General features: G+C 44.0%; 4 protein-coding genes and 3 long non-coding RNA genes across 10 annotated transcripts; 3 read left to right on the top strand and 4 right to left on the bottom strand.

The window, feature by feature from the left end:
• Positions 1 to 1,378: 1,378 nt before the first annotated feature.
• MOGAT1 (monoacylglycerol O-acyltransferase 1) lies at positions 1,379 to 21,262 on the bottom strand. Its single transcript, XM_068200955.1, has 6 exons — positions 20,870 to 21,262; positions 11,979 to 12,157; positions 11,376 to 11,577; positions 8,588 to 8,762; positions 4,931 to 5,130; positions 1,379 to 1,995 (listed from the first exon to the last, which is right to left on the bottom strand). The coding sequence occupies exons 1-6, from the start codon at positions 20,961 to 20,963 to the stop codon at positions 1,841 to 1,843; spliced, it is 1,005 nt and encodes a 334-aa protein (XP_068057056.1). The 5' UTR covers positions 20,964 to 21,262; the 3' UTR covers positions 1,379 to 1,840.
• A 752-nt stretch (positions 21,263 to 22,014) lies between these two features.
• On the top strand, positions 22,015 to 58,239 carry FARSB (phenylalanyl-tRNA synthetase subunit beta). 2 transcript variants are annotated; one of them, XM_068200951.1, is made up of 17 exons: positions 22,015 to 22,163; positions 23,184 to 23,239; positions 24,178 to 24,332; positions 24,860 to 24,932; positions 25,221 to 25,336; positions 25,778 to 25,928; positions 26,635 to 26,743; positions 29,018 to 29,088; positions 30,389 to 30,450; positions 30,537 to 30,588; positions 32,080 to 32,141; positions 32,562 to 32,769; positions 33,193 to 33,273; positions 36,236 to 36,328; positions 37,890 to 38,007; positions 43,257 to 43,409; positions 44,002 to 44,038. In XM_068200951.1, exons 1-17 carry the CDS (start codon positions 22,106 to 22,108, stop codon positions 44,004 to 44,006), a joined length of 1,623 nt encoding a protein of 540 aa, XP_068057052.1. In that variant the 5' UTR covers positions 22,015 to 22,105; the 3' UTR covers positions 44,007 to 44,038. The 2 variants fall into 2 exon arrangements, with proteins under 2 accessions (XP_068057052.1, XP_068057051.1); XM_068200950.1 differs by lacking the exon at positions 44,002 to 44,038 and adding an exon at positions 57,980 to 58,239 and having other exon boundaries at positions 22,016 to 22,163.
• On the bottom strand, positions 25,332 to 56,652 carry LOC137480078 (uncharacterized). The gene is made up of 3 exons (XR_011002695.1): positions 54,864 to 56,652; positions 26,563 to 26,591; positions 25,332 to 25,496 (listed from the first exon to the last, which is right to left on the bottom strand). It is a non-coding gene; the product is annotated as an uncharacterized lncRNA (long non-coding RNA).
• LOC137480079 (uncharacterized) lies at positions 57,987 to 62,340 on the bottom strand. The gene is made up of 2 exons (XR_011002696.1): positions 62,192 to 62,340; positions 57,987 to 59,836 (listed from the first exon to the last, which is right to left on the bottom strand). It is a non-coding gene; the product is annotated as an uncharacterized lncRNA (long non-coding RNA).
• An 89-nt stretch (positions 62,341 to 62,429) lies between these two features.
• Positions 62,430 to 63,123, top strand: LOC137480080 (uncharacterized). The gene is made up of 2 exons (XR_011002697.1): positions 62,430 to 62,564; positions 62,701 to 63,123. It is a non-coding gene; the product is annotated as an uncharacterized lncRNA (long non-coding RNA).
• Positions 63,124 to 65,428: 2,305 nt separating this feature from the next.
• On the bottom strand, positions 65,429 to 98,479 carry SGPP2 (sphingosine-1-phosphate phosphatase 2). 3 transcript variants are annotated; one of them, XM_068200957.1, is made up of 5 exons: positions 98,209 to 98,479; positions 83,987 to 84,145; positions 73,975 to 74,154; positions 71,713 to 71,802; positions 65,429 to 66,290 (listed from the first exon to the last, which is right to left on the bottom strand). In XM_068200957.1, exons 1-5 carry the CDS (start codon positions 98,407 to 98,409, stop codon positions 65,748 to 65,750), a joined length of 1,173 nt encoding a protein of 390 aa, XP_068057058.1. In that variant the 5' UTR covers positions 98,410 to 98,479; the 3' UTR covers positions 65,429 to 65,747. The 3 variants fall into 3 exon arrangements, with proteins under 3 accessions (XP_068057058.1, XP_068057059.1, XP_068057060.1); XM_068200958.1 differs by lacking the exon at positions 98,209 to 98,479 and adding an exon at positions 95,000 to 95,018; XM_068200959.1 differs by lacking the exon at positions 98,209 to 98,479 and adding an exon at positions 93,886 to 94,058.
• A 16,269-nt stretch (positions 98,480 to 114,748) lies between these two features.
• On the top strand, positions 114,749 to 115,828 carry RNF228 (ring finger protein 228). Its single transcript, XM_068200063.1, has one exon. The coding sequence runs from the start codon at positions 114,967 to 114,969 to the stop codon at positions 115,807 to 115,809; it is 843 nt and encodes a 280-aa protein (XP_068056164.1). The 5' UTR covers positions 114,749 to 114,966; the 3' UTR covers positions 115,810 to 115,828.
• Positions 115,829 to 129,869: the final 14,041 nt, after the last annotated feature.

Here is a 129,869-nt window from a genome sequence, read left to right on the forward strand (position 1 = left end):
GTAGAGGTGAACTGTGGGCACATTGACAGTAGTCTGTTAGGGAAGAGGGGCTTCCTCAGGCACTGCAAATTCCAGCCCTGGCTCCCAGAATGTTTGTGTCATTGTAGAGAAAATGAGAGCACGACTCAGTGTTGGCTCACTGTTGTTTACATCCGGATGACAAATAGGCACAGAAGGAAGAGCCCTCTTAAGGAAACCAGCTTGTTGCTGGAGGGTTTTTTGGAGCACATACATCTGCTCTGTCTGGCAAATACTTGTTTGGCTTTGAGGCGTTGGTTCAGTCGGAGTTCACTCCATAGAAGTCAGTTCCATGCTTCTCTTTAAACACCTTCATCTTGCTAAGACACTCAGAGTTCTACCTTGTTCTCAAAGCCCCTGCTGTGTTTCTCCTAAGAGCCTTAGCCCATTGAACACACAATGTGACCAGTACTGCTGCTTCTGGAGCACCTCAGTGCTCAGCTGAGCCAACTGAAGATGCCCAGGCTGCCTGATAAGCCCATGCATGGCCTGTCAGAGCACCTAACTGATCTAATATGCAGGCACCAAACTGCTTAAAGCAGAGCAAACTCTTCACTAACATCAGGCTGCAAAGTCTGCAGGCAGTCAGAAAGCACAAATACAAGAATTTATCAAGAATTGTACAAATACAAGAATTTATGTCAAAAAATTTCAGTAATACATTCCAATTCCTTCCATACACAATAATCTCCAAGACCTAGGCATTTTCCATGAAAAAGAGTTCAGTTAAGAGTTTTTTCTTTTCTTTTCTGAAGTGGATATCCACATTTAGGATAAACCTTTTCTCAAATTCAGGCACCTGGTTTATATACCATGCGTCCTCTTAACCTGCTGCACCCTAGAACTATGCTCACACTGCCTTGGCACTGCAGCTGTGTCACCCTGCAGCACCAGCTTAACACATACTTCCCCACATCTGTCAGTGGGGAAAAAAAAAAGGCATTATCAAGTACACTTTCCTTGGTGAAATTTCAGAACTGACTGAGCACACTGGGCTCCCCTTCCTTCTGTGCAAGTGTTTGACATTGGATTATTTTTAATTTGCACAGGATGAAGAGTTCACATGATTCCCTCCTTCTCCTATCCTGTGCTGCCATCTCTTCTGAGGCTGAAATTACCAAAGCTTCTTCATCTTCCAAACTTATGATCCAAAGCAGAGATTGTCCAGAAAAGTCACATCATTCAGTGCTTCCCACCACCCAGCACACACATGCACACATACATCTCAACACGCTGTTCTCCAAACAGAAGGTTTGCTCTGCTCCATGACTTGGACAAACCATTTTTGCCAATATCCAATTCAAGGCTGAAGGCTCCTATTTATTCTTGAATTCTCATGTAAGTGGTTACAGTAGCCATCTGGTGAAAACATACACCTTCTTTCCTGTGGAAGAGCAGCAGAGGTTTCTGACATTCAGAGAACAACCTGATGTCATGTTTGATAAATGCTGGTAAATCTCTCAACCTCTAATCAAAGACTTCTTGGGTTTATACTTCTGCTACTGATTTCATGCTGGGGCAATTTCCTGTGCTCAAGCTGTGTTAAGAACATCTGTGTGGAGTCTCTCACTCACGTTTCTGGCACACATGAACCTAAAAGGACAACTCAAAACAGCATTGGCTTCGAGGCTTACATCCCAATGATCCCTCCCCCCACCGCCCAAGAACAAGATAAAAATCAATAAATCATCTAATAATCCCTTCTTAAAAGTATTCTTTACATAAGGATAATTACAGATTGCAAAATATAGATTGCAAGAAAGACATCTTTGAGCAGACACTGTTTCTTTGCATGAGATTCGGAATGACAAATTGTAATTTGCTACTCAAAGATGAGAGATCTATGTGCAGGGATGCCGTAATTGCTTTTGTGCTCCTCAAATAATTTCTTTAGTTTCTGTAGATACAATGCATGTAGCTGATCAATCTCTTCAGTGGTGGGGTTCAAGTTCTGTTTTACAGGGATGGGGCTTCCCACTGTAAATCAAACACAACAGCATTAGCTTCATTAACATCTCCTTTTAAGCAGAATTGCTGTCCCTTCTGTAAGAGCTCCACCACAGCTCCCATTCAGATGGCAGAATCAGAGCACAATTTTCTTACCCTGGGGCCTGATCCTGCCTTTCACAAGCCTCAGTCCTGGGTCTTGTTTTTCACTTCCTTTTGCTCAAGTTCAGGTAAAATAAATTAAGGACCCCCCCTCTCCAGCATTTCAGTTTGGCAGCAAAAGAGCAAATGAGAAGAGCGATAAGCTCTAACTTGAAGGAGCAGTTTACACTTCAAGATACAATCCTATGGGTCATGTGCTGTCTACAAGTTCAACACAGTATTTTAAAAAATGTACTTTCTCACTGTCTTCTGATCTGAATAGTCAAACCACTCAGTGTGACGCCTGCTTAAGAGGACAGTGGTGCCCTCAACCACACTGTCACAGGAACCGGATGGAAGGAAATATTTATCTTCCAATTTATTCAAAGTGGATATCACTGCACCAGAAATATGACCTCAGCCTATGGTGGGGTAGCATGTAAATCCCCTAAACCCTGTGAGGTGTCTCTGAACCACCCATTGCCCACAAATGTCACTGGAACCACAACGTTCTCCAGGCACTGTGCAAAGCCTGCTACCTGCTCCATGGAAATCCAGAGGTAGCCTTCACTTCCACAAAAGGCTATGGCTAAAAAGTGGATTGCTAAGAGAAGCTTCCCATGATCTCATTCTCTCCTGTGTTGTTCAGCCATCAGATTTTGACAGATATTCTTGCACTGGAAGCACCAACACCTTAACAGATCCCACTGGGATTACAGAAAAAGCCTAGAAAAACAGAGAGCTAAAAGCACCCTCAGGAATTTTCCAAACACACCTGAAAATTCCTGTTAAGAGATGGTGCCACTTCAGATTGGATGGTGATGACTAAAGGGAAGCCTAGCCAGAACCACAAAGAGCTGAGCCTGCATTTTCCTGCTGCAGCTCCAGCTCTCAGTCCTGTGTGGTGCTGCAACTCAGACTTTACATGGCTGGGGTGGGAACCCAGCCTTGGATTGAGCAATACCTTAGAGGGGTGTGAAATCAATATACATACAATACAGGATTTCCAGAGGCAGGACTGGAAACAGCAAACAGCCCCCAAGCCCTTCTGCAACAGTCTCTTCTCCCAGGAGTGAAGATTTCTTGTGGGGTGGAAAACTATACTCATCTCTCTAATATTATGTGCAGCTTTAAAGAACTTGCCTAATTTGATATTTTAGAGTTGTCTCTATTCCTGTAAAGCAGTAATAAAAAAAAAAGTAAAGGAAAAACAAAACCACTTATCAAGCCCAACACTCAAATTTCACTGATCTTGGCTTAGCTGAATGGCTCTTGGATCCATGGCCTCTGAACCAGGACTGGAATCACCCATACCTGGCCACATTGGCAGCACAGCTCATCACCTCAGGTGAGCTCTCTGCAGCTCTCAGGAGCTGAGCCAATGCTTTCCAAGCCATATGGAGGCATACCAAGAACACCCCACACACTTCTAATGGTACAGGCACATTGTGATAGTTCTCAAACATGGGAAAAGAGACACAATAAGCAAAGGACCTTGTGAGATCTTACAAGTTCTGTTGCAAGACTCTGGTCTTGCCGATTTGTAGCACTCCTGTGCTTTTGTCATGATGAAGAAATGCCTTAACAAATAACACATTTTAAGCTTCAGAACAGCCCTGGTGTCATCAGCCCAAAGAAAACCCCACAGATTATAGATCTCATCCAATACATCTCATTCCAAAGCTTTGATAACTTTTTGGCTTTAAAATAAGTGGCATTTTTAGCCTGCCTGTGTACAATGCAGGCATTAAAATTAAATATTTTCAAAATATTCAACTGCATGAAGTGATAAAACACAGAGCTCTTTTTATGCTAAATTTCAAGCAGATATGATTTTGTCTTAAACATTTTTATTTGTTTCATACTGTAATCAAATCAATCCCATAAAGAGGGAGAACCACCTTCAAAGTCCCCTGTGGAACACCATAAAAGCTCAATTTTCTTTAGTTCACTCAGGTCAGAATCTAGCTAAAAATGACCAATCAAAAAATTTACAGACAGACAGCTATTGCCTTTGCATGAGACCCATCATCACCTATTTTGTAAAGGTGTGGTTGTCAATAGCACTAGTAAAACCATGAAAAATATGTTCAGTTCCACACTCCAGTGAGAGTAGATGAGCAGTAATGAAGGCTTTTGGGGGAAAACACTCTCCCAAACTGCCTGTTGATGTGGCACGCACACTCACAATTAAACATGACAGGATCTTTCCAAGGGAAAAAGCCAAGAGGGAAGGAAACACCCCAAAGACCTGCAAGGCCATCTAATTGGCAGTCTGCCCAAGGGCTGTGGCTGTGGCACCACAATGTGTCCTCTCTCTTTCCTCCTGCATCTCTCCCTCTGTCCTGATGAGCACCAGGTCAGGACCACACAAGCTCCTTCCAGCAGCCCTGCTCCAGAGCTCTGCTGGGGTGGCTGTGCCTCAGCTGGAACATCCAACTGCTACTTCTCTGCAGAGCTAAGAAATGAAGGTTCTGGGCTTCTCACGAAACAGCTACAGCATCCAAAACCACAGCAACAGCTGCAGAACTGTGGCAGCCATCTCATAAAAACTGGACAACTCTTGGATTTCTTTATGGATTGCCAAGGATAGGAGCCTATGGATAACTGAGAATGAAGAGTAAGATTTGGTCAGAAAAGGGAAAGGGAGAAAGGAATTGTCCCCTTTAACTGGGAATGACAGTAAACCTCACATACTTGTTTTAGATGCACAGTAATCAATTCAGATTTATAAGAACAGACTTATAAATGTACAGATATTAGCAGCACACTGATGAATTTCTAAACATTTGCAAACACATTAGAAAAGGTGCAGGGAACTTACCAACAGTATGAATAGGCTGCCTGTAAGGTATTAAGCCAAAACTGTATTGGAATACTCCTCTAGCATGAAATAGTGGCAAAGCAAAGCCCATTATCTTTTGCAACTTCTCCTGTACATTCCTGAGCCATGAACCTTTGGGATTTGCAACTTGCTTGAATAGCTCATTTTCACCAAAGGAAAAGACTGGGACCAGATGAGCCCTGTAAAACAAAGAGGACACTGAGAATTCTACATCAGCCTGCACTTGCACTGCAGTTCACATCAGCAGCACAGAAACAGTTTCACAATAACCAGACAGAGAGTTTCAGCAGCTTTGGATTTCATCAGCAACAGGCATTCAACCCTTCTCATGTGCAGCAGCTTTTTGGATGCCTTGGGTGGTGGTGTTTAAAAAAAAAAGTGATTGGCACACAACTAGCAACTTGTTTTTGGCAGTATTTAGTTGGTTGGTACCTATTGCAATTTGTGACTGTTCGGAATTATGAAAATGAGTAATTGCATATATCATAAGTATGTCTTTATCCACCACTATTTCAGCAAGTCCACCCTTGTTCCACTACATTTTTTCTCTTGGCAAGCAAAGAAGCCTCATTGCTAACTTTATAATGCTCCCAGCTGGGTAGCATCAAAACCAGATCTTGGCTTTCCCTTGTCTTTTGACCGGAGTAATGTGTGCCCTTGATTTCAGCACAAAAACCTTGATAAAAACCAGACACCCTCACAGACACGAGTGCAATGCCAGATTCCTTCTCTGCTGTCCAATTCCCAGCCAAACCCTGCTTCCTCAGGACTTCTTCGAAAACAGTAGCCTTAATCCATTTTTACCAGAGGTCACATCTTACCCACAGAAATTACGTGAACCCACTTTGGCTCTTGCACAGCCTAATGAATTCTCATTCAGATCATGAATTGGCCTGGGAGGAAAGGCACTGACTAGCTCCTGGACAAACAACATGTGTGGATAGAATCAGTGTAGGTAAACCCACCATTGTATTTTAAACCTTGGCTGCAGTATGGTTTTTGATTAATGCTTAGTTTCATTAACTATTCTACAGAGTTTAGAGAAAAAAAAAAGCAGGGTAATCCTAAGCAGTCTCTGAAGAATTCAGGAATATTTTCTTTATTTAAATCTTAGTTTCTGTATCTTAGCTCTATTCTGTCCCCAGTACCTTTGAGAAAAACCTTACTGTAAAATAGCAGTATTGCTAGAACATTGTCAGAATGAGTATCTGCAGAGCTGTGAAATCTTGAGGATGATGCACTGAGGACAGAGCTGGCTGGGAAGCACTGTGGACTGTCAAAATCCATCTGTACAGTAGAAAACAACTGCTTCAAAAGCTTCTTTAGCCTGAGGACACACACAGACTATCATTCCCACATACTATTCTGACTAGTGTCTGCTCAAAGTTTCTTTCTCCAGTGGATTTATCACCTTGCCACCTGTAAAAGAAATATCAGAAAGCCTGGTACTTACTGTGGCTGTGTAAACACTTGACTTTTTACTACAACACTAAGACAAACAGGAACATCTTGTGGTGCAATAGCTGCGGTGCCCCGACACTGTGGGATTTGTTTTAATCTACTGAAGACTTTTGCAAGATGCTATGTAGGAGGTTAAGACAGAGAAATAAGTAACTTATGATTGTGAAATTAAAGATAAGTTATCTGATTCATCATTTGTTTTGTGTCTTTAGGATTTCTTCACTTTGTATCAGATATTTGTACTACCTTGGACCAAAATGTCTTTTGCAGAAGTGCAGAGGACTTTTGCTGACATATTCAGGCCACATTTGACAAGCTCCTAGCTGGGGAACACAGCTTCTCAGTGCTGGCAGCACAGCAGCCAGGGCCAGAGAACACAACCCTCTGCATTGCCCCTTCCTTCCTGTGCTGGTATTTGCTGCTGGAAATCATGAGCATCAGGAATGTGTGCAGGCACTGGTGGCAGATGGGTCTTCTCAACTGTGTCCCACAAGCCTCCCTGGCCCTTTCATTTTCACTTCAGTTGGAAATTCTCTTCTCATTTTGTTAATTGTTAAAAACAAGCCATAAAAAGCAGAAGCAATTACTGGATGCCGAGTCTTTGGGCAGGAGCTCTGTTAGACTCACACTGTCCCACAGCCCCGCTGGACAGATGAGAAGTCAGAATTGCAATGCTTCACACAGAAGCAGCGTTTTGTGCTGGTGTTTGTAGGAATGACTTGGAGCCTGCTGGTTACAGTGACCATGTGAGCTGTAGCCCTTAGCCACTCGGGCAGAGACAGGCACTGCCACCCAGGGGAGGGCTCTAGACAGTCATGACCCTTTTAGAAAGATGAGGACCAGCACTGGAATCTAAGTAAGTGAAGGGGTAAAGGGGCCATTCCTGTGTTTCTTAAGTGTTCCACTCCTGCTGTTATGTGTTGGAGATACTTTTGAAATCAATGTCATGAGAGGCACAGGCGTATCTGATTTCTCAATCCAAATCAATTTAGATGAGAGATAACCACCACCAACCTTTGTGATATGACAGACCAGACATCTATCAACATACTAAGAAAAAAAAAAGTATCTAAATATTCTTCTAATTTTTATGGTTAAAACAAATAAAAGCTAGCGAGTGTTGAGGATCCCACTGAATTAATCAACAGCTGAGCAAAAATTGAGTAAGGACTCATTTAGGCAGTAAACTCTTAATTCAAATACACAAGTATTTTGTCTGGGTACAAATTAGACTAGAATGTTACATTCTGTTGGCGCAAAACATTCTTTATGAGAATCCTAGTGATACGTATAAGAAATACCCTTGGAATTCTGGCACAGAACAGTTTCTAGAACAGTTGCTAGTTTTTTGCACCCTGTATAAAAGCAGAGACCCCCTCTTCTCAGAGATCACCTTTTCTCCAGTTAATAACTTAAAAAGCTCTTACAGAGTTCTCAAGACTAGTATTTTGTTCTCATTGCTTCACATGTCAATGCATAATCCTGGGAGTTGTTCAGAAAGTGCAGCCAGAACACATCATTGGTTTCAATATTTCTAATACACAAACCATCTAGACCAGTCCAGAACAGACACAATATCTTATACTGTGTAAAGCACTCAAAATATATTGATGCCATCTCTGTTTAACACACTGATGGCTGCTTCATAGTAAAAAGTTATCTAGGTTTTCTAGAGATTTTCACCAAAAATTCCCAGGAATTTATTTTTGCAGATGGCAATCTACAAAAGAAAGTCATTAGAATAATAGTGAAAACAAATCTTCCTAGACCATAATTCTCAGTGATTTAATGAAAGAGGGCCTGGCTATCTAATTTGTTTGTTTGTTTGCTTAAAATGAGAAGAAAATTCTACCTTAATGTATCATCAATTTACAGAACAGAAAGCAGAATGTTTGCCCTACTCAGCAAAACCAGCCAAGATTTACTAATATTGTTTCATAATTCTTACTCTTTGTTAGTGCAAGAAACAACTGAAATAAAACAATATATGCTAATAACACCTACTGTTACAAATTATGAAAGTCAAAGGGATCCCAGATTGGATCTAGGTGGAAAAATTGGCTCCTGTGCCAGATGTTCTTAGACACTTCGACTCTCAAATTCTCTAATTTTATGTAACAGGAACCATATTTAAGAATCAATCTACATTCAAAGCATGCTTCATGGAAGACCTACCCATGTTTCAGGGCCATTTTAATAAAGCCCTTCCTCTTGAGGATGTTCAAGGTTAGACTTCCAGGATGTGCATTCAGAGATTCCTCTGCTCCTCCAATCACAATGACAGATGCATGGCCACCTCCTTCATTGCTCAGCACATGTGAGACGCTTTCCTTGGAAGCAGAAACCATTCCTTCAGGAGGAAACATTTTCAGAGTGACCACTGGATCTTCATGTACAAGTACAGTAGAATTTAAGAATATTTTTAAATATATAAATGATTTTTCAAAATTATAACAGCATAGAACAGATTTCAAAGGTTTGGGTTCAAGCTCCTCACTCTGGAACAGATTTGGTTTTGGGCACATGCTTTGATTTCACACTGATGAGTTAAATGCTGTCGCCTGTTGCAAGAGTTTTGAGTTCTTCAGGGTGTGCTCTTCTGGCAACTTAACTCCTCCTCAGAGAGACTCTGTGCCCAAGAACAGAGGAGGTGAATGGCAGCAGATACTGCTGAGAGGCAGCAGCTAAAGCTGTGCAGCAGGTTCATACAAACACGGGCACAGAGGGGTTAACAGAATGTATAGAGGACTTGTTAATGTAAACATGGAGCTACAGTGCCAAGCAGATCCCTCCACTCTTTTCACAGCTATAAAGCAGCAGCTCCATTGAAGGCAATGGCATGGTAGTATTAGGAGAAACAAAAAGACTCACTTCTACCATTCCCAATAACTGCATCAGCTCCTTCTCTAGTAACCAGGCCCAGGCACTCATCAATATTTAGGCTAAAATAGCAGATTATATGAAGCTTTTCTCGTACTCCTGCTGATACAAATACTTCTAATCAGAGGCACACTGTTGTACAAGACTTTATCATCTCCTTAGGTCTTGCTCTGGACCTGGTGCTTTGAAAAATCCCTTTTCCAACAGATATGCACCTAATCTTTCAAAGGTTCCTTTTCCTTCGTGCCCTAAGTTTTATTTCAAAGGCTTACAGTGGTTCCATTTACTAAGAAGCTATGTTTAATTACACTGTGCTGAATTCATATAATCTAAGTGACAATTTAGAGATCAAGTCTAGTTTACATTGTTGGTTTTACAGAGTTGGTGTCAAAACACACTTTTGGATGTCTCACTCCCTGCTTGGTCTTTTTTCCAATCGGGACATTACAATGCGGAGTATAAAAGTTTTGTAAGAGAGGGAAGATGACTATGATCTACTTTTGAGAGCTGGCCACCAAGAGGAATAGCTCGCAACTGGAGCAAGTCCAGACCTCACTAAAAAGCTATATTCATTTGCCACATACGCCTTCACAGTCACTGTTACTCTGAAAATGCAGCTGACCTGGGACTCACAAATAATTCAAGTGATGCTTATTCAAGTCAGCATGCATTTTCCCTTGAAAGGAAAGCAGAAGCCACTGCCTTTCCCCAGGACAAGTGTGTCTCCTACTGAAGCAGAGCTGCCCTGCCCTGAATGCAGGGCACTGCTCTGTGCTCACACTGCAGCCTGGGGGTGTCACAGCTGTGCTGCCAGAGGCAACAACTGCACCTGTTAGACACAGGCAGGAAAAGACTGGGAAACGAAACATTGTGCCAGGAGCATGGCTTTCAGGACATGGAAAATTTTGCAAGTGTTTTATGATTGGGCTGGTGACCTGTATTACACCAAAGGTCCCCTCTCATTTATCAGCTGCATACCTGTGAAAACCGAGCTCCAATGCTGGCTCTTCTTTAGTGTGCTTTTTACTGCAGTTATTTCTCATTCTGCAGGTAAATATTTGTTCCCATGGGTCAAGATGCCAAAACCATGTAAACCCGACTTCCAGACAATGATTAAATGACAGTGTTTAAAATTGCAATGTTCTACCACTGCCAATCCCTCACTTAGCAAGCCTCAAAGAACACCCTCAGAAATTACATTTGCATGGAAAGGCATTCTCTGATATGTTGAAGTATACATAGATAAGTAATTCTAATATTAATCTGGGCAACATCCCAGGCGTGTTTCTGTGCATGGAGCAGTGGAGCAGCTTCTCTGAGATCGCAGTGTCTGTGCTGCAGTCATGAATAAAGTTAGACCTCTGTCTCCCAAACTTAGTCTTGTGCATCAGAGCATGCTTAAATGCTGCAGTTGAGTGAATTTAAATAACTCCTGTATTAAACCATTGTGGGGGAGCACTAGTTCTTATTTCATTCTTCTCATTTTTCAGTTCCCCCAACTTGAGTGCTTTTTATTTTTTTTTTATTACTGTAGTACCAGTCGTGAATATCACCCCTTTATGACAAATGCTTCACAGAGCAGAGAAAAAAGGTGTCTCTCTTTAGAGTTCACATCTCAATTAAAATTACACAAATTTGCAACATGGGACTTCAATCAGAAGCAGGTAATTAATTTCTGAGTATAAAGATATTTGTAATGTATAACACTAAGCCCTTCAGGTAAGAGATAATCCTAAATTTGTTTTACAAGTGCCTGCTAATTACTAAATAAAATTACAAATTATTATGCCCTTCTCCTCTTGTATATAATGGGTACTCAGGACTGCTGTCTGACAGTTCAAAGGAAAATTAGCAATTTCTTTTCAGAAAGAAAAAACAACTCAGTGATATAGTTTACAAAGCTATTAATAAAGCCTTCCAAAATTTTTTGCCACAACAGTTCATCATAAAATAGAGGTTAAATGTAGCACCAACACTGATCCTTCTGAAATTACTTACCATATGTAAGTAGAGGAATAGACTCTACATTTGTAACAGAAGCTAAAATATGAAGCAACAGCTGAGACATTCTGCTTTTACCTACCAGCACTCATTATGTATTCTCTGAAGAAGGGACAGCCAAACCAGATGGGCATGATATGGAGATATGGAGTAAGCCCAGGAAATAAATTTTTGAAAGGAGGATCGGTGCAAAAGTTTCCGAAGGCTCCAGCTACCAGGACCCCATGAGGGTGAAAGCCAAGTAAGTAGTTGTGATTTGGGTTCAGTTCTGACGTTTTTATAAGCTGAAAAATAGAGTCAGTGGTGGGCATTATAATATTTACCTCAAAAATAATAGGTATGGAGAGTGCACATTGACAGGACTTAGCAGCAACAACAATGAATTTCCTTCTGAGCACTTAGAATTACTGTCCTGCTTTACAGATAAAGAAAGCTTAAATAGATGTGTCAGGATACCTTGTCTAGCATTTACTGTGCTGAAGAGCTATCTTGTCACCCAACTAGAACTTGTAGTCCAACTAGAAAACCAGGCCCTGTCCCCTTTTGTCACTAAATCTGAGATTTCCCACATTTTAAAAAGAAGTTAAGTTCACCTTGCAGTGAGTATTAGAATTTTAGCAAGGATGAGTCTTAGTTGTTTGTCCATGGTTATGGCTAGTCAAGCTGTTTGTGAGCTTTTACTCACATGAATGGGAAAGTATTCCCTGAAGTACTTCCAGACAGTCCAGCTTCTGACCCACTGGGACCGTCTGCCCCCAGCACATGGTGTTTCCCAGTCGAGGTAGAGCCACAGCAGGTACAGAACAGCAAGGAACCAGAAGTTGCCCAGGATCAGGAGCACAAAGAATCCACAGCAAAACTCTGCTACAAGAGACAAAAAGTGAAAGCAGAGCAAGCATTAATCACATCTGTGTCCTTTTAAGAATGCCCAGCCCTGATATGGTTTTACAGATTAACTCAAAGTGCACACAAATTGAACTCAGCTCATTCTACATGGTGCTGTTACAGTGAGGGTGAAACATTACAAGGATGTATCATCTCAGTCTATTATTTCTCCCTCTACTGCACAACTGGATGTTTGGAAGAGAGCATCTGGTTTACCTAAGGCAAAATAAAAGAAGACAACAAGAGCTAACAAGGATGCTTTAGGGAGAAGAAAGGAAAGCTGGAGAAGGAAAGAAAGGAAACGGAACCATATGAACATCTCTTTTCTAATTACAGGGATGTTGGGCAATCATTTTCTATTCTCTTTCTTAGCTTCTCTACCTATAATACGGGGGTGGTAGTTCTACTCCCAGCCAAAAGTGCTGTCACTGGCCAAGGAGATGCACTAGGCAAGACCAAAGCACAAAGAGGCTCCACTTCAGTCACTAAACACGTCAAAGGAGAAGTTCAGTGCTGCTATGGGAATACAGCAGCAGGTAAGTCCTGATACTTTCAAACCAAATTAAGTAAGAATTGTAACATCCTGCTATAATAGTGATACATAAGAATTGTATTATTCACAATTCAAAGAGCAGGAAAAAGTTGTTCGGTTAAATATAAAGTGTTTCTTGGGGCTCAGCCTTGAAATAATTACTCAGGGAAATCCTATGGAAACTTTGTAAAACTTGCAGAGTTTTAGTCTTGGAGTATGTTAACAGCACTGGTCTGAGAAGTCTGAGGAGTAGGAGCTGCTGCTCTCTGCCCTGTGATACCCTTGCAGCAGCAGTAGGCTGCTTTGACACCTCCTGAACAAACCCCATCAGGCTCATGGATCAGATGCTGAAGTCCAGGTTGCAAGGGAACCAGGGCTTTAACATCATAAATTTATACAATGGCAAGCAAAACAGGACCTTGTTCTCACTGGAAGACTCAATGGGCAGAGTTGCAGAAGCCCAGTGTTTTTCAGAGATATTTTACAATGCAGAAGCAGTACTTTAGGTCTCAAAATTGACTGGCTTTCATGAGGGCAATATCCTGTGAAGTCCTAGAAGTTGCACCAGTGAAACATACTGAGCTAAATACACCACTAAACAGAGCAGACATAAAAAACAACAGAAGTACTTCAGGCAATAATTTGGCTCATACAATGTAAAATATCATCAGAACTGAAAACTTTAGAATAAGTAGACGAACAAAGAGCAAAACCCACTCATTCTAGTTCAGATCACCTTCATTCAGGAGAGATATTTCTTGGGTGTTGAAAAGTCAACAGATTCCCTAGACTATGCAGGTTTCAAGCTGAGATCTCAGCTTGGTCTACAGGCAGACTTGCATTTCCTCCAGCCGGAATATTTACTTTTTCTGAACTTCAACCACCTTGTTCCTGTGCCTAGTTTGACTGTGCCTTCAGAATAGAACTGGATATCTTGTCTAGAAGGGGATGAACATTCACATTTCCAGCAGGAATATGAGCAGAAAAATAAGGAATTGCATTTGCTCTGAGGAAGGGAGAAGGAAATGACCATAAACAAAAGCAGGAGCAGGACAAAACCTACCATTTTCAAGGATACTCTATTATTTGGTACAGAAGCTCACTGCTTCCTCCTCAATCAAATAACCCTGGTCTTGCACAGAAAAGCACTTAAGCAAGAGCTCTTGAAAAACACCACAGCTAACTGAGGCCCACAGACCCCCAAAGTCAATGTGGAAAACTCACAAGAACTGAAACCAGTTCTAAGGAACATCATTAATGCAGGACAAGTAACACGGGTGAAATATGAGACCCAAATTCCACAGGGAAATTCACAGGGAATCCCACAACAGCATCACTCCAAAATAGGGTACAGAAGTCTATTGAGAAAAAGTCATTACCTGTTCCTTGAAGAAGAGATCCTGAAACTACAGAAATTTCTAGGAATGCTAATCTGGACAGGATGACAAGGTTCTTGGTTTAAGTTTGAACAAGTATGAGAATCGTAAATCAATTCATTTGTTATGCAAAAATCTAGTAAGTATTTCTATTTCCTACCCTTCCTTTCAGAAACACTATCCACTTAACACAGAATCAATCACATGGCTCTTTTAACATGGAATCACATGGCTTTTTACTATCAGTTTGCTAGCAAACAGCTGAAAAGTGCTTTGTAGCCAAGCATCCTTGCTGTGAGAGCTAATTACATCAGCGGTGAGAAGGCCCAGATAGCAGTACTTAATCCTAAGCAGACAAACATCCACCAGATCAACAAGCTGGCTGCCTTGCTTTAGCTGGGACACCTTCCTGAGTGCAGGCAAGGTATGGCGAGATAAGTATGCTGTTAGCACTTCCTCAGGGGAGCTCAGCATTTTGTAGGACAAAGTTGATTACTGCATTCCCAATGAGATGTGTGAGGCAAATTCCTTTTACCATACCTCCTCATTACTTAAACGAATTAGCAGCCTGCAAGATGAGCTAAACACTGATGACTCAAAACCAATGAGCTTGTAAACACAAACCTGATGTTTTCTCCTTCAGAGAAAACAGTGAGTAAATAAATAACAACCATTTTAACTAAATTCATAAACAAATTCCAGGCAAAAGGTGAATAATTTGGGAATTGTCACTCTTCTGCATCATTGTGCCCTTGGATGTAGTTCCAGTGTACATTCTAAGTGTAATTTTTTGGTTGAACTTGCTTTGAAAAATATCTCTGTGATATATTGGAATTTGGGGGTAGGTGAGGGGGGAGGAGGAAATATACATTAAAAGACAAATCACTGCCATGGAACTCTGAACACTGGGTTTGTGAACCAATATTAGTGTGTCACTTCTCCATTTCCCATTTACAACACATGGATACTCATATTTTCCAACAAATGGTGAAAACCACTCTATGTAGTGTTAGCTACCAGCACTGGCAGCCATTCTGCCCAATGATGTTTGCACACTTGATCCTTCAATCATTAATCAGGCTCTGAGTTTGCAGCTGGGGGCACCAAATTTATAAAACAGTTAAATACCATAGATAGGAAGCAGGAAAACAGCACAGGTTAAATCTGGAAATTGGAAGCTTCAAATACATTTGGAGTTACTAAGGCATTAAAATGTTTGATTGATACCTGTTGTGAAAGCCATCAAATGCAAGATTGTTCCTGTAAGAGAAAGCTCCCATAATGCTCAGAGTAGTCATGGACAGCATGGGCACTGCAGCTGTGTCCCTGGTGCCAGAGGTGCTGGTGTCACCCCAAGCAGCACTACAAGCTCTTTGCAGTGTTCCAAAAACCATGCAAAGGAGCTCACTCCGAAACTGGTTGGGCAGCCAGCTTTTGTTGGATATGGATCAGTCTCCTGTGAGGGCCTTTGTCAGGTTATTGGTTACATCTGGGAGCCACAAAGATATTTGAGCACTCCTACCAAGGAAGCTGTATCTCAGCAGAGCTGTGAGAGCAAACACAAACCCTCAATGCCAAACTTTAGAGGTCTGTTTATGCTGAAATTTGGTTCCAAGTTCCCAAGACCTTCCACTGGCAAATACTGATAAACTAGAGATACAGAGCATTACACACAACTGACTTGGAGGTAGAGTGGCCTGGATACCATAAACCCCCAAGTTACTAATTGCCAAATCCCAAGACAGCATGCCAAATTTAGTGTACCTGTTTCCCATTTCTTTTCTTTCTCCTTAGGCATTCACTGTCATATATGTTCACATAGGGGTTGTCAAGCTAGGGTCTCTGGCCTGACACAGCAGAGCCATTTTTTCTTAGTATTTTTGAGAGATACAAATAAATACACACAGACACCTGGGTAAATTCCCTCCCTAAGACATAGGTCACAGAGGCAGCATTCCTAGAAATACTAGTCAGTAAGTACCCTGTTATTCTCTGTGATCACACTTCAGTCCCTACCCATAGGCCACCAACAAACTTCATGGATAGATGAGTGCAGAGTGACAAAAACATGTACCAATACCAGCCTGCTTGCTATGAAAGGCTCGTGGAGATTAGCTGAGTTTTCTTAAGCACCAGAAGAGGGTATCTTTTTAAAAAAGACTTTGAGGAAGAACAAAACTATATTAGTTGTCCAGCTGTAGCTGATGAATTAAACCATCATGGCATGTTTGCAGAAAAGGTTAATATTTGCTTTAGCACATTACACTGACACCTTCTTTCTCAACACAGAAACCACTTATTATTCCAGCAGCAATCTCTCACTCTTTGGCAAATGTTTCATAATTTCTATTATTTTGGGGAAGCCAGATCCACAACTCAAAACTGTCTCCAGCAAGTTCAACTAAGAGACTGCTTCATCTTACATGCACAGAAGTTTAATCACTAGAGAACAGGATGTAGTTTAATACATACCAACGTCTTCAGCATATTATTTTGTGGCTTTGTGCATATTAAAGTATACCTTATATTATATACTGATTTTGCATTATAAATGGTTTTGCAAATAAATACAGGGGTGCCTTCACAACAGTCACTTCCTAAATCTCCAGTAAGGAGACGAGAGACACTGCTGGGCCCCAAAGGTGGGCCTCAGAAGATGCACTATTCTCCCCTACCATCACTTTTTCACAGAGAAAAATCCTGGTATCCCTGCTGGAGGGTTAAACTCTCATTTCCCTCTCTCATTGTCTGGCCCAAGACACCACCACTCCCCCCAAGTTGCTCAGTTTTGCATTTGATTTTGTACATGTTCAAACTCCACTGTCCATTTTCACATCAGGGCACAGAAGTTAGCAGGAGCACATAGCTCACCAACTCAGCTTCTAGCTTTACTTTCTTCAAAAACGCTCTCATTTGATTTGTATACATTAGAGACAAAGGAAAACAAAAGGCTAAAGCACTGGGAAAGCAACACTTCAACCAAACCTGATTTTTCTTTGTTTTAATGATTTTGCCTTTAAATGAACCCTTTGATCTACCTCCTGATACAAAGTGAACCTCACTGACAGATGTGCAGTACTGAGGCACACAGCTCACAGCAAGGATAAATGCCCAACTGCTGTGTGCCGTGTGAGAAACAGAAAACCTATACCTGTTCCCAATAAGAGGCTATCAGGCATACTGGTAAATGCAGCAAAATTAATTCAAAGTTCTTTAGAAAAACATTTCCAAGCTTAAAAACAAAGATTTCCTGCAAACACTGGGCACATCCACTGCATACAGTGACAATTTCTTTAGTGCATATGATACAAAAATGGGGGTTATGTAACCTCTTTGCTTTGCCAGTCCAGCAGCACTTACAGGCTTGGAAATTTTATTTCTCCAGGTGCCTTTCTGCCTGGGGTTAGGTTGGACAGTGGCACAGAGCAGTCAAGAGCAGCCAGCACACAGGCAGACATGGTGTGGGTATTGCACAAGCTCGGAACAGGGCCAGACCTGCCCCAGAACTGTCAGCCCCCGGCCAAGCGAACGAATCTCGAATAACTGTAATTACCGGCATAAAACTACCATCTGTAAAAATTGTCTGCTTTGGCCTTTTATCCAAAGTAGATACTACGAGATTGCAAAATTTCATGTATCTGCTGCTTCAGCAGTAAAACACTAACGGCTTGACATTATGCTTCAGCCTGAAGCTCTTTTGGATTTGTGCTTAATACAGTGAGAAATAGCAGGATTTTAGCATTTGCCAGTTTTCAGTTTTAACAGCTTTAGTTTTCTGGACTCAAGACCAGTAACACTTGTCTTTCAAAAGACAGAAGCCAAATTTAAACACTTCTCTCTTTCATGGAACTTATATCCAAACTTTTCTGGTCTGCTGACTTGGAGAATGTAAGATAAAATACTACATGGCATTTTCAGCCAACACACAGTGGGAAACTGTTAATGGGCATTTCTCTCATCTAATCCAGAAACTCTTACATACACATCCCAGTATTTCAGAACTCATTTTTGCTTTCGGTGTCATGCCCCTGGATAACAAACAGGCAAACCACTGTTACAATGAAAACTTGTCTTTCCCTTTTGAGGGTGAACTTTGGCAGCTTGCAGCACAGAACAAGGAAGCACAGGAACTTACACACAGAATTTTAAAGAGGTTCCTTTTGTATATAATGAAATTCTGTGCACATCTGTACAGCTTTTTTGAGACAGAGGCATGTTTACTCTGCCTACGCTGCACAACAGAAGCAATGGATCTCTAGTGCAGATCCAGCCCAAGCTGGTATACTGCATGAAGAAGCAGAACTTTGCTTGTACCAGGCTGCTGCTGCTATTTTTTCAGTGTTTGCAGACTGATTCACTCTTTCTACAGTGGAGATGAGATTTAGGCTTCAACAACTACTGCATGTCTGTATTTCAGGCCAGCTTGTGAGTTGAACAAGTAAGAGGACATTTTCAGTCATCAATTCCACAATCTCAGAAAACCATGCATTACAACAAAGCAAGCCTGGAGAGCAAGGGCTTTTTACATTTCTCAGCCAGGAAGATAAAACCAAGAGTCTTTTATCCAAGTCACATCGTGAATTCTAAGTTGTAATAGGCTCACATTCCCCTTACAGCTTACTTGGTGCGCAAAATCACTTTTTCACATGTCACTCCCCAGATTTGAAGCATATCATTGACCAATTCAGCTTTTGTCATTCAGGGCACTAATTTTCAGAGTTATCTTACTTCATCTGTTAGTCCTACAGTTCATTTCACTAAGCTATGGCACATTACAACATACCTAGATGGACAACTTCAGCAGCTAAGCTAGTACCCCATTTATTCACTGCTCTAAACAGAATCCCTCTATTTCATGAATCATTAGTTGTCATAGGGCATTATCTGTTCAAGTTTTCACATGCAGATATGTAACACAAGACAGATTATCAAGATCGTGGTTGGCATAAAGCAGTTCCAGCCACACACAAATCTCCAAAGAACACCTAAACCTCCAACCTATTCTGGGATGAACTCACGCAGTATTTCACTGGTCCTGAGGCATCCCCTCCCTGATTTGGAAGTGTCACTATTGAATCCACAGCTTACAAACAAACAACCTCTGTTCAGAAAAAACAACAAAAAAACCCGCTGAAAAATCCAGACATGGGGCAGTCCAGAACATCAGAAACCAGCTCATTTAAGTAATTTAGGATTCCTCCACCTGAATTTTCCTGCAGCTAAGTGAAACTTTTTGGCCAGAACAGTGGCTGGCCTTTCACTTGAAAGCATCTGCCTATGAAATGACAAGGTCACATTGCTCAGCTCTAAAGATAAACATCCCCATGGTGCACAAGCAGATAAGTATTATTAGAATCAAATTGTTAATCAAGCATTCTTGCAAATCCATTTGTTTCATGATTACATGAACTCACTGTACTCAACATAACCAGCCATAAGATCATTTCTGAGATGATTTTCCTTAACATTCCCAGGCAGTGCCAGCTGCAGATGACAGCTCCCTGCTTTGCCCACTAAACTACAGAGAGGGGATTTTCTGCATCCCGATCACTTCTAGTCAGCACAGGAAGATGTGGTTATCTGCCCCAGTATTACTTACTACATTAGGGAAGAAAACAGCTCTCTTCCACTGCCCCTGAACTTCCACTGCTTTATGAGACTTAAATAATGGCTCATGCCAAGACCTAATTCAATAACAGAAAATTAAAAGTACAGACTGCTTACAATGTAGCCAAAAACAGAAACTGTTTATCATTTAACGACATATAATTTCGAGGTAACAGAACATCTGCTGATTAATCTGTGAAAATACTTCATAGCCTCCATACTTCCCTCCCAAATCTTTCATGTGTGGACTAACAACCTAAAAAAAACCTGAAAGACATCAGACCATCTGTAGGATAATATATTTGTAAGACATACAAGGAAGATAAGTGCACACTACTTTTCTCCTTGTAAATCCTAGAGCATGGACAAACTTGAAGTGTTCCAGCATTTCCAGTAATACACAGGTGGCTCTGTATCTCAGAACAGACTATTCAATAACCACTGCCCAATTAATACAATCCATGGATTTAGTCTCATAGAGTTAAGGCTTACCTTATCAAGTGATTCATTTCATCACATTCAAGATACCTGCCCATGTGAATAAGATTTGCTGCTGTGAATAGGTGCTTAATGATAGGTGTCTATTAAGATATTAGGAACATTAATTACAGAGGAACAATCAGCAGAAAAATATTACCAAGTAGAATTAGCAACACTTGCTTAAAGCCAGTGAGGACATCTTTCATATTATTTACAGAGTGTCTGCATTTGAATCAATTCACTGACAATGCCCATTATTTTTCATTACCTTGTTAAATGAGAATTTTATTGAACTACAGCATATAAAGTTATTTTACGAAATTACGAATGAAAAGAGCATGCACCAGACTTTATGCCCATTTTCGATAAAAAAATTGCTGTCAGAAACCTACAGGGCCTCTCAATGAGGAGCCACAGGCACCAGCTTTTTAGGCTCATATTTGAAGTAGAACCCATAGAAAGAAATAGACCCCCATAAAAGAGGAAGAGCCATCCAAAGCTTTCAGGGAAGAAAGAAGTGCGATGCTCTTGCGCGCCCGGGGATCGCCGGGGAGCTGCTCGCCCCCGGCCGCTTCTGCCCCCACGTGGAGCCACGGCTGGCACCGAGCGATGCCCACGGGTAACGCCGATCACGGAAAAAGCCGCTTCTCGCCCTTTTCTGTCTGGGGCAGGGGTAGGCAGGAGGAAGGCTGTTACCCAGCAGGAGGAAGGAGAAGATCCACTGCAGAACGGCGACTGTCTGGATCCTCCTCTTTAAGGGGATATTGATGGGGGCAAATTCGACCTTCATGCTGACGGACAGCAGCGCGGGAGGCACGGACCTGCCGGCTCCGGCTCCAGCCGCAGCCCCAGCCGCCGCACCTGCCCGCCGTGCGCCGTTCTGCCGCGGCCCCGGCCGTGCAGGACGCGCCCCTCCCGCCGCCGGCGCTGCCCACGGCCGCGAGTCCGGCAGGCGGGGACGGGGAGGCGGTGCCGCCCGCCCCGGCCGCGGGAAACCCGATCCTGGAGCGGGAGCGGGCAGAGCCCGGGCACGGCTGCGGGGGCTGGCGGCTGCTACACCCCCTCCGCCCACAGGCGGCCGGCGCGGCTCCCTCCGCCCGGAGCACCGCGCCTGCCACCGCTCCGCATGCGAGCACCGGGCGGAGGCACCGCGGCTCTGTCGGAGCGAGCCCCGCGCCTGCGGACCCAGGTGCGCCCGCACACCCCGCACCTGCGCTGCCCTGCCGGGCCGAGCGGGCTTTCCCCCCTCGGAGCGCCCGGAGACCCGGCACTCCGGGGCGTGCTTAAGGCTCTTACCATTAAAGAGCTTATGGAGCTGACCCAGAACTTAGAGTTCCTGCAGTGTTTGGCGTCAAGTCTTTCGGTTTAATTACAGCAGCACACGCACAGGCTCCTCCCGCCCGCGGCGCTTCGCCCGGGGTGTCCGTGACAGGGATCGTCAAAATAAAACTTCGGCGTGAAAAACAAACCAGCCCCCGAAGCTTGCACAGCGTTGCCCCAGCTGACCCCCATTCCCCATGGGGACGGCGGCAGCGCCGGGATTCACCATCCCCCGGGGGGACAGCGATGACGCTGGGACTTGCGGTCCCCACGCGGGGACGGGGACAGCGGCACCGCCGGGACTCGCGGTCCCACACGGGCCGCCCCTCCCGCCCATCGCCGGCGACAGAGCGGGGCCCCGCCGCGGGTTGATGTCACCTCCGTAGCTGCCCGCCGCGCTGCCGGGACTCGGTGCGCCGCCCGCCCTCTCCTCAGGCGCAGGACGGGCTCGGAGCAGCCCCGCGGGCGCCCGGGCGCGGTGTCACGGCCCTGCGGAGCGCGGGGGGCGGCGGGCGCGGGCGGAGGTCTGAGGGCGGCCCGCCGGCAGCGCGGCGGGAGCGCGGCGGGGCCTGGCGGGCGAGCGGCGCAGGCGCAGCGCGGGCCAGGGCCGCCATGCCGACCGTCAGCGTGAAGCGGGAGCTGCTGTTCCAGGCGCTGGGCAGGAGCTACAGTGAGTGCCCGCCATCCCCGCCGTGCCGCGGGACGCGCCCGCCCAGCGCCGCGCTCGCCGGGTGCCACCGCCGCGGCCCCTCCGCCGCTGCCCGCCCCGGCCGGGGCGAAGCCCTGAGCTCCCACGGTGCCGCCGGCCGCGCCCTGCGTGTCCCGGGTGCCCGGGCTGCGCTGGGGCTCTCGGGAGAGCTCGGGCCTCAGAGCGCCGGTGGCTCCCGTGCCGCCTGCTCCTCGCCAGCCCACGGCACGCCCGGCACAGCCGTGGCACAGCCGTGGCACAGCCATGTGTTATCCCCGGCCCCTTCAGCACATGGCCCCGGCGCGCTGTGCTGGAGCCCAGATCTCTCGGGAAAGTGCAACCACGCGTCTCCGCGTGGCGGTTTCTGGTTGGAGTGTCACTGTTTTGGGATCTGGTTAAACGAAGAACGAGAGAGAAGAGGGGGAGCAGGCAAAGCGGGCAGTGAATAGTGTGGGTTATTCAGTCCTTTCTGCCTGGCTCAGGAAGCAGATTTCAGAGCTGCTCGGCTGAAGGAGCATTCAGGACATGCAGTGGTTTAGACCAGACGGAAGCTGTGGCTCTTCAGACAGCTCGGTGCAGATCTGCACTGTCAGAACAGGGCTGTGTTACTCACATGGTACCACACAGTTGATGCAACCTCTGTAGAAGAGCCTGTCTGATCAGAATAGGAGCACTTGGCAGAAACTGCCCAGTTATTCCCTTCTGATTTCATTATCTGTTCAAGCCAGAGTTGCTCTGACAGATCTGGTTGAGGGGCTGAGCTCCAAAGATCAGAAGCTCTCCCTTGTGACTGTCAGAATACCACATCAATAAATCAAATATGTACTGAAGAAGCTGGTACTCAGATACAAATATAAGGAAAAGTCTTTAAATTACTTTTACCATAATCTTTTTTTTTCCAAAATAGCATGTTTTATCATGTTTGAAAACATTCTAAACACACACACAAAAATTAGGTCTAAGGCCTGCTTATTAACCAAAATTCACCCTTTCCCTTCACAGCGGATGAAGAATTTGATGAGCTTTGCTTTGAGTTTGGTTTGGAGCTTGATGAAATTGTAAGTAATGTTTATATTTGTCATTTTTGAGTAGGTGTAGCATATTGACAGCATTGATTTTTGGTAAGAGTTTGTATGGCATTGTTTCCAGCATATCCCCTGTTACAATGTTGTAATGGACTGTATTAACACAGATGTTTTGAATCTGGAAAAAAGCCCTCAGACTTACAAAAGTTACTGCTTTGGAAGCAAAAGACTCCAGGATGGCATATTGCAATACTTCCTGGAGGTCAGCACTCTGTGCCCCTTGATCTTCAGTCTCAGGCACCATTTTATTTAGCAGCATAAATATGGCCACAGAACATGTATTGGTCATATTTTACAAGATCTGTTTGGTTTTGTTTGATAAGCAGTCATCTGTGCAATATCCACAATAAATATATTTGTCCTGGACATTTTTACCTGAGTTGTAACTAATTTATACTTAATGTTTTGATTTAGATTCTGTACTTGTGGAGATTTGTTGGCCCTGATAACTCTGTCCGTGCAAATCTTGTTCAAGTAAACCTGTTTTGGTTTTGCCATTTAATTTTAATTTATTGGCTTTTTAATGACGTTTATCAAAAGACATCTGAACATTATATGTTATGCTTTATTTCAGAAGAAATTTGATTATGGCAAGTTATTTGCCAATCTATTGCCAAATATAAGGTCTCAGATCTCTACTGGGATCTAACATCCTGAAGGTTCTTGCTTCTATAATATATTTTCTTACAATTAAAATTTTAATACTGAATTTTTCTTTTGGTACACTGCTGTACAGTTTCTGAATTTAAGGTTTTATATAATTTCTTGTATTTGGTGTGTCCATTTGTTGTATAAATGCAAATTACAGTGTTAAACTTCTAATTAATACAGTTTCTCCTGTCATATCACTATCATACTGGTGTCAATGTTACGATATATCAGGTTAAAACCACATTTTTGCTTAATTTCAGACATCTGAGAAGGACATTATAAGTAAAGAAAAGGGTGAAGAAAAGGCCAAGGGTGCGTCTGATGTGGTTCTCTATAAAATCGATGTTCCTGCCAACCGCTACGATCTGCTGTGCCTGGAAGGGTTGGTGCGAGGACTGCAGGTCTTTAAGGAAAGGTAAGGCAGAGTTGTGAAATTTCTGTGTTATTTGTTGAAATATGGGTCCATTTCTGGTCAGTAAACAGAACTTCCTACTTGCATGCATTTGGAGTATGATTACATATGTAGATGAGATTCATCAGATGTTCCTCTGGAGAGGATCCGCTGCATAACTTAAAAAGACTAGACCAGAATGTTATTGAGTTTTGTATCTGTTCTAAAATGTTTTCAGTTGCTGTTCCATTTGAGACTTATCCTCTCTAAAGAACTCCTGCAGAGAAGCTTCTTTGTGATCCTTTGTAATAAATACCAATAAATACCAAAACAAATAATTTATTTCCCTTTTCTGCAATGACTTTATCTTGCTGAGTTCTTCCTTTTCTTGTTCAGTAGTCTGGTGACCATCCCATAAAAAACAAGTTTTGCACAGTTAGCTAATTACATGCCAAGAAACATTACCGAGAAAGTTTTCTACATATAATTCCTGCTACATTTCTAGACTTTGCTGCATTTCAGCTACAGACTTACTTCTGGTTTTGTTTTAGGATAAATCTCCCTAGGTTTGAAAAGATAATACCAGCTGAGGGTGAAGGTCAGAGGCTGATCATCACTGAACAGGTAAAAGTGTTTACTGCACCTCTGTAAATGCATTGAGAGTTGCTGAAGCAGAAAGATCCATATCAGTACGGTTTTGTAAGAGCAGTGAGACTGGAAATCTTGTTTGCAGAACAAGAGCTAAAGACTTTTAAATGTCTCTACTAGTTGTGATCTATTCTTAGGAATGAGGAGGGGGAGGAACAATATACAAATTGTTTTGGCTGAACCTAGTAGCAGATCAAATCAAAGTTTCAGATGCAGCTCAGAGCAAATCTCTTGAAATCTGCATGCTGTTGTTGTAAATTGCAGACTGCCCAGATCCGGCCTCACGCTGTAGCTGCCGTCCTCCGAAATATAACTTTTACCAAGGACCGGTATGACAGTTTCATCGACCTCCAAGAGAAACTACACCAAAATATTTGCAGGTTTGTGCTTAAATTTAAGGTAATGTATAGTGTCTGTGTGTATGATTTTATCACGTGTTAAAACTGCACATCCCTATTGCAGAGAGGTGTTTTGGTTGTGCCAGGGAAAATCTTCTATAGGAGCTCTCTTGATTCTTCTCATTTCCTTGCCTGTTCTTGTCTGCTGCCAATATTGTTCAACATAAATAGCTGTTACAGTTCATTCAGCAGTTGAGGCAGAAATGCTTAGCAACATTCCCATTGGATTTGCATTGACAGTTGTGTTGCTATTCATAATAATATTTATTAAAATGTTATTCATCAAATGATTTCTAGGCTTCTCAAAATGATGCTTCTGCTTTTTCAATAAGCTCTGCGAATGCATAGAAGTATAGAGCATCATACTCTAAGAAACTCCAAGTATTATTAGTAAAAACATTATTTTGCCTTCTTTATTTCTAGGAAAAGAGCATTAGTAGCAATAGGTACCCATGACTTGGACACCATCACTGGTCCATTTACTTTTACAGCCAAAGCACCTTCTGAAATTAAATTTAAGCCCTTGAGTCAATCCCAGGAGTACACAGCCTCACAAATTATGGATCTGTATAGGGTAAGTGGAATTTTTCAGACTCGTTGCACTAAAGGAGGGAGATAAATTTCCAAGGTTAAATATCTCTCATATCCTTGTTATTAAAGTTGTTCTTACAAATAAAACACAGCTGTCTTCTGTAGCTTAACAGCCATTGAACATTCCATATTTTGCTTATCATGTTGGTAAACATATACTGGCCCTGGAGACAAATCCTCAAGTATCTCTCACTAAAACGTAAGAGAGCTCAGAAACAAGAGAGACAAAAAGGAAATTAGGTTTTTGGTACAGCACATACTTATGTCATTAGAACAAATGTAAATTTGGATCAAATTTAGGTATGTGTCAGTATCCAGTAATTTATAACTAAAATATTACAGTGCTAATTTTTATCACTTTTAAGAAGAGTTCCTATAGACTAAGGATATTTGGCAATGTTTGTGTGCTGTGGTGAACAAGGGTATCATTTGGACAGAATGGCCTAGACATGTTTGAAAGAATCCTTAAATAATCTGCAGCACTTCTGAAGAAAATCAAAAATCCAGTTCTTTAATTTCAGACTTCTCCTGCTGCTGGGAGCAAACACTCTTTGCTAGTAAAGTACCTAACTCTAACCCAATCCTTCCCACCTTCAGAATTCCCCTTAATCACTCACCAAAGGATTGTGGCTCTATGGAAGTCCACCTGTGAGCTGAAGTGAAATTCAGTTTGTGCTTTGTTTCTCCAGACTGACAGCCACCTTCGACACTATTTGCACCTGATTGAAAACAAGCCACGTTATCCTGTCATTTATGACAGCAATGGGGTTGTTCTGTCCATGCCACCAATCATCAATGGTAAGATTAATTTGTGACTGCTGTGTACTGTTACTGCTGTTTTGTGTGTGAATTAGAGTCTGAAAGAAATTCTGTCATAGGGATTATTATGTTTTCTTAAAATTGTTTCACTTACAGTTTCGTTAAGTCTTGTTTCAATTTAAAGGTAGTCAGTTTTTTTTTTTTTTTTGCTCTCTCCCTAGGCTGCTAGTGTTCCTTTTTCTCATCTTCATCAGAAGGGTGTAAAAGTCCTACTGCAAACCTCTGCATTGAGCTTCTCATACTCTTCCCCAGCTCAATATTAAGTTCCCTGTGACAGGAACTTCCGTTAGTAAAACGTTTTGTTTAGCTAAAAGAAGCCAGCAAGAGGTTATTTTGTAAACTGGTAAGGGTGACTGGTAACTGCAACTTTGTACTCCATTTTATGAGGTCACAGCAGGGAACTTACCAGCCATGGGACCTATTTTTCTATGGATCCTATTGCTGTCTCACTAAGTGATTTCAGGAGACTTTAAGTGCCTCAAAAGAATAAATTGGTCTAGACTATATTTTTTGCATTGTTTCTAAATATTGGATTCCTGTGAATGCAAAAGAAACCATGGGTGATTTTTGAGAACCAAATTAACTGAAGCCATTTGTTTGCTTCATGACAAAAGCATGACAAAAGCACATGACAAGCATTACTCCTTAAATAAAGATAATTCAGTATACCTTTATAGTGAAATATAGGTCAGGAATCAGTAGATTTGCCTACACTGACCAATAAATCTGCAGTGATAATCTCTTTGGATGTATGCTTCCTAATAGACCTTATCCAGCTAACCCAAATCTTGTTAAAAGGCAGCTCAAACTCCCTGGCAGGGACTGGTAACAGTAACTGTTCTGAATTGAAGATGCTGTCAACCACTGTACCTGATCCTTCTTTGTTAGGTTCATTCCAACTTAGGGGTATTCCATGTATATGCACTCCATATTGTTTATATTTTATCAATTAAAAAGGTTGAGCTAAATTTAACACCTGCCTCTGCTTTAGAGAATAGTATCAAAGAGAGGCTTCCAGGTCAGAGGTGCTTTTTAAACAGATGATGTAATGTAAACATCTGTATTGGTTGTTTGGATTATCTACAAGCACTGAAGTGAAGGTTTGTATTTGCTTTGAAGCAAATCCAGAGATGCTGACTACATTCCATCTGCAAAGAGATACAGCACAGCTGTAAGGGAGTACAAGATCCCTCAGTCCTAAGTCCCTCAGTTGCTTCAGTCTGGCTGTGACCTCATTTCTCAGATAGGAAACTAAAACAGAGAAGCTAAGTCAGGGTCAAACAAAGGAAGCAGGAATTCCCATGTATATCCTAATGCTTTCTTTGGCTCTGGTGGGATGCATCTGCATTAATGAATGGTTCAAGGAAAGGCAAGAAGGACAAAGAGGCTGGATTTGAAATGATCCCACATGGATCTAGCACTGTGCGTGCCCATTCCTGCATGTTCCCAGCCATGGGATTCACCCCAGGTGTGCACTGCCCATCTGTACCTAACAGGCAGAATGAGATCTCTGTACAGCTGCTCCAGATTGCTTGTGCCTTACTAACAGACCCCACTTTTGTAGGGAGCCATCTTCTGAGGGCCTTCACATCCAGTTTGCAAGAGACACTTCAGGTGCTTCTCACAGACAAGAAAATTTTTGAGTGCAACAGGGATGTGCTTCAGTGCACACATCATAACTCCCAGTATAGACAAAGCAAGTTCATGCCTGGAAGGGACGCATACTAGGACCTAAATCACTACTGTAGAGCAACCTATAGGGTATCAGCAGTGTCAGAAGACCACAGAATGACTACTGATAGTCATTAGTCTAAATCACTGTTTAAAAACCATTCCATTTGTTCCTGCCAAAGGAAATGACGTACATCACACATGTGGTGGGAATGTGAGACTGAACCCAGGGAAGATGGGATGCTGTGGCAGTGCAGAGCCCTTTGCTAACAGCAGATGGCCACTGTTCTGTTAGCTGGCTTTTCCAGCTGGGTGCCAGGATACCTGAAGATCCCCGTGTCTTGCAGTGTAAAGCATAACCCAGTCAGTGTGTCTGATCTGCCTTTTTCCTTTTCCTTGATTCATAAATTCAAATATAAAAAGAGCTGCTAGTTTGCCAACAACTGTGAATGTTGGTGCAGTAGACAGTGGCTTTTTTAAGCTGTGGAAGATGACAATGATCTTTCTGACACAAAATCAATATCAGTGCTATTGCAATAAAACTAATATTTCTTAACATGTTTTTGTTTTCACATGTTTTAGGAGATCATACAAAAATAAGGCTAAATACCAGAAATGTGTTTATTGAATGTACAGGCACAGATATTACAAAGGTAAATTAATCTTTCCTGCTTTTGATATGCTTTAATATAATTGTTTTCCCTTTGGATAATAGAGCTGCAATACAAAGACCTAAATCAACAAGGCATTTCCTGTATGGAGCCAACCTTCCAATACAAAAGTTGTAGGACTATAGAATTCCCTGGAAACAATTTCAGGCTTGCTCTATAGATAGCATTGTGTTTTCAGTGAATTTTGATTTTACTGTATCTTTATGTTGACACTAAGTGTTCAGCTTGTATGAGAAAATAATTCAAATAAATTAGAGACTGTTCGTTCTTTTTAAGCACTTTTTCCAAATCTGAAAGACTTAAAAAAGAGTAAAATTTACTAAGACTTCCTTTTTTGGGAGAAAACTATTTGTAAAGATTCATTTTGTCTCCGACTGAAAATTTAGTCTGAGGGAAGAATGACAAGTATTTTTCCACTTAGTTATCTTTATCAAGCAGGGATACCATGCAAATAATTGCTAAATTCAAGTCTTTCCATATGCAAATTCTGTAACTCAAAGCTGAAGCATGAAAGCCAAGGAGCTATAATTGCCTGTTCTTGAATATAGGTTCTGCATTCATTGATAGTTTCCTAAAGTGTGTAACTTGATGCTTAAGAGCAAAACTGCTTTTAACTTACTCTACTACAAAATGGTATTTTAACAGCACAAATAAGTTTGCATGTTGGGGAGTGGCTTCTAAGCAAACTAATAAATAACTATTTCTTGCTACTGCTTGTCTTGTAGTAAAAATTAATATAGTGTTGTTCTGTTTACATGAAGGAAATTACACAGTCAGGCATCAAAAAATCCCTTTGTGGATTGAGAAGTTCATATGAATCTAATTATTATGTTCCATTATACTAACCTCTTAAAATAGTAACTGTAAAACAACAACAACAAAAAAAAAGCAAACGAGGTTATTTGATAATGTATTGCTAAGCAATGCAGTCCTTCAGCCTCTCCCTTCTCACTTGAACTTCAGTAATATGTCTAATCAGACAGGTTAGGAAGACCCAGTTCCAAATGGTACTAAAAACCCTGTGTTTCTAAAGAATAGAATCTAAAAAAGATACACGAATACTTTAGAACCTTGAAAACCAAAGATTTTCAATCTTTTGCACAAATGTCTGCATCAGAAGGAAAATATTTTTTAAAATTCAGTCTAGTATTCCAGACTGCTAGGAAATTAGAATAGAATGAAGAGGGTGTAAGATATTTTCCTGTTTCTTGTTAAGATATTTTGTCTACTTCAACACATGTAGATGACAGATTTCAATGTGATTATTATATTTGCTTTGTAGGCAAAAATTGTTCTTGATATTATAGTCACGATGTTCAGTGAATATTGTGAGAAGCCATTCACGTGAGTATAAATCTCCAGGCAGAGGGACATTACATTTGGGCCATGTATTAAAAACAGTTTTACTTACATTTTTCTGTCTCTCTCAGTGTTGAAGCAGTAGAAGTGGTGTGTCCCAATGGGAAGACCCACATCTATCCGGTAAGCACAGCATTAGGCTATCTCTGTGTCCTCAGAGAGAGGGCTTGATTTACATAGTCTGGTAAGAGTGACATTGTTTCCTTTCCCTGCAGTGGCAGCATGTGCTGGTTCTGAGGTGTAGTGTAAAATCCCAGCTTGGACTTTCTCTATATTAGTGAGTCAGAACCTCCTCTAACCCCACAAAAAGTAACTCCAGCTCTAGCTTTTCCTTGTCAAGGAAAGTCATTCTGAAGCTCCATGGAGTTTTGATGAGGTTAAAAATACTCTATTATGGTTTAGAGTGCCTGTGATAGGAACCTTTTCAGGAACAAGTAAAGATTGCAATCAAAGGTCATCATCTGTGTCTAAAGCTTTTAAAACCTACATGTTCCAAATCAGGAAAAATGAATGCAGGAAGAGGTCCTTCAGCCTTAAGCCTATGGACAACTGAAATCAGCCTCAGCGTAATGTACTTATCAGATCTGGAAGCTTTAATGCCCTTCAGTTAAAATAACCTTGTAACACTGCATTTTTCAGTCTCTCACTTTATAGACACCAACCATGTAAAGGTCTAAAAGGCAGAATACTGACTTCAAGTTCATTTCAGAGCTCCAGATAGATCTGTTCACAGTAATGGAGTCTCACATTTTTATTCTCTAAATAACTATAAAGAAAGCAATTCCTCCTGTTTCCTGAAAGTAACTGAAGACAGATCTGGTTGAGTTCATAAAATCAGATATACCAAGGGAGTACAAACTGCTCAGAGGGAAAGAAACTTATTTTTGCTGAGAGGTTTTCTAGTGTCATTTTAGCTTTTTCTTTTCACAATGTCAGTTTTAATCACGAGAGGTAAGATGTAGAATCCTGAAAAGATATCCAACAAAACAGAAATCTCTGCAGTAACCAAAGGAGCTTCCCTAGATAAAACAGAGAGAAAAAAATACCAAGTTTCAGATGATATGGTTTTTAAGGATTTTTATATCAAGAAGTTTAGAAAAACATGAAATACATATAAAATATCTTCCTTAAATACATTGCACACTTGCTAAGTAAAATACCGGTAGGTATTTGTGTGCCAATAAAGAAACAGAAAGTTTTCCTTCCTTTTCCTCCTAAAAGTCATTTGATCTGTACAAGACCATGAGATCTCATGCATGACCATTCTGTGCTTTAGGGCTTTGACTTAGGATGAACTCACTAAAAACTCACCAGAAACTTTCAGTCACTCTGTTACTTGCATATATCAGAAATTATCGGAAGTTTCAATAACGGGGATTTCATGCTGCATTCACCCTTCCAGCTTAACCAAGAACAGCTTTTGCATCTCATACTAGAGTATATTTTCAACAATCCTGTAACTTTAGAATGCTAAATATAGCCTAATATTCCACATTTGTCTTCTGTGGGTGTCATTTTAGTATGGCAATTGGAAGCTAGATTACTGAGGTTGAATCCTCTTAGGTAGAAATGGCAGGCACTCTATGTGCTTAAAATCTTTGTCTTTCTTTTTAGGAGCTGGCTTATCGAACAGAGAAGGTGAAACCTGAATACATTAACAAGAAAGTAGGAATCAGGTGTGTTACTGCAAATGAAAACAGTTTTTATTAACCATGACAAAGGTACTAGAAGACATTGATTATTACATTATTTTAAAAATGTTTAGACTTTGTGGTGGTTTTTTTTTTTTAATTTATCAAAAATTCAGGGGTTATCTTGGGTAATTAGATTGACTCTGTAACAGAGTCCCCTGCTTTCAGAGAAAGTGAATGATTATTTATGGCTTTACACAACTGTTATGAAGTAAAGGAAAATGACCATCTCATGAGTGAGAATCTGAGCTAGTTCTGTTTGAATACTAAGTCTGTGTACAGTGCATAAAGCACTTGTAGATTGTTCAGGATATGAGGCAATGCAGAAAAAAACATTGATTACTTTACAAAGCCAGTCAATACAGTGCAAAATCCATAAATGACCGCTCTCTTGTTTTATTTCAGTGAAACTCCATCAAGCCTGGCAAAGCTGCTGACTAGGATGTGTTTGAAGTCACACGTCACAGGGAATGGGAACCATATAGAGATTGAAATCCCTCCTACCAGAGCAGACATTATCCATGCCTGTGATATCGTAGAAGATGCAGCAATAGCTTATGGTTATAACAACATTCAGATGGTGATTCCGAAAACGTACACCATAGCTAATCAAGTAAGATTGCCCCTTCAAATGAATGCTCTGTTGTCAGTAAATGACTGCTGCATGCCAGAAGGGCTTTGGGGAAAACAGAACCTAGGAATTAAATATTTTGACATGCTTTGCCTTGAGAAGTATTTACCATGGATGGGATACAAAACAGATGCCCCACTGATTTGAATAAGTCTAAGACCAGTGGTTGCTGGTGCTTGAAAAAAGACAGGGTTTAAGTAGGGAGCCCATATTAAATCTCTAATTGGGAGATTCATTTCCTCAGGCAAGCCTAAAGGCAGCTGGCTAATGCTTTCAAAAATTTTAAGCACACAAGCATAGTCCCTCCCTAGTGAATTCACCATCGTGTAACAGGCAGAATCACTTTGGGAAAGAATAGCAAAATGCTTTTAGATGGAAGCTGAAAACTGTTTTGTTTCATTTTAGCTCCCCCTTAATAAGTTCACAGAACTTCTGAGAGTGGACTTGGCAGCTGCTGGATTCACTGAAGCGCTCACTTTTGCCCTGGTATATTACATTGATTTCATATTTTTCTTAATTGCACGTTTGAAACAGTGATGCAATCAAAACTGCAGAGGGTGGTCTGAGGATATGTTATTGTATAAATGTACCAGTATCATCCAGTATTGTTTTGGCAGCTAATTGTTTACTAGGGTTTTGGAATCACAGTATAATATTTGTGAGTTTGTAGGTCAGAGAAATTAAATGAGTCACTCTTAATGTGGTATGTAGTTCTAAGTATAGAGAGGGAAATAGCTGCTGAAGGACTGGTTTTAGTTTAAGTTGATAGGATGAAATTGTAAGACAGCAAATCTCTCTCAAGACTTTGGTCACCAGATGTGAAATTCATCATAATTCAATAATCTGGAAAAACAACATGAAAATTTAGTACTTTGTGACAGGTATTCCTACAGTGCATTGAGATTTACCTGTTTATATGTTTTTCTTTAGTATTGTCAGTTGCCCACGATTCCTTGCATTAGATAATTTCAGTCTGCAAAGAGCTTATTTTAAGAATACCCATAAAAAAGTTACAACACACAAACAGTAAGGGGACATCCTTTGTAAATTTCACTACAGGTAGGGTTTTGAATATATATAACAAATAGATATATAGTATATAGATAAAAATATAGCATTGTTATCACTGGGTTTAAGTATTATTTGTTACAGACATGCCAGTAGTCTTTGACCAAGAATTAGGACTCTGAAGCAGCAAGTGCCACTTTAGTACTAACTGATGCCATAATTTGTACTATGGAAATTATGCAGCAGGATTGTGATGCTAAAATAGAATGTACAGTAGGAAACAACATCTCTGTCATGGCCACTTGCTCATACCCCATAGCTGTGAGCTGGATCAAAGAACCTGATCTGCTATTAAAAACAAAGAAGTTAAATATGCTCCTATGCCCTCCAAATGTATATGGAACTGCCCATATATGGAGACTGGCATAGGCAGCTATTGAAAATATACTATACATTAAAAAAATCCTTTCTGTTGCAAGATCTGCTCAGAGCCTTTGCCTGAATGTCCAGTTTGTGCACATTTTAGCATATGGGGAGCTATCATCACATGTTCTGTTAAAGTCTCTGTGGAACTTGTCAACTGCTTCCTGAACCTAAAACTTACTAGATGGCCAGAGGTATAAATCCTTAAAAATACCCAACCTCTTAAGAGAGAGTGATCTGCTCATAGATTGTTTTTTACTAATTTAGTGAAATATTTTAAGATGCAGCATTTCAGGCTCCTAAAACACTTCTGACAGTTGAAAAGTTCAGGTATTGCAACCAGATCTGGTAATTTGAATGGACTGAATAAAATTTTAACACCTTCAGATTTTACAGAGCTTCAAAAGCAAAATTTGGTCTCATTCTAAAAAATATATTCCAGTTTTATTATTTGGTTATTAACTCAAGTAACCAGGACAATAAGTAGTATTGTGCTGCAGTGCTAATATCTGACAGAGGTATTCAGGCCTGTGGTTACTACCATGTTGAGAAAACAGTACATATAGTCAAGCTTTTAAAGTTTTTCTTTATTCAATAATATTATTATCCAAAATTAATATTTCCTAATTCATTATTCATTTTTGAGTGCTGCACTCTTGCTTGATTCTTTGAACACATAGTTCATTTTTTTCAGCACCAAATAGGTAATATGTCTGGAATATTTAATATCTTACATTGCTACAACTGAGAACATTAATGAACTGCAACAGCAGAATTTTTGAAGGTCATGCAGTGTGTCGTATCACATTTCATATTTGTATTTCTCCTGTGGCAGGATGCAACTCACAGTCTGCTGTGTCCCCTATGCTTTATGAAGTGAGGCTTATGACTTTGATAACTCTGATATAATTTATGCTACAACATTCTCTACCCCAGTGTTACATGACAAACACTGCTTGTGTATTTGTGCACTCAATCTGTTTCTTGGGTAGAGCCCCAAATTACACTTGTACACAGTAACATTGCCTTCTGTGAGGAGCTCCAGTTTAGCCAGAATCCATGTAGTTAAATCACAGTAGCATGCTGCAGTTTAGATAGACATCTGAAAACTGTTTAACACAGTTCTCTCCTCCTAAGTTCAGCATTCCTTGTGTTGTTTGGGATTTTTTTAATGATTATTCAATAATCCACTTTTTCAGATGGTATCATCTGCTCATTTTTCTCACAGTTGGTCTATCAACACACTTTGTGAGTGCTGCCAGTGCAAAGGGAACACTTCTGGGAGACTGCAATAAACAAGCAAATCCTCAATTACATGCCTAATCTGCTTCTGGTTTCTTTATTACTCTGATAAAGCTATAAATTCTGGAAATCTGAAGTGTGGATCTTAGAAGTAGCATCTCTTGCACTATGTGCACAGACATTGGCTGAGCCTGATAAAGTGAATGCATATTGTTTACTGACCAGCTTATATATACACCTTTAGAATACAGGCTTTAAAAACACTTCAACCCCAAAAATTGAACAAACTACAAGAATCTTGTGCAGCTCTGAAAGTTGAAGGCTGGGCCATATGAGCTGTTTTTCATAGACAGTACTGTACTTTATGTAAGTGTCCCTCAAGGGATTGTTTACTTTGTGTGAAGGAACAGATACCAGTCCCTCTACAAGAGCTATTTTCAGAATAAAATACTTCACCCACTGCAAGTCAGGCTGCAGAATCTGAGCCTGTTTTTAAAATAAATGACAACAGTCCGTGACAGAAGCCTAAATAAACACTTGCTTTTTTTTAAAACCCAGCTTTATTTTATTTAGTAATGAATATTTGCAAATAAACCAGTTTGCCTTCTTAGTCTTAAAACTTAGGGCTTAATTTGTATTATGAGTGTTACGTGTGAGAGGCTGTATTATGGGGCAGTGCTACAATTCCATTGTTCATTCTTGATATCAGATTTCATCATTGGCTTACTGTCTATTTTAACTACTTGACCTTGACAGGTTTTTGTCTCATTTTCAGTGTTCTCAAGAAGATATTGCAGATAAACTTCGCACAGACATCTCTGCAACAAAGGCTGTACGCATCGCAAACCCCAAAACAGCAGAATTTCAGGTGAGGTCATTTACATTTTGGAAGCAATATTCTCATGGATTCTATATTTAAAAAGGAGAGAAAGGGACCTACAGGAAATAAAATTTATAAACTATAAGCTACATTTCCTGCATTAAAGAGCTTGTGTATATTTATGTGCTGAACGTGTCATCTTCTGTTCTTCCACTGAGAAATCTCTCTTCTGCTGTGAAATACTGTTGGCTTTTCAGGAAAGCAAAGTACCACGCTCTGTGTGTCAGAATATGGCAAAACTGAGCAGTCTTATTGCAGAAAATCCCAGATGGTTGATCAACTCTCCTATCTAGAAAACCTATTCAGCATAGAAGGAACTATTAGACTTGGCAATCTCTAAACATCCTGAGCTTTGGGTAGGAAACATTTGGGTTGGTGTTTTTAAAATATTGATCATTATTACTCTTAGTTTTGTTTTTTTTTTTAATTCTGTGATGCTTTTGAAGTATTTTAATATTTCTTTCTAGATTATTTGATCTTAGCTAGAGCAGAAAGTGAGAGCTCAAGTATGGTATTCTTAACAATTCTGAAAATACCAAAGATTGTTCCCATAGGTTTTATATTTCTTTTCAAGAGTGTTGTTGGTTTTTTTAAAGATGCTTTCTTTTGTTTAAAGGAAATTTAGAGGTCCCTTTTTTTTTCTTTCTAGCCTAAGAAATACAAAGATAAACTCACTTTAGAAAGGTTTTGAAAAGTTTCAGGAGTCTGTGAGGTATTAATATTTTGTGATTTGTGGTTTTTTTCCCTTAAAACCTTCAGTACATCTGATTTCACTTGAGTTTCTGAAATACCTTCCTAGATATTATCTCTAATATTGATGACAGTCTTCTGCTGCTCTGAGATTCAAGAACAGAATTTTTGCACACCTTCTATTTGGCACCACAAATCAGCAGTCATGCAAGACACTGTTGGAACCTGTTCAGACCATTACTACCTGTTCATTTCTATCATTTAGCATGGTGATTACAGTGAGAAATATAGAATGTACCCCCAACAAACAATAAAGTGTGAACAAAAAGAGAAAATATGGCAGATACAATGGCCAGGCACAATTTCAGACTCCTGTTCTTGCAAGACTGCAGGCCTTTGCAGTGGCAGTGCTGCTAAGCAGGGTTACATAGCATTTTCCTATAGTATAAAGACAACATTTTAAATAACACTTGATATTTCCAAAACTGTACTTAGAATTTGCCTTTTGTATAAATGAGAGTAAATTTATGGGAATTTTTTTCAATTTCTGTATTCATTTTTTTCTATGCTGCACTGCCACTCAGCCACCTGTAAAATGGTACCAATTCTTAAGCTCACATATAAACTCCTTGAGAAAATGCAGCATATAGAATATGGAGAGAATGCACATTTCCAGGTTTAACAATTCTAAATTAAAGTTGCTTAAACATAAGAGATAGGTGCAGTATTTGCACTTGACTACTTTTAAATTCTTGTTATGAATGAACAAAACAAAAAAACAAAAAAAAAAAAAAAGAAAAAAAGAAAACGAGATATTTTGGAAGGTATTTGACTTGCAGCATCTCTGTTTGTCCTGCAGGTGGCACGTACAACCCTCCTTCCTGGGCTGCTGAAAACTATTGCTGCCAACAGAAAGATGCCCTTGCCTCTCAAACTCTTTGAGATTTCTGACATTGTAGTAAAAGATCCTAATACAGGTAAGAAGAGAAGGTTCCTCAGCATCTTTGATAATGGAAATACAGTTACATACCAAATGGTAATGGTAAGTAAATCTGTATTTCCTTTAAAATAGGCATTTCCATAATAATAGCAATTCCATACTACAATGGGGTTTTGTATTAATATGCACAGCACAAGATTTAAGAGCTTGGTTTACAGGCTGGATTTTAGAGTGGCAGGAAACATTGTTCATTTTAGATGCTCTCTCAAAAGTGCAAGGAGATACACTGCAGCTATTTTTAGGCATCTAAATATTCCTTAAAATTTGTCACAGATACTGAAAAATGGCAAACACAAACACAGGACAATTTTGCACCAAAAAACAATCTGCTCTAAATTGCCTGTCTTGATGTGCCTATTTTTCTTGCTCTTAATCTAGTGTTCCTTTGTATTCTTATCAGGAATGTAATTGATATTCTTATCAGGGATGTATCTCATGAGAGAAACAACCTGCTGGTAGTGTTTGCAAGTGGCACAAACCCTGGAAAGCACAAATACCAAAGGCATGCTGCTGTTAGAGTTTTCGAGCCTGTTTAGGCCACTGCAGTCTCAGTGATGTGCAGGGCTCTGCCAGCTGGAAAACAGAATGTCTCGAGCTTGGGAAGAGCAGGTTCTATTTATAGGCAGATTCTATCCCAGAGAGCAGTTACTCAGAGGAAGATTTTGGGGTCAATGTGTCTCAACATGAATCCCTTTTCCATCATCTTTAAACAGGTTGGCTTGTATTCGTTCTCCCAAATTATTTTCTGAGAAGCTGATAACTGATATGAAGAATGGGTTTGGTAGCAGAGATGCAGGGTAGAGAGTGGAAAAGTCTGTGTAAAAAAATGTATTCATAAATAAAAAGCTCCTCAGTATAAAATTTACTCTCTCGTTAATAAAAATATTGTCCTTATCTTTCCACTTCATCCAGCTATGCTAAGAAGGCATGGCTGCCTTGGCCATGTAATCTTAATTGTTGTAAGTGAAACAGGCAAAGCAGCCCTCTTCACTTTCCAAAAGCTTCAGTGAAATCCTTCCTGTCTTTTGGGCCTCTTTCCACTGATTTCACTGTATATGATCAAAATTTCAAATTACCTTTATCTGGAAAAATATATCACAATAAAATGAACTGTAAAAACAGATTTTTAAATGTTAAAAGTTTGCCTAAATTTTACTGATTCAAATCTTTATCTATGGTCTATTGAGAGAAAAGGAGTGCCCAAGCTCCAAGTTTTGGGAGGAGTTGAATGGAGTTTTGGCTCAGTAAAAAGGCTGACATTACTCTAAATTCAGTGGTAGCAATGGTTCTGTTGTTTCATTATCTGGTTTCAGATTTTAGTGGTAATGTTTAAAGTATCTGGAATCTGCAAACCAAAGTTTTATATAAGGCCTAAACAAAATGGCAAGTAAATTGCTTTGGTGATGAATTTAATTGGTAGATTACCTTTTTTTCCTTTTCGAAGGAAAAAAGAGCCTTGCCAAGCAAAACAAGCAGTTTTAGCAAACCATGTAGGCTCTTTTTTATTAAATACAGACAGTTTGGTGGTGCAGCTCATTCCTTGTCGGGCATGCAGTTAGCTAGAATGCAAAAAACATGGGACAGATGGCAGAATAGCATCAGCATTCTTTAGAACCAAGAGTGGGGCTGTTTATCTTGGACTAAGGAGCACATTTACTCTGGCATTATAAAGTTTATGAGTTAAATTGTTACTTTTATTTCAGGTTTGTCAAGTGCAGCTTTTGAAAGCTTTCATTTGTGTGGATGGCTGCTTAACAGTTTTATAAAGAAGGAATTTGTGGTGTACTTAATTTTGATGGGAATCATTGCAACAGACAAAGACTTCTGAGGCAGCAGCTTTGTGCAGTCTGCTCTTGGGGAGCCCTCTCATGGACTGAGCCCTTACAGACTGTGAACAGTATTTGAAATGGGTTTTAATCTTGTGTTTAGAATCACTACTATCTTCCCCAAACTGACTTCCAAAATTAAACTTGCTCAATAAAAAGTTTGGAGAGGGGAGGTAGTGGAGAAGGGCAAACATTGAAAAATGTAGGGTTGTCCTCTCACATATGGAATGAGATTTCTTGCACAAGGCTTATGTCATCAGACTGACTTAATTTAATTTTATTATTTCATGATTTTGGCATGCAGAATTCCCAATTAATAATTTCAAAAGTATGGGTCAAAAAAGTACTGACATTAACTGTATTTGAAATGGCATCCTGCAGTCATCCATGTGTGAATGAACCTAGCTCTCTTAAACATGCTGGGTTTTAATAAAGTACACAGAATTTGTGCTTACCAAGGTGAACTGAATATATTTCTCTTCAGTCTTAACTGACAGAAAGTTTTGATGTATTAAATGAGCAAAATTTGTGACAGATTTAATAGAACTAAATGGAACCAAATCTGAGCAAAAATGGTTTTTCTCAGGGCAGAAGGAAACGTGCTGATTTTGACTATGTTGCACAGCATTTGTGTGAGTAATTTGTAGCACTAGGTAATCACTTCTGTAGGATGGTTACACTAGTTTAGGGTGTAAATCAGCACCTTTACCAGCAGGCCTAAGAGAGAATATACCCTTTTTCTTACCACGACAAAAGAAATTAATCCATTAGAAAATCACTTCTGACCAGTGATCTTGGAGAATCTGGCAAGCTTATGGTTGCACACATTTAGCACAATTTACATCATCTGTGAATACAGCTGCTGCCACCTTTTGAAGCATATTTCCAACTGTCTGGAAGTGTTGGTTATCTGCAGAAAATAGTTTGGGAGGGTAAAAGACAAGTTTGCACAAGCAGGTGTCCCTTTTCAGATCACTAGGTCATTTTTCTGAAGCAGCTCTAATTTGCAAGGGAACAGTGTACAAGGTTGCTTTCTGTTCCTCTGCACTCTCTTGGCTCACATATTCCTAAGCAGCTGCCCATCCTTTGGATTGTTTTCAGCAGAATCCCCAGGAAGTGCTTTGAAGTCTCAGCAATATATACACACATATATATATTTACGTATAATTTGGGTTGACATACTTGGCAAGCTCACTTGAGAAATAGAAATGTTTCATGGCATGACATGGGAGCTCTTAAGTGACTTATAAAGAACTGAAGCATTTCTAACATCTGCCAGCTTTTGCCTACAATTCCCAATATTTTTTTTTCCTTCCTATCACTTGTGGTGAATGAACTTCCTCTGTTGTGACTGAACTCTGTAAAGGAGTCAGTTTTATAGCATTTAAAAAAAATAAACCTTTCCTTTACCAAAGATTCCTAAAATTGAAAACATGAGGTATAAAAATGTTTTGTATGTTTGTTTCTGATGCCTTAGTTAAGAACTCTGGTCTGAAGGCACCACTGACTATCTTAATAATACTGAAATTAAAATTCAGATAGTTGTCACAAAATCTGCCACCATAATTACTCATTAAAAAAAAAAAAGAAACCATTCTACTGAACCTCTCATCCAAAGAACATGCTGTCTTAGGGAAGGAAAAATAATTTTTTTCTATTCTGTTGCTCATAATAACATGAAAATAAATTGTTGACCATCTATGACTGCACTACTTGTTGGTATCTTAGTAGAGCTGGAAACAGAGACGCATGTGACACCCACAGAGAGCAGCTAGAGTGCTCAGACCCAAAAAGAGACCCATTTACTGATATTTTTCCCCTGTAGCCTTTACTTTCCTGTGTTGCCGTTTTAACTTCAGGACTGGATTCTCCAGCATTATTTAACACTGCACATTATTATATTGACAGGAAAAAAACCACTGAGTGACAAATTGCAGGCTTACTGCCACAGTAAGTTCAGCTTTCAGTGACTGATGAGAGAACTTGCAGCTGTGGTACTGAGTAGCTATCCTAGAAGTTTTGAATGACTTCTGTCTCAAAAAGGCTGAGCTTTTATCTTGTGTATAGGCTCTGCTCCTGTGTTTTACTGTCTGATTTGACCTGTATATTTCTGGTCATTCAATAAATGTTTTCCTGTTTAGTTCCTGACAGATTTTTTTTTTTTCACTAAATGTTTAGCTGGAGCAAATAGACAAGATGTAAATTTCATTTAATCTCTAATTTCTCATGTGGTACATTAATGCCCTGGCTGTAATTCCAGCTAAAAGTGCTTGCCAGGGCAGAAGCCGGAGAACTTCTGAGGAAGAAGTGGGTAATGCTGCCAGAGGGCTCCCCTGCTCTATGGCCAGGAGTAGCTCAGGGATTTCCCAGCATAAATGTGATTCTTTGTAGTAAGAAGCAGTGGATTTATCAGCTATGGACTCCGTCTGCCTCCTCAGAGCTGTGCAAACTCCTGGCATCCACAAAATCCTGTGGTGAAGAAGTTTCACTGCTTAACTCTTTGCTACCTGAAAAACTCTTTTTCTTGTTTCTTTGAACTTGGTTCCTGCTGTCTTGATCAAAATACTGAAACCCACGATTAGTAAATCCTCAAAAGCCCCACTAATCCTAGACAGTGTGCATTGCAGTGGGGCAGCTCAAGGAACAAGTGTAACAACATGCTACTACATACTCATTCTGAAAATGTAATTAAAAGGGAAACACATTTTACTGAAATCAATAATGTCAGAAGGCATAAGGCAGGGGTTTGACTTAAGGAATTGTCCAAAGTGGGAGATACTTATGTCACTGTCTTGGGTTTGTGCAGTGGAGCACATTTTTCATAATTACTTGGTTGCAGGGATGTCCAAGATGATCCCAGAAAGCATCAGTTGTGATTTGGGAACCTCTGTGAATTGAAATCTTTTCACAGATCACCATGCTAACATTATTACACTAATTTCAGGTTGTGGGCTGGTTGTTTTGTGCTGGCAGTTGTTCTACAGTCAAGTTCTACAAATATTTAGCTTTCCCACCAGCATCACAAGCTTCTCCATGCCTACTGGGTATTTGCATTTTGGCTTGTCTATTTTAAATTTCTTTACACTTAGCTTTACACTTGGTACCTGTCATTGCATACAAGATCCTTGTATGCAATGTAGCAACCCTCTTTCCTGCTCAAGGCATAGGGTACTTTAAATCTTTCTTTACATTTCTGACTCTGAGAGTCCAGTGGGTTAAATAAATTCCATTATTTCCTCAGCTACATGATAGTCTGTCAGAGAAGCGATTTTACATACTTATTTCTCCTTTCAGCCCCAAGTGCCTCACGGGACAGCAGAAGAAAAGTGATAAAAAGGCAAGGTTAGTTAGAAGTGTGATAAAGTTTCCCAGGTAACATAATTGCTTCCTTCTTCTGCAGATGTGGGGGCGAGAAACTACAGACACTTATGTGCTATTTATTACAACAAAAGCCCAGGCTTTGAGATCATCCATGGTTTACTGGACAGAGTCATGCAGGTCCTGGAAGTACCACCAAATGAAGAGAGTGGCTACACCATCAAGGCAGCTGAAGGTAAGGAAGAAAGAACTACAGTGTACAGCAGAGGTTGCTGTGGAAGTTAAAAGTTCCCCTAAAATCTGAGGAGAATTTTTGGTTGTTCTCAGCAGTAGAAACTAAGGATTGATATCATTATATGTACTGTCATATTGCAGCATGATGGAATGATAGTGAAAAGGCATTGTCTGCATTCACTGATTGTAAAATGAGATTGCTGTCTTTCTGTGAGCTGCCCTGAGTAGCTTAATGTACATTGTGAGTTTACAGCTTCTTAAGGGAACTTAAATTACAGCATATGCCATGGGCTGTTGAATATGGTTTAATCTGCTGATGGCAATAGGGTACCTAGGAAATCACTGAACTGATGAATATGCTAGACACCCACTGTATTCTCCTTGGCTAACAGAACCTGGAAAAGGCAACTTCTTACACTTTATCTTTTGGTTTCTAGCTTTATCTATAGGGTTTTTTTAAATAGGTACCTTTTATTTATACATTCATGTGAAGATATATGCCTTATATATCTTTGATTTAAAGAGCTGCTGTCTTTGAGACTGACCCTGCTGCTTAGATAGTTCTATAACAGCCCTCGTCCTTCTCCATACAGGGTGAGCTGCACATGAATTAAAAATAACATCCTTAAATGCAGAATCTCCTCTGTGTATGTGCCTGTGCATGTAAGAGAGAAAGCAAGCAGGCTGACCTGATTCCTTCATTGCCAGAATACAGGTTGATGGAAGAGAGCAGCACCAGCAACTCATCTATTCTGCTACCTAAAATAACAGTGTAGAAAATACAGAACAGAAAAGCACGGCCGCAGGGATGGCAGCTATGATTCTGCTTACATGTCATGCAGTGGTGTTCAGAGATATGAGACACTGACTCAAACTGGCTCAGCTTGAAGAAGTGCCTCCATGCTGCACTGCCTGGAACAGTGGCACTGACCCAGGGTGCCTGGCAGCCTGACCTAACTCTGCTGTTCATAGAACTTCATTGAAAGTATGTTAGGTGTCTCCCTGTTCTGCAGTGTGCTGTCAGGATGCCAAACAGAACACTTGAGCTAAGTGGTCTTCTGGCACTTCAGTGCACAATTGTGTCAGACATATTGATGCTCTTTTTGAGAAAGTACTGTTTTGCTCAGTATTATTTGGGCAGACTCTCAATGGGTTTGTTAGAATATTGTTAATAGGATGCCCAGGTTGATCAGAAGAATGTTTAATACAGTCATACTTCTGCTTCTAATTCTATCAAGCACAGAACATGTAATAGCAAAGCCTCTTGTTTGGAAGGGCCCCTGGGAGTTGGGTACTCAGCTTCCATTGAAGTCAAACTGAAATATTCTATTCCTATTCCAAACTCTTCCGTAGCTGGTTTTTGAATAGACATATCAAGAGTTTACTTTAGTACTGAAAAATATTGGCAAGTGTTTTATATTCTGTGTTGTAACATGACAGCTGATTTCAAGAAACTGGAAAAGGGCCTCAAAAATAATCCTAACACAGGGAAGAAGTTATTTCTAGATATTAGTGCTGCTCAGTATTCCTGATGCTGTGAGATTTACAATACTCACTCAAAATCCCTGCATTCCCATGACATTACTCCACAACACATTTAGTGCAGAGGGTGGATTATGCCTTGTCATGTGCAATATATTACAAGCAGTTTGTGGCTTTTGGTTTTTAAAAAAAAAAAAAAAAGCATCTACTACTTTCTGTTTCACCAGTGATTCAGAAACTCTCCTGGGATGGCACATGGATTCCTTGCAGTTGTTTTGACATTGGAGTTTAACCTTGCTATCAATGCTGATGGCTGATACTCTGGTGCCATAGCAATTGCAGTGTCACTGCACCAACCTAGCTTGAGACCTTCACTGCGGAGATGGTTGGAAGTCAGAGTAACTTGGAGAATTTTGTTTTGGTTTTTTAGTGGTTGGTTTGCTTATGTGTTTGTTATTTTTGGTTTCCTTAAAGTTGCTTCACAATCTGTCAATTAAGCATGTGTGAGAGAGATGCCAGCAGATGATGGAGTAAGGTAACTGCTCAGTGAAACAAAGATACCCTGTAACATCTTAAAGAGACCTCAGGATACTGAAATAATTCATAAGATCGGTGCCAGTTACTTCAGAGGTTTGAAATCACGACATTACACATGGCACAGATTTTTAGAGGCATCTGCATGAATCTGTTTTATTGCCTGTGCCAAATTACAAATTTGTACAGTGAGAAAAAGATTTTTCCTAGGGCTCTGATTTAGAGAGATTTAGAGGTATTGTCTCTGTCCATAATCTTAAACAAAGCTTGAGACCAGTAAGCAACACAGTGTAAAGGTAGGGTTTGGGCTAGTTGTTTTTACTCCTTGTGTAACTTTTAAAACAGTAGATAGATTAAAATAGTTCCACTGATTATTGAAAAACAATACAGGGAATAAAATCTAGCTTTAAATGAGCAGCAGAGAACAGATAGAGATGTGTTGGGCACATATTTGACACTTTTCCAAGTTCTCTCTGGAAAATGAAATGCCTGTGCTCCAGTCCTGCTTGGTCCATATGTGCAGTGATGGTTATTTGAGCTCCTTCTGTTCTGCCAACACCTCAGTGCCCTGTGATTTGACCTTAAGGTCAGAGTGGTTTTGCCTCTCTAGCAACACCTGGGAAAAAAAGTACAGATGCTAGAAAATATGGGTGAAATTGTGATGTTCCCCTGGCCTTTGCACTGTGCTTTGGTGTAATCTGAGCTAGGTAATAAATGGAGAAGAGCTGCTTAGAGCAGCCTTAAGGAAGAGAGGCTTTTGACTGACTGAATTTGAGGATTTCAACATACATTTGACACTCAATGCCTTCCACTTTTTAAGAAAGTTACTAATGGAACCTTCTTATTGCCACTAAACATACAAAATTAAAGTTCTAAGGGCAGAAGTCTGAAATGCTTCCCATTGCTTTAAAATGCACAGAATTAACTTTTTGACAGTGAATCCTACTGGCCTAGAAAAGCATTCTGGTTTTTCTCTTTGTTTTATGGCATAGGCATCCATAATCAAATATAGATGGAAAAAATATGATCAATCCTCAAACTTGTATGTGCTCCATAATAATAAAAAAACCATTAAATGTTTGAGATTTAACCATTCCATACCATTAATAAAATATCAGTATGGATGTGTATGATTAGAAGGCAAACAAATAACTTTTAAAATATAAAAATACAGGTAGAAAGAGACAACAAATTTAGTTATATGTTTTCAGGTAATTTCATAAAAATATTTAATTTTTAGTTCACTTTCATTGGTTTCAATTCCCTTGAACTGAAAACTAGAGGCATTATTATATTGGAAGATATTCTTAATTTCAAGTTTTATTCAGGAATGGGTGTTTTCTGCAATTTTTTAGTGATCTTGTGCTTTTGCAAGACCATCTGAAGTGACAATTTTCTTCCAGAGATCAGGACAACAATCACAGGAGGTGATGTTAATCATGGGGTTTGGGTCCATAGTAAAGCCTTACTTAGGCTGAAAAGAATAAAGAAGGGCTTAGGAAATCCTGACAGTGGATTAAATATCACAGTCTTCAAAGGAGTGGTGTGAAGTGGAAGGTGTAATTATCTTCACTCCTGATGTAACATTTGAGAGTCCCTTATTTAAGGAAGAAACCCCTGGTTTGGCAGTACCTTTCAGGAGTCTCCATACTTTGCACATGGAATTTAAGTGAGCACAAACTGTTTGAGAAGCGAAGATAACATCTCTGTTTTATCAAAATGAAACAACTTGACAGGTTCACAGAAAGTGGTACAGAGAATCTGAGCATGGCTACTGCTCCCCTGTCTGCCCCAGTGTCCCCCATGACAAAACTGAAATAGAAATCTCATAAAAACAAGCAACCCCTAAAGAGAATCAGCTTGTGACAGGAGCTTCCTTTTTCTACAGTATTGGTTCTCAGGGATTTCAGCTACCTCTTGAATTTATTAATTTAAATTTTTTTAACTAAATCTTCATGCCATTCATTCTTTTAAGGTAATGATCAGCTTAGCAAAGCTGGCAAATCAGCCTGTTTGTGTTCAATGTGAAATGTGTACATAATAAACACATACTAACTCTTGCTTCTTTCAGTAACTGACAGTTGTCTTAAAAAAAAACAAACAAAAAACAAAACAGAAGTTGTACTCCTTTTTACTGCCCTTATGTAATTAAATGAAAGGTGTGGTGAAGTGTAGAAAATTTTAATTCCACAGTAAATCATAGTAATAGCTTCCCATTTAGTAAGGTTCAGCTGTGAAATTAGAGGTGTAATAGTTACCTCCATAACTAAGAACATCAATAAACATTGGCTTTTATAGTAATAATTACACAATAAACAACTTTAAAAGACGATTTAGACCATGAACCTCAATTCACAAGACAAGAGGAGGGAAGTCTGGGACTAATTCCAAGTTAGAGGTATGGAATTGAACTGCAGCTTCTATCTCTAGTGATCAGCTTAATCTGGGAGACTGAGCTATATGCAGATGTTTAGTCCCTGTATTGAGCTTGGCATTATTAATACCTGCCTTCTTTTAAGAAATTGTAGCTTGATTGCTCTTAATGGCAATCCTGGCCTGTCAGCTGCCTGTCTTGGCAGCTGTTGCATTGGTCACAAATGTCAATAATTGTCTGTTTACTCATAGATAAGTAAAGGAATTGTGCCAGTTTTACCAGGCCTCCAAATATCATTTCTGACATACTGGGAGGTGTCAGACAATTCTTAGTCCACTTAACTGGCATTCTTATAGGTGCCATTGCATAGTCTTTCAAATTACAAGTTTGTAGATAATCACATTTGTTTGAAAACATCTGTTCTTAATAGAACACATCAGCTGGTAATTCACTGTATTCCACTCCTGCTAGTTTCACTTTTGCCAATTCTCCACAATTTTTTTAACACCAAGGATCAACTTAGATCATGCACCTTGGAATACTGGCACCACATTAACATTTTTCTAGTACTGCTGAATTTCCAGTTATTGGAACACCAATAGGTGTTAACAGGAGCAGGCAGGATATTTGCTCTGAGAATTGCACCACAATTCTGATGCCTGAGACTCCTGGTGCTTTAGAAGCATCCTAATCCTGGTAGATGTAACCAGACATATTCCTCATTTTTTCAGTGGACTGGACAATACCTCCCCCCCACCCTAGATGAAAAGAAACATACATTACAAACTTATTACACTTCTGTATCTTTAGCCATTCTTGTTAGTAAATGAAAGTTCTCTGCCTACAATTTGTTTCCAATTGTAAGTCTTAAGTCTTTTAAATGCTGTCTTTACTGCAGCCAGTAATTAATCTTTCCTAATTTTGTCAGTTCCTTGATGAATTTCAACCACTGTTATTAATCACATTTTCTGAAGTGCAAATTATTTCTCTCATTTTTGTCTCTAAGGAACTTTCTGATTTTTGACCACATTCATTTCAGCACTAAATATGGATAGGGCTTTGGACAAAAACATTGTTCTTTTTTATTATGAAACTGCTAATACTCATTTATCAAATAAATTGCTCTTGAAGATCTTCCACTGTTTCTCTGTTTATTCCCTTCCCTACCTCCCAGACAGCTTAATGAACTAATAGTGAGAGGTAAGAACAGGTGCTTTTTTTTTAAACCTGACTCATTTTAGTACTTTTAAATGTATTACCCTAATTCTGCAAGAGGTTTCAGAAGTACCAGCAGTGATCATTAAAATGGCTTAATTATAGATCATCTCACAAACTTGGATGTTTGTCAAAAGCTCTTGTTGCTTTTCCAATGTTGGCCACTACTTTGAGATCTGAATAATTTCCCATCCTTTTCTCTTGATTTTTCTGTAGAATCAAGGGAACTTAGTTACGTGAAGAATGACAGTTCTAAGCATTCAATATTGCATTAAATTATCTAATAAAGTGGGTGTGGCTGCTCACTTAATATCCCTTTAATTGTGTATTATCTCTGGTGTCTCTCTCCTTTCTGTAATACAGGTCTTCAGATTTATAGGAACTAAATCCCAATAAATTTGTGCCAAGCTTATTTCTGTTCCATCAAGTATCTTCCCACTCTGGTGCTAATGCTTCAAATTTGATTTTAACTGCATTAATACCCAAGGAAGTACCCAGGAAAGATATGAAACAGGAGGGTTGCCTATATTATTGATGTAGCCAAAGTGAGAGTCTACAGTATTTGGAGTATCTCCAGATAAATCTGGTTTATCAAAATTTGGCAGCACACTCTGGCACTGGACACCTCAGAGGTGTCTTGCTGTTGGAGGTGATGCTGGTAGGGCAAGCAGCACAGAATTTGTGGCAAAACCAGAGTTTGATTTTAGAAATGGGTCTCAACTCTTTAGCTTTGTGTTACACTGTTGATTTTTAGTATAGAAAAGAGGCTCTCAGATGAGTTTGAAAAGGGCTTTTTCCTTTCCTGTGGTCATTTCAGCTCCTCTCTGAAACTTCTTGAATGTCCCTTCCTGATACTTTTCAAGTATCAACCCATATCCCCAAAAAGGTGTGTGAGTTAAAGTACCTTATTTTAGCACAGCATGGGATAATAAAAGGTTTGACAGGCTTATACGTCTTTGTCTTTTAAACTTTTGTCACCAAACTATGTTTGACACACTTTTTTCCCCACATATGAAATAAAAGAAATTCAATTACAGAACAAAGAAAATCTTCAAATCCAGAAGATTATTTTAGAAGATAAACTCTTTTTTAATTGACTCATTTAGAACTATGTGTCCTGTAGTGGGAGGGGGAAAAATCTATGGCAACTGCAAAAACACTGTGAGGAAAGGTGTCAAGTCAGTTTGGAAAGAGACAGAAGCTATCTTCTACTGTCAAGCTGTCTTCTAGTGCCTCTTTTTGCAAGCATTAACTATTAAAGATTACAATATTTTTCTTCCCATTGCATATTATTCTGACAGGTTAGGCATGCTCCAAAGAGTAGTAGCATTTCTCCTGACAGTTAAGGGTTTTCATTTTCTATCAGTTTTTGCCAACCAGAACCATCTAAATCACTGGCATTTGTGTTCCTTGAGCTCAAGATGGCAATTTCTTCTCCCTGATAACTCTTTGCTCTTCTGCTATTCCTTTACTGGAAAGGCCTCTTCAGAGTTTAATTCCTTTGGTTTTGCCCCCCAAAGGCAACTATCTTTTTTAATCACACGTCATAGCAAGTCTTAACAGATAAAAGTCTTCCTTGCATCAAGAATTTTAAATGTCTGGCACAGCTTTGCATTGTATAATTATAGATTTAGGTAGTTTCCAACTTTTTACATTTTTAAATAGAAAGTTATTCCTTAATCATCAACTATATTTTCAATATTGCAAAGCCTTCTTTATAAAAGAAATTATTCATCCAAGGCAGTAGCAGAAAGAGCAGCAATAGCACAGCTCCTTTCTCAGGGTGAAGTTCTGGCTTCTCTGAAGAAATGCTACATTTGCCCATCCCTACAGCTCCATCTTTCAATTCCATGTTCATCTGCTCAGCCTGCTGTGGCTGGAGGCAGACTGAGCATGCATCTCCTTTCATTTTCACTGCCATACTGATATTAATGCCACCAAATGTGAGCATGTCAGTTTTATACTTTATGGTTTAGCAGTTCTCCAGTCTGGTGTTATTTTTCAACTTTGATATGAAGGCAGAGGGGCGATGCTTCACATTTAATCTTCCTTTTTTTTTTCTTTTTACTTCTGCAGTAACATTCTAAACATGAATTTGCAAGATACTGGCTCAATGTTTAGATCAGTGTGAATGCAGCCTTCAAAGACACCTGTTGCCCATTGTGGAGGAGCTGACTTTATCTTTGCTTGTGGTGCATGTGTTAGAAAAGAACAGATACAGAAAAATGCTGAGCTCACCTTCAGCTCAGGCATTTCTGTTCCTGCTGGAGCCACTGTGTGCTTCAGCCACGAGGCATTGCTTTGCAACACAAGCCTTAGTTGCTACAACTAAGTGATGAACAGTTCCAGTGACTGCTGAGATTCATTGTTTAAGCATGTATTATTCCATGCCAGTTTGTCAAGTTGTTTCCTGAGAGGCATGAAAAGGGGGAGCTGTGAAAGCAGAACATGAGGTGGTTCTTGGTTACCTCAGTCAAGTCACTGGGAGAGGAGGGCAGCTTGGTCTAGGACAGGAGTGATTAAACAACATGCAAACCAAGTGTGACACACTAAAGTAGACTTGCAGCCTGGCTTAGTGCTGGTTCTTGTTATTCTCCAGTGCCTGTATGAAAGCAGAGCCTAACAAGCTAAAACCTGCTGCCTTGCTGTGCACACAGAGTATGTTACACCCCCTGCCAGAAATATGGTTGATTGTTTCCTAGTTTCTGACAGGTTCTGTTGTTTGCAAGGATGAATCATTCCTTTAGATATCCAAAGAGTGATAAAAACACTCACAGCATGCAAATATATTAAGTTTTTTAATATTTAAAGCTTTGTGTTATCTATCTCAAGTGAGATAGCAAGACTTCTTTTTAAAAAAAAGTGAGCTTTATTTGGGATTAGGAATTCCTTAGTTTTATAGACAAGATAGCTGTAACATAATATCAGCTTAGGTTGTGGCTTTTAGACCAAGTATAATGTTTCAGATAATTGTGGATAAATCAGATAAACCAGCCCAATAGCAAAGATTAGCTGTGTAATGGTAACTCTGCAAAGCAACTAAACTCCAGTGGGGAGTTGCTGTTTCTCACAACTGCCCCCCAAAGGCAAATTTTTGAGTTTTATACACAAATACTGATTTCTAGAAAAATACATGGAATTTGATAGATTTCTTTCTAGATTTTTTACTTTTTTCTGCATGCAGCATTTAATAAGAGAACCCCAAATATCTGCATTCCTTAGCCTCAGCATCCACCTAAGTATTACCTTCCATTAGGAAAGGCAGGAACACTGTGATTTTACCCAGATAATTTTAAGTGTCTGAGGCTAACACAGGTGAATAAAGAGGTGCCTCAAACCTACTGCATTCTTGAACCGCTTTCTGACATCCAGCAACACCAAACAACCTCTGTTAAAGCTCCTGGGACATTCCACAGCAAGAAAGAAAAACAAATCCAGCTTATAGGGTTGTATATGAGAGTTTTTAGGAGATAGAAGAGTTAGGTTTCCTCACACCCTCCCTGAAATACAAATTAATAGGAGCTCAGCCATTGACTTAGTTGTAATAGGAGAAGATGATTTACTGACTGACCACTGCAAGCCTGTGGATGTTTCTCCGTGTTCCCAGCCTTATTGTCTGCACAAGGACTCTAATACTGAACTCTATTTTTGGATATCTGGTGTAGAAGTCCAGGTAAATAATTGATTGTCACTTTACCCTGTTCTGCTGTGCCCTGTATGAGGAGGCTTTTGGAAAAACAGAGGAAGAGATCAGAATGAAAGATGCCCTTTAGACAAGGACACATTCATTCACATCACACAGATATTGATTCTGTGATTTTTGTCAAGTGTTATTTGTTTTCTTGAGAGGGGTAATTAAGGTACATGCCTTAAATTTAATTGTACTAATTTGAATTTCCTCGTGTGTCACTACAATTAGGTGTGATCTGGGGGAAATGGCAATTGTTCTGTCACAGCTTTAGTCAGGATTTACAAATCAAGAGACTAAAGTTGACAAATATCCCACTGATCCCAAAGTATGGGGTTTTTTTGGGCTTGAGAATATAAGGAAGAAGAACTGCTGACAATGTGCAACTTGTGAGAACAGCTGGTCTCTCAGTATGTTCCAAAGATCATGGAAGATTTAAGATGTCTGTGATTTTAAGAATTAGCTGAAGGTAAATCATTCCATGACAAGATCTGATTTTGAGGTTGCTGTTGGTTTGCATAAGGTTCTGGGAGCCTTTCTGTGCTGTGTTTATGGGCAGAAAGAGGGGGTTGCCTTTTAACACACTGCCTGGGCTAACTGTGCCCCCTGGCTCTTCATTTGATTTGCGTTATCTGACAAAAGAAGGAAATCAGTCAAAAGTATGAAGAACTTGATCCTAAAACCAATCTAACCTCACAAAACTAAATTCCATCCAGTGTAGCACAGGCAAAATACTTCCCCAGGTGAGTCGGGGTGAGGTAGTGAAAGGGCAGCTGGAGTCACTAAAGGGAGGAGAATTAAGATGAAAGACTACTGAGACCAGATAAGCTCTGCTCTGTTACCTTCTTAAGCTTCAGCTTCCAGTGTTCCTTCAAATTACAGGAACAAACAAGTGGGCTTGAAGGCTTAGTGCAACTGCAGGCCTATAATACAGCTTTAATCTATTTCTTTTTGAAAGGAAGGGAGAGTAAGGTAGAGAAAAGAAACTGTCCAAGGTGTTTGACAACAAAGAGTGCAGGGAACTCGGAGCTCTTTGAGGGTCAATTAGCCAGAAAATGTGCTAAAGACTACATGCTCTGTTGGATTATTGGCCAAAGAATTACCCCAAAGCAATCAAAGTGGCCCTGTTGCCTGAATACAGAAAGGCAATTACGGATTTTGAGGACATGCTACAGAAGCTTTAATTAAAGGTATTACTTCTACATCACTGAACATTAGAAATTAAATTCTTACTTGCAGCCACGAGAAGTAGCTTTTGTCTTCCCCTTGCCTGTAGTAAGACAGGGCTGGCTTTGGCATCCCTTCTTTAGGAAGGTGTATTAAATTTCACCCCACCTCTTTTCCTAACTGCCACTTACACACCTGACATATGAAGAGGTGCATTTCCACTACTACACCTTCAGGCTTCCTCTGGCATTGTCTGGGTCTCTATCAGCAAGGACAATACAATCTCTGACTAGATCTCAAGGTGAAGTTCATGAAAGTTTATTTGTGTGCAGAGCAGAAAGGATTTACTATGTCAAGAGGGATAAATCTGTTACCCTTAAAACAGAAGTTACAGTGAACTACAATTTTTAAATGAGTTTTGACTCTCAATGTAGTTGATGGTACAACCAACCAGTTACACCTACAAGAGCAGCCTGTCAGGATAATTGCAGCAGCAGCAAACACAATCTCTTCCTAACACACCTGCTCAGAGCGGGGCCTCCAGGTGTGCTTCTGTGCCTCCCTGACCAGGGACAGTTTCTTGGGGAAGACCAGCTCTACACAACCAAGCTGTTCTTGGGTGATAACTGCATAGACAGGCAGGACAAACTATGGTGGACTCCTGCTCAAAAGCTGCAGCTCACAGCTGCCAGTGATTCTGGAAAGCCTCCTTTTGGCATGCTTTGATGGAGCTTTAGAGTGCTGGGCTTCAGCTTCTGGTGTGACTTACACAAAGTAACAGCGTGTGCACTTTTTGCTGGTTTCCCATGTGTGCAAGTAGCTTCAGCACATGTCTTCCATACAACCTTGACTCTCACGCTGAAGCTTTTACTTTACTTCAAGAGTTGAAGTCACTGCCCAGTCCATAACACAAGCTTTGTTAGAAATCCTAACCACTGTTGCTATTTACTTGATAACACCAGAAACACACAAATTAGGATGGAAAGAGTCCCTACCTTTGTTTCTTGGTTATTTTGATGACCCTTCATGATTTGCTGCCCTGCTCCATGGGTTTCTCAGGTCCTCCTGCAGCCTCTGTCTTGCCTCAGCACAGCAGGTTCCTCTAGCTCAGGTATCCTTTTGTGCTTGTGGTTGGTCAAAGCTCTCCCCCAGCTGCAAGCGGTTGTTTCTCTTCCCCCCCATTTCTGCTCAGGTTTTTCATATTTCTTCTGAGATTTTATTTCCTTCCTTGCTTCTCTTTCGATGTCTGAATTTTTTAACCTGGAGTTTACATTTGCTCCAAATTCTGGTTCCATGGCAGAGGCACATGGAGCAACACCACCCAGTCCAATGCATGAGCCAACCTCCTTCCCTTACCACCTGTGTGGTCAAAGGAAGAGTCACTAAGATGAGGAAGGCTTTAGATCCCCCTGAGGGATGCAGTCTGGAGGCCCTTTTGGCAGGCAGGAATATACTTTGAAGCATTCTGTAGTGCAGCCAATTACCATAATAATGGTTCCATTATGAACCAGAGTTCATAAACTCTCTGTAAACCTGTTTCTCAGCTCATGTTTCTTTGGTGCAGGAGCCATGTGTTGGCTGGACAGATGGGGGCTCTAAAGTTTTTAAGAGGTTCTTTCATTTTTATTTGCTTATTGTCTGATCTTTTCCAGCCACAGAATTGTGCCCTGCAATTGCCATGTCTGCAGAGCATGGGACACACTGGTGACTGCCCTGTGAAGCAGCCAACATTTCAGGGTCAGCTTAACTAGAAATTGAGATGATGTTTGAAGATCCCATTTCCTGTACTTTGGGGACCTAAATGTTCCCCCTTGATATTAATTATATATTTGCCTTTTCACTGCAAGGAAATGCAAAAAGTAACATCATGGTCCAGCATCAGTTGCTGCATGAGATGGAAAATTCTGCTCAGTGTCTAACCCGTAGCCTGGAGCGGCATATTTGGAACTCACTGGGACTGGGAGACCAACAACTGGTGATGGATAGCAGAGCTTTGTTGTGTATGAAAACAGCATTGTTTCACACAATGGGAAGTGGCTCAGGTCTGGGAAACTGCCCATCTTAGATTGACTGAGTACAGTATTATTTTAGACCCCATAATATAGCTACAACAAGTTTAAAAGCCAATTATGTCTCATGACATAGATGTGCAAGAAGATAAAATAATTTTCCCAAGACTACACAGAAGGAAGCTCAGAAGAACAGACAAGTCAGACTCACAGCTTTTTAACTGACCCTATTGTCAAAGCTCTTTTTTTCTTATAGATTTATAGAGGGGTACCACACCAACATTATGAACTTCTGCTTGTCTCTTGCTCTTGTGCCAGTTCAAGCTTACAGTCAAGTGTCTAAAAGAAAGTCTCTGTGTGCTGCTCACATCTTTAGTACAATACCAGCTTTATTTACAAATAGGAAAGCCTTTACCACTAAGTAAAAGGCAACTTTATTTTTAGGTTATGTTTTCACCCACAATCTGCAGAGTGATCTGTATGCGTGACATTTGACTCTTTTCTAAATTTGTTTCATCTTGTTTTGAATAGTGCAGCCTGGCAGTGGCAAGTGTCTCTTTGGCTGGAGTCATGTGCCAGTAGCATCTAGAGTGAGGTAATTTCACTGTTGTACATCCAGTGTAAGTAGTCAATTTGTGCTGGTAGCTAAGACTGGAACTGGACGATTTAAAATATTCTGCTTCTGGATATTTTTAAAACAGCCTTTTAGCAATGTTACTGTGGTCATTTACTACTGTGGTCAGATTTCACAAGGTGGCCAAAATTGAAGTGGACATTGCAGCACCTCTGGCAAGAAAAAGACCTAATTGCTGTTCTTGTAGCTGCAAGTTACAACTACAAACCTCATAGGAGACACCTCTTAAATTAATTATTTCCACCGGGGAGCTAACAGAGAGTATCTCTGACCTTGACCACCAGTGACCAGAGTATCATGAAAATGTTCCCGAGGTTTGAGGTTCATTTGGACATTACTGCCTTTTTAAGTAGCTCCTTGTACACACAGTAAAATGTCCTGGGCTGATCCTGAACCTTAAGTAGCATTTGGTGGAACCAGGGAGTAAGTTGCTGTTGGGAAATTCTCGTGATCCTTTTGCAGAGGACACTGAAGGCAACAGCATTAAAAACAGGGTGGAGGAGCTTTCTGAGGATTCAGAATCTGTAGGATTCGGTGGCCTTGTTTCATCCTCTCCCCTTCCCCTTGATGGCACAGCATTGCCAGCAGCACTGCTCCCACACACCGTGCCTTGCTTCCACACACTCGTTTGGAAAGAGGTGCTTTCAGAAGGAGCAACTGGCTGGTGTGGTTTGGCTTTTTCTTTAGAAGGACTCTCAGATAAAAATGCCACTCACCTCAGCACAGAGGCCAAAAAAATGCAAGTTTAGTTGCAATATACAAGCTTGAACATAGTGCTGGTAGAGCCACCACACACGGCGAAGTTTCTGGGTAGGAAAGTCTTTCCATGAAAAAGTCTGCACAGCTGCTCCAAGTTCTTCATGGGAAATCTAACTACTTTTTTAGGAAGAAACTTCCATGTAACATTTAAGAATTGGGACCTGGTTGGAGGTAAGAGGAAGATGGTCTTTGGCTTTCTTTGAGTGTTCATTGTTTCACAGTTTTATGGTGTACAGAAAACTGCTTAAAAAGTTCTTCCCCAGATGAGGAATGCAGGTTGTTTTTAATTATGTGACAGGCAAACAAGGATGGCATGCCTGCTTACCCTTTAGATGACAGCGAGTTTTATTTCTTTAAACAGACTAAGGTGGGAGACATTCAGATGTTAAATAGTCTAAAGGCTGCAAAAGTTCTTCATTTCAGTAGCCCTCTGACTCAACTGTGCTAATTTCTATTGCAGGAGGAACTTAGTCAAAACAATTGGAGTGTGAAAAATGCCCACGCTTTGGGCTTTACATTTTATTTTTAACTCACTGTTTTCTCATTCTCTATCAATCATGACAACTCTTAATGCAAGAATGTGAGAGCCCTTTCTGAGCATCTCAGCACAGAGAACCATTTAATACTGAGAGCTTTGTTCTGCACGTTAAATGCCTATTGACTCCTCTGGCCCAAAGAAATATTGATTTTTCTCTCACTTTCTTTACAGGCAGTGCTTTCTTTCCTGGTCGCTGTGCTGAGGTCTTTGCCAAAGGTCAAAGCATTGGGAAACTTGGAGTCGTACACCCTGATGTTATCACCAAGTTTGAGCTCACCATGCCTTGCTCTGTCCTAGAGATCAACATTGAGCCCTTCGTGTGAAGACGTGACTTTTGTCTGCGACAGCCGTCCACTGTCACATGCAGCACCCTCTCCTCTTTTGTCTGCCTCCCAGGGGACACCCACTTCTGCTTTTAAGTTCCAATAAACAGAAAACCAGATCCCGTCTCCCTGAGTAAATGTGTTCTTTGCAGTGCAATCTGGCTGGCTTCTGCAGGGAAGGAATGTGGGATCTCAGACTAGGCTGTGCCCTCAATGTTTTCAAAGGGCAGGGGGGAAGAAATTAGTTGGGTCAAAGCCCAGTGTTTTACAAGAGAAATGTAATGGCAGAGCACATGATTAGTTTTCAAAATCAGAAATGTTCCACAGACACAGCTTCATACTGTAACTGATTATGGCTGCATAACAGGAATCTCATTCTTTTCTTACTGCATGAAATAAGATAATTGATTAGAGCAAATGTTGAGTGAATGTGAGCAGAACTAAGGAGTTGAGCTTTTATTCTATACGGTTGTCATGTGCTCATCAATGGCTGGGGGAGGAAAATAAACTTGTTTCATGAAAACCAGAGCTATTTTGTAAGCAAGATGTGTGTAATATCTGCTTGCCTGCTCCAGACATAACTGTTGGTCCTTTATCATTCTAAATTCAGAAAGGGGAGGGGGTGGAATTAAATTTTTTTCATTGTTGATGTCAGCCTAGTGGTTTTTGAAGCTCCAAACCAAATGGGGAAGTGCATTTAAGAGCATATGCCAGTGGTGTTTTGCATGAGTAGCCGAGAACTATCAAAGCCTTTGTCTGCCTGAGGCTGGCATGCTTGTCTGCAGAAGTGAGCGTGGGCCCGCTGCACTCCCAGCCCCACCAGGGCTTTCTGGACCCCAGCTGTGCAGCAGGACCATGCAGCTTTTGGGCAGGGTTAATTTTCTGGCAGTTCTGCCCCTGCCAGTACATGAGAACCTCTCATGGGTCAGGCTTTTCCTTCTAGGTGGCTTTCTGGCAACAGTTGTGTCACAGCTCAGTGCATTGTGCCTCTGCTCTCTCTGAAACTGAGAAGCTCCATCCAGCATAGTGATGCCCAATCCTTCCTTTCCAAGTGGGTGGTCAGCTCAGTACACTGAAGCAGCTCTTGACTGGCAGCCTTGTGGAGCTGCCTGTCCCTCCTTTGCAATACTATAACCATTGCTAATGCTGCAGGGCAACAGCAGCCAGTATTTTGTGTTAGGCCGATGCACTGTGGCTCCTTTCTGCTGTGAGAGCCAGGAGTGGCCTGTCCAAGAGTGGACATCTGGGAAGGGTGTTACGGTGACTGCCCACTGAGCAGAGATGTGCAGCGTGAGGTAAGCTTGTAGTTCTACGAGCTGCACAGACCCCTATCACTGGGCCCACGAGGGCTTTTCAATGGCAGCCCCATCAATAATCTCAACAGGTGGGAAGGCAACAGGCAAGGCTTTTTGGTGCAAGTGATAATCCAGTATGAAATATGCACTACAGTTACCCATCTGGAAACCCTACGGTTCCCCTCAGATGGAAGTGTAGATTTTAATTATCTCTGCATGACAGACGTGAAATGAGAACAGAGCTATTGCCATACATTGCACGACTGGCTCCGGTGCCCACGGAGAGTGAGAAAACTGCAGCTCGCATTTTAAACCTCCCTGGGGATTCGGCAGCTTGGCGTTTGCAGGATCTCTCTCTCCACGATGCCTCCACAACTGTAACCAGGCAGGCTCGCAGTGTGGGAAGCAATCTGTAACGCAGATGGAAAGCATTAACCCCCCCTTGTTTATTGGTGTGTCATGCACGGGGATTAGGACGACAATAAGGCAGATTTGCATTGCAGCAGAGTGCAGGCATATTTGCGTGCACTAAATATATTTCTCTACACAAGATTTTCTGACTCTTTGGGTGTCCCAATTCTCCTGTGAATTTAGCTGTCCTTTGAATGTAAAGACTAGATTAAGCTGGGACTAAGGGCTTGAGCTGCAGTGGCATGTGTTGTGAGGCTTTTAGGGATCGCTTCTTTTTCATCCCATTTGCTCATGCATTGGCAGCTAAATGCTCCAAAACCATGAGCTTTGTCCCAGGTAAGTACCATTACTTGCTAAAAGTAGAGGATGAGAATTGAGAGGAAGGTTAAAAAGCCTCTTCAGAGTCCCTGACCCCTCCAGTTAACTATGGTGCCAGCAGCCTTGCAATGAAATTCAAGCTCTGCTGTAGTGCTGAGCTCAGGATTAACTGTGATTCCTGATGAGTGGGACACTTCATATAAGTCTGGTGTATTTATTGCGAGGCTTTATCTTTCATAGCTCCAAAGCAATTATCTGGTATTTACAGCCTGCTCATAGCTGTGTGCAGTACTCGAGGTAGTTATTACACAGCTTGTGCTGGAGCCAGCCACTGTGAGCACTGAAATTTGCTTTTACCCTTTGCTGAAGCCATGGGCTCTGGCAAAGGAAACCTTTGCTGCTGGTGAGGGCTTCTGAGCAGTTTTTAAACATCTTTTGAACTTGGGTCTTCTTTTTAAACTACAGTTGGAAGTGGGATTTTTAGCTACTGCTCCTCAGTTATGGATTACTTTTGGCCTGCTCTTGCTCCCTGTGGGTACTGGGTCATTACTGGGGATCTGAACACAAGCAGAAAAGGCTGGGGAGCTGGTGACAGAGAGATCAGAGCTGGTTTAGTGTGCTGTCCGAGCAATTGCTGGGTTCCATTCTGCTGGACACCTGCTCTGAGCTCTGGGTTTGTCCTTGCTGTGCTTTGGTGGTGATTTTGCAAAGAGCAGAACCCTGAGACAGCCTGGCTGCAGCTCCCAGGCCCCGCTGCCTGCAGGTTACCCTTGCTGTTGCACAAGGGTGTTTATGTAAAGGTGATGCCTGGCACTGTTTCCATCTCCAGGCTGGCACTGTGCTCGCTTGAAATTTAAATCAGCCTTGGTTTGGCAGGTGAGTATGGAATAGGCTGAGCAAAAGTGCTGCCAGGAGGCTGCCAGGGGGTCATGGCCCGGCACAGGTGACACCTCTGACCGCCCAGTGACCTTGAAACCGAGCCTGCTGCCAGGGCGGGGTGGCAGCGGGGTGACAGGGGCATGCCTGTGGGACCGTGGGCAGGTGGGAAGACAGCAAGGCAGCGGGGAAGCTCTGACACAAGCAGGAAGCAAGCAAGGGCCTTGCTTTACGCGTGGCTCAGCAAATGTGCAAGATCCCAGCCGCTGCCCAGCCACACTTCCACCCTGTTCAGAGAGGTACCTGTGTTTTCTAACTTCTCCTTGTGGCACAGTTGAGAAGGTGCAGTCTCAGTTTCAGTTTCACAAAACTGGGACTGTTTTCCTCTGTTCCCTAAATTACATCAACTACATGATGAGTTTGGCTTGCAGTTTTGCATAGGAACTTGGCTGGATTAGGAAACTGGGGTCATGACAAAGTTACTGCTGGAAAATTAAAGCAGGGAAATTCAGTGCTTGCTGCTTTAACCCTGCCAAAAGGTGCAATATCCATTTGATTTCTGACAGAGTAGCTGGTTCTGTACTGGGGCACCAGCACACAGAGATGCCCCAGAGAGGAGGAAGCCTGGGTCAGCACCACTTGCCCAGAAAGAGATTTGCAAAGTAAGCTGGTCAGGAGAAGACAGCCTCCAGGCAGGACAGAGTGGGCTAAGCTATGGGTGAGGTGCCTGCTACATCCCTCTTGAGGGCATAACAAAGGCAGCTTGGATTGCCTTGCATCACCCCTCCAGCTGTAGGCAGGCACAGGAGAGAGAGCTGTAGCACTGGACCAGAGCAGACAGCACAGACTGAGAACACAACAGCTCAGGCTGTGATACTTTGGAAGTTACCTCCCACTCCATTCACATCAAAAGCATTGTTTTACTCTAAAACACAAGTGTGACTACTCGAGAGGATTCAGCTGGTGCCTTTGTCTTACAAAGTAAAGAACGTGGCCAGCAAACCCATCACAAAACCTCATTCTCTACCACTACCCTGGAAATGCAGAGGCATCTGCACTGCAGGGATGAAGAGCATTTCCAAAGACAGCAAAGACACGGATTTGCAATGAGAAGTAGGTCCTTCAGCTTAATGAAATACAGAAAGGGTGATGTGTCTCACCTTGTCAGAAGACTTGCCTCTCCAAGCCTGACCCTGCAGGAGTGCCTATGGTCCCGTGAGCATCTCAGGAGCACAGCCTCAGCACAGAGCCCAGCTGTAAGCCCTGCCTAACCCAGCTGGCCCCGGGATGCTGCAGCATTTGGGCTTATCCTGATCAGCTGTGGGCACTTGGAGTGACACCACTTCCAGGCAGGATGTGATGCTGAGAGGAGGATGAGGTCCTATCTGGTTTCAAATACACTTTTTGATCACAAAACCTTGTTAGGCTCCTTAACTAATGCAAAATATTCTGCAGTTAATGGGTTGTCATGCTATCACTGCACATGTTAAATTGGCTTCCAGTTAACTGTTTAGCTGATTAGAAGCAGATATTGTAGGTGAAGGAGATTCCAGTGCCCAAAATTCCCCCAGCACTAATTACACGCAACACACTCATTTACATTTGGAAATGTTGTAACAAATTGTCATTAGTAGACTAGTAATCTCCTTTTAAAATGTTTTTTAAAAAGCAGGATCCTTCTGGAGGAGCCAAAGCATGGAGCTAGACTGAGCAGGAGACAAGCAGGACAGCTTGGGAAGAGAAGTGGGTGCTTGCACTTGGGGAGCTCTTTTAGCTGGGACTCATTGCTTTACAGCAGCCATTTACAAGTACCAATAGAGGATGCAAAACAAACAGACAACAAGCTCTGCAAAATAGGTTTATTTTAAAATTTGAACCAAATAGAGTTTGCATTTATTGCATGAATCACATGCAGGTGAATACTATAAAAATACCTGTGCAGCATTTATATATAATTTATAAAATCTTCATAGCATAAAATAGCTGTGAATCAGAACAGAAATTTTACACATAAAGCTGCATGAAAGTCCCTGTCAAGCAATGCCTTTCTTGGGAGTAATTCCAATCCCCAGCTTAAATGCTCATCTTGCTGCCAAGTTTTTTCCCAATTTTGTGATGTGGCCCCTGCGCAGGGCTCCAGTTGTACACTGCACCTGTGTGTCGTGCACTACTCTTAACACAAGGGGTTGAAAGGTATTTTAAACTTGATGCTAGAGCTTCTGTGGTGTATGGGAGGGAGAGAGGCTGAAGATGGAACCCCATGGCTGGGGTGGCCCATGTCCAGCACTCACTCAGGAGCAGGTGTGAGTGGCTACGTGCCCTGCTGAAAGGCTCACTGGAGCTGTTTGCATGCACGTGTAAAGTCCACACAACCTGATATAAAACAGTTTATCCACAGCCTGAGAAAATCTAAAAATGGTTAAAATTTCTGCCTGCCTTTCTTCTGGAGACTGGCAACCTGGGTTTAGAGTGGCACAGCTCTTTCACCTGCATGCCTCGTACTCCTCAGACAGAACTCCCAGCTATAGTTTTGGAACTGATTATGTTTATCCAGGCAGACAATGGATGGCAAAGCACCTCCTTTACACTCTTCAGGTTCACTTTTCTCGCAGCCAGGAAGACAAGTGGACATGGTTAGAAAGCTGGCTCTCACTGTACATTCTGCCAGGCAAGGCACAGGGGCCATGCTTGAAGCTCTGCAGCAATAGCAGGGTACATTTTCCTAGACAAGCAGACCACGTTCACTGCTGTATTTCTCAACAGCTCATTGGTCCAACAGCTCAGATATATTGTTTTAAATAAGCAGCCTGAGTTACAGGGATGCCCTTCCTATGGACACGCCTCCCTGCTGTTCTACAAGTGTACACACAGTGTTGCAGGATGCATGGAAGACCATCTGTGATGCCGTGCAGCAGCAGAAGATGATGGCATCTTATAATTGTCACGCGCTGTAGTCACCAGAGTCACTACTCAGCTCCTTCCACAGCGCAGTTTATGGACTCTACTTGTCACCCCTGCATGACAGGAAGGACTTTTTCCTTTCCTCTAGCCAGGGGAACAGTTTGAACTCAAGCCTCAGTGCTGCGATAATAACTCTGCTCAGTCGTTTGTAGGCAGAGGAACTTTTAGTGCAGGTTTTCTTATTAATATCCAAGGAAATTTGCTGCAAATCACATTAAACATTCTGTGTTAGCTTTTCCTTCTCTTTTACATTTTGGGAGTTCTGCTCAATGATGGCATTTTGATTTTGGCTGGTCACATCTCCCCTCACCCCACCAGCCACTTTTTCCCTGATGCCCCAAACCTGAGCCCTACCTTGGCTTGCTCTACTGCTTCAGGAGCAGCCCCACAGCCAGGCAGGCAGGGGCACAGCCCTGCTCCCCAGCAACCCCAACTCCACAGCAAAACAGCCATTGCTGCTGCTCTGGCAGTGATTTTGGCCGTGTGTCTGTCATATTTAGTTGCCTGGGTGAAGGGTGTCTAATTATGGGACACAGTGGGGACATGGTGGGGTCAGTGATTTCTAACCCAAAGTTATCTGTGCACAGCAATTCCCATGACTCCTCCAAGTCAGATATTTTAGGCCCGTTGCTTTGTGTTTCTGTGGCAGGGGCATACGGTGGGGGGTGGGGGGTGGCTGTAAGGGTGACTTCTCTCAGAAGGTGCCAGAAGCTTCCCCTGTGTCCCACAGAACCAATGCCAGCTGGCTTCCAGACACATCCACTGCTGGCCAAGGCTGAGCCCATCAGTGACACTAGCAGCACCTCTGGGATAACAGAGTTAAGAAGGGAGGAAAAACCTGCACAACTGCAGGCAAACAGAGGAGCAAAGATGTGGGAGAGAAACAACTCTGCAGACACCAAGATCACAGAAGGAAGAGGAAGAGTAAGAGATGCTCTGGGTGCCAGAGCAGAGACTTCCCTGCAGCCCATGGTGCAGCCCATGGTGAGGCAGCTGTGCCCTTGCAGCCCATGGAGGTCCATGAGGAGCAGAGATCCACCTGCAATTAGTGGATGACCCCACGCAGGAGCAGGGTGATGCCCTGAGAAGGGTTTGAAGACCACCACTGAAACAGGCTCCTGGCAGGACTTCTGATCTGTCAGGGGACCCATGCTGGATGAAGAAGTGTACCCCATGGAAAAATTCACATTGGAGATGGTTTTGGAGAGCTGTCTTCTGTGGGAAGGACCCCATCCTGGAGCAGGGGAGGAGTGTGAGGGGTTCTACCCCTGAGGAGGAAGGAGCAGCAGCAGCAACATGTGATGAACTGACTATAACCTGCATTCCCATCCTCCTGTGATGGTGGGCAGGAGGAGCTAGAGACTTCAGGAGGGAAGTTGAGCCTAGAAAGAAGGGAGGGGTAGGTGGAAGATGGTTATAATGTTTGGTTTTATTTCTTATTATCCTACTCTGATTAGTTTGATAATAAATTAAACTTATTTCCCCAAGTCGAGTCTGTTTTGCCTGTGGCAGTAAAACTGCTGAGTGATCTCTCCCTGCCCTTGTCTTGAGCCGTGATCCTGTCATTATATTTTCTCTCCCTGGAGAGAGGGGAGTGATAGAGCAGCTTTGGTGAGCCCCTGGCATCCAGCCAGAGCCAAACCCACCACACCAGTGCAGAAAGGCACAAAACACTTTTTGGTCAAGTCACCGGCCTGGACTGTCACGTCTCCGAAGCGGTGGTGCCGCAGGTGGCTCGGAGAGGAGGAGCTGTGCTCACATCAGTCCCAGCAGCTCGTGCAGCAGCGGCACAATCACCGTGGCCGTGAAGCCGACGGTGGAGTATGTCACAAACTTGTAGGGCACCTCAACTTCCAGGCGTCTCCGGGCTTCCAGGTCACCGATGGGGAACTTGTACCGATAGCCCAGCATGCCAAGGACCACGCTCTTCATGACCCAGCGTGTCAGCAGGACAACCAAGATCCCCACGAAGAACCTGGCTAGCACAAACACCATTGTACTGGTGATCAGGGGAAGTCCGGGCTGAACGCTTTTGCTGGTGTAGGCTGAAGCAGCGTACTGGTTGTTTAACCAAAATCCCACAGTTGCTCCAGCTGCTGCTCCTAAGATCGTAGTGGTGTCTCCCCTGGTAGGGCTGTAATAGTCTAGTCTGGGGTAGTTGTAACACAAGACAAGAGGCACAACTATGGAAAACAATGGGCAGAAGGGGCTGGTTAACAGCAAGTGATCTATTGTGTCCCACGCAGGATACAAGAGCGCGAGCAGCACAGCGGAAATCAGTGCTCCTCCGATCACATCCTGTAAAGAAATCACATTTAAAAGGCTTTGTGAGACCTGGAAGGTAAACCAGGTATTTGGTTGATGATAAAAGACCAGTATCTGCATTGGTGGGGCCCAGCAGTGGAGGAACACCCTGAATCCAGTGATGGCATTATCCACGTGCAGGGAAAACCTGAAGCATGTGCTAAACAAAATATGACAATCCACAATCCCAACCTTAGCTTATGCATATGCATATGTCTGTGGACACACATCCTCCTCACCTTCTCTTGTGATTTGAGGACATTCTCTACCTACGACCTCGGAAAACGCACGTGCACAACTCCATCTCAGGGACAACATTGCTGTGAGCTGCCTTCACACAAACCCTTTCCCTCCTGTAACCCTACAATTTCATCACATCAGTGTGATTATCCCTTGCTTGCTTTGCATAAAGGGGGAGATGCTGTCCTTTGTCAGAGGCAGGCTCCCATCCCAGAAACACAAGCTCCAGGGATGGAAAGTGCAGAGCTGTGGGACATGGTGTGTGTGCCATGGTTTCTGCCAGCAGTGGGAGGGAGGCACCTCCAGGCAGGGATACAGCAAGGAGAAATTTGTTGCCTAAGTCTCTGAAATCTGGCTTTCAGTAGACTGCCTGAAGCAAGCATATAGTTAAACCCTAATTTATTAACAGAGGCAAATAAGATGTTTTGAGAACTTGATTGTTGTCAGCCACAAAGCTGAGACAGGAGGAAGCCCCTAACAAAAACTCTCTCTATGGGAGCAGCCAGGTAAAAAGCAATAAAACAAGTTTCCCTGTGCCACCCTTCCAGTGTCATGTAGAGGCAGCAGTGTTAGTACAGCCACAAAAAGCTCTGCAAAAGCTGAAGTTATCCACAGACAGAAATGTCCTCTTCTAAGACTGTATCTTTTTCACGAGCCATGACAGCTGATTACTACCATGTTTGGTCACAGTCTGAAAATTATTTATGTGAGTTTCACTTCGAGTTAGGCAGGAATGAGAGACTTTCTCACAACAGAAATATTTAATGACATTCTGGTAAATGCATTACTCCTGTATGGCTGAACTTCGGCTCTTTACAACTTTCATTAGATTCACAGCACATTTAGTTTTAAACAACTCCTACAGCCATTTTGCATATCCCTAATACAAATTTCCATTTATTCTCTCATCCAAAACATGAGGCTAGCCATGGAAATACACAAACTTGATCACAGGTATCTAGTATGTGAAATACCATTATATTATATACCTGTACTTCACAGTAAATCATGTTTTGATGTCAACTCTTAGATGATACCTTTACACACAAAGCATGGTTTGGCCCAACACTAAGCAACCACCTGAACACAAAAGAGCTGGGGGCTGCTCCCAGCACTGATGCTCAGAAATCCCATCCCCACTCTGTACATCAATTTCCCACACACATGCTTGTCCACTTCATGTTAGAAGAAAAAGTCCTCAACACCCCTCAATGGGTGGTCAAGGAGCAAAACTCAAAAGCTGTTCACATGCTTTTCTCTTTAATTAAAGAAATGTAACCAAACATTAACATTTCCTCACAAAAGCTTTGCTCAGATTTACCCAGCTGACTCCAGCAGTTCCCGACCCAGTTGCAAACAGTCTCTATTTACAAACCTGATTAAAGTTTTCTTAATTTTGTTATCCTCCCATTTAGCCCCAGTACAGCAACTTGGCTCTTGGAAGTTTCAAGCAGGACCCAGACAATCAGCTCTGCCCCTGACCAGTGGCATTGTACCAGTGGTCTCCGAACTGGGTGCACAAAGCAACCCATGGGGCTGGGGGGAGAACATACTTTTTGCATTGCTCATAAGTAAAATAAAATGTGCATTTTTAAGAAGTAATGCTTATTTCATCATTATATTTGTTAATTTTGTGTGTTTTATAATGCATGTATCAGTACAGTGGTACATGTATACAATTTGTAAGTACATACATACATATATATATGTATATACATACATATATATATATATATATATATATGTATATATATATATATGTGTATATATATATATATATGTATATATATGTATATATATATAAAAGAGGCCTGCGGTTTATTCTGTTTTTCTCCCCATTCACCAATATCCGGGCTTCTCATTTTGAAACTTGTCACTAGAAGCTGCTGGAGAGCTCAGGACTTGCCCTGGCTGTCTGTGGTGGTCCCTTCAGTCCCGGTGTGCACAGGCAGGTTTGATTTTTTGAACACCCAGAAGAGGTGGGCAAGATCCAGAGCAACGCTTACATTTAGCAATGCAGAATTAATGATGCCTCCCCTTGCCTGTTAAACTAAGATGGGAAGAGGAGGGATGGCTCTGATTTCTGCGAGAACAACTGCTTTGCAGACTCTCTCTGCTGTGCCCCCCGGAGCAGGACCTCAGTTTTTCCCGGGAGTGGAGCTGCTGTTAGCACACCCAGGAAGCACATTCCTGCCTGTCTGCCTGTGTAAACAGATTAGCCTCTCGCCAAGCCCGCAATTATAAAGGAATTTTTAAATAAGGGCAGGCACGGATTTTGCTCAAGGTGCAGTACTACCTGCAGAATTTAAAACCTCCGGTTGTTGGGAGGTTCATCCATCCTGCTGGGATGCTCCAGCTCCCTCGGCACAGACAAGTCCTCCCCAGGTTCCATCTACCTCCCCTGAAGCCCTCCATGGCCATGCAGCTCAGCCCTGCTCCCACAGAGCCCCAGACATCTGCCCTGCTTCCCTGGTATTGCCAATCCCAGCATAAAGAACACTTTTCCTGTTCTGTCTGGTACATGGTCACTTACTGCCTGAGCTCCCTTATACTCATTTAGTGTGAGACACTACTCACGCTCCTAAACTCCACTCCTAAGGACTGCACTGCACGGTGTGTGAAGTACTGTGACTATGTTGGGTGTTTATCAGCTTTCAACTATCTAGGATAATTTCAGGATTAATGGCAGTATGAAAAAACCTGAAATACAGCCCAGCAAAGGGGCAGGGTGGGAGCTTCAGAACACACACCCCCACCCCCCCTTGTGGGAAGTGTGGTCTGTAATAAATGCATCAACATTAAATGGGTATATCTCAGGGGGAAAAAAAAAACCTTCAGGGTTTCTTGGTTATTAAAAGTGACCATGCTGCTCAGCACAGGACATTATTGCTTGTGACTCAGGGCAGTGGCAGTGGCAGTGAGGGTCTCCCCACATCAGCTCTGGAGGGAATGGCTTCAGTAGATGTGAGGCAGGAAAATTTTTTCACTGCATTGAGGCAGGGACGAAAAATTGGGCCAGTGTTTTAAGAGGGAAAGCAAAGTAATATTTTCTAGAATACAACTCTCTGGACAAAAAAGGCATACAACAAGAATTATTTATTAATAATGGTAAAGATTGCCTCTTTACCAGGTCCTCGGACTCCATCATTTAAGACCTACAAGAAAGGACCCTGCATGTCCCCTGTTTTTGCACACACACAGGACACTCTGATGTTGAGGTGATGTAGATGGGTGGTTGTAACTCAATTACCTGTCAGCAGACTGAGTGCATTGCTGCCACCCCGTTTTCTGGCTGGGTGATGCTCTCCTGGTAACAGCCCATGGGTGCTTGTTCCCTTTTCCCTGAGTATAGTATTCATTCTGGTACAGCTGGAAGGATGCAGACTGCTCCCATACCAGCTGACTGCCTCTCCAGGAGGTCTTTGATGGTAATATCTCTTCTAATGACATCACTGTGCTTTCTGATACCTCTCCTCATTCAAAAGCAAGGCCAGCAGTGCTAAAATACAGACAGATTTGTAGGGCTGAGACTACAGAAGATGAGATTCTGCACTGATGAGGAGCTGCAGGAAAGCACAATGCAACTGCCCTTGTCACTTCTCCTCTGGTTCCTCAAACAGGAAAAATTCAGTTACACCAAGTCCATGGATATTTTGTTACCCATTCCTATGCTTTACTAAAATGCTATGACCACGTAATACATTATTACATCCTTTCTCTTATGGCCTCAGTTAAAAACCCAGAGGCTCTTTCAGGAGATGGCTTGGCTGGGCACTGCTGTGCCTCAGCCCGGTGACAGGACAGCCCAGGGCAGGAGCTGTCCCACCAAGGTCAGACACAGCTCTGAACTGCACTTCTTCCCCAGAGAGCCATCACTGCAGGTGGCACAGCAGAGCCAGTCACTGTGGTGACAGGCTGCTGCCGAGAGAGGGGTTGCATGTGGAAGCTGTGACCACTGGGCCTTTCCCAGCTCCATCCCCACCCTGGCACACACCGGATAAAGACCCCAGCCAAGCACGTTTGCTCTTTTGAAAGGCAGCATTGCTCACTCTTCAGCTAAGAAGCTTTTTTTTAAATTTTATTTTACAGCCCTTTTCTATCATGTCAAAAGCACAAAGGACTTTTTCTTCTTTACCCTAAAATCCATCTAAATTTAGAGGGGTCTTTCATTATAATGGTCCAGCAAGAGAAGTATGCAAAGAATTTTTACTGATTGACTTAAGGTCAGTAGCCCAGAAAGAGCGTCTGCAGCCTCGATGTAAGATATTGTTTTGATCCACTGGGCCTGAAAGGGAAGGTCAAGCTATATTTTATAGCTAACCTTAATCTCATGAGGGCTCCCTTTCTTACAGCCATCAAGTCTCATTACAAACATAATTATTACTTAGTAAAAAAGATTCAATTATTTATGCATATGCAACCAACAACACATATCAAACTCCTGTGAGGAAATAGCCCAAAGTTTTTATCCATATTTGGGAAGCTGGACCGCCCCTCCGTCCAAAGTATATAGCAGATCAATAAAGTTTCATCTTGTCAGGAATGAACCAGCTATCACAGGCACGCTGAAATTAGTTCCGAAAGCAGCACCGATGTCTCTAAGCAACTGCGCCCAGCAAGTCTGTCATATAAACTCCCAGCTATTTTACAATTATTTTCAGACAAACTATTTGTGCATCTCAATCCCTTAAGAAGCATTTCCTTCCAGCTGCAAACAAGAGACCTGTCATTTTTGAGTGCCTTGTGCCCGTCCGCTGGCAAGAGCCCTGCTGCTGGCCGGGCCCTCCAGGGCAGCTCAGTGGCCACGCTTGACCCTCGTGACTCACGGAGCCGCAATTCCTCCCGGCCTAAGCCAGCCCCGGCTATTTGTCGCAGAAAACAGCGATACTATTGCACAAAGGGCTGAGCTAAGGAGCAGCGCCGGTTGCCCAAGCGCATTCCTGGCAATTACAGTTTCGAAATGGAGAACTGCGATGGAGGCGCCTCGCTGAGCTCACCGGCTCGGCCCCGGCTGCAAATCCCCCCTGCGGACCCAACTGCAATAGGCCGAGGGCTTCCTCGCAGCTCCTCTGAGTGCCCAGCCCGAAACTCAGCGGCACAACCCGGCTGCTCCTGTGCTGCCCGGGCCACCACCCTGAAGAGCCGTAGGAAAGCAGAGCTGGAGGCACATCCTTACCAGGACTGTGTGCATCCCTGTGTAGAGCCTGCTCAGACACACCAACGTCGAAAACACGAACGCTGCTACGAGGCCAAGCTCGAATGGATACTGTGAAAAGGGGAAAAAAAAATAAATACACCATTAAACCAAGCAGCTGGACTGACATAAAGATCTTGTGCTGGGAAGAGGCTCCTCAGCTGTGCTTTCCCCAAGAGATGAATGCGACCTGAGACAAGGTCCCCCTCAATCAGCACACAACCCTGCTGGAAGGTCATTGCATTACCTCTGGTGCCTGCTTCTGCAACATCTGCTCTCACGGTGGAGACATCTGGGGAATAGATGTATTTGCAGAATTGTTCTCTACAATATCTATCTGCAAAACCCATGTTAGTGTTAAAGAGCTTAAGGAAAAAGGCATGGCATGCTGTACAAGCCATGCCTAAGGTAGCACGGCAGTCTCAGCTCAGCCAAGGGGATTGTGACAGCTGCAGAGTCTGACCAGAAGTGTGATCGATAGTCCTCGAGCAGTGGGCTGAGTGGGGAGAATCAATGTCTGGGCTGAAACCACAATCCAGCTACTAGAGCAGTGAGAACTGCTCTTCCCCGTGACGCTTAAAGGTTTAATCATCTTCTTAAGAAGCTGTTTTTGGCTAATACCCTCTCTGAGTAGCCTAAAAACATGGAAAGAACCATTTAAATAAATCATTAAACATAAAACATTTCAAAAATTAAAAAAAAAAATTTGGTAAAGAATAAGCTTAACATATTAGCCCTTAATCCACTCATTCAAACCCTGAAACTGGGTGGGCTGCTGGACTCCTTTCAGCCCATAAGGGAGATTTTTCTGTAAAAAATAAACCAACTCAAAATATAAATAAATGCAATTAATTAATCCAGTTTGACACAAAGTTTCCATCTTCTGCCAGAGGCTGACGGCTGACTAGGGTGGCCACAGGTCAGCACAAAAATGCCTCTGTGGAAATTCTAAGCATAGCAGCTCTCTTCTGACCCTTTCCCCTGGCATATTCCAGCCTCCTGAACAGAGAGCTCAGACCCAGCTGCAGATGTCACTCCCAGTTCATAAAACACTATTTTTCCTCATTTCTCTAAGCCTTTGGAGCATTTGCACCCACTTGACTCCTCCCTCAGCAGGCAGCCTTCAAGCTAGTCCAGATCGTTAATTGATGATTAGGGCATCTTGAGAAGATAGCAGCATAATGTACTGGGAGATTTTTCTATCTTAATAGTGGCAATTAAACCATTTAATTATTTGACAGCAGCTTTATGGTTTCATGGCAGTTTCCAAGAAGCACAAGACAGCCTGTGAAGAGCTGCATGTCCCTCTGGTCACTTGTGGATTGAGGAGAAGGTGATGCTGACCAGGTCATCTTGGCAGCCCTGACATATGGGATGGATCTGGCTTCCATGACTGACAAATATTCCCTCTTTTGGCTCCTTGTCCCCATGCCACTGTCGAGCTGCTCTGACCAGTTACCACACAGGGAGCAGGAGTCCTCTTGATTACATGGGTTTATCCCTTGAGAGGGCTGAGAAACATTCTTAAATACAATGCAGCCAGGAAGTTATTATTGCTAGAGTACAGGAAACGCAGGCTTGGGATCATTAAACAAAATGAAAATAATCATAATGGAGAAATGAGTTTCCAGGAAATAAGCCTTTTAGGAAGATGATGAGGAAAAATTATGAGACTTCCTCAAGCAGCCTACAGCTCTTACAGTGAAGCTGCTGTTACTGCTCTGACAAGCAGGCTTCCCAATCATGTTGTGTGCTGCTAGTCTAACACAGGTTGGAGCCAGGGGATTTCCAGGATTTTCCTTTCATATAGAAACCACGTGACACAGAGCTCCTTTGGTTTCCTTGGGAGCCAGCATGTCCCAGTGTGCAGCGCTGACTTGATGGGCATGGGGTGAACACAAAATGCTGGCAACCAGGCACCTTCCCTGCATGGCTACCCCGTGTGCAAAAACACAGTGACCCCACCAAACTACAGCAGGGCAGTGCAGCCTGCCAGCAGCTCTGAGAGGAGTCATGCATAAAAAAAGGACATTTCCACTAAATTTCTTTTTGTGTCTATTATTGATCAGCTACAGGTAAGCACAGGGAAGAATACACATCTGTGAAAATAAATAAAGAACTCCTCTGGAAGCAGCAACATCTTTGGATTTGCAAGCTTCATGTGGCTTGCTGGAAGCAGACACAGGCTTTCCTTTCCTTAATGTATTTTCTTTTTCTTCTTCTGTTTTCTTTTTGTACCCCTACCTTGTACCGGTTCATGGTTGCAATGAAAAAGGAGAAGGAGATGGCTGTAGCTGCCATGGCGTGGGTGGATGGCATCCCATACTCTGCATTTGTCCTCATCTCCAGCTTCACGACAGGTGGTGACAGGGGCCGAGGCCACTTCAGGATGTCCTTGGAGACCTGGCCTATGTACATCACTATCTGGGGACAGGAAAGGCCACAGGGCTGTCAGTCAGCACAGGCAATCCCCATGCAGCCCACCCAAGAACCACCTGTATTTCTGTGCCTTTTCCTGCAGAATCCACCCCTCCAAGTGGAGAATTTATCTCCTGAATTATTAAAGGGGTTTCCATTAGCTCAGCCAGCGAAGGAAGTGGCGGTTTTGCTGCACTCTGTGGTAACCTGAGCAGAAGTGGGACCAAAAGGAGGGTTGGCTGATGAGATTCAGCAATACAGGACAGTGTGAGACAGACAGCTGGCTCCTACCCTATGCCAGAGAAATTTAAGTTTCCTCCCTATCCCTTACAACCCCTCTCCCACAAAGAAAGCAGCCATAAGAGAAAATTTTCCAGCCCATCTTCGAATCACAGCCGTGTCCAGCACCAGCTCCCACTCCACCCACAGCAGCCACTGGTGCAGAAGCCCTGCTGGGCCACACCACCCGTGTGGTTCTTAAATGACAGCCTCGGCATCCTCGCAGAGGCAGCAGAGGGAAAACTGGATGGGCAACATAAGCCACCAGTTCTCCTGCCTAACTCCCCAGTAAAAGGCTTTTATTCCCTGCTTGGGACACCAGAGGTTTAAGCGAGGGCTTAATTAATTACCTGGGCATTAATTAGCTCAGCAACACAGTACTTTTAGAGGAAATGTCGTATTCTCAGGTCAGCAAGGGAAGCAGAGGCAAGGGGCAATGCTATCCAGCATCCCTGAGAGGTGCTGCCCATCCAGCCATGCCCAGGGCATCCTTGGCTCCTTAGCAGCCTCTTCCCAAATGCAGCAGGCTCTCAGCATCCACAGTGAGGACATCTGAGAAAAGTTAACCAGGCTGTCCCTGTAGGATGTATTTGCTTTTTGTTGTAGCCCTCTTCCCTTTACATAATGTAGCCACACATAGGCAGAGGAAGCTCTTTAAAACAAAGCCAAGCAAACCTTTTTTCTTTTTTAGTACAAAAATCAGGTTAACTGATGTCTACCATAAAAGCTCAGTTGCTGTGTGAGACAGCTTGCTCTTCTGCTTCTCATGCTTCCACCAGCAAAGGAGGGGGCTTAAAATAACATCCTTCCCTTTCTACTGGTGTTGGCCATATGCTGGAACAGCAACACGATCACCCACTGCCACATTTGTCACCAGGCACATTGCATCCCTCTCTCTCCCATCAGCCATTTAAAAAATGGTTTCACATTAAAAGAAAGATGGCAGGATTCAGGATTCACAAGTCAGGACCAGGAAAAAGCCAGTCATTCCTTCATCCTTCCCTCTACAGCAAAGCACATGCCAGAGAGTGCTAGACTTACAGCCAGCACCAGGGCCTGGAAAAGTGACTTTGCATCCTTTAACTCTCATCATATGAATCACATTACTGCCTTATTATCAGCAGCAGGTGGGACACACCTGGCTGCTCCTATGGACACACACAGAACAGGGAAGGCAGTGAATACACTGCCCCAGACTGTTCACAGTAAACAAAGGCTCAAGGAACAAATGTCTTTTAAAAACCTACTGTGTGATTTTATTTAGTTAATGCCTTCAGTTTCCAAATGGATGCAGGCACATGTTTGGAAGTTAATTAAATTCCAAGGTTGAAAGAAAAATTGCTCTCTCGGGCAGAACATAAAACATTGAGGCTGCCATTTGTGATACCATCTGAGAGGCAAGGTAGGATGAGCCAGTTTATCAGCAGTCCTCTATAATAATGACTTCCACTTGTGCAAGTATTATTAGCACTAGAACATAAGAGCATTGCAGAAAAGGAAATGAGTCATCTCAAAAATGAAGGCTATGCTGGGACTCCTGTGATGGTGAAAAACAGACTGAATGTTGGAGGTGGGATGGGTAAGTGAAAATACCAGGCATCCTCACAACACCCTCCCCTTCCTAGCATCCCAGATTAAATTTTGACCCTTCCACTTTTTAGAAATAAATTGTACAGAAGTTAAGGAGATGTGAGACAACCTTCATAAAACATGCAGGGGACTCCAGAATATGCCCAGACTAAGCACTGATCTCTGAAGCACCGTACCTTTGCCTTTAGCTTGTTTGGGTACCGTGCACGTGACTTTACACACATTATCCTGAAATATGTGGCAGAAGCATCACTTGTGAGTAAAACACCCCCCAGCAGCTGAACTGGCAGGCTGCCCGAGAGAATGACGGCAGGTGCACATTGCTAAAAGCCACCCCGCACAGGTGGTGCTGTGTCACCTGCACCCCAAGGGCTGCAGGGGCTGGGGCAGCACGGCACTGCCCGGGCTCTGTGCGGGCTGGGGGAGCTCGGCTCTGCCCGGGCTCTGTGCGGGCTGGGGGAGCACGGCTCTGCCCGGGCTCTGTGCGGGCTGGGGGAGCACGGCTCTGCCCGGCCTCTGTGCGGGCTGGGGGAGCTCGGCTCTGCCCGGGCTCTGTGCGCGCTGGGGCAGCACGGCACTGCCCGGGCTCTGTGCGCGCTGGGGGAGCTCGGCTCTGCCCGGGCTCTGTGCGCGCTGCAGGGGCCGGGGGAGCTCGGCTCTGCCCGGGCTCTGTGCGCGCTGGGGGAGCTCGGCTCTGCCCGGGCTCTGTGCGCGCTGCAGGGGCCGGGGGAGCTCGGCTCTGCCCGGGCTCTGTGCGCGCTGGGGGAGCTCGGCTCTGCCCGGGCTCTGTGCGCGCTGCAGGGGCCGGGGGAGCTCGGCTCTGCCCGGGCTCTGTGCGCGCTGCAGGGGGAGCTCGGCTCTGCCCGGGCTCTGTGCGGGATGCAGGGGGAGCTCGGCTCTGCCCGGGCTCTGTGCGGGCTGGGGGAGCTCGGCTCTGCCCGGGCTCTGTGCGGGCTGCAGGGGCTGGGGCAGCTCGGCTCTGCCCGGGCTCTGTGCGCGCTGCAGGGGCCGGGGGAGCACGGCTCTGCCCGGGCTCTGTGCGGGCTGCAGGGGCTGGGGCAGCTCGGCTCTGCCCGGGCTCTGTGCGCGCTGCAGGGGCACGGCTCTGCCCGGGCTCCGCACAGGCTCTTTGCTCACAGCAGGGCAAAGCAAACAGAGCTTCTGCCAGAGCTGCCTGCCCCGGGCAGTGGGTGCCCTCCCTGGGACAGCCCTGTGCCACAGAGCAGGGCAGGAGTGGCACTAGTGGCACCCACCCGGCCGTGCCCACCCCCGCCCTTCTCTCATGCACATCCATGTTTTCCCAATGCAATGAAAATGACTCTGAACTCTTCCGGCTTAAATCCTTGCAACAAATGTAAGCAGCAATAAAAAACAAACAAAACCCAAAAACTGTAAGCAACTTAAAGCAAGACCTTCCTCAAGCTCTGGTGCCTACCACTACAGCTGAGGGCAGTAGCAACACTTTACAGTAAGCCAGGACTCCTGGTGAAGGAAAGGCAAGGCTTTATTGCCACTTTGGGTGAACAGCATTTTACTACACAAAGGCAATTGGCAGTTGCTATAGCAGCAAGACAGCCTCTGTAGTCTTTTTCTGAGCTTCCTCTTAATTTGCTCTGAGTCATATATATGGTCTATCTCCAAAAATACTTCTTCACCTGAGCCTTTGCTACAGGATAAATAAGACAAACCTATCTTTGTACTTTAAAAGATTTTGCTTTAGTGAACAACTACAGAACAAAATTTGAGGCATTAGCATCCATACAGGCGTGGATAGCTATTCATTTGTTCCAACATCTGCAGGAGATCCCTCTGGGATGCAAGGCTGCTCCCCTCCTTCTGAGCATCTGAGTGCCATGAAGTGACCTGTTTCCCTGACATTCCCATGCCTCTGGTGTGTAAGCCAACCATCTAAGAGGAGGTTTTTCTCACCTGCAGAAGTTGTCTGGCATTTGAAATGGCTTCCCCTCACATGCATCACTCCTATGACAGGAAGCAAGAGCTCTGGAAGCAGACCTACCACCACAGTGCAGATGCACATGGAGCAGACAGACACAACTAAGCCTGTTCCCTGTGCAGAGGCATGGCAACACACACAGAGTGCAATTTCCCCTGTGGAATGTTCCTATGGCAGCTGCCCAGACCCTGAGCCTGGCAGGATTGAGGAAACATGCTCAGTGCTGCAGGTGTGCTTTGTGTAGACATCCTCCTTCATCCCTGCCCTCTACAACCTCTGCACAGGATGGACACACCTGACTCTCCCACTGGCATATGAAGGTCAGGAGGAGTAGCTCTTTTTTTTATTCTGTAATATTTCAGCTAACAAAGGGGGACTAGATGATATTTGTTTTCAGCTTCTGATTTTGCAGGTGCCCTTATCTTCATTTTTGATCTGTTAAAAGGACAAGACAAAATTCTAGAGAAGACACGCTGTCAAATAGCATTGGCAATTTCTTCCCTGAGACTCACAGTGTGGCAGCCTGACTCTGAATCTGCTGGTTTAGCTCCAAAATAGAAACTCTATAACCTGGCTCTAGAAACCCTGGCCTGCAGTAGTATATGTCTTCTTCCCAGAAAGGACATTTACAGTTTGAAAATGATGTTACTTTGGGTTTCTTTCACAAGCACTGTGCACTGATAGAAGTGACCAAGCATATTGAAGAAAAAAAAAAAGAAGGATGCCCTATTAATAAACATGTGCAGATTAGTCAAGCAGAAGTAAAGACTGTATGGGGTGGCTGAGGCAGGCGTGACTTTGATTTACCATGCAGAAATTAAGCCAAGCACCCAGCCTGCACTGTTCTATTCTCAGCATCCCCCAAGTGAAGTGACCAGATAAACACTGCAGCAGATTCTAGCTGTGACTTTGTCCCTCGAGCATCACTTGGTTCCGAGTGAAAGAGGAGCAGGGCAAGGAAGAGCTTGTTCTTGTGGAGGCACTCCTCCTATCCCCCAGTCAATGCCAAGAACTAAGGCTTGGCTTCAGCAAAGCACACCATGAAAGTCACTGAGCAGCGCTGTTGGCCCCTTGCCCTGGCAGCAGCCCAGGTGGAGGAAGCCCTGCAGAGCAGAGGAGCCCCAGACACCGCCAGCCTGGGCCCCTAGGCCACCCTCAGATTGTGTCCTGCTCCCCATCCCCTCCTGAAGCACCGGCTGCTCCCCATGTGCCAACCCCAGCAGCAGGGCTGGGATCCTCCTCAAGGCACACACACCTTGTGGGAGAGGTAGCTGGCTGTCCTAGAGCTCCAGCACCTGCAATCTCCAGCGTGGGCATTGTTTCCCAGAAAATACATCCACCTTGTGCTGGCTGCACAGGAACTTTTCACATTTCCCAAGGGCTTGGCCAGGGTCCATGGGACATTCAAGGCTGCATTCAGCTGATGTGATACTCAAATCCTTGGGCTGTCCCAGCTACTATGGGAGCATCAAATCCAACAGGCAGGTCTCCAGCCCACCACAAGCAGCACAGCATTCACAACACAGCACAGGGCAGCAGGGGGCTGAGGGACAGGGAAGACACAGCTTGGGCAGCTTCCTAAAAAAGTTATATCTATTTAAGGAAGGAGGACTTTGTCTCAATTCAGGCTTTAGAAACACAAAACCAGAACAAGATCAGTAGAAGTTCAAGCCTCCAGAGGCACAACCAGCCAACACCTTAACACATTCACTCTGTCTTTAAAAGAAGCCCTTAGACAAAATCTATAAAGTAGTTGACAGTCTTATAGTGGGCTTAGAGAAGGAAATTTGAGTCCAGGCTCCTGGTAGCAGGGAAAAGTACTGTCATGTTGATCTGGTTTGTCATCTAACATCTAAAACTGTAAACTGTTACACCTAGAAGTTCTATTGAAATACAAAAGGTTTCACCTTAAATGATTCAGAGCTTGTCTCAGTTATGAAAGCCTTATTGGCACTTTTTCTTCAAGGGTGGAGTACAGCTGCCAGCTCTTGCAAAATACCCTTTCAATCAACACTTTATCACCTTGCACACACCATTTATTTTTGTATCCTGACACGTAGTTACTTATGTGCCTGAATACAGTTTTACATGTTCTTGTGCAGTGCAATATTTGGAGCTTGGCGTTCAAGTGACTGTGTTTGTCAGCAGTTCCAGGCTTGTTTCAGTGAAGTGTTGCAAATGTACTATAACTAACAAACACAATTTTTAAACCCAAAGTTTGCTTCCAAGTGTGTTTTCAATCACTGCACAGCAATATCAGTGGCATCACAATTGCAGGTGAACTCCAGCTGATTAGGAAACTCCTGGTTTACCCTGAGAGGGCATTCAGAGCTCATCATTGCTGAGTAACTAAGTGCTGCCAGCCTGTAGAAAACTGTTCCTCTGAAAAGCAAGATGGAAAGCTAAACTGCTATGGATTCAGACCCAGGACCTTGTCAGACTTGGTGCAGATGTCCCCAGCCAGTGCTGCTCAGGGATCCCCGAAGGGCACACACAGCCTGGCATCACCAGACACCCAAACTCTGCCTCCCTTCAGAGGTGCCACCTACTCCTGAGTCAGCAGCTTATCACTGTCACTCGCCAAAAGCTTCCACACCTGCCCCAACAAAGTCCATGCTGGCCAGCTCTTATTTACATTGCATAAAATAAAGTTTTATAGGCTATAAAGAGGCCTAAGGAAAAAAAAACAGAAAAAGAGATTCCCAGGCATGCTGAAGAGCAAACTGAAAGTATTTTTTCCCAGGTCTCTGCCTTTGAGATTCCACACCAAAATAAAGATTTCAAACCTGAAGCAGTGCAAAAAGTAAAAAACAAACAAAGTAAGCTTCCACCTCTTGAGCTGAGATGTGCAATAAATTTAAAGTACATTTGGGGACTGTGTGAAGCTGGTTTTCATCTCTGCACTTCCTGGCTGAAATTGCAAGAGTCACAGGCATCAAAGCCTTGCCTGTGCAGTTTCAAAGTGTTTACTTCAAATTGCTGGAGAAGAGAAGCAAAGACACCAGGGGACCTTCGTTACTGACTCAGCACCTTGCTCAGAGGTTTCATGCAGTTATTTCCTCCATCTGTTCACAAAGGTAAAGCTAAAGCCTGCATATATACTCTAAATCCTCAGAGGCAGGGCCCCGTGGAAGCACAACATGCTGCTTTATGCTGCCAAAGCATCTGGATGCAAAACCAGTCAGCATTTCCCACAGCCATCCACCTGAAGAGAAAAGCACAAGTGGCTGGCTCTGAGGACCCAGGGCTGGAGAAGACATTTCAGGGTTCCAAGTCCACTCTTCTGCTGATGTTGAAATAAACACTTTATAATTTTTCTTCCTGCCCTTCACCCTTCTAGAGCTATTTCACAACTTTTGGCTTCAACTGAAATTATTTATGACTGCCTTATGCATGTTTCTTCTTGTGACTGTAGTTTTATTTTAAGAAGCTCCTTCCTTCCCATGGTTTTTGCAGCTAGTCCCATTCTCTCTCCAACTTCATTTTGCTAGGGATTTATCTAAGCTTTTGGTCTCTGCTCAGAAAATAGTCTGTTCTTTAATCATCCCTGGCCCTGCTCCAATTTGAAATTATCTTTCTCAAATGGGGGTGACTGGCTCCACATAAACTATTACAGATAAGATGGCAGGAAGTCTCTGTAAACAGCATTAATGCTGCTTTAATTTTTAAGGGAAGAAACTCCTGTGATTCATCTTGGGACACCAACATTGTCATTTCCCACTTGCAGCAGAAAAACACAGGTTTAAGTGGGAAACAATACAAAATGTACCACCCTCGGCACCCTCATTCTCCAGAACCACTTCTCCTGGACAGCGGTGTAACCATCATCCCTGCCAGCCATGTTCCAACATCTGTGTGCTTTGTCCCAGGCTCTTGAAAAAGTCATTGCTGGTCCACTCTCCCTCCCTGCCGAAGAGCTTCACTAACAACCTCTCCTCATCCTGAGCACCCCCTTCAAAGGGGAACTACTCCCACCTTGCCCTTAGGGCTCTCCCTTTGATACCAGCTTCTTTCCCCAGATGGATAAGAGCCTTCTGCAGGACATGCCTGGGTCCTGCAATTATCCCTTCATGCTCTTCCCAGCCCTCCTCTCACAGCTGTTATCAGAGACTATCAGGCTGCCTGGATTTTTACTGTCATCTAACACAGTTCTTAGCCACACATCATCATCATCATCGTGCATTCAGAAGCATTTCTTCAGAAGTCCATCACCAAAGACCTCCAATTTAGTTAAAAGCACAGCTTTGTCCCACTGACACCTTGGTGTTTCCCTTGCAGCTGAGACAAATGTCACATCCAGGACCAAGGCATCTGAGGCCAAGCTGGACAGGGCTTGGAGCAACCTGGTCTGGTGGAAGGTGTCCCTGCCCACAGCAGGGGGGATGGAAGCAGGTGGTTTTTAGGGTCCCTTCCAACCCAAGCCATTCTATGGCTTTATGACTGTTAGACAGACCAGCACCAGCACTGTGAGTGCCAGGCCCTGCTCGCCAGCAAGAGACCCTCCCAGCTGAGCATGCCACAACATTAACACATGGCCTGCACAGACATTTTTAGCCATTTCACAGTTACATACAATTAATGTTTTAAAAATACAGATTGTTGCAAGCCCATGTATTTAAAACAGTTTCCCCTTTTCAGTATAAAGTGCAGCTCCACAACTCAGTAAGTGAAAAATAATATTAATTATCATAACATCAGATGCTTGAATAATCTAATTAAGTCAGACTAGATCTGGCCAATACTCAGATGAACTCCTTGCAAGGAAAAGACAAGGCAAATCTACAGAAATGCATGTAAAGAACTCCAAAGGCTCAATTTTTTGAGCTATATGCAAACCCAGAAGTCCGTGACTACCAATTTTCATCTTCAGTAGCACATTTCCAGAAGCTGTAGGTGTACTCCTGGCCAAAACCCAGCTCTAGTTATACTGTGTCCACCTACTTTTAAATTTTATCTGCAAATTATTTCTTGTGTTCTCTTTATAAAATATATTGACTAAGGTTACTGGCACAGAGCAACTGATGTCCAATACCAGGTGTATTTGAAGTGTAGAACCCAATTCAAGTTGGTTTTATTGTTTCTTATCATATTATTTGGTCAAAAGATAAAATATTATTAAGCAGAATCAACTACATCACAGAGAAGCTTCACTGTAAAGAGATAAACTTAAATATTATATTTAAGTTTTTTACCAAGATTAAGTTTCTTAAATCAGTGTAGATTGATAGTGCCTCCAGGCTCTGCCACTTAGTAGAGTTGTTCCCTACCTCCCTTCTCTGTTCTAAAATGGTTTTATTTGGGCGACAATACCTGATCAATACCAAGATGAGCAATGGCAGTGACAGAACAGCCAGTCCTGGTCTGAAATGCCCAGTTATCTCCTGGTTTTTTCAGTGCTACAATGGAAATGCATTACTCTGGATAGCCCAAACCCATGCTGAAGCAATGCTGAAGTCAGTTAATTTGTGAATGCTCTCTATTAATAAAAATCAACGCTTTTAGCCTTCACCGACAATCTGATCTGTCCCCCCTCAAGTGGCTGCAGAAACACCCTGCTTATTCCACTGCAGCCTGCATATCCCCTTACTACCAGGTTCATAGTGATTTCAACCAAGCTAGAACCATATGAAATTCCATAGAAGAATAAGAATAAGAGAAAGATTTCCTAAAGTGATGAAAAGCAATCCCTGAAATATTATGATGCACTGGGAGGGAAGTGTTTTCCCAACTGTTCTGTGCAAACTGTATCAAAAGCAGCTCAGTCAGTGATTGTGCTGAAAAAAAGTCAGCCCAAGATGTGACAGAGATGAAGAAACCCTGAGTCAGATGATGCCTCTCGCCTCCTCTCTCAGTATTGCAGTGCCTTTTCTGCCTAAACACGAGTTGCACATGAATAGTGTTGGTGCTTCTTTGGTTTGAAGGGATTTTGTTTGTTTGAAGGGTTGTTCTTGTTCTTAAATATTCATTTGCTAGAGATACAGAATTAAAGCTTAAATTAATCATAGAAATACTTACAGACCAAACAATTATCATTCTTCTAGACACAGAGTGATCTATATTCCAGTAGGTAAATGGAAGGAAAGTGATATAAAAAATCTCTTCACCCAAAGCAGCTGAAAACTTGAACAAGTAGTAATAGAAGTAGTTCTTCACAATATACTTCTGTGTGCAACCCTGGAAAGGAGAGAATTTTATCATTTTAGTGAAATAGAAAAATATAACAAACACTGAAAATATTATAACTGCTACAGTTCCCAGTCCTTAAACCAGTTTTTTATAAGTGTCAAGAAATGAAGTTCAACTTTTATACTAGAATGAAGACTATAGTGATAGCACAGCTAAATTTCCTGCAGAGCAGAAATCTATTCAGACTAACGAAGGTAGCAGTCATGTGGACAAAGACTTTCAAGAGATGGGAGCAGCCTTTCCTCCAGGGTAATCAGGTGTATTTCATAAAAGGTATTGACGTGCTAAGTTTGAAATTTCTACATCAGTAGACAAAGCCACCACTGCTTTCTCTGGAAATGCATTTTGAGGTGTCAAACTTAAGCTACAATTGCTGAGCTACTTAATTTAAAATTTGCCTCATTCTAGTCCTTAGAATTTGCTGCCAGGTGCTGCTGACAACAGCCCTCTACACAGAGTTCTTCCACGAGCCTCCAGCCCTGTGCTCCCAGTGGCAGGATCCCCACACTGAGGAGCCACAGCTGGAAGATTCAGCTCCTGCCAGGGACTGGGCTCAGCAGCCACAGCTGCACCAGCAGATCCAGGGGAACACAGGGCTCTGAGTGGGCAGAGAAAAGAGCTGCACCTGTCACCATCAGATTTTCACTGCAACATTTTAAGTAACAACCACAAGCTTGTCTTTTTAAGCGTTACCAGCAGATACATTGCAAACAGTGACACTTTAGCACTTTATTTATTCATTTTATTTAGCATGAAATTTCATTCAGTCTCTGGATCTGGTAGCTAGATTATTTCATTAGATGTACCCCACCTAACATGTTTCTCTCTTGTTTTCTCTCTTCCAAAAGGTGACACCCAGCTCTCCAGATCTGGGAAGCAACATAACAGCACACATTGCTTAGGCCATGACTTTGGCCACTTGTTGAATGTGTCTAGAAAAGGTTTGCTGCTGCCATTTGGGACTAGGACACCACTAAGAAGTCTCAGACTGTTAGCAGGAGCAACAGGCAAATGAGTCACATTTTGTAGGTACACCTGTCACTTTGGGAAATAAGGAGCTAGACAGATAGACAAATAGACAGGAGTTCTGATTCAGGGGAGGAGCTAAGGAGCCAATCTAGTCTCATTCCATCTTCCCCAAAAAATTAAAAATATGTACGTTGGCTATGTAAATACAAGATGAAAGAACTTCCTAAGGATGAGACCTGAGAAGGGATCATGAAGGTCTCAGCACAAACACACCAAGTTAAGATATAGTTTTGACATAAGCTTGTAAAACTCTCAGAATAGAAAAATGCTTGAGCTGGCTGTGTAACTAGTTTACTAAAGAGAAGCTCTCACCCTACATGCTAGTGAGAAAAATGCTTGAGCTGGCTGTGTAACTAGTTTACTAAAGAGAAGCTCTCACCCTACATGCTAGTGAGAAAACATAAAAATTGTCTAAGGAGTCTAGACATGCACTTGTGACTCATTGCAAAAGCCATTAGAAGTTCCAGTCTCTTCATCTGCTTTTAATGCAGAAACGAGGCAAACTGCACGGAGATGACAAAAGCAAGATGGAAAGAACTTGCATCCATTCAACTATCATAAAAAAACCCAAAACTTGATTTTTGCACCAATAAACAGAAAAGACAAGTCAATATTTTTGGAGATGCCAGGGTCAGAGGAGTGTTCCCCCACCTATCAGTCACAGAGGTGTTACTGGCATCCCTTTAGGATAACAGCCCTATGCTGTGTCTGGCTGCATGACAGAGCAATCAGTCTGAGAGCCTCAAGTCTCATCTGCCACTTAGAAAACACCCCCAGTGCAATTAGCAGCTCCAGTGCTTCTGTCTGCGATCCTGAAACTGTATTTGGTGACACTTAGCACAGCCCCACAGAAAGCCCTCTTCTGGCACCACTAACTCCTCACTTAAGCATCAATCTCCACAGTATTGGGGATTATGTGCTTGTGTGCTTTAGCTCAGAGAGGATCAGACACATCCCTAAGGTAATGCTTTTATACTTGCAGCCTCATGGGATGAGGGATAAAACCTTCTAATTCCAGTAACTGTTTTGTGGGGGAAAGTATGGTTTATCAGGTTCTAAAAGAAATATGAAGTTAAAAAAATATTTCCAGGCTGAAGGCTGGTCCAAGTCCTTCCACATGACTCTTAAAACCTTTTTTTTTTTTTTTTCTATTCCTTTTCTATCAGAAATCACACACACATATTTGGTTGGATTTTTAGCACCTTTTTTTTTTAACTCTACACCAGCAGTTGTGCACAGCCAGTGTGTGGCAGGGGACAAACAGAGCCTGTCTGTGACACGATGCTAGCAGCCACATGTCAGGCACATAGAGTGCCTCAGAATTGCTCCACTTGATGCTTGGTTGTGCATGGCAATAAAGTAATGTTTGCACTTGTGATCCCACAGCACTGTAAGTACAGAGAGTCTCCTCCATGCACCTTCAGAGTGCAGTTAGCTCCCATTTACTATCTACAGCCACTATTTCTGCAGAAGGCAGAGTGCAGTGCTTTGTGAAGTGCCTTCCCTTTTTATTCTCATTCTAACCCCAGTGCAGAAAAATCCATTATTTGTGTTAACATCTTCTAACATTCCCAGAAATTTATTCAATCTCTAATTTTAAGTAACTCCTATCTTTAGACTTGGTTATTCTTAATGTACTGCAGTGACCTGATGCCTTCCACAATGCCTGAAGCCCTTTCAGCAAATCAGCCCTTCCATCCATCTCCATTGCTATTCAGTCTGGATCAGAGAGGTCTTAATGGGCAGCAATTAAGGCTGTAGATAAAGTCAGAATTTTTAGAGCATTTCAGAAGCAAGATGTAATAAGCCTCAGCATTCACAGACACAGAAGACAGGCAATTTTTCAAAAATGACCCTTCTCACCAACTGTAGAATGTCTGTTTTGAAAAACCTCGAGTGCTCACACTACAAGAAACTCTCATGGATGTATGAGTCTCCATAAATAAACTACCCAGCTATTGGCACAGAAATGGCTCTTGCAGGTCACCCCACATTTGCAGTCTCTGCACAGGGGTGGATCACCCACACCAGATGCTGCCACAGCACCCACCCAGCCTCCCTGGAGCATGGGAGCATCCTCAAAACATTCCTACAGGACCAGCAGAGCAGGGCAAACCAACACCCTGGTGGTTCTGGGGATACAATAACACACAGTGACACAGCGTAGGAGGAATCCATCATTTTAGAAATTATATATATATGCAGTGTTTGGCCTTCAAAGCTGAAACAAAGGAGCAGCAGCTGAGCCACTAACATAACAGATTAAAAATGTATTTTTGGGGGGAAAAAAAAAAGTAGCTGTGCAAAGATACCATTCCTTGCAATTCCTCTGGGAGATTTCTTGTCAGAGAGCAAAACAGGCCCCAGCTTTTCCTGCCCTGTCTCTAGAGACAAGCTGTGCAGCATCATACTTCTAAGGCTCAGAGTCTGACCCAGAGATCCCATTAACCACCACTCTGTTCTCAGCTCTCAATTACTTCGGATCTTTCAGAAGATGTACATGTTTAATTGAAGTTCTTGAAGTCCCTTACTCCCCTTCCAACAGAATTGCCTTGAAAAAGATTAGGAGTTTCCCTCCCAAAGTCCCTAATTAACACATTACATACTTTTCACTTTAAGGTTTTTTAATGCAGTAAAAAAAAAGGCTTCTAAATTTAGAGGCACCACCAAAAATCAGGTACAAAAAAAAAATCAAAAATTACAGTCTAGATGATGCTGTACACAAAGACAATATAAATCAGACAAATCAGCCCCACAGGGCTGTACTGTTTAGAGTAAAACCACTGGGAAAAAGCCTTCTGTACTGGAGTACTCTGCATAAGCAGTGAGTTTTACATCACTTTATGTTTATTAACTGTACCAAGTTAAAAAAAGGAACCTATCAAGTCACAACAACCAAAAAAATTAGATATTGGTAATTAGATTTGGAAAATAAGAAAGAGCAAAACCCATAATTGTCAAAAGCTTCAGTTCTTTCTTCCAACTGCACAGCTGCATGTCAAACACATTGAGTTTCCTGACGATCCAACCAGCAGCCAGGGCAGCCAATAACACTCCAGCACCTATGCATTCACCTTCCCTGGAGCACCAGCACTGCAACCCATTGCTCCATGAGGAAGGAACGGGGTGGCCAGGGGACAGGGGCTGTGCCCCAGTGGAAATCCTAGGGTGGCCATGAGCCCCTCGCTGGGCGCACAGCACCCATGGTAGGGTGAGGGGGAGCTAGCAAAGGGCAGCACAGAGTCATGGGAGGAATTGCAGAGATGTCAGGAGACAGCAGGGGCAGGACAACAGCACACAGAGCCCACAAAGTACACACAAGGAGCCCCAAGGCATCAAAAATACACCTAACCAAGCTCATACATATGTCCAGCTTCCCACTCTGTTTAAATACTTTAAAACAAGTAATTAATTTTTTAGTCTCTGCAGAACATGAAGCAGCCAGTTTTCAATAGCTGTCCAGGTTTACAGGGTGTTGTTGGAGGGACACCTAGAGCCAACCAAAACCTCAGAAACGTGGAGATGGAGACAAACAGAAATCCCAAGAAAATCCTCCTTAAATGTCACAAAATTTTGTCCAGCTCTGCTGTTGGCAGCAAGTCCTTGTTGACCAGCACACAGAGGACACATCCAGCTCCCAGGTGTTGTGCAAGCAAAGACAGCAGCATGCACTCCTGGCCTAAGGAGCAGGGGTGTGGCCTGGAACCATCAGCTGATGCAGAAGCAAGACAATCATTGCATGAGACATAACAATGCTCAACCTTCAAGCCAGAGAGTCACAGCACTTTCAGTGGTCTCAGGTAAAAAAACAGTGGGGAACCTAAAAATCAGGCAGAATCCTGGTAGTATTTCAGCAATTTCTTAACTCATTCCAAAAGGCCATTAGATAAAATTCTTAGTAAGGTACAATAGAAGAGTAGTGCTGTACAGCCAACAGCACCAGGCATGGCTGGAAACAATCAGGCTGAAAGGGGCTGTGGTTTGCCAGACCAAAGGCTGAGACCACCCAGATAGACACTGGGAAAGGTACATGCAGGTCTCCCACCAACACTGCCCCCCTGGCACAATGCCCATCCAGCCACCACACCTTACATCAGTATGTGTACATCCAAAGTCTCCCCTTCAGCCCGTAAAGGCTGGTCAGCTGAGACAGATGTACACATCTGCACATCAAGCAGCACACTGAAGCTGGAATGGGTCCAGAACACAGTTAAGACTCTTCAGTTTCTGTGCAAAGACTTCATTTTTTAAATCTTCATATTGTTTTCCTTCCACTCTGATTAGTAGTTGGGAGATAGACTGAGCTACAGGTTCTATTTTTGTGTCTTGCTCTGGAAGTAACATGATTAGCCTCCTTCCTTGTGCTGAAGGAACACACGTAGAAGTAAGAGAATCTGCCAAGTCATTTAAATATAAAGTGGAATAACATAAGACTAGTGTTGACAGAGCATTTGTGTAGGCAATTAATAGGAAGAATCAAGGAAGGAAAAATTGATTATGTTGTCTTCTTAAAGAAAGCTGTCTTAAAGAAACCAAAGTCTCTTTCAGATAGAAAGGGGAGTGGATGCTAAAGAGGCTGAGATTGCTTGTGGAGGACCATGCCTGCAGTCACTGGGAAGGACAGCCTCACATTTCCTGACAGCCTAAACCAAGGCTGGTCCAGTTTGTCCACCAGGGATGGATGGCTTACACTCCCACCACTCTGGTGGAAGTTTGTCTAACCTGTCCTTACTGAACCAGAGCTGGAAACTCCACTGCTTGCTCCAGGACACCTCCAAGAGCTTTGCTCTCCTGCCACCTAGCCTGAGACTTTCTTGCTGAAATTGAAACTCATGGCTATTTTCTTATCTACTGCAGACAAGGAACTCCTGTGAAGGCTGGCACAGGAGAAGGTTGTTGTAAGCACTAAAAAATGACATAACTCTTTCACTCCGGAAACACCTGGTAATTCTTACAGGGGGTACTGAGCATTTTCCAGACACAGCACCTAACGTGCCTGTCTTGAATTACAGAGCCCAAAGATCAGATATGACACTTCAGCAATGCTGAAGGAACAGTCCCACACAATCTCATTGATTTTGTGGGCAGTTTTCAGAGGTTTGTCACCACTGAACCATGTCAAACCTGTGATTTCAAACAACATTTTCTTCCTCCATGAAATTTCTACCACATCTATTGCTCCATTCTACACCTGCTTCTTCAATAAGTATCTGCACTTATTGAATAGAAGTCAATTTTTCAACCATACCTTCAGCTTGACAAGACTATTTGACTTCTGTTCTCATCCTCCAGCCTATCTGCACCTTCTTTTAAATTCATCTCACAGACATCATGCCTCTCACACCTACATTTCCAGCTGGTGATTTCCACATGGCTATGAAACCTGTTCTGAACAGACTCTCATCACTTTCCATCAAAAGGTGCCCATCGTGGCAGTCAGACTCACAGGCCATTTAACTTCCTATATTCCTTTCTTAGCAGAGGCCTGGAGAGTTGACATCCATGATTCAGGGAATCATAGAATGGTTTGTGTTGCAAGGGGACCTTTAAAGATCATCTAGTCAAACCTACCAGCTCATACAGTTTGGAGCTTTTGCTTGTTGCTATTAAAAAGGCAAGGCAGTCTGACATTCCTCCACACAGTGGTGTCATGGGATCAGAATTATGTTTCACTCCTTTTCTTGCAGTATAATTTTGAGGAACTCCAATAGGTCTACCTTCCACCATGATCTTCAGACTTTTCAGCACACACCTGAAGGCACCTGCCCGACATGGAAGGTAACACCTCTGCATTTATTTCCTTGCCCACTCTTTATGGAGAATTGCTCCTCTCATGGTCATTCCAGTTGCTGGAGTAACTCCCCAGAAGCCCAGTTCTGACACTTCTGTTAAGAATCACTGATGTGTATCAGCAGCATTTTTCTGCCAAGAAAGCTGCACAACACCAGCATAAATAGGGCCATGCACTTGTCCTCCTGGATGAGCTCACCTCCTTCATCCCCTGAGCCCTGCTTTGCCAGGCAGACGTTGGGCAGGTTGGACACGGCTGTTTCAGCTGCCCTGACAGATGTGATGGGTGAGCTTCTCATGCACTTCATCCTCCCACATTCCAGGAAGAACTGGCCAATTTGTGCAATATGGAAACAACAGGGCAAGAGAGTCAGGCAAGGGAAGGGCAGAAGGAAAAGGCTTCCTTCTTCCACATTTTACACTGGAAGAACAGGTTTATTTAATTGCATTTTAATTTATGAGAATTAGACTGCAATTTTGTGGGGTGCAACACAGAGCTTACACCTGGAAATGCCTGAGGAAGGTATTTTAAGGATTAGGTAGCATCAGTGTCTGTGGACAGAGGGAGGAAAAGGCAAGTTAAGAAACAGAGAAAGCAAATTTTAGGCAGTTCAGAAAGATGGGGATTCGAGCTTCAAAGCAGATATCAGATTCCTCTGAAACTTACTGTACTTCATATTTCCAAAGGTACAGTGTTACTAAAACTGTTTTTTGAGTATAAGGATGTGCCACAAAACAACAGTTTTCCGGCAGCACAGCATTAGATGGTCACCCTACCCACACACCCACCCATCTCCCTCAAGCACCACCTCCTCTTAGCTTTGACTTTCTGCCAAAACCAAATGAGTCAGAGTGTTACTAGGGCCTGCATGGCTGCTGGATACCCAAGGTGCTCTGCAGGGATACTGAGGAGGAGGAATGGGAAGACTGTCACTCACTTTTGCCCCAGCACACCAGGTCTGAGAAGATCCTCAAGAGAAGCTTAACTTAACCTAACCTAATCCAATCCAACACAAACTTGCAGGAATGGCCAATGACCATGGAGAACCAGGACTTCACTGTTACATTTGTTTTCAGAGCAAAAAGCTTGTTCTCGTGTTCAGATTTTATTTTAGAAATTAACTTTAGCTTGGAAGTTTGACACCATAGATTAGTCACTTTTTTCTACACAGCAGCATCATTAATCCAGTCAGTTAATTTTGCTCAAAGATTAGTTCCATGGCAGAGGTCTGTTCTGAGAGGCATAGAGCAGCAAGGCTTCTGGAACAAACAGAGTTAACACCATACCATTTTCAGACAACTAAACTATTTGTTTTAATCTCTTGCAATCAGGCACCAGCACAGGGTGAAGTGACATTTTTGCCAGCAAATAGTTCCAGGATTCAAGTCAAAGAGCAGTTTCCCAAGGTAACTTGGAATAGAGCTTTGGGTTAAGTACCATCACATGTATACAAGTGCCTTGTCCCTGTGCTCCCAAAAGGCACAGACCCCTGCAAGGAGGAAGGGATGTGTTCAAATTGCAGCTGTGGCTGTGGAGAGGCACATGGGAGGACAGCTCAGCAGCCAGCCCGCCCCTGGGAGGAGAGCTGCAGATAAGGCGTTCTTAATTCACTGCTACCTCATTATTAGCTGCATGTAGTGCAGGCCATGCTGAGGGCAGCTCTGTTTCTGATGGAGAAACACAAGGAGACCAACCTGATGCTGCCAAGTGCTGCTTCAAGGCCTGGCTCTCCTACCCCTCTGAATGAGCCACTCTGGCTGCAGCCCCCTTGGCACTCCCCCAGCCACCAGAGCTTGGCACCGTGCTGGTGGCACTTTTTGGCAGGTGCTTGCAAGCTTTAATACTTCAGTCAATCCCAGTTCAAAATTCACCCCAGCACCTCACAGCTGCAGGTGACATGGGTGTCAGCTGCCCTTCCATAAAGACTCCCTCCTTCTCCCCAGACCTTTCTTTCAGTCTTTTGCTTGCTCTGCCCTTTGCTTCATGCCACAGATCCTGGTGGGTGGGCTGTGTATTTGTCAGGGAACAGGTTCCTCACTGCTAATGCCTCTGGGCCCACTGCAAGCATCCAGGCTTTGCTCCTGTGGCACAACTGAGGTGTCTGACACTGACTCCTGTGAAATAAAGTACCCCAACACTCTCACTTTGCAAAGGAAAATGGCAATGGGGAACACTAAAGGCACTACACCTCATAAACTGGCTGACTTTAAGCAGTCACAATTCCATCCAGTGGAGCAAGCTGGAAAGAGGATAAAAATGACCTGGCCAGGGCTGATAGTGACCACTTTCTGTGTGCCAAAACCCACAGGCTCAGGGAGCCCTATTAACAGTGGTTTGCAACTGCCAGCTGTCTTCAAAAGGAAGGATTAAACATATTTTTTATTTTTATTTCTAGTAATAAATATTCCAAAATTTACTAATAAAATAAATAAACCAGCAATTTAGGTCCATATTAAAACATTCACAGTCCTCTACATCTAGACTAATAGCTGTTTACCTTGGGAAAGTACGTAACAGGTGCTAACCAAACTGGACTGATATGACACCCTTTACAGCAGGAAAGTGAACAGACATTTTAAATAAAAATTTCATGGTTTAGACAACACTACCTGTACCCTCTAGAGCTCAGATTTACTTGCCATAGCAGTAAATTAGTCACCTTCCACTGCCCAGATGACCCCTACACATTCTCTGCAGAGCATAAAAATGAGATAAATTGAAAGAACTGGATGTCCAAAGGAATTTTCCAGAACACATTTTCTCTGGCTTCTTGTTTGTTAAATCTGCTCCTCTTCTCCAGAGACCCAAACGAGAAAAACAACAGCAGATTAACTTTTGTTATTCTGGTTGATATCTGAAGTAATGGCCCAAGACAGTCAGCAGAATTATAAAGCAGTAAGTGGCTCACCTCCAAGCACTGGAATTAATCCTAGGATCCTGACAGCTCCTCATTAAGAGGTCCAATGGCCATCAAAAATATGACTCAGGCTGTGAGCCAGGAAGCACTGAGTCATGAAGAACATCATCATCATCATCATCAGTGTAAAGACCTGGGCTGCCAGCACAGCCCCTCCCTCGTGCCCCTGTGCCAGCAGCCTCTCTCTCAGCAGCAGGCACCACGCAGGATATCTATTGCAATCAGCAAAGCTTCACCAACTCATGTAAGCTTCGGGTGATTCTGCAGCAAGATCCTGAAGATGAGATGGTAACAAACAGCATGCACCTGTCTTTGCAGCCTGTTCTCCAGAGGGGATGCAAGGCTGCTCCCTGAGGAGAGGCAAACCCAGTGCTAACAGATTCTCACAGGGTTGCCACACACTACCTCAATCTTGGATGTGATTCTACTGTCATCTTCCAAAGGACTGTCACTCAGGACTGGCCAAAACCCTCTGATGAAACCATCTCGCTCATACAGATGAACACTATCCCTCACTGCCTGCTAAAACCTCAAACCAAGAACTGGACACCTGCAGGATGGTCAAGCTCCCTCGGCAGCCACGGCAGGGAGGGGAGATCTGAACACGGAGCGGTGCTGGGGAACGTGAGCCTGTGCTCAGCCCATTGAAACAAGAAACTGCAGCTCATGTTTCCCCAGCTGCAGCTCCAAACTGAGGAGCTTCCAAAAGTTCAGCTGTATTCTCTAGGGGCACAAAGTGTTAGCACTTGAGCCTGTTCTCCTAGCAGTGCTCATGGGCTTTTTTGACAAGGGTTTGCCTCTCCTGCTGAACCTACCTCAGCTACCGCCAACTTACTGTTGCATGGAAAGGGAAACAACATGAAACAAAGCAAGCTTGAAAAACCATTTTAAAAGAAAAAGCAATAATCTGAGGCTGATGCAAAAATCTATTGCAAGAGACCACCACAGAAGAGAAACCTTGACTCAAGCTCTAGAGCAAACATGCTTCAAATTACCAGCCATCCCATTACAGCAAAAACAATGTTGGCGTCTATATCTTGCAACTAATTGACCACATTTTTGGGGACTGTAATACATCTGAGATGGATGTGCAGTTTGTACCTACCTTCTCTGTTTCTGTTACCATCACCTGGCTGTTACCCTGGTTATTATCCTCCTCACCTACGGCATGAGCAAGAACCATAGAGTCACTAAACATCATCAGGCAGTTTGTAAGCACTGCGCCAGCTCGGAGCAGTTCTGACAGTTAAGGAATAACTACAGTGTAAACATGAACTGTACTCTCCCAAAGGCAGGAAGACAGATCTTAAGATGATAAAGCATCTGGGAAAGGAAGAGTGAAACAAGACAAACAAACCTCTACAAAGAACTTTGAATAGAAGGTTGTTTTTTTCCTTTGTGCCCTTTCATTCAGGCTATCAATTTCAGGAGCAAAAGTCCACCAGGAAATTAGAGATAAGCAAAGCTCCACTTTTTAAATATATGTGGCCTTCATTTGGCCACTTACAGAACACCAGCTTCAGGTGGTATATTGGTATGTTATATATAGTATATTTTAAGAGCACAACTTGAGGATTTCCTACAAATCCTACAAGGAAAAGATACCTTTTAGCTGTTCCAGAAATAAATTCCTTGTGAAACAAACTAATAATAGAAAGCAGTACAGAAAAGAAACTAGTATTAGCCGTAGACAGGATAACTACAAGAAGTTGCTCTCTTGTCTTCTGTAGTAATAAAGCCAGACAAGTTCTCCACTAGAAGCCCATACATTCAATACCTAGTCCAAGCCAGGACATAAATCCAGTTAGTGTGTTGGACTAGCACCATTCTGTATCATCCACAGACACCAGAGTTTGCATTTGAGGTATTAAAAAGTGATTCTAAATGATCTGGTAACCAAGGAACATCAAGAACATGGGCTAGGTGACTGATTCAATATTTAAGAAATGCATGCAGCTGTCACATCTAAGCATTTCACTCCTTGTCTCATCTCATGGCAACTCCTGAGGGGCAGGCAGGACTGATCTACAAAGATTCAGAAACACAGCCACTCATGCTGCTACTGGCCACTGTAATCAGGCCTTGTGGCTTTAAGGTTTTTTTTTTTAAACACACACTTAATCTCCAGGTTATACATAAACAAAGACGATCATGAATTGTGAGCAGCACTCCTGGCACAAATGTATGCAATAATTAAAAGCCTCCTCCTTCCAGAGGAAGAGCTGTTCTGTCTCTTTACCCCTTTGAGACATCCTCTCCATGCAGTATGGCATCTTCCCTACCAGGTGTGTCCATCCCCTCCCAAATTGCCACCAGCTACCAGCCCTCAGCTGCCCCTCCCAGCTCTGCAGCTGGGCCACCCTGGCACACAATCCAGCCCATGCCAGATGCAGGGGCCCGAGAGCTGGCCCTGAAGAAAGGGGGGATGTCCTGGAGACATGGAGCTGTGGCACTCCCATCATCCAGTAAGCCATTCACATCTCCTTCACTGCATGCAATATGCTCTGTTTTTACAGGTATAACCTAGTGGTTGTCCAAGAACTTACATAGAAAAACCTGAGAATCCTTAAGGCAGTTCTGACAGTAAAGACAATGCAGTGTGGAAGTTACTACCTCGTAGAAATCAACTGTCCTGATGACAAGGACTTTGAAACTCCCAAGTTTCAGGAAGGGATGGATGACCACAGAACCACACAAGGCTCCAGGAGGGAGATGCAGGAGCAGCACTTTAGCATCTTTCTGCAAACACCTGCAGTTAGTAGCAAGAAAATGCCACTATCCATAGAGAATTGATGGCCAAGGAATTTGCTATGTAAATGAGACTCCTAATCCTGCTTATTTGCAGATACATCAGGGTAACCCCAGGTAATTTTGCAAGAAGGCAGGGGGTCTGAGCTTTAGCCTAAGGGAGGTCCAAATTCACTTTTCACATTTCTTGTCAGGTTGCAGAAAACCCTCCTTGTAAAAATGGACTTTTCATTTCCAGTTTTGATAAAAAGGAACAGAGAGAGCTTGTCTTTATAATTCCAGCACTTCATTGAAACACTCTTCAATTCTATTACTCCCATCTCCATTTTAGGGGTGTTTGAACCTAACTTTCATGTTTCAGAAGTGGGTGTCAATAATTCTGTGGAAACAAACCCTTCTGCTTCTATCTCCAAGTTTGATGGAGTCTCACCCAGAACACATTCAACCTTCACATAAAGGTAATTGTGCCTTACTTCATAAAACCCAAAACAATTGCTCAGGTGAACAGCTGCATTCATGGAGCATTAACTTGGACAGGATTTTAATATCAACACCGCTACATGAACTATGCCACTGTTCAAAAGAAAGCAGTGGCAATAAATCTTTTAGTGACTTATCTGCATAGTATACCCAAAATACAGCTTACTGTAGTTCAGAAGTGGACAGACAGAAAGACATCTAATTGAGAAAGAGTCAAGCGGCAGCTAAGGAAGAATTTTAGATGCTTGAAATGGGAATCTGAGCACTGAATGTGGAACAGGGAAGAGTAAAATAGTACGGAAGGGAAGGAGTGGTAGAGTTGTGACATTCATGGCTAGTCCATGTTTATGTTGCAGGTAGAATTTGGAAGCCCATTATCACACCTGCTTTCCAAAAGGCACCACAAAGCGATCTGCTAATGAATTCAAGTCATTACAGTGAGAGAAAAAGCAGGTCGTCCGACCTGTACACATGGGTTGCATCATACCCTTCCCCGTTCCCTTCTGATACACAGGGGAATTACAGACTGTGCCGGGAAACGCCGCGACCTGCCTGGCCAGCGGGAAGCGCGGGGAGCTGAGCCTGTCTCCATGGGCACCTCGGCTGCAGCCAGCGGGGCTGAGCCGCTGGGAGCGGCAGCGGCGGGGCCGGCTGCGGGCACAGCCGCACGCGGTGCAGAGGGCAGGGGCCGGGCGCAGCAAAGCACAGCACCGCGGCAGGCGCGCCCCGCACGGAGACTGCCAGAGCCGCTCCTGCCAGAGCCGCTCCTGCCAGAGCCGCTCCTGCCAGAGCCGCTCCTGCCAGCCGCATCCCGGGGCGACTCTGCGGTGCCCCCCGGGCCCTTCTGCAGGCGACTCCCGCTCGCACCGACCGCCCCATCCCGGGGCGTCAGCGATGGGGAAGCGCCGAGAGCCCAAAGCCGCCTCCCCGGCGGGGATGCAGCCGGGCTCTCAGCCCCAACCCTTTTTCCCTCCTCCCGGCCCGGGCAGGCGGCGGGATGCGGGGGGACCCTCCCGGGGCGTCCCTGCGCGCACAGTGCCGGGGCGGCTCTGCTGAGTCACAGCCGGGCGCCCCCGCCGCACTCACCTGCGGGCCGCGGCCGCTCCGCACCCCGCCGCCGGCCGGGCAGCGCAGCGCGCCCGCTCCATTGCAGGCGCCGCGGTCCCGGGACCCCTCCGCGGGGTCGCCGCTGCAGCCGCTCTCCTCGCCGGCGGGGAAGAGCCCGCAGGAGCGCTGGAAGCGCGCCACGGGCTGGGAGCTGCGCAGGGTGCCCAGCAGGCGGGCCATGCTGCCGCCAGCCTCCGCGCAGCGCGGCCCCAGCGCGCCCCGCCGGCCGCGGGGCCGCGGGCAGGTGCGCCCGCCCCGCCCGGCTCCGCCCCGCCCCTCCCGCACAGGTGCGCTGCCCCTCCCGTACGGGTGCGCCTGCCCCTCCCGCACAGGTGCACTGCCCCTCCCGCACAGGTGCACTGCCCCTCCCGCACAGGTGCGCTGCCCGCCCCCACAGGTGCGCTGCCCCTCCCGCACAGGTGCGCTGCCCCTCCCGCACAGGTGCGCCTGCCCCGCCCCGCTCCGCTCCGCCCCTCCCGCACAGGTGCGCTGCCCCGCCCCGCTCCGCTCCGCCCCTCCCGCACAGGTGCGCTGCCCCGCCCCGCTCCGCCCCTCCCGCACAGGTGCGCTGCCCCTCCCGCACAGGTGCGCTGCCCGCCCCCACAGGTGCGCTGCCCCTCCCCGCACAGGTGCGCTGCCCCGCCCGGGAGCGCCCCTTGCCGGCCGGGTCCTGCGCTTCCCTTCCCCGGCACCCAAGCCCGCGGTCCTCCCCTCGGTGAGGACAGGACGTTCAGCGTGTTCCTTTTCTTTGGGGTTTTTCCTGCCATGATGTTTTTCCTGCTATCTTAATGTAAAGATAGAATGTCCTAAATAGCACCAAGCTCTTTGGGAAAAACACTTAGGCGTGGATGCCATGCTACATGGGCTCATCTTCTGTCAGTTCATCTCACGGTGTAAAATACACTCTGAGCTGTCCCCAGTATCATTTTGTCTGGTTTTGGAATCAGCTTTTATTTCTTTTCCCAAACATTTGCACGCCTACATTTTATACATCACATGTACACATACACCTATAAGGATACATCTCTAAATACTTTCTCCCTTAAATACAGCTATGGAGTTTCCTACAGAAAAAGAGGAGTTATCACTTGGAAGATACCCCTCAAGTTCTGGGGCTGCAAACCTTGCCACAGGTGATCCCTGCTGATTAATATTTTTGAAACATTTAGCACCTTAGTTCCATCAATGCATTCCTTTTTCTTTTTAGAACAGCCCATTTCTATTCCTAGAAATATATTTTGTACAAGGACTGCACAATCTTCATTTGCTCAACATACACTCATTTAAAGTTTGTTCATTTCTTTTTCATTCTCAAATACCCTAAATTACGCAAGATTGCATCAAGGCATTTTTCCCAGAGCACTTGGAAACCAAAGCCATGTTCCTTTGCTTTTTTAGCAAGTCAGCGTGTCCCTGTGCTACAGTTTGGGCAGCCTGTAGGAGATGCTCACCCAGGCCCCTTGAGTACCATTGCTCTCGAGACGGCAGAATCATCTCATCACCGAGCCTGGGCTGGGGCCAGGCCAACCCATGGCCATGGGCCACACGGCCCATGTGAGAAATCCCAGGGACAGCTCTTCATCACCCCCATCCACGATCCAGGGCAGACTCCATAGATCTCATCTAATTGTTTGTGTGATTAATTTTTTTTTATCTTCTCCAAACACAATCTTCTATCACTGGAGGTTTGCCCAACCTCCAGGTGACATCAGGTGCTTTCCTCACTGCTGGTGTGTGCACACACTCAGCCCTGGCCATGATGACAGGGCTCCCCTGTCCGCAGAGCCACCTCACAGGGACTGAGGAGGGGGGCAGCCTGTGCAGGTTACGTGTTTGTACTCTTTTACCTGGGGGAATTATTTATTGTTTGCCTCTGGGTTTGTTTTTAATAGCTGTGAAATTTACTAGGTGCACTCAAGAAGTATGTGAGAAATATTTGTCTTCTTTTTCCTGTTCCTGGATATGTGAAAATGTTCAAAAATTTGTAACATGTTAATTTGAAGAGTAAAATTACAGGCCTGCTGGTGCAGCTGGGAGCCTTGCCACTGATGCCAGTGGGATAGGATCTCATCCAGGGACACAGTGGAAAGCAGGAAAGCAGGAATGAAAGTGCATGGCTGAGGCCAGCATTTGGTGGGTATTTTAAAACATCTCTTTGTCAACCACGAGTCAATATTTATCTGATCTGCCTACATAGTTATGTCATTATAATACTTACCAGGTATTAAAATAGAACTCAGCATTCATAGCCAGCTTCTCCCTAATTCCTCTTCAGGTGCACATGTAGGTTAGTGGGAATGTGTCTCAGTGAGGATGTCAGCATCCAGCTGATGAGAATTCAGGTTTTATTAACCAAACTCACTCTAAACTTCATAGAGAGAAAAATAAAGGGGAAATTCCTACTTATTGTTAATTTTAATATGCCTTGTCCATATCTTGAAATCAACATGAGCAATTACAAGTACTACGTGAGCTGGTAATGGAAGTTTGTGACCTGGTTTTTTTGCTGTGGAAAGTGAAGGGATTTGTGGGAATTATGTTCCTAATACAGACTGATTTCTTGAGTGAAGGAAACTTTTAAGGTCCAGTTTCACAGAATTATAGAATATCCTGACTTGGAAGGGACTCAGAAGGATCATCAAAGTCCAGCTCCTGGTTCTGCACAAGACAGCCCCAAGAGTCACACCACGTGCCTGAGAGATGTGTCCAAAGGCTTTTTGAGCTCTGTCAGGCTGGTGCTGTGACCACTGCCCTGGGGAGCCTGTTCAGTGCCCAGCCACCTTCTGGGTGAGACGCCTTTTCCTAACGTGCAACCTAACCCTGACTCAGCCCCATGCTGTTCCTTCAGGTCCTGTCACTGGGCACCAGAGGGCAGAGATCAGTGCCTGCCCCTCCACTTGCCCTGGTGAGGAAGCTGCAGACTGGGATGAGAACTCCCCTCAGTCTCCTCCTCTTCTCCAGGATGAATAAGCCAAGTGACCTCAGCTGTTTCTTACATGGCTTCCCTGCTAAATCATTCACCATCTTCATAGGTTTAGGACACAAAGAAAACTCATTAGTGGGCTTTGGACATTTTCTTAGGAAGATAATGATCAATCTAATCAAACTGCCTCTAACACCTCCCTTCAAGCAAATTTTTAACCAACTAGCAAATACAAACCACATTCATCACAGGAGCAGAGCTTTCCCCAGACTTGTGCTCCTGTGGTTTTAGGGAAAAATGACAGTGCGGCAGAGACACAGCTTGAGCTGCCTGATGACCCCAGTCAGGATACACTTATTTCCAGGCAATGCCACCTCTTGTCTATCCAGTGCTGAACAGATAGGACACATCAGCTTGGCTGGGCCGGACCAGGAAAAGGGAAATAGAGATGCTTCCAGGATGGAACAGAGGGTCGAAGGAAGGACCACAACACAGGAGTGGGAGCTGTTTGGGCCATGGAGAGGATGGAGAGTTTGAGGAGAGAAGCAAGGGCAGAAGACTGAAAATGTCTAGTGATGTGAAAATGCAGAAATCTATAGGAACCTTATTTTACCATTTCTACTGCTCACAGAACGACTTGTTTACTCTTGCTCAAAGCAAGAGTATGACTCAATCATCTTCTATTCCCTTTATGGAACAATGTTCTAATGGCCTTTTCCTGAGACTTAAATCCCATTACTCCTGATGGGCAAGAAAAATACTGAGGATTTGGCTCCTTGGAAGATGTGCTGTAGAAAAAACTCCCCAAATTTAACAGTTAAAAGAATTCAATAATTGTCCCACACTTTGCGTGGCCCATACAGAAGTCCAGAGATTTAGAAAGGCAACTTTCTGTAAAACCAGTGGAATCAATGTCACTGCAAAAGACTAGATGAGTAGGATTCTGAGAGTGTTTAAAAGAAGTTATTTATAAACTATCCAGTAGCAAAAAAAGCTTTTAGAGCTTTATCTAGTGAAACTGCCTCATCCAGAGACAAAATATCTCACTAATAGCTGGTTAGTATTTAGCTACATTTTCACAAGGGAAGAAAATCACCCCTGGGCTGAGGAAAAGCATGAAAGATGAGAATACAAAAGATAACTTCTGAGAAAGCTGAGAATAGTGCCTTGTGCTGAAGGCATTTCCTTAACAACAACGGGTGTCATTGTCATGATGGTGGATAATTTTGCCTTCAGCATCAACAAAGTTAAGAGTGAAGTACAAATTCCAGGGCTGGGGGTGGATGATGATGCTAGGAGAGCACAGCTCAGTTTTCAGATGTCAGCCTGAGTTTGCAATCCTGACAGCCAGATAAGCCTTGTTTTCCCTCAAGCTGAGAGAATGGGTCTGGAGGAGCAAAATATGAGCACAAGTTTTACTGTCACTCTACAGACAGCAAGCACATTTCACTGTGGAAGATCACACTCAGTTTCCTTGGCTGAGATCCCTCTGAGGAGGCTGTGGCTTATGAGTTACAAACACAACTGTCAGAACTGTGGTTTTCCAAGCAAAAAAGCACTGAAGTGACAGGAACATGAACAAATTGAAGCCCCTGCTGAAACTGCTGCAGTAGGTAGAGAGCCACTGCATGATGAGATGTGTCTGGTAGCAGGGAGAGGCCTTGGCAGTATCTCTGGTACCTGGAGGGGTGCTGAAGATTGGGCAGGGCAGAGCTACAAACATCAGCACACTGTGGCCTGGGACCCCTGAACTTGGCAGTGAGATGTGGGCTGTGCCACAGGGAGGGTGGCCCTCAGAAATCCTGGCCACAGAGATCCTTTGGCCATGAGGTGGAGACAGAAATCCCACCGACTCATCAAGTACCACAGCACTGTATTTAAACAGGTTTGAACAACTTTTCTCTTCAGCTCCATCCCACGTGTTTTCATTTCCTCATTTTCTCAACATACTTAGAGCCCGACTCTTAATTTCATCTTCCTTCACCATTTTTTGACAATTTGCATTTTTTACTCTTTATACTGAGAAAGAAACCATTAAAATGTGTGTGCTTTAATACCACAAGTTACAAGTACTCTTTTAATAAGACTTTTGCTTTTTCATTATAGTAGTTGACAAGCTACTGAACACATTATTTTGGATCTGAGGCTTTCAGTACTGAATGTCAGACCCAACCACCCACTAACCTTGCAGGCAAGAAAATGGAGCTTTCTCAGATTAGCTGGAAGAACCAAAGATTTTGAAATATGGTGAAGATACGAAAAAAGTCTGTAGAAAGTGCCCTTGGAAACCAACACCTGAGAGACTATGGTTTCTACAGTACTTGAGTTTTTTGCTTTTGATTTAATGCCTATCAAAGGTCAAATAAAATCCAGTTTGAATAAATGTTTTTAGAGAAAAAAAATTGCAGGAAAGGTCAATAAAGAAAGAATCTCAACAGGAGTCTGCACAGCTGTAATGGGTCTCAAGTCTGCATAATTTTGTAGGCCTTTTCTGACTAAGAGAAAATGTTTTCTGTGCCAATATCTTCATTAGTTTAGCTGAGTGATACAGAAAGACTGGAACCTGTGATACCTCTGCAGCCTTCAATGCACTGAACACGCAGCAATTGTCATTGCACTGATGGTCAGAAAATGTAAAGCTGCAGCACAAAATGTGTGTTAAATTCCTCAGTCCTTTGGGCTCCAAACTGCTCACCAAGTCCTACAACTTTAGGCATGGAGGAAAATGGACCTGTAGACCCTTTTGTTAATAATTCTCACAAAATTTTATTTTAATATCTTTATTTTATATATATATGATTGTATTTTCAGTTTTAGGGAACGTAAGCACAAAAGCAAAGCAAAGTTTAGAACTCGGAAAGATGAAAGCAGCTCCAAAAAATGCAAGAAAGGGAATCTGCTGAAGCTGTGGCTGCTGTCTTGAGTAGAAATAATTAACTTTTCTGTTTGCAGTGTAAGTAACCAGATAATTCCATGTAATTGCTTATGATTTGCATTGCTTGAAATAGTATTGCTAATTTCTAGCAAAGATTAGCATGTTATTTAAATAATTATTCTGCACCATATCACTTGGACACTTCAATTGCACATATATCTACTGTGAAATTCCTAGAGGTGTTCACAATGTTCCAGGTTATTTGTAGGCTACCTTTGCTATTGCAGTGTTTTAGGAGACAACAGCAGAAGAAGAATTAATAATGTTGTAGTGAAATGTTGAACTTAACCCCTCAGAACTTTTAAAAACTTAACTATAATAAGAATTCACCTATCTGATTATCTTATTTAAAATACCATATACAGCTCTCTGGAAAAAAAATCTGATTTTATCAACAACAGTTTAGGCTTAAAATTGTAAAATGTTCTCTTTCTCTGGGCTGAGTGTTGCCTCAATGCAGTTGAAACTGTTGAAATGGTTTTTAGTGGTTTTTTCTGCAGCAGCTCCCATGCTGCTGTCTGGTGATCTCAGCTTGCAGCACTCAGGGCCTGCACTGAAGGGTAGCACCAAGACAAGGGAATTCAGCAGGTTCTGTAAATCATTCCTGTAACAGAGCCTGGGAGGGTCTTTGCTAAGGGTGACCAGCTCCAGATCCTTACAACCAGCTCCCCTGGAAATGGTCAGGCTGGCAGTACACCTTTGCTGAAGAGACAAGAGCACTGCTGGAGGGGCACAGCTGGGCAAACATCCTTTCCCTTTGCTTGCTTTATTCTGAGACTTCTCCTGGCATGGGCTCTTCAATGAATCCTCATTCAGCAAGTGTAAAAATGGAGACAAGATTACAGTTCTCAAGTAATTATTATCAAATCCAGAGTAATACCCTGCTTTTTACAACTGCCTTTTCCTTCAAGAAAGCCATTTTTCTGGAAAAGCCAGTTTTGGTCCGAGCCCACGTGCACAGCAGGAAGCCTGAGCACAGTGTGGTGCCTTTGAGCTGCTAATGGGCAGCTCACAGCCAGCACATAGGAAACTGATTAAAAACCGAGGGAAAGGAGCTGCTGGGTTTAACCTGCACCTCTTCTGGGCCACAAGTAATTGATACTCACCAGTGCTGGGGAGCAGTGATTTATCTTGCCATGTCAGAGAGCACTTCCAAATGCCCTCTGTACCCAGTTCTCCATGGTTCTTCCTCCTCTGTTCAGAGCAGAGGATGGATCTGAGAGCCAGGTACCTCTCTGCCCTGCACCTTGATAGCTTCTCCTTTGTGGCACCTTACATGCATCAAACCTCCTGCCATCATCCCTAAAGCTGCAGCTTTATGTCTTCCAAATGTTTATCCCTGTGTTATGGCAGCATGAGTCACTGCTGTCAAACACTTGTTTGGAATGCAAGAGAGGTAGGGCTCTCTTCTTTTGTCTAAAATCTATTTGCAGTATGGCGCTGGGCACTGCCAGGACAGGTCAGCCTGGCCATTGGGGTTGTTTGGTCCCTGCAGAGACTCGGACAACAAAAAGCATCCTGTGAAGGGCAACAGAGGCTTTTGCTGGGAGCTGCTGATTTCTGAAATTATGTTTGTTCAGGCAATTTATGAGTTCCAGCAAAAAGTCTGTTCAGGAGTGAACAGTCCAGAGAAAAAAGGGTGGGAGTGGAAATGAGCAAATAAATGGATTGAGATTTGTGCAGACAGTTCATAGGTTTATCTTTAGTTCATACATTTCTTTTGTTTGCATGCATGAACTTTGCATAACTAATGCCTTTTAAACTGCTAAAAAATATATGTTCAGTCAATTCATTCAACTATGAACAGCTTTGCAATTTTCTACTTTCCATTCTGTGCCACCCACATTACAGATGTCATCCTAAAAAACATAAATAGCTCTTGGGTTTTTCTGCTTTATTTCTACTATTTACATGACAAGCCTTAATGTCATTGATCCTATTTTAAAGACAGCAAAAAATCCCACATCCATATGTCAATGCTGTAACATTGATTGTCTGGCAGGAAACCAAGAAGGATACATATGTACATTTTTAAAGGTATAGGAGATAGAAACAACCACTAGGAGGTCTGACAGCATTCACCTTGATTCATTAAAAATAATACAAGTTATCCACTTCCAATAGTGGAAGCTGTGAAACTAACTGTACAGGGCAGTGGGAAAAACCTCTAACAACCTGTGAATTAGCTCTGATTCTAGAAACTACTACTCAGCTGCTGATGAAGCAGGGGCCCTGCTATCTTACCTGTGGATAAATGAAGCTGACTGTTTTTTTCAGGTGTCACCAGTGTGTTTCCAGAGCCTGAGCCTGTCCTGCCCTTCCTTTATGAAGCAGTTTGCAAACCCTTAAAAATGTGATCATCTTTGGACCAGTGGAAGGGAAAAAGGAAAAGAGGCCCATGTGGAAGACAGAAATACAGGGCTAAGCTTCATTTAGAGACCTCCTTGTGGAGACATCACTGAATTGGGGGCAGGCAGCTAGAGCAGGGCCTTGCCTGGGCAGCTCCCTCCTCCCCCTTCAGAATAGGATCCTAAGTGATCCTTCACCTCTAATAACTTATAGTAGGAGAGATTTTCCACTATACCTCATTCCAGACCAAACATTTTGCTGTTGAAATGTATTTAAATATCACCAAATGGCTGGCGGGGGGGGGGAGGGAGGTTGAATTTTTTTTCTTGCAGGAGAGAAATATAGCCATACTTCGTTATCTCTCTTTAATGCAAACTCTGTCAACTGCATGGAGGGTTCTTTTAATATTATTTTTAACTATCTTAGTAAATTTTTTCTTCTGCATCAAACTTTTGAACGTCAGATGTTATCTGAGAGGTGCTCAATCACACCTGAGAGAAGCTGCTGCACCCTCTGACTGGGAGGGGGGATGTCAGGGCAGCATTTACTGTGGCTCTTACACTGGGCAAGCCAACTTGAGACTTGAGAAATCCAGGGATTGTTTTAGAGAAGACATCCATGACCACCCCATTATCTCTCTATTTATTTGTGCTCTTTTAGGGAATATGCAGTTTTGAAAAGCAATAGCAGCACATAGAACTTTTAACTGTGATTGTTGACCATCCACCACAGATCATCCATCTGGCTGGAAGCTTTCCTGCAATGGCTGAAGAGAAAATCAGGTTTTAACTCACTTCCTTAGTGGTTATGAGGTCTCTTGCAGTACAAGAGTTGAGAGAAGTTGCATTCCTTGAGAGCTTTCTTGCATTAGCATCTACAAATCCAAACCACAACTCTTAAATCAATGTTCAAGCTTCCTGCAGAATTAATACAGAAACTTGGGATAAATTTCTAAAATCTTATTTAATGCCTTAGGCAGTCAAAAAGACAAGATAACATAAATAAATAAACCAAAAATATTGATCTAAATACGTTGGATAAAAATGTTTCTCTGAGATAAGGGGATAAGGTTTTTGAAGGCAGAAGTGTTTACATAGACTTGAAGTGGTCCTAAGAAAAATTCTCACAAATATGGTATTTTTCTCTCTACACAAAACCCCCAGTCAGTATAGATCACATCTCCTAAAATGAGATATATGTTGATTTCTAGCAGGGAGAATGAATTGCCTCTTCTGTTGTTGATAAAATCATCCAAAGGTCTCTTTTGAAGTCCCTGCCAAACTAAGCTTGTTTTTTACTGATTTTATAATCTACATATGAAAGACTTGATCTGGAATGGAACCTCAGCCTGGATCCTGATTATATTCCCTCAGGTCTAAAAGTAGAAAACTTGTGCATGCAGGGCCTGATTCTATACTGCCTAAGGAAGGTGCAACTAGAATAACTGCAACAAATCCAGTGGAATTCTTCCAAACTGGCATTTACTACTGGGTCTACAAATTTAGTCCACATTTTTGTGGGGAAAACAATTGTGAATAAGAAATGGCAATTTAATCAATTTTCAGTTATTCTTACTCATAAAACTCAGGAACCATGCACTCTTCAATTAATGTAATTCAGATTTTAACTTGGGATGAAGGAATCTCTTTCTTGACTCAGGTAGGACCGCATTTTTAGCTAATTGAAGAGTTTTCTCTCCAAAGGTTACATCCTGAGTTCTCACCCCCATCTCAAGACATCCCAGTTGTTAGTTGGTTTTGTTACAAAATATTTAATATCTAATCAACCCATTACAATCAAGCTTCTCAACTTCCTTACCAATACTATGAGAACGAGTGGGCCAGCAGCAGGGACAATAGAGCAGGAGCATGCCAAGTAATAAATCAGATATGCCTCTCCTTCCAGAGTCACGGTCACCCCTGGCAGGGCGAGCTCAGAAGCTGGCAGCCCCCCTTGGCAGTCTCCATCCCCCTGCAATGCTGGAGATCTCTCCACTGTGTCTGAGTCACTTGGCTTGTTCAGCAGAGCCCATTAGCCTGCGCTTGCATCCCCTCTGAGCCACTCTTCCACAGGCTGTGCAGTCCTGCTCTGTCGGGTTTCCTTCATACACAAGATCTTCCCGGTGCCTGCTCCTTCCTGCTCTTGCCTGAACAATTCCTTCCTAGAGGGAAGGCCCCAAAATGCACACAGTTCTCAGTACGTGTTGCTGTATGAGGCAACAAAACAGTGTTTTTTATTGTAATCTAGAATTGTTCCCAATTCACCCCTAACACTTGGGTTTTGCTTTTCTAACTAGTACCTCTTTTAAAAGCAGAGGCTGGGCTTCTCCAGGGTTGCAAAGACTCAGGTAGGTTTTAGGCTCATGACAAGCTATTTTTAAATTTGCTATTTCTTGTGAGAAGATGTTAAATTTTATTTTAAAAAACCACAAAAAGCCCCAACAAACCAATTTCCATGTGTTCACTTCAGCTCAAAATAAACAAACAAATTACAATTTTAATATCTGCATATATGCAATAGTATGAATGCAAAAAAAAAAAAAATCCCAGATTCTTAGTCTGTTTCTCATTCTGAATTGATTCAAGCACATATACATAATATTGTGGTCTGAGCAATTGTAGTTGTTTCCAAGATGTCTTTAAAAAAATGTCCCTATCATTATCAAGGACAAAACCTTGGCATCTTCGAAGCTGATGACAAAAAATTCTGAACCAGCTTCACTGACTCGGGATTTCACTCCAGCAATAACCATCCCTATTTTAAATCAAGGTTACCAATGATATCCTGAAATAAAATCAGTAACTGGAATGTGTACTGTGTCTTCTAAACAGAGTTCCCAAAGGACTAAATAATCTGTTAAAGTGATTCCATAGACTAGGTCATTGCAATGCAAGGACAATTTGGGTAGCAAAAAGCAACTGCCCAAGAGCTAATAGCCATGCTGGCATTCACTAATTACTCTAATCACAATTAATAATAATTATTAATGTTGTTTTTATAAATTTTCCTACCCAGCTGCTTTACTGTGGCCAACATAACCACAATTTTGAGCCCCAAGGTGCCACTGAGACACAGTAGTTCTGCATCTAAAAATGCCCTGCTCTGCAGAAATCCCTCTCCTTGCAGAGGCTGCTGCTCCAAGCAAGCCCAAACAGGCTCTGCCAGCCCCACGCTGACACCTAATTCAGCACCCAGTGTTGGATTAAATTTTCACTATTATTCTGAAGTGCAGAAAACACAGTGCTGGCTAAAACAAAAGACTTCTCTGAGTCTTTCCCTCTTTTTCTCTTTTTAGCATGTTCCTCTCTGAAAAAAAAACCAACAAAAAACCCAACAGTTAAATCCAAGAATGAAATTCCTGGATTCTTGATTCAGTTATATCATCACCACATGGTTTGAAGAAGTGCCATTAGTTTAGGAGAAGGTAAATTTTATACAAATACATTTGTGCTGCAGCCAACCTGGAAGACTAGACCAATTTAAATAACGTTTTCTAAAAGATTAATAAAATCCCTGCAAACACCCAGGGCAGATGTGCCCTAACTCAGCTGCTGCTCCAAGGAGCCATTAGTAATGTGCCACACCACAAGAGATGGGGACTCCTTTGGTGTGTGTCACTGCTCTGCAGCCCAAACCATCCAACCTGATATTCCCATGGGCTGGATCAAACCCCGGTGTGCCCAGGGAACACCAGAGCCACCTCTGCCCAAACTGCAGAGCCAGCCCAAATCTGCCATCAGCTCAAACATTTCTGAGCTGGGTTTCCTATGGATAGCACAACTGTGGGGATCTCTTTGTGCTGTTCAAGCTTAGCTGTTGGGGAAGGAGATGCACTTACTGGACATGCCATCACAATTTCACATGGTTCCTCATCATTTCTTAACAAAAGCTTGTAATGCAGTTACCTATTTGGGATGTGCTGAAAATACATGGAGAAGACATGGATGGGAACAATAAGAAATTATTCCCATCAGAAATTATGCATCACCCCCAGGTTTAAGCCCTCATCCTTTTATTGCCAATAAATCTGTTGTACAATTTGGCATCAGACTGATGCCAATGAGAGTGTGTCTGTGCTTGGGGCTGCAGGTCAACACTGCGTGAGGAGGAGAAGCTTAGAGCTTAACCCAGGAGAAAAGAGAAAGCAGAGACCTCGCAGGCAGAGGTGAGTGGTCAGCAAAGGTCTGTCCTTCAGACATTTCTCATTTCCTGAGGCAATGGAAATAGGACAGCACTTAGCAGATACAACACAAAAAAAGTTTTTCTGGGGGAGAGTGGTGTCAAACATTGTATTCCTGCATCTACTTCTGCATCTTTCCTATTATATACAGTAAGAAATTAACATATTTTTATATGGCTGTGACTGATGTAGAATTGCTCATAATTGTAATCCATTTTCTCTTCTTCAGCTCCCTGAAATTGCCTGCAAATATTATTGAAAATGAACATTCCCTTCAGTACTGAATGCAATAGACCAACATGCAATAGCTTTTACAGAAGTTCCAATACAGAAAAGGTAAAAAAGCACTTTAATTATAAATTATTCAGAAATACTTTATATGAAATAAAATGTCAACGTGAAGAAAGCACAAGATGATGCAGCATCCTATTATGAAATGATAGGGCATAAAAATAATCTTTTTGCCATCTATCAAAAGTGAAAAACACCTATTGTATAAGAACACAGACTTTCTGGGGAATGAAACTAGCTTAACATGACATTATTGCTGCAGGGGTGTATGTCAATATGTCCCTTATGAAAAACAGGAGGATTCTTCTATGAGGTTTTGGGCTTGACTCACTGATGTGTTAATTTATATTGTTACAACTCTTCTTAGACCAAGTCCTGCACCAGCATGAAACTGGCACAGTGCACAAGATAAATCAGGCCCAATTTTACCACACTAAAAATCAATTCTTATCAGCTGCAGAATGATTAAGTGGGAAAATGTGTCTTTTGTAAGGGTTGTTTGCCACTTTTTCTCCGAATTTCTATCACAACTTCTGCTGAATAACATCCAACATCTCCAGTAGTGTTTCAGACACAAGACTGAATCAGAATCAGCTCAGCTACATTTTGGGATTTTCTTACAATAACTAATACATGTTTCCCACTAAAAAACAGTACCTACAACCTGACAATCCAAAAAAACCACCAAACTTTCATTGTCATTAAAGTGACTAAAAGAGAGAATACATCTGGATCCCTGGAAATACAGTAACTTTTCCAAGAATCTGAAGAAATATTTCATCTCTTCAATCCCAGCCTAGGAAGTCTTTAAATTCAGCACAGAGGTGTTTTCACCTGGTGCAGCTCCTCTGCTTGTGAAGAATCACAGGGTCAGTCACCAGAAGGATCCAGGTAAGAAGCCACCTTTAATTCCAGGCTGGGCACCCTCCCTGTCCAAGTGACCGAGGAGCCAGGGCAGCACCACGTCACAGGGAGCAGATGTGGCACAAACACCCTGCCTGGTGAACCCAGAGCCTCCCAGAGAGCCACGGGGGAACACTGTCCTGCAGAGATAAGGCTGCCAGGGGCTGCCAAGCCTGCCTCTGGACTGTACCATCCCATGACACAGCTGTAATACACACGTGACAGGATGCTGGACTATGACAGAAGGGTTGGAACCATTGATGGCTTTGTTCCATAGCAAGGTAAATGTACGTAAATCAACCACGCTGTGGTCCCACCTCATTTCCTCTCCTGACCACACAGCCTCTGGCATTTTTCCTCACACTGGCTGCAGACCTCATGCACCCAGGCAACAACCTGCTTCCCTGAGCTGCTTCAGAGAAAAACTCACTTCAAAAGTGTTCAGCTGGATTGTCTCCAAGAACTGACTGGCCGTGTCTTCACACGAGTTCCTGTGCTAGCAGAAGGGTAAGGACAGAACCTACAAGTGCCACTAGAGACACGAAGAGGTGAAGAGGTTGTGCTGTTCCAGAGCAAAGCAGCACCTCACCAGGAGTGAGGCCCATGCACTTCACATGTTGTGCTATATAATGCTCTCTAGGGACTGCACAGCACGGGATAACCTCGCTTGTGTGGGACCGAGTTATCCAGCAGTGTGTTCACAGGGGTAATTGTGAACTAGGATGTTTCTGTGACTACTCACCAATTTTCCTCATTCTTTGTTTTAGCAAAGATAAGAGTAAATTTAATCCTAATTTTGCATTTACCTGTTTTTAATGATCATTATTTTTTCAGTTATGCTCAACTTCCCCATCTATTCTGTGTAGTTTTCATGCCTGAATTACAGGAAGCTTTTCCAGTGCTGACTTTCATATACTTATTAGATGGAGTTGCAGTTGACCTCAAGGCAGATGTATATCAGATAAGAAAACTCAGAACACAAAAGGCAGGGGTGAAGCAGTCTGAATCAGAAATGCAGCTGACGTATCTGGACCTTATTAAAGCATTTGATACAGTGCCTCAAAAAAAATGTACTTGAAATATTAATTCGTATTTACGTGTATCTGAGGACTTTCATGTGTTTTGAAAATTGTTGGAGGTTGTAGGGTTATGAAAGTGACAGTAATATTAAAGAAAAGGGCAGTACCTGGGATAATCTGACATCTTTTAACAGTGAGCTAATTAAATACCAAGATGATGCTAACTGGGAAAGAGTGGCAAGCAAAACCACCAAACCAAATCAAACCAAAATAAAAACCTACACAAAAACCCAAAACCAATATAGACAAACTACCATAAACACACATTTTAGAATATAAGAATGTCTGAGTAAATACAATGGGAGTTCATTTTAAAAAAGGAAGTTACCAGAGTTAGATGAAAAAGTCCAAATTCATCAGGCAGATTAGCTCTAAGATTGCAAACCAGTGTGGGCCTTTAAAAAAGGGCAATTTTTGACTCCACAGGCCGAGTAGCTGTGCAGTATGGACAGTGACAGCAAAAGTCATCTTCTTTCTTTTTTTTTAGAGATACAACCAACATTTTTAAAGGATTTTAAAACATCTCTTAGGATAAATTATAAAAACAATGTCTCTCTGTATGGAGAACATTCCTACTTTTCACTGTTTGACTTTAGCCCATGATTTCAGTTTATGCTAAGCTAAGACATGCTCCTTCTTTTGCTAGGACAATCATCAGATCTGTCATCACAGTTTACAAACATGCTACTTTTTATCTTTCCAACAAGTCAGTCTTTCTAAACAATGGTACCCTCGCTTTATTTGGCTCTTCAAGAATGCTCAGAGCTCAAGAACAAAGCCCTAGCACAGAGAGCACTGAGAAGGAGAGAGCTTTCCTCAGCATTTGCCGTGAAGCACGCCTGATCCAGCATGTCCCGGGGCAGAGGAGGGCAGAAGGCATCCAAGATGACACTGCTCTCAGGCTAGAGTTGATATGCCCAAGATGCAGCTTTAGCAAGACAGCAGGGCAATGCAGTGTACCTGAAACCTGGGCCTTACTTGCCTAGAGCTATCCTCAGAACTGCAGAGGGAAATAATCACTGTTATGGCCTCTGCTACACCTGAAGGTAAAAGAGTTTCTCCAGAGAGTTCCCTGATGAGACAGCGCAGACATTGATGTAGTGAAATCTATCAGGCTGTTTAACATTACCAGCTATGGACATCTCACTGATTGGATGGTTTTTCATTAAACTGGGGGAAAGCTCTCAATTGTATAGCGATGTCAGGATGTAAATAACAACATCAGCAGCTCCTTCGGCCTCCAGCTTCCAGAATAAATACCTCTTATTTTTCAGTGTGCACAAAGAATGAGAATCACAGTGCACAAAATGTTCTTTCCTAAAAGCAGTAAAATACCAGTTAGCCTGTGAGCTGCGGTGTATGAAAGAGATGTCACCCTGCCTTCCCAAATTAACCCTTTCTCTGCCGTGTTCGTGCCTAACGAGTATCATGTCATTGTAACTGCGAGTTCCAAAGTATGCTGACAGTGGGGAATCCTCGTCAACTGTTAAAATCAACAGAACGCTTTAGAAAAATACACTCCAGGATTAAAAGGCTGCCCGGCGCCCAGGCGTGTTCCCCGCAGCGCTGCAGGGCGGAGGGACTGCAGAGAGCACCGAGCCCCGCGGGGTCGTGCCGCGGGGGCGGCTCCCGCCGGCGAGCCAGCAGCGAGGCGCTGGCAACCGGCATCGCCGCGGCAGCGGCCCGGCGCCGCACGGCCGTGCCGTGCCGTGCCGGGCGGTGCCGGGCCGTGCCCCACCGCACCGCACCGCACGCCAGGCGGGCAGCAGAGAGGCACCGCAACCACCGCCGCGCACCGGCGGCCGCTCCCGGGGGCGGGCGGCGCCGATCCCGCCCCCCGCCCGCGGCAGCCGCCAGCAGCCCCCGGCAGCCGCCAGCGCGGCGGGCGACGCAGGCAGGCGGCCGGCGGCCCTCCCTCCATCCCCCGCCTTCCGCGCCGGGCCGCGCCGCAGCCCGCGGGCGCGGCCAGGAGGCGGCGGGGTCGCGGCTGGCCCGGCTCCCGCCCGCCTGCCAGGCGCGGGGCGGCCCGGCACTCCCCGCCTTTCCGCGGCTCTCCGTCCCCCTCCGGCGAGATGTTATGGCCGAGCCGGCGCAGACGGGCGGCGTAGGGCAGGGCGGGCGGCGGGAGGATGAGGCGGCGGCGGTGGCGGCGCCGCCGGCGGCCGCCGCCCCCAGCTCGGAGGACTACGAGTGCAAGATCTGCTACAACTACTTCGACCAGGAGCGGCGGGCGCCCAAGCTGCTGGAGTGCCTGCACACCTTCTGCCAGGAGTGCCTGAGCCAGCTGCACCTGCGCGCCGCGCAGCATCCCCCCGCCGGCGGCGCCGAGCCGGGCCCGGGGCGCTCGCCCGGCGGCTCCCTGGCCTGCCCGCTCTGCCGCCACCGCACGGCGCTGCCCGACCACCGCGTCCACGGCCTCCCGGTCAACACCAAGCTAGCCGCCGCCTGCCCGCCGCAGCTGCGGGCCCGCGACCCGGTGCCGCAGGACCGCCTGCCGCCGCTGCCGCCCCGCCGCCCGCCCCGCGCCCGGGAGGCGGCGGCCGCCCTCGCCCCGCCGCCCCCCGCCCCCGCCGGGCCGCGCTCCTCGGGCGGCGGCTACGAGAGCTGCCAGAGTTGCAAGCGGGCGGCGCTGAGCGCCGGCTGCGTGTGCGTCGTCGTCTCCTTCCTCTCCATGGTGGTGCTGCTCTTCACCGGCCTCATCTTCGTCAACCAGTACGGCGGGGACGCCGCGCCCGGCGCAGCGGCATCGCCGTCGCCGGTGGGGCCCATCTGCCTGTCGGTCGCAAGCATCCTCGCCCTCTTCTCCGTCGTCGTCACATGGCTCATCTGCTGGCTCAAGTACCGGCCCGAGGCGGCCACCGGCGGGGCCACGGCCAACGGCTCGGCGCGGGGCCGGGCCGCCCGCAGGAGCGACACGTAGCCGCGGCGGAGCGGAGCGGGGCCGGGCCGGGCCGGGCCGCGCGGGGCGGGCTGAGCGCGGCCGGGCCCGGCGGAGCGGGGACAGCGCGGCCGCTGCTCCGGGAGCCCCGGCCGGGGCTGAGCCCCGAGCGGCCGCGGGGCGGGCGGGCGGCGGCAGGGCGGCGGGCGGGCGGGGCGGGCTGACAGGTGCCAGCCCTGCCACGGCCGCCGACCGCACGCCCGGCCCGATGTCGCGGTGGGCCCCGCGGCGCTGGCACAGCCCGAAGCGGCGGGGATGGGCTGCAGGGTGACCCGGCGAGGGGTCTCGGAGGGTCCGGCCGCTCAGGAGGGAGGGCAGGGCGCGCCTTGCCGGCAGAGATGGCTGGAAGGGCCTCCCTGGGGAGCTGGAGCTTGGGATGTGCGCGGTCCCCGCCTCTGCGGGAGCGCATCCCCGGGTGCTGAGCTCCTGATGCAGAAGGACACAATCGCGATTAAAGAAAACTGGCTTACTGTTGCCCCCACCTGGAAGATAATTGGAGAGGTTCACTGTGGTTAGGAGCAGAACAGGAAGACGATGTTAAATGCGCTTTGTATTTTCCCTTTTATGACGTTAACAAGTTAACATATAGAAGAAGCTGTAACAGAAGTGTATTATCTTAAAAGAGACTGAGCCAAAGTTTCCTACAGTGTACTGAGTATGGTTTCATTATAATTTTATTAGAAGGCTGATGAGCCCTCTGATGGTTGCTTAAAATAAGCTGTATTATTTAATTCTTTGAAATTCTAATTTAATGTGGGAGACTGAAACACTACATTGAACACTTAAAACAATTGATGGAAGATTATTTAATTAATGGAGCTCTAAAATAGAGCTAAGAGCCTCCTGTCATAAGGGTTAGTATTTCACTGGCCACTGATCTCAATATTTATGCGATGAGAGGAGCCCACATTAAAGTATGGACTTTCAGCATCACTGTAAAAGTGGAATGCAGTAGTGTGATTTGTGATTGATAATTCGGTCGAGGTCACTGTAGTAAGACAATGGGTTTCCCTCTTGATAAGTTTATCTTCTGTGTTGGGAGTTTCTGTAAGGGACAGCAGAAAACAGTTTTTTTCTGTGAGGTTGGAACATCAAAGGTGTCTTTGAAATGTGACAAGGTGTTCATAATATGAAACAGAAAAACATTGCCATACAGCTGGTTTTGTAGTATATTAAGGAGAGCACTCTATATAGATACTGTTCTATGTTGCAGGATAATTCATTTGGTGCCTGAATTTTTTAAACTTAATTAGTTGTTATAATCTATTCTATTGGGAATAAGATAATGCTGCTTATTCCATGTTTCTACACAGTACTGTAATGGAATGAGGTAATTATTTTCGTGCTTAACAATTGAAAAATTTTAAAAGTGATCTTTTAGTATGTGTATTTTGCAAGCTGTCTGCATGATATTCTGACAAGTATCCTCTTAATAGACCTTTACTGGACCACTTCTGTTTATCACAAGTGCAAAGAAATTGACTCTGTAGAAATGTAAAGACAGCAGGTGAAGATGTGTGATGTGTTTTATGACTGCACAAGTGATATGTGCTGTGCAATGTCTTGATTATCACAAATGTGTGAAAAACAACCCCCTGACACACAAGAAACCCCACAAACCAAGCGGTATTTGTATAGTCTCTGATGATGGACGCAGTTTGTGGAAACAGGAGATGGTTTTTGTGTCACTTATGTCTATTGAAAAAAATCCGCACCAGCCTTTTAAAGTTGTATATCATAGTATAAAGGCCCTGAGGAGATAAATTACTGGGATCAACTGTGGCTCTGACAGAGATTTGTGTATCTAGATCAGTGTTTTCCAACTTGGAGTTGCTCGTTAGCTGTCTAAAAGGTTATGCCTCCTAAAATCAGGCCTGACCGTTAGCCCCTGTTGACTTCAGCAGTAGTTGTAGATGTTCTGCACCAAAGAAAATCACAAGACTTTTATTTAAGCATCTAAATGAGAATTTAGGTGCTTGACTTCAGGTACAAATATTTGAAAATTTGGGCCTTAACCTCTCTGTTCTTCAGTTAATGCATCTGTAAAGTTTGATAATAGCATTGACCTACCTCACAGGCAAGATGTGAGGCTTTATTTATTAATGTTTTTAAGCAATTGGAGATCCTTGAAGAGGAGGTGCTATAGAAGTGAAAGTATTATTGTAAATGATACTGTAGTAGGAATAAATATATGTAAATTAATGGACATAAACAGCAGCAAATGTTTTCTAAGAAAAATAAATATATCAAATATGTACATGCGTACATCATATGCACCAATATATGATTTCCCTTGTTGTGCTTCTCCTGCAAATGCAGTGTGTGTGTGTCTGCAGTTCTGTTCCACCAGGTAAGCTCCAGTACCTTGCAGTTCAGGTGAGCCCAGCCGGCCGTCGCCGCTCCGGCTGTGTCTCCTGGTCATCCAGAGGTGGCTCTGAGTGCTGATGGAGCTCAGCTGGAGCTCCCTGCACAGTTCTTTTCTTTACTTTGCCTTAGTCTAGCAGGTTCTGGCTGCAGGGAGCTGCTGAGGTGCGCCAGGGGTGCTGCCAGCACTGTGGGCACACCAGTGAGCTGCTGCCATGTGGGAATGTGTGTAGGAGCTGCTGTCCCACGGAAGCTGTTACGGAGCTGAAATACTGATTACAGTGAGGAGTGTATACTCCATCTTTTTCTTTACTTTCCACATCATAGTTTTATTCTTGCCTTTTCTCTGTAAACAGTATTTGCCATTTTGACTAAACCAATGGTTTCAACTGGGATCCATGGTCTACTAAAAGAGCTGCAAAAGGTAAGTAAGAAAAGCAAATTGATCATCAGAAACTTAAATCTTTTGTGTGAGGGTCAACTTTAAAGCATTTAGAGGTTGGCACATTACAAAAAGTTGAAGATCACAGGCCTAAACAGGATTTTCAGGCTTATTCACATTGAATGATCATATTACATATCAGGTTCTTACCCATATATTTAAAAATATATCACAGCCAAATTAAAATGGACAGTCTGATCTTATTCCAAATCCTTTTCTCTGCTTACACAAATTTTGGGAAACTCCACTGGCTTCAGGAGCGTTAGTCTGGATCCATATCACAATATCAGTCAGAAAAAAATCATGCATTGTATAAATCTCTGGCTACTGTAGAATTCCAGTATTATATTTGTATTTTGGGTTCTTTTGAGTGTACAGATTGCTTGTCCAAAGGCAAATTTTGCTCAACTTTCAGTTAAAAAAAAAAAAGTAAAAATATAGAAAGATAAAATCTGTGTGGCTGGTGGTGTTTTGTTATTGTAGGTATTTCAGTCACAACACTTGTGTGTTCTGGTTGTTTAAAACCACACAGAGATATGCAGCAGGAGTGTGCATCAGTCACACAATCCCCACATCCTGCAGAAATGTCACTTTGGGACACTCTGTGGGAAAGCAGGGAAGACAGGGTAATCCACAACACCATGGGAGAAATCATGGGCAATACAAGCTACCACCTGGGGTTTTTCCTTGCGCTCCATTTTTTGAGTTTTGTTTTGTTGTTGTTTTTTTTTTTTTCTACTGTGCAGTATTTTCCTGTGGTACTCAGTCTGGGGCACAAGGAATGGAAACACCAAGAAAAGAAACAAAGGCTTGATGCCTTCTCAGAAATTTTTTGACCTCTCCATGATCACAGTCTGTGTGAACTCTGAAAGATCCATAGTTTCCTGTTGTGCCTAAAGTTCTTGACATTTTTGTGGCAATAATCCCCAGTTCCTCTGCCTAACTGAAGCGTACTGGACTCCAAATGGGAAGATCAAATGTGAAGTTTGAGATTTGGAATAGGCTGCCAGATGTCAGTCATGTTAGACCAAGAGAAGGAAAGACAAACAGGCAGGCAGAACCCAGATAATCAACACACAGCCTGGGTGAGTAGTCATGTGCTGCAAACTGGGCTTTTCTGTGTCACCTGGGAGAGGTGGCTGCTTCTGCTGGAGGAAAGGTCTCACTGGACCAAACAGCAGCTGCAGGAGAAAGATCAATATGTGCTATTTGTGGGCAGCTTCTGCCTTTGACAATATGTGCGGATGCATTAGGGCGATCACTACTACAATTTCTTTAATGTTGTCCTTCTGTGTAACTTGTGCTCAAGAGTTCAATTTTTTAAAAACAATTTTTTAAAAACAATTTTTAAAAACAGTTATTTCTGCTCTGTCTTTTGGAAGTGTCTCTAATAAATCCTGTGGTTTCAGAGAAGAAATTATATTCTTTTTTTACCACTAACCCACAAGCAGTAAAGAATCACACAATATTCATTTATATAATGGTGGGTATTCATCTTGGAAAGGAAGGTTTGACAGAAAAACACTGAAGTGTTTCATAAATGCATGGAAGGAATATTATCTAGTTGGTTGGTTAAAAGGCCTGGTTATGGATAGAATTTTCTGTTTTATCATGTATAAAGTAACATAGCAGTTACTCTCATGTTTATGCTAATTTGAAATTTAACACTAATCCAAATAATAAAAAAGTAGCTAACAGCAGTGGGTATTGGGCTGTACATCCCTCCAATTAGAGCAATGACCTGTATTTCCTGAAGTGACTGGTAATTTGCTTCCCATCTAGGTTTATCTGGGTTGAGACAGCATTTTGGAAGTATAATTTGAAAATCATAATTAATCATAGTACTGTGGGCTGGGAAACTCAACTGTATTACTCTGAAAAGTGAGTTTCTGTTGGCATTTATACTTCAAAGAACAGAAAAGAATAAATTTCTGTTATTTTTTCCCTTGTATTGTAAAAAATATTTTTAAAATATGGTGAAGGACAAGTGCAATGGAAATATTGTTGCTTCTTTCCTTAATGCTGTTTCTTTGTAGCACAAATCATCATTTACAGGGTTTATTTTCAAGGATTGCATCCCAAGGTAGCTCACTGTGTGTAACCCTTTGTATAAAACACCTTTTATGTACGATGGGAGAGCAAGTTTCTGCACACAGTTACCACGGGCTGAGAGGTACAGGTATAATTACAGGGTTCATGTGGATTCCCTGTTTAAATCCTACCACTGAAGTGGGAGAACTCTTCCAGCTGGCTGCAGTGGTTGTGCAAACAGACAAAAGCACAGCGAGTGGGAATTGGAAGGGTGTGTGAAGTGCATTTCTCTGTAGGTGTGCTGCGTGCATTCACACCTGGGGCTCACAGCTTTGCTTAGGGCAGTGGTCTTGGTGAATCCCAAGGAAAGGGGCTGTTCAGCACCCTTGCTCATGTTCATGACTGGTACAATCCCATCTCTTTCCCATGGCAGTGTATTCTCTGCATCACTGAGAATTTTAACAGCTGCTGGAGAGGCCAATATTTAAACATGAATGCATCCAGAGGAATGGTTTTTAACCATCTCTGACCCACCAGCTTAAGCATAAACAGTGCACTTGTTATTAATATGGTGTGAGATATGTTTATGGGCACAAAATTGAGAGCCTAAAATTCATTGAAATTAAATGTGTCTGACTCTGTCAGAGCTCCTTGTGTACACTCAAACCCTTCTGAGCTCAATGGCCCTTTCCCTTGTGTTATGGATGTTTTGAAACTATTCTGTCCTTGTCTGTTCTACCAGTCTAGAGGAGAAGCTTTTTTGACTGGAGGTTAGTTAATTTTTTTATCGTGTTATATTGCCAAAGAATCTAAAAAATAAATATAAAGAAAAAATATAAGAAAAAGATAAATGTTTATATTTGCTTGTGATCATCTCTTCTCCTTTAAACCATGTCAGAGGCAGCGCCCTGTCAGTTGTCCCTTGGTGCAAAATCTTCACACAAACAGTACAAATGTTCCCTTAATGTTACAAATGGGTCAAGGAAACAATGGGTTTTTCATGGCAATGATTCCTAATGTTTCTGAAGGGTATTTAAATTTGGTGGCTCACTTTTATTAAAACTAGAAAATCCTGCAACTTGCCCTGCTTTCACATTTTATCCAGGTGCATGTAGAAATGGAGATAGCTGAAAGAAATGCCTCAACTGTATTAACAAAATATGGTTTGTGTCATGGGGGAGTCATACTTTCATACTAGACACATTCAACTACGCTGATCTTTGATCAAGGCAGCATAAAATACTCTTGCTTGTGTTCAGGGAAGGAGCAGTGTTGGCCTTCTGCCTGTATCTGGTCTTACTGAAAACACCTGGGTCTGAAAGCGGCTTCACAGCTCAGCGTCCGAGCTGTCTCAGGCGTGCTGTTCACATGTCATGCAGATTGAGAGATTTGGCATCAAGGTGATCATAATCTCTCACAAATAGCTTCAAATGGGAAATATTTCAGCTGTTTTAAGAAGATTTTTACAGTAATCAAATACCATGAGGTTGATTAGTCTCATTGGATTATGAAACTTGAGGGGAATAGTTTGAATTGTTCTTATTGTTTTTTCTCCCCCAAACCTACATCTTATTCGTCAGGAAACCTAAATTTTAGACTTCAGCTCATTACAAGTCTAGATGTAAGCTAAGTTTCCCCATCCTACCTCAGCTCGTTTAGCAAAATCTAGCAAATTCATTTTAGTTATTATTTTGTGATATTTTTATTAGTAATAAATAGCAACAACAGCATTTGGATTTTGTAGAGGTTTTGTTTGTTTGTTTAGCTGTGTGTTTTCTTGAGTGAAATTTGAGGAGTAAAGAGAGAGATAAAGATCAAAATTTGCTTTCCTTTAAAATGGGAAGAATTAAACCTTTTAGAAAAAGTGATGGCGAACAATAATGCTAGCTTGTTTTCCATGTGGAAAATAAGGACGTGTTAGTTAGACAGTTAATATTAGGAGAAAGAAAGTATTCCTCTGTGAAAAAAAAAATCTAAACTGTTGGAAACGCTGAAGTAAATTAAATTACACTATAAAATAGAAAACACACTTTCTTCTGGTTAGGTGCAAACCTTTCTATGTGAGAATAAATTTAGATCTCCCTGCATTATTTAAGTTTCAACTGCATTATTAAGTTATTCAACATTGTTTGGAAAATAGGTGACATTCTAGTTTGGAAGTTCCTTCTGCTTTCTTTCTGAAGGGAAAGTCTGTCTTCAGTAATGATTACTAATACTATTAGATATTAATCGGGTCTGTTGCCCCCGGGGAAAAAAAAATACAAAACCAAACCAAAACAAAACAAAAAACCAAAAAAAAAAAAAAAAAGCAAAAAAAAAAAAAAAAAAAACAACCAAATACAAACAAACAAAGAAACAAACCCCACAACACCTTAAGTTCTTTGTAAGTTCTTTGTTTTTTGTGGGCAGTTGTTTAATTTTGGCCCGAGGCCGAGCACCAGCTCTCCCTGGCTCCGGGAGCTGTGACCGGGGAGCTGCCGGAGGGTGCCCGCGGCCGGTGCCGGGAGCGCCCCGAAGCCCCGCATCTCTCGCTGTGTCTGCCCCGCTGTGTTTTGCTTAACCCAGCGATGCTGTGACGTTGGAAGTGAGCGCTTGGCACTGACGGGAGCTGTGAAGCGGGATCCCTGTATTCCAGCGTGGGATGGGTGGCGGGGAAGGAGAAGGCAAACCAGCGGCATCAGCCGGCTCCCGGCCCCGCTCGGGATGGGCAGTACCCGCTGCGGGGAGCGGGGGCTGGAGCCGGGACATGGAGCCAGGGCATGGAGCCGGGGCTGGAGCTGGCCGCCTCCTGCCCGCTGCCCCAGCTCCGGGATTCGCCCGCTCCTGCGGCGGAGGGCACGGCCGCAGCCCCGGCACCGGCAAGACCCTTCTCTGGTCCCTTCCTCCTTCGTGCTTTCTTTTTTCTCCTTTCCTTCCTTCTTCTTCTTTCTTTTGTTCTTTCTCATTTTCTCTCTTTTTCACTCTCTTTCTGCTTATCCTTTCCCAAATTTTAATTCAGTTCATCTTTAAAAGAATAAGCGATGAAATCATATAGCTGTGGGCGAAATACCGATTAATGAATTCAATGTCTGTGCTTCTCCCTTAATGTCGTTAATTCCTGGCTCAATCGTATTGGATGGAGGGCGAGGAAGCAGGGAGGGAAGTAAGAACGTCCGAGGAGACAACTGGGACCTTTGGGATGGAGTGCTGGATGCCTGCCGGTGCCTATCTGTTGGCAGACCCGGAGTGGGTCGCTCAGGGCCACGGGCGTTCCTCGTTTCTCCAGCCGCTGTGCAAACCCCTTGTTCCGCAGGCAAATGTATCTGATGGTCCGAGCCTCGGATTTCTAAAGCCTCATGGTCTCTGCTGCAGTAGAACTCCCGGTGGAAATCCATTGTGACACTGCTGGAATTAATAATCTCTGGTGTTTTTACTGGTAATTAACGACGATTAGACGCTTCGTTTTGAAATGGGGCCGTTAACTACGGAGGAGGTGCGGAAGGAAGACGCGCGTTTCCCATAGGTGACCCGCGGGGACCCGGCCCTGCATTGCCGCCGCTCTCTGACATGCACCCGAAGCTTTAAAGTCAGAAATAAACGAGTTACACCGCCCTTGCAGCGAAGGGCCGTCCCTTCCCAGCCCGCTGGAAGGAGCCCCCGGGCTCTGCGGCCCGGGGCCCGCAGCCGCTGCCAGCCCCAGGAGTGCAGATGTATGCCTGTCCTGGCTCGGAGGGCACGTGTCAGCGCGGAGTGGCAGCTGTAGTATCGCTTACTGCAGGATCTGGTAGTAATCAGAAAGGTGAGGAGTTAGTGAAATACATGTTGTATTTATTGCCAGTTTACAGGGAGACAGAGGGCGGCCTTCGCCCACGGGCAGCCTCGCCGGTTACGTGGGGATGGATTTCGGCCCTTCCCGGGGCCACCTCTCACCCCCTGGATGTTTGCTCCCTCTCACGGCTCCCTGCGGGGCCCCTGTGATGAGCTCTACCTCGGATCTTCCCACCACGGAAGGACTTGGCCGTTGCCCTCCGTTCCGTCTAATAGAAATAGATTGCTATTCCGTCCGTGGTGCTGGCGCAGGCCATCCCCGAGGATGTAACCCTCGGAGGAAACTCTTCCTCAGGAGTGGCAGGGGCAGGGTGCCCTCCTTTCCCCTGGGCCCGGTCAGCGGAGCTCAAGAGTGGGCCCGGACTGGGCTCGGGGGATTGCGGGTGTTCTGTCCCCTATTCCTGGCCTTCTGCAGACCCTCCTCCCCGGTAGGAAGGTACTGAGCTGCCCCTTCACCGACTGCCAGGCATACTGTGGCTGTAAATTAATGAAAACGTAACAACTCAAAAAGGAAAAAAATAAAATAAAAAAAAAAAAAAGATGGTGCTGAAACGTGCGGATGGGACATAAAAGCGGTGGAAAAAGGTTCAAAGCTTTCAGTGATGACTTTTCAACCTTTATTTATGTGCCTATTAATGCAATATCCATCATGGAGATACGCATCTTTATCCTTTCAACTGATATGCTGGGAATCAATTGGATATGCAGATTACATTTCATAAGTTTCCAAATGTTAATCTCCCCGGCCCTTTGCTGGTAATTTCTTTTTTTTTTTTTTTTTTCCAAATAGTGTTATGTTTCTGCCACCAAAAAAAGGACAAAAAACCAAAAAAAAAAAAAAAAAAAAACCAAAACAAAAACAAACAAAAAAACCCCCCACCAAAACCAAAAATAAAACAAAGGAAAAGAGAATAAAAGAAAAACCAAACCAAAACAAAAAAAAAAAACACAAAACAAAACCAAAAAAAAACCCTCACTAAAATTAATTAGTCGTTAGGTTACTTGTCTCTATTTCTTGCTAAAGCTTGGGCCCAGGAGCCGGCCCCTCCTGCCGGCTCCACCGCCAGCTCGGGCCTTCCCAGGGCATCGGGCCCCGGGCTGGGCTCCTCCGGGGCGGAGGCGTCCGCGGGCTCGGGCGGGCCGCTTCCCTCCAGCGCGGTGCTCTGTGGGCCCGGGAAGTCCGAGCGGGTATTTACCCCTTCTAGACTATGGCTGGTTCTCTCCCAGCCTTACAGCCAGGGGACCGGGGAAGGGTCCCGCCGCGCTTCCCGGGTGGCTGCCCCAGAGCACGGCGGCGGGGCTCCCTCCCTCACAGCCCCCGGCTCGACGAGTAATGTCCCCGGACACCTCTGGGTCCATAAACGGGGAGGGGTGAGCTGCGAAAATAGGGTACAGAGCGCCTTTCCTCGGAGGGCTCTATGGCAGAGCTTATTTCTGAGAGTGAGATTGGGCTGTACGGAGCTGCTTGTCGCCGTGGCCGCCGGCGCGGTGTCGCGGGATGCCACCACCTGCTGCCTCCCTACCTGCCCCGCTTCTCCGCCCCACCACCCCCCGACATTCCCCATCGCGTCCCCTCTCGAAGCAGGGTATTCAATAAGCGTTCATATTACACTGACGCCAAATTTCTTGAACAGTATTGAAGTTTCTCTTCTGTGGCATTTTTACACCTCGCCGTCCTGCGAGGGTCACTCTCGTCCGAACACGTCGACACCGGTTTGGCTTAACGCGCCTCTGGTCCGTGGCAGCGCTCGGGTGTCCCCACGCCTGGCTTGCGGTGGGGAAGGACCCTCCTAACGCGAGCACCCGCTCGGGGCTGGACAGCGGTTCCTGGAAGCCCGTAGCCCCAGCCCCGAAAGCCCAGCTGCCGATCCCGCCAGGCACACGCTCCCTCAGCGGCGGGAGGGAGCACAGGGTCCCTCAAACGCACACACCCGCTCGCTCTGTGGGAGGGTGGGGGGGGGAAGAGGGAAACCAGTGTGAAGGGAAAGCCAAGAGGCAGCGGGTGAAGCTGAACCGGGCAGTCCCGAGGGTCTCCTCGGCCGGAGACCCAGAGGTTTCTTTTTTAGGTGTTTATGGCAAGGACAGCGTGGAGTACGAAATAGCAGTTACAGGCGTCCACACTCAATAGTTATGCCAATCTTGACTTCCTTCGTTCTTAGGGTTTTTTGTGTTGGTGTTTTTCGTTTTTCTTTCTTTCCCTATCTCTCTCTTTCTCTCCTACTCCTTCCTCCACATTTCCTTTCCTTTCCTTTCCTTTCCTTTCCTTTCCTTTCCTTTCCTTTCCTTTCCTTTCCTTTCCTTTCCTTTCCTTTCCTTTCCTTTCCTTTCCTTTCCTTTCCTTTCCTTTCCTTTCCTTTCCTTTCCTTTCCTTTCCTTTCCTTTCCTTTCCTTTCCTTTCCTTTCCTTTCCTTTCCTTTCCTTTCCTTTCCTTTCCTTTCCTTTCTCCAAGCACACGTTTCTATGTATCAAACTCTGTAGTCTCCTTTCCACCTCCCTTGGAAATAGCCGGAGACTTCGCTTCGAAACCCGTATGAGAAATGAATTTGTGCGCACCAAACCGGAAACAGTGTAATTGATTTATTTCTAATAGAGGGGAGACCAACACTGTTTATCGTTCAGAAATGATTGCCTGTGTTCTTAATAGCTCTAATTTTCACTGTCCATTTGATGTGCTGCAGGTTTAATATAGAGCACTTACTAATCCAATTAAAAGTGCACCTGGCCTGGAAGAGCTCTGTAATTAGCAAGAGCGTTTTTAGCTATTTCCACTGGAAAACCGTGAAATCATCTCTGCTGGCCTAAAGGACTGTAATATGGGGGTGGGGGCGAGGAGGGGAGGGAGGAGCGGGACCAGGCATTCGTGCCTAATCTTTTTGCCTTGAATTTTTCACAGTTCCCGTGCGGGAAGATGAGGCCGTTTCATCGCGGGGCGCTCGGTGTCTGGTAGCGCAGGACGGCGAGGGCGAGACTAGGTGGGTTTCACACGGCTTTCCCCTGCCGTCCACGCGAGCCCGGCCCCGAGCCTGTCCTGGGGAAGCGCGACTCGGCTTTGGGGCTGCGGGGGCTCGCTGGGGTGGCGGGGGCCACGGCAGCCCCAGGGGGCCGGGCGCGGAGCGGGGATCTGGAGCTGCAGGAGCCGCCAGCCGTGTCGAGGGAAGTGTCCAGGCCCCTGCTCCAACCCCGACCCCCGGCTGGCTACAATCGCCGGGAGCAGCGGCGGCTCCGGAGCTCCCGGTTTGTGGCAGGGCCGGCACAGGATGGGCCTGCCGGGGCGGCCCCGGGCGTGACACTGGCTCCGCGCAGAAACACGCGGCACGCATACGAAAGCGCGTCGTTAAAGGAGGGGGGAAGCAGCTGAAAAACACTGCCCAGGCTGGCTCTCCTGCCGGGATGAGGGGCTCCGCTCCTCCTCCTCCGCGGGTGAGGGGTCGAGACAGGCCCAGTTCGCACCCCTCCTCTCTTGGACGAGGATTACTGCCCACAGCATCACAATGGCACCCGTCGCGATGGCTAGGAAGGGTTTCTAATCCCATGCTCGGAGCCGCAGTGGTACCGGTGGGGAGTGAGGTGGCCACGGGGATGCTGTTAGCGCCGGGTGCACTTCGTGCGGCCCTCTTCCCCGCCGCGGGGTTCCCAAGCGAGAATTAAACCCTAAGGAGTTTAATCTCTTTTTTAAAATAACACTTCTACCGACTTCCTCCCTCCAGTAAAAGGCGCGTGGCGAGTGGCGCGGTGTGGTTTGCGGAACGACGGCTCGGGCCGCACGGCTCTGCCGCCCCGGCCCTGCCGGGCCGCGGGCCCGGGCGCTCCCCGGCTGCCGCAGGCGCTCCACGGCCCGGCTCGGCCCGGCTCTCAGGGGACTGGCTTTCCATAGGGCTCGCTAACGGCTTTCCCAGAGCTCGGGCCACCGGGGTGTTTGTAGAGCACAAACGCTTTGTGAAACACATGCTGACTTTCACTGAGTGTGAACTTTTCCTGCCAGACTCTTCCAGACGCTGCCGGGCCGCGGGACCGTTCCCGGGCAGCACCCGGTATTTGGATCTGTTTGTGTGCATTTGAAAGCGAGGGAAACCGCTCGGTTTGGTGGCCAGCGCGTGGGGCTGGAGAGAGAGGGACCACGGGACAGAGGCACCCAGGCGTGCAGTGGGTGCCGGTTCTTCTGCCGACCCCTCGCCCCCCACCGCGGAGCGGAGCCCGACGCAAACTCCGAGTTTCCCCGGGGGCCGCGCCGTGCTGCTGCCGGTCCTTGACGGCCGGTTCGCTTATTATTAAGGCTCCGGATTTCTGCCTAAATAACGCGAACCCCCGCCCACCCTGGGGCCGGCCCCGGCCCCAGCCCCGCAACGATCGTCCTGCTCGTAAAGGGAACGCGGACTGGGAGCCCAGAAAACATTTTTCCCCTTCATTTCAAAGGAGGAAACCTGAGCGATTCTCATCCTTTTGATTGATTAAGGTCTTGAATAACTTGAAGCTCGGGAGTGACAGTTCCTGAATAGACGATTGCAAATAAAGAGCCCTGTGGAAAGCCGGGCTGGCACTTCGGAGTGTAAAGGAGGCGAGTTTGCTGGCACTTACCAAGTTATAAATAAAAGGCCGTGCACAATGGTACCTTCTCTAAGGACAGACAGTCTTTACAACACTCCTGGCGTCATATCCTGCTGTGGGCACTCCAGCTCCGAGGCAGACTTTACCTCTTTTATTTTTCCAGCAGTTTAGTTTGAATACTACAATAAATTCCTGGGAACAAACGCTTGTTAGTAAGACTTTAACATGCACCGCCTCGCACTCGTACACATATAAACGCTCACGCACACGCGTGAAACGCAGGGACACCCTTCTCCCATCGGTTTTAAAAGCAGACATCCCCACGGAGATCTCATTGGCAGCTCTTGCTCTCAAAACCGTGAGCACCGTTTGTTCCAGAGATGTTTCTTCTGTACGTAGAGAGATATCAGCTCAAAGTAAATAAGTAAAAGGAAAGAATGAAGGAAGAAGCATTTTTTCCTTAAAATGAAAAAGGTTGTTGCCCCCACCCCTCCGCTGGTGCTCGGGGAGCGGAGCCAGGAAAGAAAACGCTTCGTGGCAGCCAGGCGGGGGCTGTCCCGCATAGTCCCGCAGTGACACGGGGTCCTAAGGGGCGCGATGTCCAGGCCGGCCCGGTTGGTGCTTCTCTCCAGGGGCTGGGGCGGCCGTCGGGGTGCCGAGCAGATCGCCATGGCCGGCCGCCCTCTGCTTGCGGGGAAAGGGTCCAGCGCGGCTCTGCCCGCGGGGCCGTGCCGTGTCGTGCCGTGCGGTGCCGAGCCGTGCGGGGCCGAGCCGAGCCGCGCGGTGCCGGTCCGGTCGCGCCGCCGTCGCGCCGGCCGGGGCGATGCGCGAGAGCCGCCGCTCGCCCAATCAG

This window comes from Anomalospiza imberbis, chromosome 10, assembly GCF_031753505.1.
Source record: "Anomalospiza imberbis isolate Cuckoo-Finch-1a 21T00152 chromosome 10, ASM3175350v1, whole genome shotgun sequence".
Taxonomy (NCBI): Eukaryota; Metazoa; Chordata; class Aves; order Passeriformes; family Viduidae; genus Anomalospiza; species Anomalospiza imberbis.

Excerpts from the sequence above, each read along its gene's own strand:
- MOGAT1 (XM_068200955.1), bottom strand. The coding sequence starts at position 20,963 with ATGAAGGTCGAATTTGCCCCCATCAATATCCCCTTAAAGAGGAGGATC. Across the intron at positions 12,158-20,869 it reads CTTCTCCTTCCTCCTGCTGG|CAGAGTTTTGCTGTGGATTC; the intron begins GTAACAGCCTTC and ends TGTCTCTTGTAG. Across the intron at positions 8,763-11,375 it reads AGAATACATAATGAGTGCTG|GAATGGTTTCTGCTTCCAAG; the intron begins GTAGGTAAAAGC and ends TTCCTCCTGAAG.
- FARSB (XM_068200950.1), top strand. The coding sequence starts at position 22,106 with ATGCCGACCGTCAGCGTGAAGCGGGAGCTGCTGTTCCAGGCGCTGGGC. Across the intron at positions 25,337-25,777 it reads CTACACCAAAATATTTGCAG|GAAAAGAGCATTAGTAGCAA; the intron begins GTTTGTGCTTAA and ends CTTTATTTCTAG. Across the intron at positions 36,329-37,889 it reads CCAAAACAGCAGAATTTCAG|GTGGCACGTACAACCCTCCT; the intron begins GTGAGGTCATTT and ends TTTGTCCTGCAG.
- SGPP2 (XM_068200957.1), bottom strand. The coding sequence starts at position 98,409 with ATGGCCCGCCTGCTGGGCACCCTGCGCAGCTCCCAGCCCGTGGCGCGC. Across the intron at positions 84,146-98,208 it reads GGAGCGGCCGCGGCCCGCAG|GGTTGCACACAGAAGTATAT; the intron begins GTGAGTGCGGCG and ends TCTCCTTTCCAG. Across the intron at positions 74,155-83,986 it reads GAATGATAATTGTTTGGTCT|ATAGTGATGTACATAGGCCA; the intron begins GTAAGTATTTCT and ends TCCTGTCCCCAG.
- RNF228 (XM_068200063.1), top strand. The coding sequence starts at position 114,967 with ATGGCCGAGCCGGCGCAGACGGGCGGCGTAGGGCAGGGCGGGCGGCGG.